Source organism: Neovison vison, chromosome 1, assembly GCF_020171115.1.
Source record: "Neovison vison isolate M4711 chromosome 1, ASM_NN_V1, whole genome shotgun sequence".
Lineage (NCBI taxonomy): Eukaryota > Metazoa > Chordata > Mammalia > Carnivora > Mustelidae > Neogale > Neogale vison.
In genome coordinates, this window is record NC_058091.1 from 35,393,233 (window position 1) to 35,537,411 (window position 144,179).

A 144,179-nucleotide genomic window follows, 5' to 3' on the forward strand; every position below is an offset into this window, starting at 1 on the left:
GAAAAAGAAAGCCAAAGTTGGTGGCATCACAATTCCGACTTCAAGCTCTATTACAAAGCTGTCATCATCAAGACAGCATGGTACTGGCACAAAAACAGACACATAGATCAATGGAACAGAATAGAGAGCCCAGAAATAGACCCTCAACTCTATGGTCAACTAATCTTTGACAGAGCAGGAAAGAATGTCCAATGGAAAAAAGACAACCACTTTAATAAATGGTGTTGGGAAAATTGGACAGCCACGCCCTTTAACATTTCTTGTAGGGCTGCATTAGTGGTCATGAACTCCTTTTGTTTTTGTTTGAAAAACTCTTTGTTTCTCTTTTTATTTTAAATGATAGTCTTGATGTATAGAGTATTCTTGGATACAGTTTTTTTCCTTTCAGCACTTCAATCATATCATACCATTCTCTTCTTGCCTGTAAAGTTCCTGCCAAAACTCTCTGATAGCTTTATGGGATTTTTCTTATATATAACTATCTTCTTTTCTCTTGTTGCTTTATAGGTTTTTTTTTTTTTCCTTTATCACTACTTTTTGCCATTTTAATTACTATGTGTTTTGGTGTGGATCTTCTTGGGTTGATTGTGTTGGTGGATTTCTCTGCCTCCTGAATCTTGATGTCTGTTTCCTTTTCCAGATTAGGGAATTTTTCAGCTATTTTTCTTTAAATAAATTATCTGTCCCCTTTTTTCTCTTTTCATCTTCATGGATCCCTATAATGCAAATGTCATTATGCTTGGTGGAGATGCTGAGTTCTGTAAGTCCATTCTCATTTTGCATAATTCTTTCTTCTCCTTATGCTCAGCTTGATTACTTCCCATTATTCTGTCTTCCAGGTCACAAATCCGTTCCTCTGCTTCTTCTTGCCTATTTATTCTATCAAGTATATTTCTAAATTAATTTATTTTGTCTCATCTCTGATTGGCTCTTTTTTTAAATCTCATTGTTAAGGGTCTCATTGATGTCTTCCACTCTTTTCTCAAGCCCAGTGAGTATCCTCATGATCATAACTTTAAATTCTCTATCTGGCATATTACTTATCTCTGTTTCCTATAGGTCTCTTCCTGTGGTTGTTTCTGTTCTTTCATTTGCAAGACATTCCTCTTTCTCCTCATTTTGTCTAACTCTATGTATCTGTTTATGCATGTTAGGAAACTCAATTACATCTCCTGCTCTTAAAAATAATAACCTTATGAAGAAGAGGTCCCCTAGTGCCCTGAAGCACAGTGTCACCTGTTCACCAGAGCCTGTGCTTCCAGAAGTGTCTTCTCCATATGTTACATGTGTCCTACTATTGAGTTCTGGCCACTTTTCCCTTCAGTCTGATTGTCCATTGTCTGCAGAGGCTGTCTCTGCCTGTTGTGGGCAGTGCTTGGTCCCTGGCTGGCGGGGGGGGGGGTGCATTTTAAGAAGGTGTGCACTGGCCAGCTTACAAAATGAGACCTGTCCTGCTGCTGCTACCGTTACTGGAACTGAGGTCCCCTGAACGGCACAGGTTGGGAGATGAGGTATTGGTGAGGGTGCACCAGTCTCCTAGGGAATGGGGCCCATATCACCAGAATTGAGGCAAGCATGGCTTGGAAGGATGGACCCCCTGAAGCAAGATTTGGGTGGGGGTTGGTATAAGCAAGTTAGGTAAAAAGTGTGGAATCTACACTGGTTCTCGCAGGTAGCTATGTATTCATGATGGGTGGTTGGGGTAGGAAAAGACATCTGCCAGCTCCTTTGTTCCTGCAAGGTCTTCCCATGATCCCTGCCTCTCTAGGCCAAGCTCTAGGATGGGTACTTCCCTCCCCTCTGGCCCTGGCATTTTTCCAAGTGCTGTTTCCAGGCTATATCCCTGCAGGCTATTTGCCATGCTGTCTCTTTAAAGTTGAGGACTCCACTTTTTAAAAAAATTAATTAATTAACTTTCATTTTTTAAATTTAAATTCAACTAGCCAAGGTATAGTGCATCATTAGTTTTTGATATAATGTTCAATGATTCCTTAGTTGAGTATAACACCTAATGCTTATCATTCTAATATCCTCGGGGCTTTCTCAGAGCCAGAACCCCTGATTTTTAAAATTCTAGACTTTAAGACCCACTAGTTGTAAGAACTCAAAAGATTAGGTCCCCTCGCTTTCAAAGCCAAATATTATAGGGATTTGTTTTCCCTATGTGGACTCCTGAGTATGATAGTCTGCTTTCCCGCCCTTCTCCAAATCCTTTGGGGTAGCTCCCTACCCTTCACAGACAGCCATGGTTCTTTTTACTCCCAAACAGTGTCTGCAACTTTCCTACTTTCTCTGATATGGCTTCTTCTCTTCCTTTAGTTGTATAGTTTGTTCTGCCCATTGTTGGATAATTTTCTGATTATTTACACTGATGTGAGAGTTATCTAGTTGTATCCATGGGACAAGGTGAACTTAGGGTCCTCCTACTCTGCCATCTTCCCAACCTCCCAAAGCAAGTATAATTTGAAATAGTTTTCTTATGAAACTCTTCTCTAATAAAGCATGTCTACTCTTTGTCTGAGCTATTCTATTTTCTTATGAATTCCCCACTGATTCAATATTTACCTTAATCTCACTGCATATAAGCTGTTGTGCATTCAGAAAATATCCCAAGACACCTCTTATGTTTATATTTAAGTTATTTAAGAACTAATACTCTCAGAACTTGGGATGAAAAGGGTTGTGGTGGTAAGAAGAGATTGGAGAGTGACATTGGAATCTGGTAAGTGCTGATAACATCATGAACTGAGGTACATAAAGTATCTGATTGAATGTAGACAGTTAGGTACCTTTCAGTTAAGTCCAAACACAAAGCTTTGGGAGTCAGGGGGTATAGACATTTTATTAAAAGTTGCCTAAATATTTTCTGAGTTAATAATGAATTTTATCCTGCTAATCCCTCATAGACACTAAGAAATTATATTAGGTGAAGAGACTAGTCTTATAAAATCATGTGTGGCCTTCTAATATGTCACACTAGAATCCATGTGAGATTCAGACAAAGAAAAAATAATAGCACTCAATGGTCACAAAAGCAATTTTCATTTCTGCAAAGGACAAAGGACATGGCATTAAAATGACTGATAATATCCAGTTCAGGCAAGGACATAGAATATGGACAATCTTAAATATTATTGGTGAAAATATTAGTTGAGAGAAGCTTTCCAAAAGACAATTTGGGTACACCTGGTAAAGATTATTCTTTGTGTGAGCTATTTGTAGCAGTCTCTCCTACAAATTACACCTATATTGGGCAAGCTATACATGTAAGTAAATGACACGAAAGATATCCATGTATATTTTTTAAGAAAAATGATGTTGCCAAGCTATGTAGATGGCTATAGAAATAGCATTTATGTTTGTATAGTTTTCTATCACTATCCTATCAAATTACCACAAATTAGTGGTTTAAACAACACAGCTTTATTATTTCACAGTTCTTTAGGTGACAAGTCAGACTTGGGTCTCCTTAGGGTAAAGTGAAGCTGTCAGCAAGGCTGCCTTCCTTACTGAAGGTTCTAGGGGTGATTTCATTTCCTTTCTTATTCAATCGTTGGCAGAATACAGTGTCTCACCATTAAATGAGCTGAGGTCTGCAGTTTTCTGCTGGCTGTAAACTGAAGACAGATTTCGGTTTCTCATTCCATTGCATTTTTTGGCTCCACCCCTTTCCTTGATTTTCAATGCCAGCAAAGACATGGCAAGTCCTTCTCATGTCACATTCATCTGACTCACTCTTCTGCTTTCCTCCTCCACTTTTAAGGACTCGTGAGATTGTAGTGGGCCCAAGTTAAGAATGAGGATAATTTCCCCACCTCAAGATCCCTAACCTTAATCACATATACACTTTTATCACATAAGGTAACAGAGTCATAATATGCATATATATATATGTGTGTGCACACACACACACACACACACACACAACCACAGAGGTGAGGAAAGGGAGAGACAGAGAGACAGAAGGAGAACAACATTGACAAAAACAAAAAATAAATATGTATTCATATAGAACAAGTTTCTAGAAATAAATATATACCAAACACTTTTAACTGGTTATTTCTGGGAATTGGGTTTTCAGTTTCTATATACACATTTTTAAAATTTTCTTAAAAATCTCTTTTCAGTGTTCCAGAATTCTTTGTTTATGCACCACGCCCAGTGTTCCATGCCCTCCATAATGTGCCCTCCCTAATACCCACCACCAGGCTCAAGAGTAGTTTGCTTATATACAAAAAGCATACATTAACTTTTGCGCTGAAAAAGGTAAAAAAGTAATAAATTGACCAATTGGCCTCAAGACCCTTGATATAAATCACTTGCTACATCTCCTAATATAAACACCTAGGGAAAGAAACAGTCTCTAAGTAAAATCAATGCTCCTTGAATTATTCATCAAAGTGAATTGGCAGACACTTCACCACAGGTGTTATGAGCTCTGAATTGAAGAAATTAACCTTTAAACTAGTAATTGGCTGATTTCTGGCATATCGAAATATGCTTAGTATAAAATTTCTATATTAGTATTACTACTAATAACACTAAATACTCCTGCAATGGTAATAACAAGGAAAATATTAAATTGTTTTATATTATAGTGACTTATAAAGCTATAGTTTCAAATACTTTTAAAATTCAGAAACTATTTTATAATGTGAAGTAGGGAGAACAGATAATATTATCATCATTTTTTGGCAGGGAAAATATTCAAAAGGCCTAGGTAAAACTTCATGAAGTTCTAATAACTGAAAATTATGCAGAACAAAAATAAGTTCTTGGGTGTTCTATTTTGGGAACTATGTATAATGTAAAAATAAATACAATTTCTTCCTTAATGAAATTAACAGTGTAGAAAGGTGTTAAGACATGCATGTGGGTGGTCACACTTAATGCAGAAAGTTATTAACATTATAAAAAGAGTATCAATGAAGTATTAGAAGAGTTCGAGATAAGTAGATTGCTTGAGTATGAGATCATTAGGGAAATGTAATCAAACAAGCAATATTTGGATTGGGCCTGAAGTAATACATATTGTATGATTTTCCATAAACAGGAACTAAAGCAGGGTGTGAGAATATAAGCCAAGGACTGAACGGGAATGGTCCTATTAAAAGCAATGACAAGGAGAAGCAAGAAAGAAGCAAGAGTCATTATGTTTAGAATTAACAACAGAAGACACATGAGAGAAAAGAATCCAAGATGACTCCAATTTTCTATTCTGGATACATAGAATAGTGAAACTGTTAGCAATACTCACCGGAAACATTTCCTCACCTTCTATTACTTCCTGAACCTTCTGTGAGATGGTTACTGCTCCAAATACTCCTTAGGAATTGCTTTTTCAAGGTCTCCAGTGAATCTCCTTGCACCTCCAGTGATCTCCTTGCACTAAATATAATAAAAAAAAATAGTCACTATCATAATGATTTCTTGGCTGCATTCAGCTCTATAGTCACCTCCATCTGTCTTGAACATTTTCTTCTTCCTTCTTAACTCCACAGTCTGCAGCTTTACAAAAGACAATTCATGCAAAGGGCACCGCCCTTAACGCTCATGCACGCATGTGCTCAAAATATGTTAACTTAGTCCTGTGATTATTCCTATTACTTAAAAAAAAAATACTTTATTTATTTGACAGAGAGAAATCGCAACCAGCAGAAAGGCAGGAGGAAGTAGGCTTCCCGCAGGGCAGAGAGCCTGACGCGGGGCTCGATCCCAGGACCCTGGGATCACGACCTGAGCTGAAGGCAGAGGCCCCAACCCAGTAAGCCACCCAGGCGCCCCTCCTATTACTTTTATTATGACCCCACAATCTCCTTTGTATGCTTCTTTTTCTTGGTTTTGCCCTTAAGTAGATTCTCTTCTGCCTGGGTCTTCTCTCTTCTCATGTGGACTCACTGTTGGCAACCTCCATTTAGTTTCCTGGCTCTCATAATCATCAGTATCCTAAGAATCTCAAAGTCAACTTTCTAGTTCAGATTTTTCTTCTAAACTCCAGACTCATTAACTTCTTTTTGACTATTTATGCTTATAAATACTTTGGGAAGCTCAAATGTAAGATGTTCAAGATTGAACAAGTTTTCCTGCTTAACCTGCTCCTCTCTTTCTGCTTCATTTCTCCATAGAAGTTTGCAGTATAATAAAAAAAAGAAATATTTAGTATTTGTTCCCAGTCCCCAGAATACATCTCCCAGAACCTTAGAAATTGTCTCAGTGATAAGAGTTATAAGAGCATCATTTGTTCTATGAGATAACTTGGATGAGACCCCCATAAAAACCTCTAATCCCCTGTTTGGGAGCTACTGGGTTGATGAACACACCAAGGTGCTGGGAGGAATGTCCACTCAAAGAGGGCATGGCAGCTCTATGTCCCCTCCTCTTTCCCTTGTTTTATGCATCTCTTCCATTTGTTGTTCTGAGTTGTATCCATTATAATAAAAGAGTAATAGGAAGAAAGGTATTTTTCTGAGCCTTGTGAGTTATTCTAATTATCAGAAGTGAACAATGGTGGGGGTGGGGATTGTAGAAACACTTATCAGCTTAGCAGGACTTTTTAGCTTAGTGGAACTGAACTGAAGATAACCTTGTGACTCCAAACTTGCAACTGGCATCTGAAATGACAGAAGTCTTGTCGACTGAGAGCCTTTAAAACTGTGGAGGCTGATGCTACCTGCAGGGTAGTTAGTGTCAGCATTTAACTGAATTGTAGGACACCCTATTAGTGTCAGAATTGATTAGTGTCATGACCAAAAAAAAAAAAAAAAAATTACCCGTAAAGATATCTTTATCCAACCTATTACTCAAACCAGAAATCTTTGTCTTTTTTTTTTTCCTCTAGGTCCCACATAAATAAATCACCACGTCTTTCAAAATATATTTTAAACTTCTCAGATTTCTTCAACTCTAATGTCACTACTTTAATCAAAAATTTCATCACCTTTCATTTGATTCTAATTGATCTTTCCCCTGGTTTTGGCCTTTCAATGCACCTCCACACTGCAGTCAAAATGTTCTTTCTAAAACTCAAATTTGATCATGTAGCTCCCTTCCTTATAAACTTCAATATTTTCCTTGTTTCTCAAGAAATAACAGCTTAAAGGGCCCTAAAGAATTTGGCTGTTGATTGCCTTTCCTGTCTCAAAACTTACTACTCTATACCACATGTACTCTAGCTATAATAAATTATTTTCTATTCCTAGGCTTGATGTGTGTCATGACCTTTCTTATTTTCATACTTACTGTTCTTTCTACCTGTAATACTCTCTTCTTCTCCCCTTTACAGGGCTAAATTGCTACTCAATCTCTGGCATTCAGCTTAGATGTTATTTCCTTTTAAAAAGCTATTTCTGATACCAAGTCAAGATTAGGTGACCTCTTTGTTTTTTTCATCTTATCACAAGCTCATCGTAACTTGGCACTTATCATGCCATTTCATACTTTTCTGCTAACTTGTGTGCATGCATGTCCCTTAATTCTGTGTAAACATCCTCAGAGAAGAGACCTTATCTACCATCTTCTTCAATATACACTCAGCAATAGAACCTGACACAAAGAAAATATTCAACAAGTACAATGATGAATGTACATAAATGAGCAGATGAAGGAACAGGTAGTAAAACAGATTTGGGAGGTAGAAAATGATGCACTCAGATTTGGACATGTTGCTTTGACTTGAAGTCATCATCATAATATCCAAGGCCTTTATCATCTGCATGGTTAAACCAGAGTTTATAGAAAATGCAAATGTAGGTAATAAGATCTGGGAGTGATCCACAAAGTAGAGATCACTAAAGCCACAAAGCTTGATGAAATTGTATATAGAAAATATAGAGAAAAAGAAGCAGTAGGGAATATCTATATTTATTTTTAGGTAAAATCTCCGTACACCTGAGATCAGGTGAGTAAAAGCTCCATTAATGATTCTAGACCAACACAATTTGATGAGGATTTAAGTTTGTGAATGAGAAGCTATTGGTGATGACTTCTAGACAAGTAATTGTCTTGTGAATAGGTATATCTAGCATATTTGCCAACCCAACATTCTCAGTTACCTAGTAATTAATGACAAAATGCCCAAAGAAACATAAAAAATGGTGAAAATCCTGTATAGTCTTAGGAACCATGACTAATCAATATACCTCAAACTGAGTTAATTTATCTGGAAACACATCAATAACTCATTGCTTCTTCTTCCTGAGATTGTAGTATAACATTACAGAAAATAAATTTAGGAGATTCTGGCACTCATAATTTCGAGAAAAAAAGGATAAAGGCAATGGCACAACATATAATATGCAGGGAACACCTTTCTAACATCCATTCACTTGCTCTCATCAGCAGTGTTCTGAATTACTTGCAGTGGGAGACACATGAGAGCGTAAGTTACTCAAGGAGGAAGCCAGTAGGTGGTGGTTTCTCCCTGATCTACTATGATTCTTCCCAATGATTGGGCAGTAACACAGGAGAGGCAACAAGATACACCATATCTGTAAATTTAAAACTGAGGCAAATGGAAAGTGAGACACAGAAAGCTGGTCCCTGGAATAGCAGGCTCATAAATTGTAGAGAGGAAATTAGGCACAGATTAAATTATTTCACTCAGCTTGCCCATGTCTTAGCATCCTTCCAATTCTTTTTAGAATGCAGGATTACTAAATTTTTTCTGTCTTTCTAGTTTAAAATGTTAAAAAATACATTCTGAAAAATACGTTAAGTGTACAATAAAGATATCAAAATGTATCCTCCCATGTGCTACTACACAAATTCCAGGCCATAAAAGTCCTCTCTACATTAAAGAATAAGAAAACAGAATGAAGAAAATGGAAAATAATAGTTTGTTTTCATAAAAAGAGTAAAACCCAACACTAAAAATTACTCTTGGGAAAAAAAAAAAAAGCCATCCCTAAGAAACAAAACATTAATTTTGTGTAGAGAAGTAATAAAACCTTATACTTTGCCAATCCCTTAAATTTAAGTTCTGTGTAGCTCTGCACCAGACCTGACCCAGCAGGTTCAGGACCTGGAGTGTCAATGGGAGTGTGAGTGTGAGCAGGAGTGAGTGGGGCAGGAGTGCAGCTTCTCCTCCACACCCAGACCGCAATGCTTCCAATAAAGCCCAGCTGGTACCCACGGAAAAAAAAAAGAAAAAAATGAAGTTCTGTGTAAATGATCAAATGAGGCCCAGTAAGTGGAAGAAGCGTAAGAAGAATTCAAAAAATTCTTGCCGCACATTAAGTTACTTATCTGCAAATTATAAATGCTATTCTCTCTAGGCTGACAAAATATTAAAAGATATCCTTTCCTTGTGATTTCAACTGAAAAATCCAGAATAGAATTCAAGGAACCTAAATCATTAAGTATACAGTGGACTGTGTCCTCTGACATACCACAGTGTAGGGGAAAAAATAGGTCATAAGAAGCAAACAGCATGGTGACCACTAGCAAAATTAATATACAAAAATAACAGCTTTTTATTTTCCTTTGAAAGGATAAAATATAAAAGCAGAATAAATAAGAATGTGCAAGACCTATATGAGGAAAGCTATATTTTACTGAGATACATGAACAAAAGACTTAGATAAATGGAGGTTCATACCTTATTTTTAGGTGTGAAAGTTAATGTTTAGAGACATCAGTTTTTCCATCTGGATCAAGATATTCATTGTTTTGGCAATCAAAATCTCAAGAATTTTCTCAACTTGATGAATAATTCAAAAACATAGGTTAGAAAATTAACCAGTATGAAAATCACCAGGAAAATTCTGAAGGAAGAAGAATGAATAAAATCATAGAACTACAGTAATTAAAATAGAGTAGATATGGGGAAAGATCACTCAGATCAATGAACTAAAGAATCTAGAAGAATCAAAGAATAAAGAATCTAGAAACTGGTCCTACATTCTTACTAACACATGAAAAATATGGCATTTCTAATCACTGAGGGAAATATAGATTACAAGAAAAATGATATTAGGTCAACTGAATAACCAGTTTGGCTTAAAAAAATGCACTTAAGATCTGATCTCAAGTAAAAAACATTATAAGATTAAATACTTAAACATAACTCATAAAACATAAGAAAAATTAGATAATGTTTTAGTAATTCCAGTACAAGGTATATAAAAAGTTTATACAAATCAATAAAAAGATACAGTAGAATTTTTAAAACTGAGTGAAAACCACTCATAAACAAGAGTCACAAATTAAATAAATAGGGTTAATGTACATTTGAAAAGCTAAACCTCGGGTTAGTTTCCTGAGTGTGAAATTTTTAGAGTCAGTAGAGCCCCAAGCTTCTAAAGGCCCAATGCTCAGTGTAATACTGTGTTGTCATACTCTTGAAATTTTAATAGTTTGGAAAAAGAGCCTGGACTTTCATTTTGTATGGGATTCTGAAATTTATGTAACCAGTCCTGATTTATCTTTACATAAAATCCATGAGATACAAATTAACCCTCAATTTAAAAAATTGTTTTCGGTTTTAAAAAGATAAAATGTTGATGATATCATATAATAATAACTTAGATAAGGGGGTGTGGGTGCCTGGATGGCTCTGTCCATTGAGCTTCCAGCTCTTGATTTCAGCTCTGGTCATAATCTCAGGGTCCAGGGATTGAGCCCTGTGTCCAGCTCCATTTTCAACAGAGAGTCTCCTTAAGGATTCTCTTCTTTTTCTCCCTCTCTCTCTGCCCATCTTTCTGCTAATTCTCTCTCTCAAGTGAATAGTTTTTAAAAAGAAAAGGGTATAGATAATGCAGAACTCTTACACACTTTTAGTACAGCCAATTGCAAACACTCTAGAATCATATGACGAAACTTAAAGTGATCCAGCTTTTTTTTCCTCCAGAAAAAGATCTTCAGAAACTAACTGAACCGATATGTAAAAGTAAGGATATTCATCACAGTATTGTTTATAATAGCAATCTAAATGTCCACAAAATCATTGATTATAAATTGAAAGATACATTTATATAGCTGTACATTATACTTTAACTTAAAATGTTGCACAATTTTTATATTCACATAAACACATTCATATGACATATAAAGACATACAGTGATATGGAAAGATATCCATGATCTACTGCCAAGTGAAAAGCAGGCTGTGTAACAAGGAGAGTGAAATGCTATAGGAACTTATATTTTTTTATTTTATTTTATTTTATTTTTTTAAGATTTTATTTATTTATTTGACAGACAGAGATCACAAGCAGGCAGAGAGGCAGGCAGAGACAGAGAGAGAGGGAAGCAGGCTCCCTGCTGAGCAGAGAGCCCGATGCGGGACTTGATCCCAGGACCCTGAGATCATGACCTGAGCTGAAGGCAGCAGCTTAACCCACTGAGCCACCCAGGCGCCCCGCTATAGGAACTTATAGAAAACTTTTGGTGTATATGTATAAAAAATGTCTGAAAAGAAGAACACAAAGATATTTTTGTCTGGATTACAGAAAATTTTCATCTTGTTGTTACAGTTTTTGATAATCTTCTTTTAAACAATGACCTTTTTATTACTATTAAAATCAAGAAAAAACATTTCATTTTAAATGAATAAGAATCAGCCTATTTAATTGTGTCTGTGATTATTAAAATACTGAAATACAGGTCTTCCTTGACTTAAGATGGGGTTGCATTCCAATAAACACATCCTAAGATGAAAGTGTCATGAATTGAAAATGCATAATATACCTAACCTACCAAACATCATTGCTTAGCCGAGCCTAATTTAACTGTTCTCAGAACATTTACATTAGTTTATAGTTGGGTAAAATCATCAAACACAGCCTGTTTTATAAAATGTTGAATATCTCACGTAACTTACTGAATACAGTACTGAAAGGGAGAAACAGAATGGTTGTGTGGGTACAAAATGGCTGTAAGTGTATTGGCTGTTTACCCTCATAATCATGTGGCTGACTGGGTTCTGTGACTTGGGGCTACCATCCAGCATCAGGAGAGAGTCATACAGCGCTAGCCTGGAAAAAGATCAAGATTCAAAATTCAAAATATAGTTTCTACTGAATGCATATCATTTTTGCACCACCGTAAATTTGAAAAATTGTAGGTTGAATCATTGTAACTTGGGGGTCACCTGTATGTAGTTGCAAAAATAACATTAATTTGATATCAAATAGGGCATATGACATAAAAAAGTTCTGAAAGAAAAAAATCAACAATATTTAAAAGTTATGGTAAATCGTTTCAAACATGCAGATTATACGACAAAAATTGCAGATTATATGAAGGTGGAAGGACAAGTATACCGATTTCTTCACCTTAAAAGGAAGCAAATAAATATGCACTAGTTCAGTTCTGACATAGACAATTAAAGAAGTATAGGTTTAATTTTGTTTTTGCAAGGCATAATTGTAGTAGAATTTATAAGGATTTTTAGAAGCATGAAAAATTATACCAGACAGCACAGGATCATGAGGTATAACATAAGTCAGTATATCTTGAGTTAGAATGAAGAATAGTACTTAATGTGAAAAATAATAATGGATTTGGATTCAAATTTAATTAAAAAGAGAGGAAACCGTACCGCACTTAATGAACCAAAGAAAATTTCAGTCTTTCATCTAAAAAAGAAAGCACACAGAGTATAGTTGAATCCAGATGATGTATTACAGCGACTGAGTTAATTCTCTCTGTTGATTAAAATAAATACATGATTTCCAATAAATTGCTTCCTGATATTCCTTTAAGTTGTTTTATTTGAAAGAGACTTCAAATGGAGGAAAATAGCAGACATCTAAAATAAATTCAGGACCACCTGCAGTTTGACTCTTAGAAGTCTGATGAGTAGAGATATTTTAGTCAAGTGTCTGATGTAAAACATCACATTTCTATCATCATTTTTGATTGGAAAGGGGATACTTGGAAGTAATCCAGCACAGTGTGGTAGTCAAACTGAAGGTAACATAATGCTAATTTTATCTGTATAGCTGGGCTGTTAAGACTTAATTTTCAAGAACTCAATTAATGGATGTTTAATTTTCTTGCCAAATTCACTTAAAGTTATTAAGTCGTTTCTCTTTTCACTTTTTAAAAAAACACTGAAACCTATGCTATCAAAATGGTAGAATAAGAAAAATTACATAGATTTAAAAATTTGAATCCATATTGCCTATATTCATTATATTGAGAGCTGGATAAAATGGAAAAATTGAAGAGTTTAAGCCTTTTGAAACATTAACTAAAAAAATGCATATGTCATGAGTTGCCAAAAGTAATAGTAAATTAATGAATGCCAATTTACAAACTTCTTCTTCTTCTTTTTTTTTTTTTTTTTTTTTTACTTAGGCAGAAGAAATTTATTTTCTCAGAGGTATAGGATCTGGAAATATGAGATTAGAGTGCCAGCACAGAAAACACTTTTTAAATAAGTCTGACCCTACACAAAGCCTAATGCGTTAGTGGCAAAATTTGGCCACCTTAAACAACAGAATGTCTGTTCCCACTTCAGAAAATAGGTAACCAGATAAAAATCTATGAAATAGCCACTTGCTGTTTTTCAACTTATTTTCTGTGGACTATCAGCATAAGGATCATCTGCTATGCTTTTAAAGAATTCAGATACTTGGCCCTGGTTTCAAATGACTAAATCCAAATTTCTGAGATAAAACTCAGGAATATTCCTTTTTTGCCAAAATCATACTAACATAAAAACATGCTAACATACATTCATTTCTCTTAAGTCCCTGCTTATAGGGCAAAAGTCAAGAATCTGGAAAGGAGGGGCGCCTGGGTGGCTCAGTGGGTTAAGCCGCTGCCTTCGGCTCGGGTCATGATCTCAGAGTCCTGGGATCGAGCCCCGCATCAGGCTCTCTGCTCAGCGGGGAGCCTGTTTCCTCCTCTCTCTCTGTCTGCCTCTCTGCCTGCTTGTGATCTCTCTCTGTCAAATAAATAAATAAAATCTTAAAAAAAAAAAAAGAATCTGGAAAAGAGAAGCATGGGGAGCTGCACAAGGGCCACTGGTCGGTTCTCTGAGACCAGCTGACTTCATAGTTCTGTGCTGCTAGCAAAATTCTACAGGTTCTTTGGAGTCTGTGTTAGGACGACAGATGTCAGGAGAGTTACGTGCAGAGAACAGAATGATTGTGGAGGATACAGGAACCTGCTGTATCAGCAGTTCTGCAGATAAAACTTAGGAATGAAAGTTAAGAAATGTGTACTTATCTTCCAACCTGCTGTATGAATTTTGGGGAAAAACATATATTTTTACAACTATTTTGCCATCAGGTATAAAAAAATAAAAATAATGTATGACCCCTTCCAGCCTCAGATAAATATTTATGTGAACAATTAAATGTTTCCGAGAGCTTTGCCCTGTCCATAGAACTGGTGCTCTCTCAACCAGGCTCACTACTTGTCACTAAATCATTTTATTCTTCCCTCTCACTCAACTGTGTTCCACTCCCTCTCATCCCCTCTTTTTTTCTGTATATGAAGAAAATATTGATAGACTTCCGTGTAGACTAACACTTTAATAAAATAACTAGCATTGTCACCAGGCATATAATTTGTTAGTATGGAATAGTTAGTATTGTTGGTAAATTGCTAATGTTTAATTTTCGTTTCACATTCACTTTTTTTTTTAATTCACTGATCAAATATTTTTGAGTCTGTACTTGCACAAGTCACTGCTAGGTCCTATTCAGAAAGTGATATGTCCACTAGACACCATTATAAAGTCCGCAGGGTAACAGAGAAAACAATATCAGACAAGTATTCAAACGAAAAAAAAGTTAGAAATACTACTGACAAAAAGTATAGGGTACTCTAAGAGGAAATAATACAGTAATGAACACAGTAATTTAATTCATTAAGGCAGCAGTCTAATAGGGATGTCAGTAAGTGCCTCTTGGAGGGTGTCCTATTTGAGGAGGTGCTGGGGCCTGAAAGAAAAAATTGTTAGCATTTGTTCACAAGAGTGAGGGTGAAAGGGTTCCAGACAGCAGAGAGGATAAATAGTATCTTCAAAATTCACAAACCAGTGTAGTGTGGCTAGAGCACAGTGAAAGGGGAAGGAGCTGGAGAAGAAGCTAAAGGTGGAGGCATGAGTCAAAGCAAAAACTTAAAAGCTTGTGTTAAAGCAATTGAAGCATTTGGAGAAAGGGAGTGACTGGATCCTCTTGGCTGCCTCCATGGAAAAGAGATGTAAATATTAAACACGGGAAGAACAGTAGAGGCTAGTTTATTCCGGGTTAAAATGTGACAATGACTTGTTTAAAGTCACTGAGTGAAGTTGGTGAGAATTGTCTATATTTATCCCTCACTTTGTTACAGGAGTAAGCAAACCCAGAGCATCTCAAATACTGGCTAGGTAACCAAAAGAGGGATTTGGACTCACAGAGGAAAAGGCAGAGCTCAGTCTTCAAAACTCATATGTAAGAATGAAACCAAGGCAAAATTTTCAAAACTATAGCAAGACCAGTAGCACAGGCGACAGTGCTTTGTGTCAGAAGGTTGGTCAAGGTTGGGCTAGGGGACATTAGGCCAGGTTTGGCCTAGAACCTACAGTGTTGTGGATGAAGTTTAGGAAATTCCAGCCATGGTAGATCAGGAGACAGAGGCTGGTAGATGCCACCAGGTAAAAAATACTTTGTGTTTTAAATCACTGGATGATATTCTACAAGGCGCATTATGGAATAAATGTGACTACAGAAACCTAAAATGTACTAAGGATGTGCGTTGCACATTTAAAGTGATGAGAACAGGGGTGCCTGGGTGGCTCAGTGGGTTAAGCCACAGCCTTCGGCTCAGGTCATGATCTCAGAGTCCTGGGATCGAGTCCCGCATCGGGCTCTCTGCTCGGCAGGGAGCCTGCTTCCTCCTCTCTCTCTCTCTGCCTGCCTCTCTGCCTACTTGTGATCTCTCTCTGTCAAATAAATAAAATCTTAAAAAAAAAAATAAAGTGATGAGAATAGGCATCAGAATCACCTCAGTTAGCAGTGCTTGATCAAGTCTTTCCCAACTTCCAGCTATAATACTATAAAAAGATACTAAAACATAAACATTCATAACTCTTCAAATCAATACAACCAATATTATGTACACAAATTACAAGTTTCTTTGCACAGAATGAAAAACTATAATTAATGTCTGATGCTGACACATACTTTGATTTTTTGAGGGATATATTCTCCAGGGAAACAGAACCAATAGCTTAGATAGAGCAAATGGGTAAGTTATAGCTGATGTATAAATATGGATTTATTGTGAGGAATTGGCCTATGTGGTGATGGAGGCTGAGAAATCTCACAATCTGCTATCTGCAAGGTGGAGACACAGAAATGTTGGTGGCATAATTCAGTCTAAGTCTGACGGCCTGAGAGCCAGGGGGCTAATGCTATTAAATCCCAGCCCAGGAGTAGAAGAAGATGAGATGACATGTCCCATCTCCAGCAGTGAAGCAGAAAAAGGTGCATATTTCTCTTTCCTCTTTTTGTTCCACTCAGGCCTCCAATAGATTGGATAATGCACTCTTGGGAAAGGCCATCCACTTTCCTGAGTTCGCAGATTCAAATGCTAATCACATCTGGAAACAACTTGACAAACTTGACAAATATCCAGAAGTAATGTTGGTAACCAGAAATCTGTATATCTCCTGGTCAATATCAACCCATTGACACATAAAATTTACTATCCTAAGAAATAACAAATGTGTAAACCTAAAGATCATCTTCACCATTTGCCACAGGTACTCTACTCTTGGCCTCAGAGCTCAATGTCTGGATCAATCACAGCATGAAACTTGTTTTCCTCTAATGTGTAGGAAAGACCTGCTTTCTAAAACATACAAGACCGTGCAATCTTCCAGTTTCTCCATTTGTAGTTCTCTCTGTTCATTCTGGAAATAAAATGACTATTCTATTTTAGCCAGAGGCAGGCATGGAAAGTGTTGGTGCTCTTCAGGGATGTGGAAATACCAGTAGGGAGGGACTGTGATGGGAATCGATAGAGCAGTGTGTACTGTGCCTTGTTATCGTCACTGTCCAGCAAGAGAAGATCGAAATAATATTTTCAATCATTAAGGCACAAATGATGCTTTTCAAAAGACATCCAGATAGCTACAAAAGATAAATGTTTTCTGAACATAAGAAATTTTGATGGAGGTTCTACACATAAGCTCTGTGACTCAAAATCCATCTGAGGGAGGTTAGAATAGAGTAAGATGGCCCATGAATTCACCCACAATGCTTATGAACAATACCGTGTTTGGATATACATTCTTCTTTACCAGAAAGAGCAGATATAAAAGATAGGTAGGTATTTTAGCAAATTGACATAAAAGAAGTATAATGGTATATAAACTGTGAGGGCATATTTTTGGGAAATATTCACTATTAGAAATATAAAACACTTTTTCTTAAAGCATCTGCTTTGGGTCCTTAATACAATTTAAGAAAACATGGACTCAGATTTAAAAGATACAAATATGAAGTGAAATGCAATAGATTGACAAGAAAAGGACACTAATTGAGGGGAAGGTAGAAATTAAAAACAAAATTGCCATAACACAGACTCTCCATGGAAAAATAAATAAATATTGTGCATAAAGGGGCACCTGGGTGGCTCAGTTTGTTAAGTGTCCGCCTTCAGCTCAGGTCATGATCCCAGGGTCCTGGGACTGAGTGCCGTGTCAGGCTCACTGCCCAGAACAAAATAAAACAATGCTAGTATCCGAACTGCATCAGTTCGAAAAGCACTATTTTATTTGTTATACTGATTATTATAATTCATTTTTAACAAGTATGTATCTGTTAAATTTTTAAAAAAGATATATGCTTTACAAAGCCTAGCAAAAATTATAGTAAAATCACAGCCCATGGAGAATTAGACAAGAAAAATAAAGATATATTTTTAAAAGCTCAAAATTGAGAGGGCAAATAAACGAGATTTTCAGGGGCATAACAAACATGCTTATAGGAGGAGTCAAACTCTTCTACTAAAGACAAAGTCCAGTCATATGTTATTCCCAAGAGACATAGCTATGGGGTGAATATGACATAGAAAAGTGAAAGAAAAAAGAACTGCCAGAGATGTTGGGTAAAGCAAACAAAAGTAAGAGTATAATATTAAAACCAGTTATATTAGATTTTGTGGCAAATAAGTCATCAATCAGAAAAAAATGGCTCTCATTTTATAATAAAAATTAAAGATTTTAGATCTATAATTATAGGAGATATTCATAAAATACATTTGTATGACAAATAACATAGCTACAAAATATTTAAGGTAAATCTACCCTATGAAATTTTACAAGGAAAACTTGAAAAAGAAGAAAAATGGTAGCTTTGAAGACACATCTCCCAAGTTTTAAAGAACCATGTAGAAAAAAGTAAAAATATAAAAGTTATGTAATACTTTAATTTATAATTTATTTAAAAGAGAGTCCAAATACATTTTAAATATGCAGGCCATACACTTTCTTCTAAAAGCCAGTGGATCATTTATAAAAACTGAACATCTAATAGGCCACAAAGAAAAGTATCTTAAATTAATTACAGAAAAGCTGAAATTGTGTATGTTATGATATTAGATCAGAAAGTAATAATAGCCATTAATAACAAAAGTTGAAAATTAATTATTTGGAAATAAACAACACATGGCTCATTAACATGGATCAAGGGAGATGGATTACTGATTGTTTATAAAGCAATACAAATGAGAATGCTTTAATAAATATTTGATAGAAACATTTTGTCTGCAAACTCTTTGGCTTAAAATCAGAAGATGGGATGAATTAGCAACTAGGTAGATAGTGATTAACGCTAGGGCAATTCACCTATGTCTATGATCAACTACCATATATAAATATTCTTTTATCATGGAAAATAAGCCTACTTTTTTTTTTTAAAGATTTTACTCATTTACTTGAGAAAGAGAGAGAGCACACACAAGTGGAAGGGGGGTAGCAGAGAGAGAGGGAGAAGTAGACTCTCCACTGAAAATGGAAGCCCCTACAAGGGGCTTGATCCCAGGACCCTATGGCTCTATTTAAGGACTCTGGGATTGGGACCTGAGCTGAAGGCAGAGGCTTAACAAGCTGAGACACCAAGGCGCTCCAAAAATAAGCAGATTTTTTAAAAAGGAAAAATATGCATGGGTGTAGTTAAAAATGTAGCATCATCCTGCAGCCAAAACAAAGTTATTTTTAAATTATTTTAAAATTCAAAAATAAACATAGCCAAATTACTTTTAAAGGCTTTCAATACAAAAAACCAACCAAACAAACAAAACCCCCAAAACAAAAACAAAAACCAAAAAAACAAAACCAAAAACAAAAAATAAAAAGAAAAGAAATAAGAAATAAAACTGAACATAAAATCATTCAAATCAACGGCTTGTTTTAAAAGGTTGGTGGCTTTTAACCCACTGGGTGGCTCAGTGGGTTAAGCCGCTGCCTTCCGCTCAGGTCATGATCTCAGGGTCCTGGGATCGAGTCCCGCATCGGGCTCTCTGCTCAGCAGGGAGCCTGCTTCCTCCTCTCTATCTCTGCCTGCCTCTCTGCCTACTTGTAATCTCTCTCTGTCAAATAAATATATAAATAAAATCTTTAAAAAAAAATAAAAGGTTGGTTTGATTATTCAGTATCATGAGCCAAACAGAAAGAGATGAGCGCCATGGAAAAGATAGGTTGTTACAGTTCCCAGGATGGGAGCACACCATCACACAGGAAAGTACCAGGGTTGGTCAGAAAATCACACAGGAAAGTACCAGGGTTGGTCAGGAAAACAAAGGTTACAAGGGAAAAACATAGGTAAGGTAAGAGCTTTTGCGTGATTTCCCCGGAAGGAACAGACACGGCAGGATAAGCAGGTTTAGAATTGACTGGTCTGAATAATTTCAGTAGGCTATCGGGTGCCCGGGCTGTCCCAAACTGTCTAGCGCCTAACTCTGGGGTGGTTAGAGCAGGGAGATAATGGCCCTGAGAGTGAAAGAAGGGGATGGGGTGGGAGGATTTGGGATTGCTTGGTTTACATGGGAAAGGTGTTCCCCTGGCCTAATTATTTACTAGCTCTAGGGATTGGCTAGGATTTGCAGGGTCAGTAAACCTTCAAGATGTCAAAACACTGAAATTAAATAAAATAAAAAGGTGTGAGTGATACACTGTGGATCCCAGCAGGTGGTCAAAAGCAGGCTTCCTTATCTCCCTTCCGCAGCCAGGGCAGATGCTGTGATGCACTGCCTCATTGCATTCTTAGGTAGAGAGATGAATGACTAATCCCAGCTGCTGGAAGTGGTCAGCAAAAACCTCTCTGCCCCATCACTCTATCTTCCTAGGTGGGCCCACATCCAATGACTGATTGGTGCAGAATAGAGTTTCTTAACTTTGGTATTATTGGTACTTTAGACAGAATAATTCTTTGTTTGGGGGATCTGTTCTGTTTACTGTGGAATGTTTAGTGGCATCTCTGGCCTCTACCCACTTAGATACCAGTAGTACTCGCACTCAGAATGTCTCCAGACATGGCCAAACATCCCCGAGGGAGCAAAATCACTTCCAACCAAGAACCACTGATGTAAGGGTATAAAAGCCCACCCACTTCTAATTCTGGACAGCTGTAATGTGTCATTCTTTCCTCCTCACATCCCACGGAGTTCCATATGAAGCTCATGACTCTGGTCACACTACCCACTCCTTCAGGGCTAATTCATCCATTTCAGTGCATCCATTGTCATGTATATACTAACAGCTTTTAGATCCATATTTCCAGCCCAGACCTCTTGCCTAACCATCAAATCTGTTATAATTGTTCATGGTTGTGTCTTTTTATCAAAAGACATTATATTTTTGTGCTTAAGAACGTGAGCTCTAAACAAGTAAGAAGAAAGGAGAAAGAAAAAAAAAAACAGAAAAAAAGAACACAAGCTTTAGAAGCAGTTGCTCATGTAAGTACCTTGACACACCTACTGGTTTTATAACTTTAAGATACTACTGAGCCTCTCTTTGCTGCTTCTTCATCTATAAAATGGACACAAGAATATGATGTACCTTACAGGCTTGTGGGGGAATCAAATGAGTTAACATAGAGAATTTAAAACAATTTCTGGTAAATTGTAAGTTTTTAGTAAATATTAGCTCTTACTATTAATCACTAAATTGTCTTGCCAGTATCAAAGGGAGTATGTACAAGTCCAAACTATATCCTCCATTTCCCAGCTTGGTCTTCTGTATTTATTCCCATACATGACATCACCAACTATCCATTCAAGCCAGATGCTTGCTCAGTGATGTTATTATTGATTGTTTCATCTCCTACAGTGACTACTTCAAGTTAATCACCAAATCATAGTGAACCTACATTCTTAGAATTGGTTGAATCTGAGCATTTTCTTCATCTCAATTGCCACTATCTTAGTGTAATCCCATATCTCTTATTGCAAGAGCATAGTGAAGAAGTCATAGCTGGGTTAAAGCCCAGTTCTAGCAGTTAAACGATATTGGGTAAATTATATTTCCTCTCTCTATCCATCTTTTTCTTTGTCTGAAAAACAAAGACAATCATGCTTACCTGGAGGATTGTAAAAATATTACAAGGGAAGCATTGTTTGTATTACCCTCAACTTAAAATAACATAAATAACCATTAATAAAAGACTGGATTAAATAAATTATAATATTTTCATAGAATACATAGCAATAAAAATAAGGAAAGTACCATTGCACAGGACAACATGGTTGAATCTTAGAAATGTAATATTGATTTCCCTTACCCCCCAAAAAAAGGCAAGACACAAAATAATACATACAGAATTTGTATAAATTTTAAAACAGGAAAATCATAACTGCATTGTTTAGTGATATATACCTAGTGGTAAGACTTGGTAAAACTGTAGCAGAACACATGGTTGTAATTACTATAAAAGTCAAACACATGAATGGGGCAAGGAAATACTGAGGAAGGTTGATTAGGGAAGTTACAGTCTAGACTGGTGGCTTTTGAGGTGGTTAGATAATGATCATTTTCTCAACCCAGGAGGTGGTTGCTTGAATATTTATATATATATATTATTTATTATATTGTGGCTTAAGATGTTATTTTTTTTTTTAAGATTTTATTTATTTGACAGAGAGAGGTCACAAGTAGGCAGAGAGGCAGGCAGAGAGAGAAGAGGAAGCAGGCTCCCTGCTGAGCAGAGAGCCCGATGCGGGACTCGATCCCAGGACCCTGAGATCATGACCTGAGCCGAAGGCAGCGGCTCAACCCACTGAGCCACCCAGGCGCCCCAAGATGTTATGTTCTTTTTTGTATGATAGTTATATTTCACAAATTAGAAGAGGTTAAATAAAAGGAATATAATAAATGAAAATTAAGTATAAGCACAAAAATATAAAAATGTAAAACCTTGACACACACATACATACATATATATGTATATGTATATATATGTGTGTATGCATATATACATATGTATATGTATATATAATTTTGAAAATAAAGGGTTACTATCAGGTCTGAATTTCAGACCTGTTTCAGAAAGATCTCCAGTTCTTATAACACTCTTTCCTAGGAAACAGTAAAGATAAATGAAGAATATTTTATTTGCCTCATTGGTGTGTGGAACACTCATCTGCCTTGGGTTAGGGAGCTGTGAGCTGGCATTGGGCCTACGTGGCAAGTATGGTATAAAAGCTTGATGTGAAATAAAGGCTGAGGGTTCCATATGTCTACATGACCCACATGTACCCAGGCTCTCATCTGTGGCAGTCATAGGTGTCTATGTGGGTGAGGTTGCAAATGAAGCCTCTCCTTTTGTGTATTTAAGTAGCTGCTGAGAAGAGATGAGGAAATGAAGATGCCTAACCTACATCATGTACGGTTTTCTTTTCTTCTATAATGCCAAGTAAACAGAGCTTTATGTTAAATCCTGCCTATGTCTCTTGAATGTGATTGCCAATTCATACCCATTACCTCAGTCATGGGTGCCAGACATTGGTGTCAGAAATAGGCTTGGTTTTCAGACCTTTGAGTCAAAACACTATGATGCAGGAAGCAGAACTAAGTAGGGGTAGGGAGGAGACTCTGATGAGGATTTGATGCCAGGGTGGCTACATTCTATAGATTTATCTCCTGGGTTACTGATAAAACAGATGGTAAGGAAAGGCAAAGTGAGGTGGGGGTCAACTGAAGAAATAAGGAGATGGTGAATCAGTTAGACTCATTATCAGATTGCAGTTAAGACAAGAGATGAAAAAAGAAGAAATTTAATGGATTATTTCAAAAGATTTTACTAGAACGTTATCAGTAGTTGGAAAATCTGTTCCATATCAGGCAGAGTCTTCCCTTAATGAATCCCGTGAGACAGGCTCCCTTTAACCCAGCCTGGATGAATTTAAATCCAAAGATGCTGTTAAGGAACAATAATAACAAGTGCTAACTAGGGCTACTAAATGTACTTGGTATGTTGAGACAGTAGAAGCCAAAGAGGATTAACCTAAAGTTTGGAATATTTTGCCCTACCCCTTGTGGAAGCTATAAGGTCATGTGCTTTGGTTAAAGTAGAATATCCTATGGTTGGTGAAACTTTTGGGTTAAGTGAATACTGGTACATAATGCCCTATAAATGTTCAGGAAGCAAGATAATATTAAGAAGCCAAAAAGGAAGTTAAAGGGAATGGAGATATGTGATAGGATGTGTCATGGTCCCAATAAAACTCTAGCTAGAAACATGATAAAGGAGGAGCTATCCAGTAGTGGTATTCCCTTTGCTTGAAAAGATAACTGGAAAGGATGTGATACATGAATGGAAGGTCTTGCCCTTCCTAGTCTGTAGCTGAATGTTGGGGACATCTGTGCTTTGTCAAGGCTCAACTGGATCAGCTAAGTGGGAGGCCTAACAATTGACCTAAGCTTCTTCTATAGGAAAGACTAAACTGATTACCTTCCAGGAATGCAACAGGCAATCTTAGTCCTGATTAAACAAGTTAAACAAGTTGTCCTTCTCAAATATCCATTCTTTCCACCTTTGCTCTGTCTGGTCTGGAAGAAAGTCCAAAGCTTCTACTGCTTCAGACATGGTAAAAACTATCAGAAAGTTCAGATGACAATGTTGATGGTATGCTGTCATAGACTCAGAATCTTGAAAATGTCAAGCACAGGAGAGACTCCATTAAAAATACTTCTACTGTTGTCCTTCAAGGTTACTCATGTTCTCCAGGACTCAGTTTACTGCCCTGTGTTTTGATTCATGAAGTTGATAATATAATGATACGTCCCCTCTTGGATAGGAAGCTGGGACTGGAGGGAGGAGAAAATTAAAAAGATGTAGTTGCAGTAGGACTAGCCAAGGATGCCTAGATAATCTGACTAAGGAGTCAGGACCCAGTTCAGTCGGACCTTTTTCCAGGAATAATCTAGGCTAGGGCCGATAGAGGATTTTATGAACAACAAAGAGAAAACTGTCTCTCTTCGGGTCTTTATTAATAATAGGAAGGAACAAAGCCTCAAAAGGCTGTTTGGATTCTAGAGGACACCACATTCAGGAATCCTGTTAGCTCTAATATACAAAAAGACTAGAAAAAGAAATGGGTTTGAATGCAGTCCAGAGCAGAGGATAACCCAAGCTGTCCCTCTGAGATTTTATAATTCTGACATAACCAGTGTATTTAGAGAAGTCTACTGCTAAAACACATAGACTCAGTCCCTGGCAAAAGCCTTCCAATGCTACTTATAGGCAACTGTTAGGTTTCTGGACTAAAATTTCCCTGATACTTTTTCTAAGAACAGCCCACATGAAAAACAAGTACTGGCACATACTCTGGCTCTATTAAAAATAACATTCATACTTAAGAGTATCAGATTATATTGAGGCTTAAGTTATCTATAACATCATGGGTGATATCTGAAAGAGACTCCAGTAAAGAAGAAACCATACAAGTTCCCTGATAAAATATAAATAGTATATTTTAGAGCATGGAGATCAGCTCTGAGGGAATGCACTGTGTCCTTAAGTAGATAGCATCTCTGCCTCTATAGTGGAACTCCTGAGCTACCCACTCTTATTGTCCAAAGATCTGAAATCTGTTGAGGCAAAACATCTCCCTGATTTGTTGATGGGAGTTCTTACAGTGAATGGTGGGACTCTATGGGAAGGCTGTTGCATCTGACAGTGGTCTGTAGAAAGCAATAGGTATACACAGTGAGCTAAATTGAGAACAATATATTTGGCAGTGTATGAAGAACTTGGTTCTTAGCATCAGGGAAATTACTGAATATATAGAGACTCCTTGGCTGTGCTGCATGGATAGGTAGACAAATGGTTCCTTAATGAATAGATACAGAAGAAAAGCCTGTTATGAAAGAGTAAAATTGCGGATGTTCCTACAGAAACTCCTAGGGAGAACTGCATTCATGGATATGCACTAAGAGAACATTTTTCTGGCTCAGAGGGACAGGGACTAGCCAAGGCCATTTCCCTGGTCTGCCCCTGGGTAAAAACAGTTGGGTATGTGAGATGAGCTGGCAAAGTGATGCACAAATAATGTCATAGTGGTTGAAAGATTGGCATATGCTAGTATCACTCTGAACAGTCAATAATATGGTGAAAAACTATACTGAATGTTATCAAGAGAAAAAAAATGTCCAAAAATGGCATTAAGGGAATTACATGAGGTCAAGAATCAGCATATCATAGACAAGTGGATTACATAGAAAACTGCTCATGGCTCCCGGAGTATTCCGATGAGTCTTTTCAGGAATAGACAAGTGTTTGGGGTCTCCTTTATATGGCTTGTCAGTTCACCAAACGGGACAAAAAGTACAACACAGAATAGACATATGTTCCTACCAGAGACAAGGGAGAGACTTCACTGAAATTTGGAATGGGCAATTAAAACATTCATTTTTGAGTGACAGGATGCTAAGGATGATAAGTATGAGAGAGTCTGGATAGTAAGTTCAGTGAGTGTATGTTTCATTTGAATATGATCAGTATTGAGAGAAGAATAGCCTTAGGGAAGTTTTCTGTGTACCAGGAATAAGAGGGTCATAAATGATGCTGTGGCACTAATCTTTGTCTTCTGCAATTCACAAGCTTTTCTTTGGGGTGTTCTGATATAATGGTTTAGATTAAGATAAAATTTGTCCTCTTTCCAGCTGAAGGGAACATTACTGCTTAAGATACTGTATTCCTTTGAAGTTGACATTTATTCCTAAGGCAATCCTAGTGCAGATGGTCACCTTGCTTAATCTGGCAAGACTAGGACTAACTCTAGCTGCCTTGATGAGAGAAAAATCTCCTCCTACCTTTTATCTTTGCAAACCTACCATCTGTTTTTAAGAATGGAGAAAGGAGGACTTGTTGATGTTCTATTGTTACCTGAAGGGAAAGAAAAAAAAAAAAGTCATTTGAGATGGTATGCCCTGCAACACCTCTGGAGAGGCTCTGTATCTTCACACAAGAAGGGTTCTCTATTGCAGATGATTGCTACTGTGTTTAAGAAACACAACATCCCTGGGTATTTTAGAAACCCAAGCCAGGGAGACAAACCTATTGAAATTCTAAGGACCATCTAAATTATAGCAGAATGTCACTGGAACATGTGGCTCTTATCATCATTTTCCTTATTGCATATGTGCCAGGAATTTAAAAGGAGGTGTCATTTTTTGCTATATAGTTAGTGGGTACTGAGAAGATAAAAGACCAACAATATATTCTCTTTCTAGGGTATATGGGTTATACTCTACATTAATTGTGGGAATCAGTATCAATAAAAAGCTATTTTTTCCTAGTTGGGTATGATTAGACAGGCCAGAAGGAATCCTGATTTATTGAACATTCTAGTGACCACCCCTGTCACTGAAAATACGTTATAAAGGTAAGAGATGATTCTGTTGGGAAGGATGGAGAAATTACACTGTAATAAAAACAAATATTTGGTATGCTAAATATTACTGTAATAGTTACTGTTATATGGTATAATATTAGCAAGTAATTTATATGCTAAGTATTATTTTAATGTCTCATTTACTGTTATTTGATATATTTTATAGGCTTATATATAAAAATTAAAGAAAAATAAATATATACTGATGGTGACCACCCAGGATGAAAAGATATTTTGGGAAATTGGTTTAAAATTCCCACTTGTTATTAACCCCATGGAAACTGATTGTCCAGACAAAATGGTAAATTTGGTCTTAGAGAAACTAAACACAAATATAAATGTCTCTAATAACTTTTAAATATACAAGTGATAGTGAGTGAGAGGGAGACCTGAACAACTGATAAGAAAGTAAGAAAAGATTTACAAGGCATGTTGGTCAAGATGAACATGTTTTAGGAAAAGGATACCAATACTTTGTTAAATAGTACAAACCTTGGTGGTTGCAGGTGCATTCGCTTGTTTTTTCCTCTATATAAAATTTTAGAGATATGCTTCTCAGAAAAAATGTCACAGAACATTTAAAGAAATTGTTTCATGAAAATATTGACTCAAGATCATGGGGGTGAAACTGTGAGAAAGAATTTAACATCAGTCTGGTCCAGTTCAGCCTCTCAGAGGATGACCTTAGTTTCCTCCAGCACTTTTTCCTTGGAAGGAGTGGAGCTAAGAAAAATGAGAAATAGTGTTTCTATTTGTTGGATGAAATCAGCACTAGGTTGGGAGAGCTACAAGTTGGCAAGTTTATTTGGGGCCTATGGGCTTAAGCGGTATAAAAGATTGGTAGAAAATAGAGCTCATAGTTTTTATGTGTCAAAGTGGCCCCTCACAACTTGCTCATGGAATCCTAACATCCAACTGGTGGGATAGACAAAAGAACCTATGTAATTGGGAGCTGCTGAGGGAGTGGAGGATGCTGCAGCTGTTGTGTTTACTGATTTGTATCCTGTCCTAAACCTAAATGAATGTAAAACCTATTGATATCTTCAGGAAAACGTCCAGACTCTTTAGTGCAGTTTCCATCCACTAGATGACCAAGCTTCAGCCTCTCTTGTTCTCATTCATAATGTCTGCATACCTATCTTGTCATCTATATGTAGATAATTTAAAATACTTGTATTTCCAAAAAATAATTTTCTCTTATCTCTGATTATTTGCAAATTTTCTCCTTTGTTTACAATTACCAATGCAGACTGTACACCTTACCCCATTCCTACTCACTTCAGTCTTAAAGGGTATACTTTGATACAAGACAACAGTAACTTTTATTCAGGCTTTATCATGGCATAAATGAATGACACCCCACGACCCACTACTTCTCTTAGGTCTGATTTCATGGTCATGGGGAAATCTCCTAATTATCTTTGATTAAATTTTCATTTTTTTTTTCTAAGCAGCTTGATGTAATATAGGAAGAACCCAGGAAGTGGGCACTATAACTGTGGTGACTAGGCTGGTACTTCAGTTTCCATGTATTAACATTCCAAGTTAACCATCAGTGTTTCAGGACTTTATTAATGTCGATCAGTGCCTGAGGAATTTCTAAATATAAAAGCACGCAGAAATGTAAGGTTCTTTCATCCACAAACCTAAGTACTATGCTACTGTCACTGAAGCTCTTACGCTAGAGAGACTGCCTATTTGCTGCTCTCTCTTTCTCACTGTAATAATGAATCTTATGTTTAGATTAATGTATCACTCCATAATCACAATAATAGTTTTTGCTTAAATAAAATTAATAATATTTTTATCCAGTTAACGTAGGTCAAATAGAGCTTTTCAAATAGGTATACATAGCTTGATGCTAAAAATAAATAATTACTCAAGAGAATGAGAAGATAAGTCACAGACGAGGAGAAAACACGTGCAAAAGACATATCTTACAAAGGACTGTAAATTTTTAAAACTCAAGAATTTTTAAAACTCAACAGTAAGAATACAAAAAAAAGCACCATTTAAAAATGGTTCCAAAGACCTTAACATACACCTCACCAAAGAAGATACACAGATGCGAAGTAAGCAAATGAAAAGATACTCCTCTTCACATGTTATTAGGGAAATGCAAAGTAAAACAAAAATGAGATACCATTACACATCTATTAGAGGTGTCAAACCGGAACACTGACAACTCCAAATGTTGATGAGGATGTGAAACAACAGAACTCTTATACATTGCTGGTGAATATGAAAAATGGTACAGCTTTGGAAGATGGTTTAATAGTTTTTTACAAAACTAAAGATACTCTAACTATACAATCCAGCAATCGTGCTCCTTGGTATTTATGCAAAGGGACTAAAAATTTATGTCCACACAAAAACCTACACACAGATATTTATGTTTGCTTTATTCATAATTGCTACAACTTGGAATTAACTAGGATGTCCTTCAGGAGGGAAGATAAATAAACCGTGGTGTACCCAGACAATGGAATATTATTCAGCATTAAAAAGAAATGAAAAGACATGGAAGAGCCTTAAATACATGTTATTAAGTGAAAAAAATGCCAATTTGAAAAAGCTACATACTGTATACTGTATAATTCCAATTATATGACATTCTGGAAAAGGCAAAACTATGGACACAATAAGTCAGTGGTTGTCAGAGCCTAGTGGTTGTCAGAACCTACAGGAATTATGATAATTTCCTAATTCCAAGAGTGTTGTCAAAGACTTCTAGCATTTCATAAAAAAAAGTAAGCAACTTAAGAGCCACTTGTCTAAGTAATAGCAGTATTCCTTCAGTTGCAGAGTCCATCATTCACGACATCTCTTGTCTAAATAGGGTAATAGCTAAATCATTTCTGTGCTTCCAAAATGGCAACTCTCTAACAATTTCTCCCCACTGCTGTCAGAATGAGCTTTCCCAAATACAAGTTTGCCCATTTTGTACTCTTCCTTCAACTTCTGGTTTACCCTGTTTCTCACACAATAAAGTTAAAACTTGTTTTGGCTGTCACCTTAAACTTCTTGGCTTTTGGAACCTTTCATGTCTAAGTTATTTTCTTCCAAAACACTCCTCAGGTAAAATAGTATCCAATAGTTTAATTTCTTAAATAGGTAAGTTCCAACAACTCAATAGCAGTAAACTGCATGGTATTCCACAGATGTTGCTGTACTTCCTCCTGAAATTTAAGGTGTCCCGAGGCACTCCAGTGAATTTTCTGTGCATCATGGGATGCTCTGCTGTATAGTTTGGTATGATTACATGATGATATATTTTTCCTCCATCTATTTATTTCTTTCTTCCCTTCCCTTCCTTTGAATGTCCAACCCATTCATAGACTCTGCTCTTCTACATCCATTTCTCAGATATGCTGGATAATTTTATATATCTGAAGTCTTGTTCATTCGAATTCTTCTCCCTGCACTGCATTGTCCTGTCCTTGTTTAACTAAAAACAAAAACAAAACAAAACAAACAAACAAACAAAAAACAAAAAACTACCTCATCATTGAAGTTCACCTCCAATATCACCTCCTTTATTAATATTCATCATTCTCTTTCTCTGCCAAGGAGAGTTTAACTTCTCATCCATTGTGCTTTACTGTACCTTTATTGACTTCTACCATGGCAGCTATAGTATTTTGTTTTAAATATTTTTTATGGATTTTATTCTCATCTAGACTGTCAGACCCTTGATCAAGAGGCAAAATCACCTCAAATCTACCTTTATATTTTATGGAGAACTTAATCACTTAATAAATACCTGATAAAAGAATGAAGGAACTTATGCCATTCAGTGCCAAATCATCATCTGTTAGCAGAGTTTAGAGATGGACAGCATATGGCTATAATTCCAATTTAAGGTTTTCCATTAACAAAGATTCTCTCCTTGAAACTTTAGACAGGCCCCATAAGCCCTCTTCTCATCTAGGCCTCAACCTTGGCCCTCAACCTTGAACAAACACTAACATAGTTTATAAAAGCTCAACATTGTATCCCTAGGATGACTCTCATGCCCCTTAAAGTGTCTGCCTGAGGAAACTCAAGGTTACCAAAAGAATTTAACTATTTTTTTTCCAGCCAACATCTGAAGATAGGGCCCCGCCTCCCAATTTCTGTGGAGAATAGGAGCCTAACTTTGATAAATGCCAGTTTGCAAACCCAGATAGGTTTCAAATGGGCCAATCCCCCTTCCTGTTTTTGGTAATTTTTCACTTACCTAATTCTATTGAGTTTCTGTTTAACCCTCTCTTTATTCCCTCTTTATTCCTTCTCCAGTAAGTAAAACTGGAGATTTTCTAATCAAAGTTGTTTTTCTAATTTTCTAAAGATGTTTCTAAGTTTCTAAAGTTGTTTTTCTAATATTCTAATTAAAGTTGTTCCATATCAGACAAAAAATTCATCCCTCTCAAGATAACAAAGGTAGCCCTGTAAATTTAGGAGACTTTTATTCAATATTAATTTGATAATTTGTATGTTTTAGGACATATTTTAAAGATTTATTTATTCATTTGAGAGAGAGTGTGTGTGTGTGCTTAAACAGGGGGGATGGCTGAGGGAAAGAGCGAATTCCAAGCAGACTCCCAGCTAAGTGCAGAGCCCCAGTGCAGGGCTTGATTCCATGACCAATGAGATCATAACCAGAGCTGAAACCAAGAATTGGACACTTAACTAACTGAGCCACCCAGGCACCCCCTATATTTTAAAACATTTATTGGTTGCCTAAGTTATCAATATATAAAATATGCATGTGATGAATTAATTAGTATGTGTTAATTTCTTACTGTGGGTAAAGCTCTTGACTTTCTAAACACTGATTTTTTTTTAATATATATACTTTGCTTATGTGCTGCTCTATTAAAGGACATATCTTGGCTATGTCCCTGTGAAACACTTGCCTTTTATAGATATAACCAAGAAATTAGACCATACCAAACTTCCCTTCCAGTGTTATAGATATTCCACTGAGGTGTAGCATAATAACTTCTTCTTTTTCCATAGGGGTACTGACTTTTCTCAATGATTCTTTTCAACTTAACAGGTAACTCAACTACCATTACACAGTTTCTTCTGGCCAGCACTCTCAGGAGAGTCTTTGCTTCCAAAAGCTACTGACTCTTACAACATCACAGACTATGTATTATAAACAATTTATCACATATTTAATGACAACAGTACTTTCATCTTGTGTACTTTAAAATTATTCTTTTTTCTTCAGTAATGTTAAAAGAACCCTTGTGTGAGAGAGATGTTTTTCCTTATTTTATCTATTTAACAAATGGAAAATCTCTGGCCCAGAGGTTCAATTAAGGTCACAGAAGTCATTGGTGCACTAAGGCATGGAATTCCCAAACTGATGACTTCAAGGCCCTTGCTCTAAGCATTCAGTCATAAAGGATATAATTATATGTGCTTTAGCGTAAAAAGAGGGGAGAATACTGTTGTTTTCCCTCTATCAGAAAACTGTTACATTTTCGGGGCACCTGGGTGGCTCAGTGGGTTAAGCACTGCCTTCGGCTCAGGTCATGATCTCAGGGTCCTGGAATGGAGTCCCGCATCGGGCTCTCTGCTCAGCAGGGAGCCTGCTTCCCTCTCTCTCTCTCTCTGCCTGCCTCTCTGTCTACTTGTGATCTCTCTCTGTCAAATAAATAAATAAAATCTTTAAAAAAAAAGAAAACTGTTACATTTTCTAATCTAAGTTTTATTTACAACAGTTTATGGGTATTAAAAGAAGGGGACCAGTATTTGATGGCAGTCTTCTATGTGCTCATGACTGTGTTGGGCATTTTACAATAGCAACTTGTCAGATCTAGCTAAAGACTGTGCAAGGTGACTATTTTTATCTCTATTTTATAAGAAAGAGCTAAGTTATTCACTTAAAGTCACACAGCTATTAAATGTCAGATTTAGGTTACAAACAGGCTGAGCTTTGAAGCTCATTCATCCCTTATTAGTAGATACTTCCTTCTGAATATAACTATATAAGAACTGAGAAGTATATAGAATTATGAGATACATCTAATTTTAAGTAAAGTATGTGCCAAAACCTAACATTATACAGCTATAATATATTAAGTATAAAATATTTTCAAATCATAACTTTAATTAAGGTGCTTAATCTGATTCATGTTACAGTCGACAAAGACAGCCTTAATGTTCCCCTCAGTTTCTCTATACTTTAGACAGGTTTCTCTCTGACTATAAACCCTACACTTCAATCTTCCTTAAAGAACCGACTTTATAAATCTTGCAATGTAAACTCTTTCTTTGCACTTTTGAAAGTATATTAATCTACTGGCTGCCTGTTGCCAGTGTTATTACTCAGGAATATCTTCCTCAAGGACCTAGGAACCATTCCTCTGAAATGTAATAATCAAGGAAGAGAGGTCCCTACCTCCTAGCCTCTGTGAGAGGGGAAGAAGCATAACTTCCATTAGTACCAATTACCAAACACAGATGGACTAATCCCAAAGAAAAACATTTGCAAACTCAAGAATAACTCACAGTACTCCCTAACATATCCTATTGATCTACCTCCACTCCTCCATCTGACTTCCTCTGTTCACTAGTACTTTTCTCCTGGCTCACCCCAGTGCTTAAAAACCCTCCAGCCCCTTGTTTTGGGGAGACAAAGCTAGTTATCCACAATTGACTGTGACCTCTCTCCTATTGATGTCAATGTATTGAAATAAAATCAATTTTGGTCTGCCCACTTTGTCCTTTGTGATTTTATTTTCTTTAAAAGATTAATTTCAATTACATGCAATTTTTGAGAAATTTGCCTACTGATGAAAGCTCATATTAAAAAAAAATCAATTTGTATTTTGCATTTCTTCATACCTATTAAACATGTTTGTAAACAAACTATTTCCATAGAAATGGTATTAAAAAGTTTAGATGAAATAACATTTTTAAAAAATTGTCCATATTTGGAGGAGGGGCAAGATGGCAGAGAAGTAGGAGACCCTGTTTCAACTGGTCCCCTATAGTGAGCTAATTATCTACCAGAACACTCTAAACACCCATGAAATCAGCCTGAGATGTAGGATTATACACTTCTGGATCTCTACGGGGACAAATACACCAGTGGAGAGGTAAAGCAGAATAGAATGATTGGACTGATATTGGAGGATAAACAGAAGGGGGAGGGAGCCACCAGAATTGACTCATTGGAAAGTAATACCCCAATACAAAATTGCCCTGTGATTGGGGACTAGCATTAACTTGGAGTCTGGTTAAAAACACTCAAAAAGAGCAAAAGATCTTAAGGGGCAATGGGTGGAATCAGGCAGTTATGGACACAGACCCAAGCCCAGGGACCCAGGACAGCCATCACCAGTGACCCGTGCCAGAGAGAATGCAGCAAAGATCCAAGCAGTGGTCCCTGATGCCCCGGATTTCCGCTGCTAGCACCACTGCTCAGCTAGATGTACTCCTGTCAGCGCACGTGAGGGAGTCTGCTATGTGAGCCAGCCGGTGCTCTCTAGAACCACAGCCATTTGCACTCTGCATACACTGCATGACAGGGGTCTGAACCATGCTCCCCACCAGTGCCTGAGAGAGCACCTGAGAGAGCTCCGTATGGGCACTAGCCAGTGGTCTCTAGGACCAGCTGAGAGTCTGAACAGCCCAGACTTGAAAAACTCTGCGTGCAATCTCTGGCTCAGATCTCTCAGACAGGCAGTGACATGTGAAACCTTGAGGTATGGACCCCAGACAGCAGTCCCAGCAAAGGCAACCACTGGAGGTAGGCTCCCTGGACAAATATCGCTCACGGATTAAGTGGCACGACAGTGCAGAGACAAACGGGCGCTTTGGGTGACCCCTGAGACGGTGGCTGGGGACATGCACTGCTTGTGGGAGGTTGCAGAGCTCAGCAGAGTGTGCAGAGTTGGAGTCTATGTGTTCTGGACCACCCAGAGGGGAGCAGACCAAGGCTTCTCTCTGAGACAGAGATCTGGGTGCAGTTTACTTTCCACTAAACCAGAAAAAGCCTCAAAAAGCCACCAAAGAACAAAAACCTCCGGAGAACAAGAGCCTGAAAAATTGGTTTCCACAGAGCCCAGCCCCCGATAGGGATCAGGAGGACTCAACTCAAACAAGACTGCCTAAAAAACAACAAGGCAGGGCTCTCCCTCAGAAAGCCCTACAAAAGAGTGAGAGGACAGCCACCACAGGGTCCCCATAAAACTGTAAAACCCCAATATCGGGGAAAACAAGATATTAAGCTCCCAGTATTACCCTAAAACCTACATATTTCACAGATACAACTTTTGTTTTTAACTCATTCTCGCTATTCTTGCTCTTTTTAATTTTTTAAACCTACTTACTATTACAACAAGAGGTTCAGTACTACATAATCCATTAGAACCTTTTAACTTGATCTTTTTTTCATACATATTCCTGTGGGTTTTTTTTACTTTTCTATTTTTTAAAATATATATATAGATATAAGCTTCAAGGTAATCCTCTTTCCCTAATCATTTCCCTAATATTATCCCTATATATAAACCAGTTTAAATCTCTTTTTATCTCTGGAAAGTTGAGTCCTTTAATAAAGATATTAAGATACACCCAGGGAGAACCAAAATAACCTTGCTCACCCACATCGAGAATTTATAAGCATCCTCCCATATTTTTCTTCTGTCAATGTTTCTGTGTATTTGTTTTCATTCTGGTATTATATAAATCTTATCCTTGGGGTTCATTTTGGCTGAGTTCTTTTGTTTTCTTGTCATTTATTTTTGTTGGTCATTTTTTTGTCCGTTTTTATTTGTGTACCTTATAAATCTTACTTTTGGGGCCCGTTATGGCTGTGTCTTCTCTCTCTCTCTCTCTCTTTTTTCTTTTTAGTGGTGTCTTGATTGCTCAGAACATTTCAGGGTGCACCTTTCCTGGATTACTGTTGATATATTCAGCTTTACATCCCCTCAACCACCTCTCACCAAAATGATTAGGAGGAGGAACACCCAACAGAGGAAAAATTCAGAGACTGTGCCCATTCCATCAGAACTATTGGATATGGGCATAAACAGAATGTTGGAAAGGGAATTCAGAGTAACAATTATCCAGGCAATGGCTGGGTTGGAGAAAACCATTAGTGACAAAATGGAATCTCTAAGGGCAGAAGTGAAAGCTTCTGAGGAAGAAGTTAAAAATGCTATCAGTGAGATCAAATCTAATCTAAATGTTCTAACAGCTAGGGTAACAGAGGCAGAAGATAGAATTAGTGATCTAGAGTACAAACTGATAGAGAAAAAGGATCAGGAGGAGGCATGGAAGAAACAGCTTAGAAGCCATGAAAACAGAACTAGGGAAATAAATGATGCCAGGAAATGTTCCAATGTCAGAATTATTGGTATCCCTGAAGGGGAGGAGAAGGAAAGAAGCCTAGAAGATAGCGTTGAAAAAATTCTTGATGAAAATTTTCCCAATCTGGGGAATAGAACCAGTGTTCATGTCCTAAAAGCAGAAAGATCAGCCCCCAAGATCAACAAATCTAGAAAGACCTCAAGACACTTAATTGTGAGACTGATGAATCATAGTTTTAGACAAGAGCTCCTGGGGTCAGTTAGGGGGAAGAGATTCCTTATGTACAGAGGGAAGTCCATCAGAATAACATTAGACCTGTCCACAAAAACCTGGCAAGCCAGAAAGAGCTGGCAACATATTTTCAGGGCACTAAATGAGAAGAACATGCAGCCAAGAACATTTTATCCAGCAAGGTTGACATTCAAAATGGAGGGTGCAATAAAGAGCTTTCAAGACTGGCAAGGTTTAAAAGAGTATGTGACCATAAAGCTGGCACTACAGGAAATATTAAGGGGGGTTCTATAAAGGAAAAAAGGACCCAAGAGTGACATAGAACAGATATTTAAGAGGCAATCTATAGAAACAAGGACTTCACAGGCAACATGATGTCAATAAAAACGCCTTTCAATAATTACTCTCAACGTGAAAGGCCTAAATGCTCCCATAAAATGACACAGGATTGCATATTGGATAAAATGACAGGACCCATCCATCTACAAGACCCATTTGGAACCTAAAGATACATCCAGACTGAAAGTGAAGGGATAAAGAACCATCTTTCATGACAATGGGCCTCAAAAGAAATGAGGGTGGTGATTATCATATCAGATAAATTAGATTTTGAACTAAAGACTATAGTCAGAGATAAAGAAGAATATTATATCATCTTAAAGGGTCTATCCACAAAGAAGATCTAAAGATTGTAAATATTTACACCCCCAATATGAGAGGAGCTAACTGTATAAGACAAATGTTAATCAAGATAAAGTCATATTGATATGAATACATCAATAGTCGGGGTTCCTAACAGGCCACAGATCATCCAAGCAGAAAATCAATTAAAAAAAAAAAAGAAAGGGACGCCTGGGTGGCGCAGTTGGTTGGACGACTGCCTTCGACTCGGGGCGTGATCCTGGAGTCCCAGGATCGAGTCCCACATCAGGCTCCCAGCTCCATGGGGAGTCTGCTTCACTCTCTGACCTTCTCCTCGCTCATGCTCTTTCTCACTGTCTCTCTCTCAAATAAAAAAAAAAAAAAAAAAAAAAAAAAAAAAGAAAAAGAGCACTGAATGACACATTGGACGAGTTGGACCTAATAGATATATACAGAACATTCCACCCTAAAACAACAGAATACTCATTCTTGCCAAGGATACATGGAACTTTCTCCAGAATAGACCTTTGTGACTCATACTGGGTCACAAATCAGGGTTCAACTGACACCTAAAGACTGAGATTATTCCATACATATTCTCAGACCACAATGCTTTGAAACTGAAACTCAACCACAAGAAAAAGTATGGAAGGAATTTAAATACTTGGAAGCTAAAGACCACCCTGCTTAAGAATGTTTGGATCAACCAGGAAATCAAAGAAGAACTTAAACATCTCATAGAAACCAATGAGAATGAAGACACATTTTCCAAAACCTTTGGGATATGGCAAAGGCAGTCCTAAAGATGAAATACATAGCCATCCAGCCTCACTCAAAAAAACTGAACAATCCAGAATACACCAGCTCTCTTTACACATTAAAGAACTGGAGTATCAACAACAAATTAAGTCAACTTCACACACAAGAAAGGAAATAATCAAGATTAGAGCAGAGATCAATGAGATAGAAACTAGAGATACAGTAGAATACATCATTGGAACTAGAAGCTGGTTGTTGTTTTTTTTGAAAGAATCAATAAGATCAATAAACTACTGGCCAAACTAATCTAAAAGAAATGACAGAGAACCCAAATTAATACAATTATGAATGAAAAGGTAGAGATCACCTCTAACACCAAGGAAATAGAAACTGTCATCAGAAACTATTATCAAAAGTTATGTGCCAATAAGTTAAGCAAACTAGATGAAATGGATGCATTCCTGCAAACCTCTGAACTTCCAGAACTGAATCAGGAAGAAACTGGCAACCTGAATAGACTAATATCTAGGAACGAGATTGAAGCAGTGATCAAAAACCTTCCAAAAAACAAGAGCCCAGGACCTGCCAGATTCCCTGGAGAATTCTACCAAACATTCAAAGAAGAAATAATACCTATTCTCCTGAAGCTGTTCCAAAAAGTAGAAACAGAAGGAAAGCTTCCAAACTCTTTTTATGAAGCCAGCATTACCCTGACCCCCAAACCAGGGGATCCTGGTTTGGGGATCAGACCCCACCAAAAAGGAGAATTTCAGACCAATATCCCTAATGAATATGGATGCCAAGATTCTCAACAAGATCCTAGCTAATAGTATTCAACAGTACATTAAAAAGATTATCCACCATGACCAGGTGGGGTGGTTCAACATTTGCAAATCAATCATTGTGATAGAATCAGTAAGAGAAGAGAGAAAAACCACAGGGTCCTCTCAATTGATGCAGAAAAAGCATTTGACAAGATACAGCATCCGTTACTGATTTAAGCCCTTAGAAGGATAGGGGTAAAGGAAACATACCTCAACTTCATAAGATCTATCTATGAAAAGCCCACAGCAAATACCATCCTCCTTGGGGTAAAGCTGACAGCCTTCCCTTTGAGATCAGGAACACGACAAGGATGCCCACTCTCCCCACTGTTGTTCAACATAGTACTAGAAGTCCCAGCAACAGCAATCAGACAACAAAAAGAAATAATAAGTATTCAAATTGGCAAAGAAGAAGTCAAACTCTCTCTCTTTGCAGACGACATGATGCTTTGCATGGAAAACCCAAAAGACTCCACCCCTAAACTACTAGAACTCATAGAGCAATTCAGTAATGTGGTAGGATACAAAATCAATGTACAGAAATCAGTTGCTTTCTTATACACTAACAATGAACATATAGAAAGGGAAATGAGAGAATCAATTCCATTTACTATAGCACCAAGAACCATAAGATACCTGGGAATAAACCTAACTAAAGAGGTAAAGGATCTGTACTCGAGGAACTATAGAACACTCATGAAAGAAACTGAAGAAGATGCGAAAGATGGAAGAGCATCCCATGCTCATGGATCAGAAGAATAAACATTGTTAATATGTCTATACTGCCTAGAGCAATTTATACTTTCAATGCCATCCCAATCAAAATTCCACTGGCATTTTTCAAAGAGCTGGAACAATCCTAAAATTAGTATGGAACCAGAAGAGATATCAAACTGCAGAGTGTTCTTAAAGCCCAAACTGCAGGACTCATACAACTGTCACTTCCACCTTATTCTATATGTAAAATCAATTTCCTAAGTCCAACTGCAGTTCAGTGGGTAGGAGAATAGACTCCACCTCTTGATGGGACAAATGACAAAATATTCTGAACATGCTGTAGTCTGCCACAAGGACCATCCTATTGTTGGCAATTTATAGATGCACAAAACCTTTTTCAAAAATAGTTTTCGGGAGACTAGAGAGGAAAATCATTAGTCAAATATTAGGAAAATTAAGAAAAATCTAGGGGTACATTTCTTTCTTCTATATGCAAATTTAATTTTAGGTTTCATGTCTTATTTCCCTTTTCGACCAGTATAAGAGCATCTGTCATATAGTGGGTGGAAGTAAATATTTGTTGAGTTAATAAATAAATGAATTTGAAATGTGTAACTTTGGTTATGAGTTTTTTAAAAGCAGTTTCCTATTATTTTCTGTGCCTCTTAGTCTAAAAGACAACTTTACTATTAAATGCTAGGACATACATTTGAATTGAGCAGTTTGGGACTGGAATATGATGATGTTTAATCAGACGAGCAAGGGAGCCTTATGTGCATTCAATGTGTTACCAGTGTTAAAGGCAGTGAACTACAAATTGGATAAAAATTGTCATAGTATACTTTCCATTTTTATAGTAGCACCACATTAGCATAGAAAATGTGAAGGCATTTATTGACCACTTGTATTTCTATGTAGAACTTCTCATAATGATCATACATTTATGGCCAAGCACATTTTAAACTTAAAGAATTTTTAAATGTGATGAAAGTACTACAAATATTTCTAATGAGAATGTTGCCACTTGGAATTCAAATTTCAAATTCAACTACTACAACCTAAGTAGCTCATTATGCATGGGAAGAATTGTAGGTGTGTATTTATGGGCTGAGTGGAATAATTACAGATTACAAGGGAAAAAATTAAGTGCACAAATTAATGACCATTTTATATGTTTTGAGGAAAATCTAAATAGTTTATTTTCAGCTAATATTTAAAATATCATTATCACATAAAATTGTAGCTTTTCAGTCATGATGAAGATATGACTTAGTTGAATATACCCTCAGTATTTTAAACAAGTTTATCATCTTATCAAGGAACTAAATGGGTCTATAAACTAACTAGAAATACATTTAATATAAAGTTATGAAAGTGTGCATTAATGATTTAAAGAACTTTAGAAATCAACAAAGCCTAGTTAATTGAAAACACTATAATGTGTTACTGTGTAACTTAACTAATTTGCAGAAAACTTTTTTTTTCTAGTACTCCTGTGAAGTGTAATCAAGCCTCCTCAAAGTTAAGGGATCACCCACAATATCATGAATTAGTTATAAAATTAATAAGTCCATGATCTTATCCAATCAGTATCAGTTAACATAGATACTTGTTACTTTATACACATTTTTTTTGTTTTTTATTTATTTATTTTATGGTTTTTTTTCCAATTTATTTATTTTCAGAAAAACAGTATTCATTATTTTTCACCACACCCAGTGCTCCATGCAAGCCGTGCCCTCTACAATACCCACCACCTGGTACCCCAACCTCCCATCCCCCCACCACTTCAAACCCCTCAGATTGTTTTTCAGAGTCCATAGTCTCTCATGGTTCATCTCCCCTTCCAATTTACCCAAAAGCACATACCCTCCCCAATGTCCATAACCCTACCCCCTTTCTCCCAACCCCCCTCCCCCCAGCAACCCACAGTTTGTTTCGTGAGATTAAGAGTCACTTATGGTTTGTCTCCCTCCCTATCCCATCTTGTTTCATGTATGCTTTATACACATTTTTATAGTAGTTTAGAGTTAATTATTTTTGTGCATTACCTCTGAACACATCCTCCTAGGATTCTGAAGCATTCAGTACATATTTCTTTGAAGTCTTCTTATCATCTCAAGGACCACAATTCCTGTAATGCACCAAATAAATTCTCTTACATTCCTCTCAACAGTAAAAATCATCATCCTTACCTTCATTTAATTGCAGGCCACTACTTTCTACATTTGAAGGACTTCCCTCAACTTCTCTTTTAACTTCAGTACTGGCCAGACACATGCTTTAATGCTGGTCTCAAAATTGATTTCCTCTGGAGTCATTTACTATTTAAACTCTATTACTCTGTGGATATTCCAAATATTTTTTTAAACATGCTGTGGTAGAAAGTTTATTAAAAATCACCTCATATATATTCTTAATTCTATTTGCACGTATGTAGGCCAGTATTTTCAGATTAGAGCACAAACATTATATCTTGCAATCTTTTGTAAATTTTTAATAAATGTAGACTGACTGAACAATGAAACACAGGAAATTAGGGTAAATATAAAAGTGATGTTTCCTTTAAATGACATTGACAATGAATTAAATGAATTTGTATTCTTATATAAAGTTATACAAAGGGATGGTAGATGATATATAATGTTTTTAATAGCGTACTGGTGCTATACATATAAAAGCACTGAATTGAAAAAATAAAACATGAAAGTAATGATAGTAATTTGATTCTCCACTTAATCTAATCCAGTATGTAAAGCAATATTCTATGACATAATTGTACTAAACTACACCAGGAAGTTCATACAGTTCTCTTCACCCCCCCAAATTCTTGTTTCATTCATACTTTTGCCTTTTATGTACTTTGGCATATGTATCCACACCATACATTTTAATAGCAAGTAATTGTAATGCAGAGGAAATGATAGATTCATCAAAAATAATAAAATACAGAAGGACTGTGAGAGGTTGCATGGAAAAGATGCAGAGAAGAAAACATAACATTGAAACAAACCAACAAATGAAAAACTTTTTAAAATTCATCTTCAGCCATAATGAGGCCCCTTTGAGTTCCTAAAACCTTTGTCTTCTTTTTCTTTTGCTCATGTTTCATTGTTCCTTCCTGGTCTGGAGACAAGGTTGTTTGTAAGTTTTCTTGTAGAAGCTAATTCTGTTTACATGATCATTGAATGAATTACTTTCTTTAGGTTGTCCCCATAGTTTCAGCTTCCTTCTGTGTGGTTCCTAGCTGAGTGGGTAAGATCAAGTTCCTTTGAGACCAAACACTGGTGTCCTGTGGGAGATGGGAGTATGCATTGATTCAGCTGTGCTTCAGGTGTTTTAAAGAGAGACACTGCTGACTGTCTATGTGACATCTATTTTATCCATCAGCCATATTTGAATTCCTTTTTCTGTTGCAGTTCAATCTCTATCCCATGTGATAATGAGAAGGTGATATCCATACCCATTCCTAACCTCAGGAAGATATTTTGATAAATTGAAGCTAATCATAGAAATCTCATTCCCTTAAACATTATACTCTCACAGTGGGGGTATTTTACCAAGTTCTGTATGACATGCAATGGAAAGTCCATGAGGGACTCTGGGAATAGCTCCCCCTATTTTTCTCCCTAGACACATACTTGGATATAACACTGCAGTGGCAGCAAATTTCCTCCTACCAGCCAGCCTGGGCATAGTTGATCTTTGGAGAAGAGCAACCCCATGAGGACAGCAGAAATTTGAACCATCATGCTTGCATACTACACTTCTTCTGCATTAATGTTATGCAAAAGACCATTCTTCTCACTGTTAGATCATTTTGAAAAAGTGATTCTGTCTGAGCAGAGGGCATTTTAACTAATATAAATTCATAACCCAATAATTCCAAATCTATACAGTAAATTTGCACATATTTTTCTTTTTCAAATTATAATGGCAAGAGTTCCCAGGAAACTGATTTTGGAAAATTAGAACACCTTAAAGTGTCTTTATTTTTTTGTGGTTGCTGCCAATTAGGTTTTTCACATAATAAATCAATATGCCAGTCTTTCAACTATAGTCGCCGCACAGGTTTTGTTTCTGCTTGTCCAGAAACTGCACTAAACTGCCCAGAGAAGAATCAACATTGATGCTGTCCATCAGGAAATCAACAATTGCAAAGGTTGCCATATTGGAACATTGCCAAGTTTTCGGTCCTCCAGCTGCATTGCAGCATTTTATACAGAAGCAAAATTCATTCTCTTCAATTTTGTACCATATTTGGTTTCCTCATTGGGCCGTTCTGATTCTGCCCAAAATTTTTCTGTGTGTTTCTGCCTTTATCTACTCCCTTAATTAGGATTCAAAAGCAAGCCATATAAGGGAATAAATGCAATACATCGATATTGTCATACTCTTAACCTTTCGCCTTTCCTTATTAAAAAAGGAAATACTTCAAGCAAACACCATATGGAGGATTAGGGTGTTGATGCTGGAGATATTGTAGTAGCCATGAATAGACCCCAGTCAAAAGTGCCTTGTTACAGTTAAGTTAGAAAAATAATCTTCATGGTTGGATGTTTTTCCCATTAAAATAGCTATTTACTTTTCCTTGTTTTTACAAACTACTTGCTTAAGTATCTTAAGGCAATTTCCAAATCTTTCTTGAATTTAATTAAATTTTTAGAACACTCAAAATATCAACACTTTTGAAAATCATTTTAATTTAATCATTTTAATTAATGACATATTCTTAATTAAAACCCATAGACTACATGTTTGTAGAGCTAAGATGGTCATAACAACTGAGATATAGTCATTTCACTCAGCCTACTAAATTCCTCTTTCTGAGTCAATTGTTGGTATCTCAACCCCATAACAGCTGGTCATCAGAATATTTATGGACCAAATCCAGATGAGAGCATATATTGTCTAATACAAGGACTATGAACTTACTAGTTTTGAATTTATGAATTTGTATTTAGAGATAATACAAATGAATGGGCCTTGGAGGGTAGCCTGAAACAAATGTCTACCTAGTGTAAGAAAGCATATGTTCTATCTAAAGAGGGTTGCCACTTCTTGGGTCCAGATCATGCCTGCCAGGTTGAACTGCATGTTATCACACCTACTGGTTTTTCAAAAGTAGCTGCAATTCTAAGTTTCTACATAAAATCTGTAGATTTTTCTGTATTGGCTACTTTTTAAAAATACTTCAAAACATTACATGGCAATGCAAATCAATACCACAATTAGATAGTACTTCACACTTACTAGGATAACTATTATAAAAAAAATAGTGTTAACAAGGATGTGGAGAAATTGGAACCATTTCACATTGCTAATAAAAACATAAAATGGTACAGATGCTGTGGAAGACAGTTTGGCAGTTCCCCCAAAAAATTAACATAAAATTACCACATGATCCAGCAATGCCACATCTAGGTATATACCCATAAGAATTGAAAACAGGGATTCAAATATTTGTACACCACTGTTCATACTGGCATTATTTACAATACACAAAAGGAAGAAAAACTGAAATCTTCATCAACAGATGAATGGATAAATAGAATGTGGTGTATACATACCATAATATATTATGCAGTCTTAAAAAGGAAAGAAATTCTATACATGCTATCACATGCATGAACCATGAAAACTTTATGTTAAATGAAATAATCCAAATATGAAGAGACACATGTTGGATAATTTCACTTATATGAGATACCTAAAACAATCATATTTGAGAGTCAGAAAGTACAATGGTGGTCTTTAGGAGCTGGGATGGAGATTTGGAGGAATTATTATTTAATGGGTAGATTCAGTTTTGGATGATAAAAAAAAATTTGGAGATGGATAGTGTTGCTAGTTTTACAACAATGTGAATTTACCTAATAGAACTGAATAGTACACTTTTTAAATGATTAAAATGGTAAACTTTATGTTGTTATGTGTATTTTACCATTAAAAACCAGCAAACACAAAGCTCTGTATGTGCCTAAAAAAACACTTGTGCAGGTTGGCTTTGGTCTAGGGTATGTCTTTTTAGAAACAAAATTGTAGGGGCACCTGGGTGGCTCAGTGGGTTAAGCTGCTGCCTTCGGCTGGGGTCATGATCTCGCGTCCCGGGTTCGAGTCCCGCATCGGGCTCTCTGCTCAGCGGGGAGCCTGCCCTCCTCTCTCTCTCTCTGCCTGCCTCTTTGCCTACTTGTGATCTCTCTCTGTCAAATAAATAAATAAAATATTTAAAAAAAAAAAGAAACAGAATTGTAGTAAAAGATTTAACATGCAACTGATTTTCTGTAGAAGATTAAACAATGGAAGAATGAATGAAGGCTGAAGGCATAAAGAACCAAACTGTCATATACCAAATATATGGAATGTTTATAGAAGATTTGCTTTTTAAGATAGTTTTTTAAGCTTTTTAAGATAGTCAATAAGCATTTATAAAAAATGACTATCTAATATTATCAGATCTCTAATGAAGCTCTTTAAACTAATTCAAATCACTTCCTAACTGATTTGGCTCCAACTAAAGGCTCCAACTTCTATTGATAGGTTCAGAGTGTGAAGGCATTGGGGAAAAAACAACAAACAAACAACAACAACAAAAAAAACACAAGAAGAAGATGGGACTCTGACCACAAAGTAGGGCTGCTGTAGTTAACACATCACTTCCTTCTGCTTTTTCTGATGACCTGAGACCTGATTTGTTGACTTTTGGGGCTGGAAGTTTTCATGGGAAACCCAAAAAGTTACAGTCAGAAAGGCATCACTAATATTCCATCTACTGTCAGCTACATCCTTCCCAACTAATCAGTTTATCTAATCTGCAAATCTGAAATTTGGAATGAGTCGCAAGTATAAAGTGGTCTAGGTAAAGTCTTATTAAAACTTCATTAAAAAAAAAAAAAAAACTTCATTAGCCATCAGGGAGATTCAAATCAAAACCATATTGAGATATCACTTTACACCAGTTAGAATGGCCAAAATCAACAAGACTGTAAACAACAAGTGTTGGAGAGGATGTGGAGAAAGGGAAACCCTCTTAACACTGTTGGTGGGAATGCAAGTTGGTGCAGCCACTTTGGAAAACAGAGTGGAGATTACATAAGAAATTAAAAATAGAGCTACCCTATGACCTGCAATTGCATTACTGCTTATTTACCCCAAAGATACAGATGGAGTGAAAAGAAGGACCATCTGTATCCCAATGTTCATAGCAGCAATGGCCACAATCGCCAAACTGTGGAAAGAGCTGAGATGCCCTTCAACAGGTGAATGGATAAAGAAGATATGGTCCATACATACAATGGAATATTATGCCTCCATCAGAAAGGATGAATACCCAACATTTTTATCAACATGGATGGGACTGGAGGAGATTATGCTGAGTGAAATAAATCAAGCAGAGAGAGTCAGTTATCATATGGTTTCACTTACTTGTGGAGCATAAGGAATAACATGGAGGATATGAGGAGAAGGAATGGAAAAGTGAATTGGGGGAAATCAGAGGGAGAGGCAAATCATGAAAGACTGTGGACTCTGAGAAACAAACCGAGGGTTTTGGAGGGAAGGAGTGTGAGGGGGTTGGGTGAGCCTGGTAGTGGGTAGTAAGGAGGGCATGTATTGGATAGAGCATGGAGTGTGATGTATAAAGAGTGAATTTTGGAACACACACACATACAAATTAAATTAAATTAAGAACAATAACAACAATGACACAACAAAAGGAACACTCTGCAGTTTCTGCATTAGCTCTTTTGGAACAACTTCCTAAGAATGGCATGTTAGAAATCTAATTTGACTAACAAGAGGTTAAGAAGGCATATAGAGGAAAACTGAAATACCCAAGCTTCTAGCACACACTGTGAGTTGCATAAGTGAGGTTATCTTGCCCCATTCAATCCAATGTGGAAACAACCAGGTAAGTATAGGCACATCTTAGATTTTAGATTTTAGGTAATCTTAGCTGAGATTACAACCACTAGCTTTCTGAGCCCAGATTAAGTTGTTATTCCATAGAATTTCTAGCCTAAATGGTTGTTTTAATCTACCAAAGTCTCAGGTAGCTTGATCTTTAGCACTGAATTGCTAAAACTGGCACACACACTTGCAAGTGGATTCATCAGTCTCTACTGCCTCCATAAATCAGGGTTTATTCATAGTCCCTCTGTTTTAGTCCTATCAGCCCTGCCTGTAAAAATCTTCAATAGCTCCTTTCTGCCACAGAATGTCTCTGTACCCACACATGGACATTACTGTTTTGTCTTGCTTATGAAAATAATCCTTGAAAATTCATTATATCTCCAACCCTGTGTATTTCTCACTAAACCTCATAAAGGAAGATACTGGAATCTTTAAAAAAGTAGATCTTAGAAAAATAAACACACAGTATGTGTGTCACAAATTCCTCTGTGTCACTCAGAGCTGATATCACTAATATACTGTAGTGTTCTTTCCCATGGAAAAATGACATAGATTAAGAATCTTCCACATAGCTCCCTGGGTAAGCATTACTAACTAATCTACACAGGCGCATGGAAAACCAGGTTTTTCCTATATTTAGCCATTCCTTGTAGCCCTCTGCCATACCCAGAGTGTTCTAAATTCCTAGGCAAATGCTCTAGTAGGAAGTGATGTAACCTGGGAAGGGCAACAAAACTTATCTTGTTTATATCACATTAACACAATTTTAACTTCTTAACTCTCATTTGAAGACAGCATTGTATTTAATACATATTCATCATACCAGTAACATTTCTAAATTTCACTTCTCTTGCAAAATGTTTAAGGAAAAATTATTCTCTCTTTTGCTTAATAACTTTGTTGAATCAAGAATTGACCAAGATTTCCAGTTAACACAAAAAATTGAGACTACTAAATATTAGATCAGTGTTTTACAAATATTCCTCTGAAATAATCAAATTTAGTCTTAAAATTTTGATTTATCTTTTTGCTTCATTCCTTTGAGAATATAGTAAAACTTGTAAAAATAATCATCTAAATAAAATGTAACAATTCCTGTAAATAAAGGTAAATACCATAGATAACTGATTAAAAAAAGCAAACTTTTAATAATCTGGAAACTCCATTTGGAGTATTAGTTACCTCCAGCTCATATTCTGAAATCTCATATTTATTTCAGGGGCAGATTTATTTATCAACCCCTAAATTTATCTGAATTATTGCCAGAAATTGATAACATCAACTGCAAGTTTCTTTTGTTGTTTTTTTTTTAAAGATTTTATTTATTTATCTGACAGACAGAGATCACAAGCAGGCAGAGAGGCAGACAGAAAGAGAGTAGAAAGCAGGACCCCCAAGCAGAGAGCCTGATGCGGGGCCTGGGACTATGACCCAAGGCAAAAGGCAGAGGCCTTAACCCCCTGAGCCATCCAAGCACCCCCAGCTGCAAGTTTCTTAATTAAAAAGGCCATAATTTGTATTTTATTTTGATTAGTTATTTTAATATTATTTTATGTTAAAGGTTAATCAATTAATTTTATTAGAGATTAATTGAGAATTTTCTAAATATGACTGTTTTATCATATTGCAGCATACCAGAAGTAGTACAAAGTAGTCAATACTACCACCAAGTATTTGAAACACTTTACATTGAACTTACTACATTAATTCTTTAAATAAAAATAATATAACATATATTATTGACACACACACACACACACACATAAATATAAATATATTTCAAGCACCATAACTCAAGGAAAAGAAAATACCCACATCTTAGAAAATTATTTTAATGGAATATTTTTATTTGCTAATATTATAGTAATTCTTCTTTCTACTAAATCGCACAGCAAAGTATTACTGGTTACACACAGAAATTGTATTTATTTTGGAAAAGTTTAATCAGTCAAAGAGGAACAGGATGCCTAAAAAATTTCAATGACATTGTCATTTAGGAAGAAAAGTCTCAAGAATTTTCTTTCTTTTCTTTTCTTCTTTCTTTTTTTTTTTTAAGCATTTCACTTTTTTTTTTTAAGATTTTATTTATTTATTTGAGAGAGAGACAGTGAGAGAGAGCATGAGCGAGGAGAAGGTCAGAGAGAGAAGCAGACTCCCCATGAAGCTGGGAGCCCGATGCGGGACTCGATCCCGGGACTCCGGGATCATGACCTGAGCCGAAGCCAGTCGTCCAACCAACTGAGCCACCCAGGCGTCCCTTCTTATTTCTTTTTTTACAAATTAAATGTTATATAGAAGAGATATTTTGACAGTGATTTTCTAATTTTACAAAAAGTTGCATTCAGGTTGTTTTTTATACTCTAAATAAGCATGAAATAAGACAGTGATAAAGAAAAGTTGAATTTATAAACATCTTATCCTAATGTGTGACTAAAAAAGTGTTTTAAGCATAGAAAATAACACTGTAATGCTTTCTATAGAAATAGAGTCTTTTTGTAATACTGTTTTAAGGAAAAGAAAGGCCTATATTTTAAGACAAGTCTGTATCCTAAGAGAAATAAACTTAAAGGGGATAGCTTCTGACATGCTAAATTTAAAAAGATAGTTTTTTGGTTAAATCTAAATTTTTCATGCAAGTTATTTCTCACTACCCTACTCATTGACTGCATGAGAAAAGGAAAATAGTAAAAGCAGCTCTTGGAGAAAAATGAGCAAAAATGAAGATTTAGAATTTAGATAGTAGAGGCGGGGGGAGTTGAAGGAGCAAAAATGACCCCAAATTATAACAAGGAGAAGGAGGTAAAAGTTTTTCCTGCTGAGAGACATTTAAGTAAGAACAGCAAGCTCTTCATGAACTTGATGAAGAAAGGTAGACATCTTGTAATTTGTGCCTCACAATGCTTTCAAATTTAAGGTGTACCTTTTACCTTTTTGACTCCCAGTTTAGAACTGGCATTTCATTTTTTGTCAGCAGTACCATCAAGGTCCAGTTATTTATATATTCCAGACAGAGATTGTATGTGACTTGGACAAGGATGGTAGCTGCAGAGAAAATAGTCAAAATTTAAAGATACACACGCACACACACACACACAATTTATTTTATGCTTAGTAAAACTCACTCTTTTTAGTACAAATTTCAGGAATTTTGATAAATGCACAGACATGTAACATCTGCACAATGATTTTTCACCTCACTGTTGAAATTCATGCATGTTACCCAGGTTTTCCATGTTTTCCTGAACTTTTAACATATTGAGTAACTAATTTAATTTCCCTGTCTGATGTTTTCAAAAGACCATCATATCTGAGTCGGGTTCTGTTGTTTTCTTTCTCTTGAAAGTTGCCCCCCACCACATCCTCTTCCTTTTTGGTATGTCTTGTAATTTGCTACGGGAGGTTTGTCATTGTGTGTAAGACAGTAGAAATTGAAACAGAAGTTGTATTTATTTTTAGAAATAATCATGTCACTTCTACGAAACAATTATTATAGGAATTAAGTCAATCTAATCAGAAATTAATTTTAGTTTGGTTTTTGTTGTGCCATGTCTTCAAATTCTTGTCAGTTTACTTTGTGCGTAGGGTGTGACGTGGATTCCTGGAGGATTTTTCTCATGATTTGTATTCCACTTTCAGCTTTCAGCTTTCCCTGTTGATCCCTCCTCTGGAGATAAACTGCTAGTACTTGCTAGTCTCTTCCTTCTGGCTTTGTGGTTAGGAATGTGGGCCATTCTCTTTGTCCTGGTTCACTCTTAATTTTAGGTAGACTCTCTGTTGAAAGGGGCTGTTTCTTTTTCCCTCTCTAGTGTTAGGAAATAGTTACTAGGCCCAGTGCCTTTCCCTGCTTTTTCCTGAGAGAGTTCTTAAGGTTTTTTTGTTCCCTTACTCCAAATACAAATGACTCTTTATCTGTGCCCTAAGGGTGACAGATTTTGCTGCCTTTCCTCCAGAGGATTAATTTTGTTTTATATAAAAGAGAAATACAGTCAAAACTCCCTGTCTTTCCTCAGCAGAAAAGGGGCTTTGTCCAGTTTTCTGCCTTCTTCCCTCCAAAACCACTTTTTGGGGGGCATACTATGAGATCCATGAGGTAGAACATGAAAATAGGTGCAGTCTTTCTTTATGTCTGAAGCACTCAGGGATTTTATATTCTCATGTTAGCCCACACTTGGCTGGAGAGTTTAGTTTGGCAGTTTTTGTTTGTTTGTTTGTTTGTTTGTTTTTTCTGTTCTCTATCTCAAATAAGCCAGTGTCTTGTCATTCCATGAAGACATTCAACTTCTCTTAGATTTCACTAGTTGATTACTCTGTGATCTCAGCAATCTGATAGACTCAACAAAAGTTATAGTGTTTTTATTACCTTATTTTCTTATTTTATGGTGAGAGTAATGCTCTTTTCAATTTTCTGCATCCTAAGCAGAGGTTAAAAGTCTGACTCCAGAAAGATCAAGCCAAAAGAATTTGTTGGAAGATCAGATAAAGCTTGAGAGAAACAGAGAAGTTAAGAATGTATATATATCTTCTAATAGATGTCAAGGAATTTATTATAGGATTAAATGTATTTGACATTTTAGTGTAGAGAAAGAATTGAGAAGGTAGTAATGTGAGAAGGATGATAAGAAATTTAAAATATAGATAATGGAGGATAGATGAAAAATAAAATACCTTATATTCTCCAAACTGGACTTCCTAAGTTATAAGGCAGATACAAATGGATATCATCCATTATTTCAATGTTTTTAGAAAGAGTTTGTAAAATAGAGAAATAGCTAATGTTTTTTAAATGAGAAGACAAGACAGAAATGTATATATGATCACAATTCCATAAAAATATATTTAGCAAGAGACACAAAGAAAATATGAACAAAAATGTTAAGTGATTATGTATGTGTGATTTGTCTTCCTCTTTTTATTGTTATATTGTTTCCAGACATTCCATGATAAAAATATTACTTTGTAATAACTAAAAGTAATTTTACAAAATTAGATTGCATTGAAGGAGAATGTGGTTGATAAAAGATTTTCTTATATAAGCATTTCAGGAGACAGAAAATGAATAGGGAATGATTGAAGATGTAATTCAATGCAAGGGTATAATTAAGGGGAGGAAAAATCAGGATGGCAAATGTCCCAGTTCAAGAAGTAAACAGCATGTTCAAAAAATGAATTTCATTCATCTTCTTGTTTCTCTGGTTATCCCAGATTTAACCCAGATTTGTCCTCAGGCCAACCTTGTGCTCTCCTTACACAGTCCTTCATTTCCTAATTGCCACATCTGGATTGGTGGTCATACTAATATGCTTGCCAACTGAATTTAACTTCTGTATTCAGCTTTTTACCCTTACTAAAGCTATGGCCATCCAGAATATCCTGCTAGATAAATTACTTTCTAAATGCCAGATACACACTTACGGTATACTAACTAGAAGATAAAAACTACTTAATTATTTTGAGAATGTTAAGAACTTTCTACTTCTCAGCAGAGGTATTGAGTGCCCTAACTTGACAGAAAAGTAAAAGAAAATGTGGAAGAGAGGAAACAAAATCAAAATCTTAAAACATGTTTTTGAATGAACTATTTATATAAATATACCCTAGAACAGCTTTAGATATTTTTTTTATTCTTCAGCTAAAAGTAAAGAATATTTAGTTTTTTAAATCAAGTTTAAAATCAAAGATTACATAGCTTTACTCTCCATTTGTCACATGCATTATTAGTAGAAATAATGATAAGAGAATAAAATTCCAGTGTTTTAAAATACTTTTATAATATCTTTGAGAAAAGAAGGACCTGCATTCTTCACATTTGCAAAGGGGCTGATAAAATTTAATAAAAATTATAAAGGAGGCTCTCCGCTCAGCGGGGAGCCTGCTTCCTGCTCTCTCTCTCTCTGCCTGCCTCTCTGCCTACTTGTGATTTCTGTCAAATAAATAAATAAAATCTTTTAAAAAATTATAAAGGAAAATTAAAAATAGAAATTTCTTCCACATGGTACATTCACAGAAATTATATAATAATTGCCATCTATGCATTATCAACATATTGTGATATTTTGCAAAGTATCAATGGCAACTTTATGATTGTTTTTCTAAATATCTTTATACATTTTTAAGAAAACATGCACATTCTTATCACTGAATTTAAAAGTACTGGTGATTTTCCTGAAAGAAAACAAAATCAGAGAATAAATGTAAAACAAACCTGGACAAGAATCCAGCTCACTTCTCTAACTACTGAATACATAAAAATGCTGCCATAAACATTTTTAACAAGAAAAGATACTAAAGATTATAAGGAAAAAGCCCACTAGGAGGTCTGGTCTGATTTTAAATTTCTTGGGTAATTTAGCTAGAAGCTGACCCTTTTATCCATTTTGATAAACAAAGTGGGACTTACAGGTGAGTTTTTTTTTTTTTTTTTTTAATTTTGCAATTTCATCTAACCTTTAGAGATGAAAGAAAGTATTAGGGGGCACGTGGGTGGCTCAGTGGGTTAAAGCCTCTGCCTTCCGCTCAGGTCATGATCTCAGGGTCCTGGGATCTAGCCCAGCTGGGCAATCTGCTCAGCAGGGATCCTGCTTCCCTTCCTCTCTCTCTGCCTGCCTCTCTGCCTTCTTGTGATCTCTGCCTGTCAAATAAAATCTTAAAATATATATATATATATATATATATTGAATTTATTTATTTTAAAGATAGGGAGAGAGAGTGGGTGCTCCCAAGCAGGGAGAGGGAAAGGGAAAAAAGTACTCCCTGCCCAGTGCTGAGCTGGATGCTAGGCTTGATCTTAGGACCTTGAGATTATCACCTGAGTTTAACACTTAACTGACTAAGCCATCCGGGTGCCCTAGTTGTCACTTCTAAGTAAGGAAAAGTGGTTGGTGACACCAGAAGAATGAACTTAATGTGGATTTGTAATATTGTATTCTGATTTTGAGTGATCTAAATTTAAGAGACGAAAAGTTAAGAATTAACAAAATTAAAATGAAGCAACATAGGCTTTTGTTTTCTTATTCTCTCTGCATGAATTTAGACCCAATATATGTAATATATATTTTTTAAAACAAACAAGGGACCACTGAATCCTCTTATATTCTCCTTGTGTTCTAACAACCCTCTTGTGTACCCTTGTTATCACCACCATGGTCCTCGTTTTTGTCTGTTGTCTTCCAAGTTAGACTAAAAACCCTCTGGGTTCAGAAGCAATGATAAATAAGTTTTGTGCCCTGAAGAAGGCAAAACAATTTCTGGAGAAATGTAAAATAAAAATACTGCTTTCTTAGCAGTTATAATTTGTGGTGTTGAACTACCAACTGTAGCTCCTTGCACAAGAAATGAAAATAACTAATAAAAAGCTATCATAATCATAAAAGGACTAAGACACATGAAAGTATTATGGAGCCAAGTACATTTTGCATGCAATTGTCACACAAAGTTTGTAAACATAGTCCTCCCTGTTTGTTTTTGTAAAATCCAGTCTCTCTAGAGGACTTTTCTGTATATTTTAGTAAGGTGCAGACATAAAAACATCTATAAATATAACATCCACTTAGAAACAAAAAACGAGATTGTTCTAGTTTTCTAGATGGGGCCCTGGGAGGCCTTTGTAAGTGAGTCTCAAAATGAGAATAAGGACAAATGCAAGCTGAAGCCATTATGAGCACTGCCCTAACACTTCCTTAGCAATAGGAGAGAAATGTGAAGCAAATTGAATAAAAATGTGGTGTCAAAGACTATGAATCAGTTTCTCTTTGTCTCCATTCTTTCAAGTGCTTCCTTACTCAGCCAGGGAATGTAAAGGGTAAACTGTTTTCATATTAAAGAGAAAAATCCTACTTATTCAAACTAGTCAGTATTCCTCTGGGTATTACTTTTTACTTCTTTCTGCTGATGGATTTTTTGGTTTGCTTTTAAAAGAGCTTTAATGTTTTCTGAGAATACTTTTTGTTATTTTTTTAAATTATTGAGCAAAACTCTTTTTTCCCCTTCTTTCTCTTTAATCACTTTTCTCTCTCACTTTGAGTTATGTGTTTGATCACTTGATATTTCCTGCCTGGGACTTCCCAGAGCTTTAATCTAAATCAAAAGATGGTAGTTATTCAGAAACACAACTTTCAATGAGCTTTGAGTCTTAAGGGAATTATGTTTTTTTAATTCTGCTTTACAAACAATAAAAGGAAATGGTTTTGCAATTTTATGCCTTGAAATATGTCTAATTGAGATTTGCAAACTTTTAAAACTTATTTCACCAATGGGAAAACACTTTGATATATATTTTCATATCAATGCTTTCTTATCAATGCTTATGAGGTGTGTTTATTTTTGAATTTTGAAAATTCACAAAGAGTTCTCTAGAAACTATGTTTTTCTTTAAAGAACTGAAAATATTTATTTTAGGGAATCCTGTTTGTCAAATATTAATGTAAATTCTAATATATTAAATTTATTTTATGTAGTTAAATATTTTTGAAACTTATTGTATTTGAGAAATATCAGAAGTCTTAAAAATGTTCCTATTATCTCAGAAAAAAAAAATTATGACATCTACGAGAGTTCTGTAATTCAATACAGTATGTAATTTTTTTTAAGTTTTTATATAAATTCCAGTTAGCTAACATACAGTGTAATAGCTTCAGGTGTACAACTTAGTGATTCAACAGTTCCATACAACACACAGTGCTCATTACAACAAGGGCCCTCCTTAATACCCACGACCTATTTCACCCATCCCTCACACGTGCCTCCCCTCTGGTAACCATCAGTTTGTTCTCTATAGTTATGAGTGTGTTTCTTGGTTTGTTCCTTTTTCTACCTGCCCCCCACAACATTTGCTCTGTTTCTTAAATTCCATATACTAGTGAAATCTTTGGGTATTTGTCTTTCTGTGACTGACTTGGCACAACACTCTCTAGCTCCATCCATGTTACTGCAAATAACAAGATTTCACTCTTTTTTTAGAGCTGAGTGGTAATCAATTACATATATACCACTTCTTTATCCATTCATCAGTCGATGGACACGGGCTGTTTCCATAATTGGCTATTGTAGATAATGCTGCTATAAACATTAGGGTCCATGTATCCCTTTGGATTAGTACTTTTATATTCTTTGGGTAAATTCCTAGCAGTGCAATTGCTGGATTTTAGGGTAATTCTATTTTTTAACTTCTTGAGAAACTTCCATACTGTTTTCCAGAGTGGCTGAACCAGTTTGCATTCCCACCAACAGTGCAAGAGGGTTTCCCTTTCTCCATATCCTCACCAGCATTATTCTGATACCAAAACCAGATAAAGATACGACTAAAAAAGTTAAGTCCTGGCCAATATACCTAATGAACACAGATGCAAAAATTCTCAATAAAATACTAGCAAACCAGTTCGAACAATACACTAAAAAATCATTCACTACAATCAAGTGGGATTTATTCCTGGGTTACAAAAGTGGTTCAATATTCACAAATGAATCAACATGATACATCACATTAATAAAAGAAAGGATAAGTACCATATGATCAGTGCCGTAGATACAGAAAAAGCTTTTGACATAATACAACATCTATTCATGATAAAGGAAAAAAAAAACCCCTCAACTAAGGTTTAGAGGAACATACTTCAACATAATAAAGGCCAATATGAAAAACTCACAGCTAATATCATCCTCAATGGGGAAAACAGAGCTTTTCTTCTATAATCAGAAAACAAGACAGGGATGTCCACTTTCACCACTGTTATTTAATATAGTACTAGAAGGCCTAGCCTCAGCAATTAGACAACAAAAAGAAATAAAAGACATCAAGAAGTCAAACTTTGACTACTCATAGATAACATGATACTCTATGTAGAAACCTGAAAGACTCCACCTAAATACTGTTGGAACTGATACACAAATTCAGTGAAGTCACAGGATACAAAACCAATGTATACAAATTTGTTGCATTTCTATATACCAAGGACGAGGCAACCAAAAGAGAAATGAAAGAATCAATCCCACTTACAATTGCACCAAAAACAAAGATACATAGGAATGAACATAACCAAAGAGGTAAAAGAGCTGTACTCTGAAAACTATAGAACACTTTTGAAATAAACTGAAGATGAAACAAAGAAATGGAAAGACAGTCCATGCTCATGGATTGGAATAACAAATATTGTTAAAATGTCTATTTTTTTTTGCTATGTACCCAAAGCAATCTACACATTTAATGCAATTTCTATGAAAACACCTCCAGCATTTTTCATATAACTAGAACAAACAATCCTAAAATTTGTAGAGAACCATAAAGACATCAAAGTCTTCAAACAGTCATCAAAGCAACCTTGAAAAGGAAAGCTGATGACATCACAATTCTGAACTTCAAGTTATATAATAATTTTTAAATAGGAAATAGGATAATTTCATATTTGAGAATTCATTGTGCCAAAATGTAAATTAGCCTTATCCAAACAACAGCCTTTCTGAAATAATGTGAATTAATTGTATTAGGATGACACTCTGATGCAAGCTAGCTTAAACACTATTTTCTTGATAAATTATAAATCCAAACATAGGGTAAGCTCCAAGGGTAATATCTACATCAACCAGCATTAATGTTACCTTGGTCAGTTTTCCCACAATTGTAAGAAATTATTTTTTCATGTTGTCATGAAGAAGGTAAAGACATGTGTTTCCAACACATGTAAAACAGCACTTTTCTTCACTCTGATTGCAGGGTAGAGAGTGGGGTATCTACCTGAACCTGGGCCAGATCCAATCACCAGAGACAGAAGTGGATCTCATGTTAAGATAATGAAGCATTAGACTCATTAATTGTATGAATTTTTCCTTAACCCCAGAGAGAGGCTCTAGCTATGTGTTTATCTGTTCATATTTTCTTTTTTTGGCAAAATTTACAAAATAAAGTATTTTAGCCTTTGTTACTTAAGACTCCTGTGTTTTTGAACTTTGACGTATTCTCTCTTACACTACCCTTTATTTCAGATGATGTTGAAGTTTTAAATACTTGGGGGATTATGTTAAGGAGTTTTTGAGCTGGTAGTTTACAGTTTGGGGTTAGTAGTATATATTTATGTGGTCTGCAGTCGTCCTCACTTTTACTTGGTGTAGTTACTGTTTGCTTACTACCAATTATGCTCAGGTTGAATCATAATATGGACATATCTTAAAGTGTCTGGAGCTGGCAGGGTGTGGATAGTGGTAGAACATAAAAAGGTTTGAAATATAGAAAGTAAGAAACAGCCTACGGATTATCCTTCTAATATCTGAACAGTAAAATTGTTAGCTGAGGATTCAGTTCTCCTCTACAGCTTTTTAAAACAGAAGAATATCCTTATTTGGAACACAATTCATATGATAAAGTATACAAATATCAATAAATCATACCTTTTTCATCCTTTTGAGGGAATTACATGAAACAGAACTCATCAGAATTTCTCTATTTGTAGGGTACATGCTAGTAGCAAAACTAAAAACAGCATGTGATTATCAATAATAAAAGCAAAGTGTGATTTTAACTTTGCTGGATCAAAGACTGAAGTAAATTTTTAGTCACTCTATAGGACATTATACTATAAAATTATTTTTAAGAAGTGGTGATCAAGGACTATGTATTTTGAAAAGGAAGGAGAGTGTAGAGTGAAACAGTTTATTAAAATTATATTATTTTTTAGATTTTGTTATGCTTATAGTATTTTAGTCAGCTTGCAAATTTTTATATTTGTTAATTTTTATTGTAACAAATATTTAATCATTCATATTTTATATTCATAAATTGTATTATTTTTCTTAAAGACAGACCCCAGTTTTAAGGTTTTCAGAGCCCTCAAAATCTTGATACGCCTGACCAAGGGAATCCTATGCATGGCTTGACTACATAGAATCAGAATTCTACTTTGGAGTGACAAATAGGGTAGATTACTAAATATAAGTTGGGTTCTTCTAGGACAAGGAAGATAGAGATTGGGTGGGCCACCAAGAGGTGCCAAGTCAGGATAAGTTATGTAAATAGGTTAATATCAATCTTAATTTGAAGTTTTAAAAATATTAATAAAATATTAAGAAGAGAAGAATAATCTGTGTGTATACAACAGTAGAACAGATCCTGTGGATTTACTTGCCATATATATGGTTCTTTTTTCATCCAGATAAAAATACTGTGTCTGAATCTATAATTTTATAAAATAATAAAGAGAAACATTAGTCATGTATGTATTTTGCTTTAAAGAATATATATCAAAGATGTTTGACAGAGATATCCACTTTCTGTATTAATTTCAAGTTAACAGAAAATATATGGAACACTGAAAATAGAATAATTTATATGTGTTTACTGACATCAAAATGGTGGGTACAGGAAGATCACAGGCTACTGCAAGAACCTGGCTTCAGCAGCTACTGAGCTGGTACCCTCTTTAGGTCTATGGAGATCAAGAGAAGTCATTAGAACCCAGAGGGAGAGAGTACAATGCCATCTCCTGCTGTTAGAGTCTGTTGGGTGACTTTTGTTCAAGGATTAGCCAGTTTGGAGTCACTTTAAAAGGGAAGGAGAAGCTGGAAAATAAACAGCCTGACTTCACTCTCTTCTTTCCACTTAAACTCTTGCTAGATTTCTCTACTGCCTAAATTCAACGGAAGTAAGACAAAAAAGAAAAAATGGAAAGAATCTTTCTCAAAGAAACAAAATAATATTGCTATTTTGTTTATTAATTATCACTGGATTACTTTTGCATACAAATTTTTCTTCACCTTATTTCAGATAGGTTAAATTGTTTTAAGGATATTTTTGTCTTCAGATTTAAAAAAAGAAAAAAAGTCTAGCAAATAGAATAAGCCATTATGAGATGTTTCCTAGCTTTGCCATGAAAAAAGCTATAAAAGCTAAATTCAAGATGGTGTAAGGAAAAGTGCTTGAAGTGCCCTCATGGACTAACCTAACACCCCTCACTTTGTGCCACAGCTGAGTCTAGGGTCACACGGCACTTTTTTTTTTTTAAGTTTTATTTTGTGTTAAATATTTTATTTATTTATTTGAAAGAAGGAGAGAGATCACAAGTAGGCCGAGAGACAAGCAGAGAGAGGAGGAGGAGTCAGTCTCCCTGATGAGCAGAGAGCCTGATGTGGGCTTGATCCCAGGACCCTGAGATCATGACCTAAGCCAAAGGCAGATGATCTGAGCCACCCAGGTACCCCAGCATGCCACCTTGTTTTTGTGATTCTGGCAGCTTTGTCATTGTTGAAATGAAGGAGGTACTGCTTATCAATCTTTCTGCCTTCATTTCTGTTTTCCCCTCCTCCTTTCTGTCTCTACTTTTCTTTCACAAATATTTGAGCACAGACCCAGGGATGGTTCTGGTGACATGACTGTAAGCAAGACATGAATTATATTTAGCTTCAGAGAGTTTCTATGCAGTAATGATATGAACAAGCAAAGAGGCAGTGTTATAAAATGTGACAAATAGTGTGATATAGGAAGTTCAGGGACAATTCAGCACAAATGGTGGTAGGCTCCTAACCTAGCTCTGTCTTCCTGGAATAAGTAATATGCAAGCTGAAGTTTGAGTAATACACAAGTAATAATCATCCAGAAAGAAAACTCAAAAGATCAGGAAAGCAGTGCCAGGCAAGAATCAGTATGAGCAAAAAGCAGAGAAGTAGGGGAGAAAAGAGGTCATAAACTAATGGAATGATATTTTTAATTTCCTTGTTTTGTTTTACAGTATCCAAGATTGCTTATTTGATGCTTCTGTTCCTGGAAACAGGTTGTGCTGCATCCTCTGAAATCTGTTCCAGAATCTTTTGAACATTTTATGTTCAATAGAAAGAGAATGCTCTTGTAAATCTTCAGTCTATAATAAGTCAATTCTTTATCTTTGAGGTGACTGATTATGATTTTCCATTTTATAATGCTCAACCCTATTCAAAAAGTCAGAGTAAAAGCATTTACTATTAACTTACTTTTCATCTGGATGTGGATGCTACTGTTGTTCTGTGTCTTTCCTTTAATCAGGGATGGGGCAATATCTTCAAGAGCTAGCATCTTCCAAGGCTCACGTCTCTAGGAAGTGGTTTTCCTCCTAAATAGAACTTTAGGAGCACTAGCCCACATGGACTGCTATAAAGGAGCTGGATTTAATGGATAAGTTTTCCTCAAGGAAAAGACATGTACAAGTAATATGTACTAACCTTCAGCTTAGAGGTTAAGTGACAATCTGAAGTTGAAGAACAGAGAACATGTATACACATAGAGAAACTCATATTTACGGTAACATCTATGGTGCTTCCTATGAGATATTCTATGCTCATGCTAACAATAATTACCTAAAAATCAGTTCTCCAAATTTATTATTTATTTATTGTTATCAATATTTTTATTATAACATCAATAGCTTATACTTATATAGCACATTCTGCATGTCAGGCATTGTGTCTTCTCATCTTAAAAAAATAAAGCAAAAACAAAAATAACAGAGACTTCCAGTGAAGATGGTAGAGTAAGAGGATCCTAGGTTCACTTCATTCCATGGTTACACCTAGATGACACCCTGTCAGAGTAAATAATCCAGAAAATGACCTGAAGACTGGAAGAGAAGACTCTCCACAGAAAAATGTAGAGAAGAGTCCACATTAGAAAGGGTAGGAAGGGCAGACATGTGCTCAGGAGCCAAATTCACCTGCAGGACTGTCCACAGGAGGGAGGGATGCAGGGAGCATGGAAAGGGGAGAAGAGGATTCCCTACCCCAGGCACCCCAGACATGAGGAACCTGCACTGGGAGGACAAATTCCCATAACATTTGGTTTTGAAAATGGGAGGAGTTTGAATTAGCAAATTTTTTAAATCAATGGACTTAACACTGGGAACTTTAAAATCAGTGGCCCCAGTCTGGGATTGCCTGAGAGTGATAGGAAACTGAGTCCTCACCCTTAAAGAGACAGTATAAAAAATAGCTCCATTGAGATATAACATAAAAGCAGCAGTTAAAAAACACCAGGGGAATATGAGGTGGAGAGGTTTGTTTACAAGTTTCAGAACATGTGCTGGATTGTTTATAGCAGCAATGTCTGCAATAGCCAAACTAAGGAAAGAACCTAGATGTCCATCAACAGATGAATGGATCAAGAAGATGTGGTATATATACACAATGGAATACTATGCAGCCATCAAAAGAAATGAAATCTTGTCATTTGCAACAACATGGGTGGAACTAGAGCGTATCATGCTTAGCGAAATAAGTCAAGCAGAGAAAGACAACTATCATATGATCTCCCTGATATGAGGAAGTGGTGATGCAACATGGGGGCTTAAGTGGGTAGGAGAAGAATAAATGAAACAAGATCGGATTGGGAGGGAGACAAACCATAAGTGACTCTTAATCTCACAAAACAAACTGAGGGTTGATGGGGGGAGGGGGGTTGGGAGAAGGGGGGTGGGGTTATGGACATTGGGGAGGGTATGTGCTTTGGTGAGTGCTGTGAAGTGTGTAAACCTGGTGATTCACAAACCTGTACCCCTGGGGATAAAAATATATGTTTATAAAAAATTAAAAAAAAATAAAAAAATAAAAAAAAAATCTAGGAAACAAAACAAAAAAAAAAGAAATGCAAAAAAATAAAGAAAAAGGAGTCCAAGTATAACACTGAAGAAAGCCAGCAAATAATGAGAGAAGAAAACAAGAAAGGAACAGAGAAGAACTACAAATACAACTGTAAAATAACAAAATGATAATACATATGTACCTATCAATAATTACTTTGAATGTAAATGGACTAAATGCTCTCATTAAAAGACATAGTGTGATGGAATGGATAAACAAAGCAAGACCTATCTATATACTGTCTGTAAGAGATTCATTTCAGACCTAAAGACACATGCAGATTGAAAGTTAAGGGACAGAAAAGCACTTATCATGCAAATGTAAATGAAAGGAAACCAGGTTAACAATACTTATATCAGAAAAAAAAAAAAACTTTAAGACAAAGACTGTAACAAGAGACAAAGAAGGATACTATATAAGCATAAAGGGAATTATCCACTAAGGATTTATCAATTGAAACATTTGTGGACCCGATGTGCTTCCAATGTGGAAGAACCCTAATGCATAACAAAGCAAATAACAAACATAAATGAAGTAGTCAGTAGTAACACAATAAATTAGGGAACTTTAACATTCCACTTACACCTTTGGATGATCATTCAAACAGAAAATCAACAAGGAAACAATGCCTTTGAATGACATATTGGGCCGAATAGATCTAGTCAGAATATTCCATTCAAAAACAGTGAAACCCACATTCTTTTCAAGTGTACATGGAATATTCTCCAAAATAGATCACATAGTAGGACCCTAAACAAGTCTCAACAAATTAACAAAGATTGAAGTCATACCTTGCATCTCTTCTGACCACAATGCCGTGAAACTAGTAGTCAACCACAAGATAAACTCTGGAAAGAACATAAAAACATAGGGGTTAAATAACATGCTAGAAACATTAAAAGTGTCAACCAAGAAAACAAAGAAGAAATTTTAAAAAATACATGGAGACAAATGAAAATGAAAACAAAATGGTCCAAAATCTTTAGTATTTTAGGAAAGCTGTTCTATGAGGAGAAGTTTATAGAAATATAGGCCTACCTCAAGAAGTAAGAAAAAAATCTAAAAACAAACAAAAACAAAAAACAAAAAACAAATAACCAACATAGCCTTATGTCTAAGGGAGCTAGAAAAAGAACAAACAGAATTCCAAAACAATAGAAAGAAGTAAATAATAAAAATTAGAGAAGAAATAAACAAAACAGAAAACTAAACAAACAACCCCCCCAAAACAAACAATCAAACAAAAAAACAAAAAATAATCAATGATACCAGGAACTGGTTCTTCAAAAAGATTTATCAGTTTTTAGGTACACTCATCCAAAAAAAAAAAAAAAAGAAGAAGAAAGAGAAATAGAGGGCTCAAATAAACAAAATCAGAAATGAAAGGAAAAATATCAACTGATGCCAGAGAAATACAAAAGATTATAAGAGAATATTACAAAAAGTTATATGCCAACAAATAGAACAACCTTGAAGAAATAGATGAATTCCTAGAAACATGAACCTTCCAAAAACTGAGACAGGTAGAAATAGAAAATTTGAATAGACCTATTGCTAGTAATCAACAATTTCTCAGCAAAAATTGAGAACTAGAGGGTTTCACAGGTGAATTCTACCAAACATTTGAAGAAAGGTTAATACCTACTCTTCTCAAAGTAGGCAAAAAAATAGAAGAGAAAGCACAGCTTCCAAATACCTAGAGACCAGGCTTACACACATACCAAAACCAGATAAAGACACCACTGAAAAAGAGAACTATATGTCAATATCTATGATAAATATGGATGCAAAAATCTTTAACAAAATATTAGAAAATTTAATCCAACAATACACTAAAAAAATAATTTAGCTGAATCAACTAGGATTTATTCCTGGGATGTAAGAATGGTCCAATATTCACAAATTATTGTGATATATCACATCAACAGAAGAAAGGATAAAGATCATATGATTTCAATAGACACAGAAAAGACATTTGATGAAGTACAACAACCACTCATGATTAAAACCCTCAACAATGTAGGTCTAGGGTCCACATACCTCTCAACATAATATGTCTTGTATGAAAAACCCACAGCTAACATTGTATTCAAAAGGAAAATGAGAGCTTTACCCTTATAAGATCAGGAATAAGAGAAAAATGTGCACTCTCACCACTTTTATTCAGAAATCCTAGCCATAGCAATCAGAAAAGAAAAAAGGAACAAAAGGCATCCAAATTGGTAAGGAAGAAGCAAAATATTCACTATTTGCAGATGACATGATACTATGTATAGAAAACCCTAAAGACTCCACCAAAAAATCTACTAGAAATGATTAATGAATTCAGCAATGACACATCATATAAGATCAATATATAGAAATCTGTTGTATTTTTATAAACTGAAAATGAAGTAGCAGAAAAATAATTTAAGAAAACAATCCTATTTGCAATTGCACCAAAAGTAAGATACCTGGGAACAAACTTAACCAAAGAGGTGAAAGACCTATGCTCTGAAAACCATAAAACGCTGATAAAAGAAATTAAAGATGACACAAACAGAAAGATATCCCTCCTTATGGATTGGGAGAACAAATATTACTTGAGTGTCCACACTACCGAGAGCAATCTACATGTTTAATGAATATTTAATGAAATCCCTATCAAAATACCAACAGCACTTTTCACAGAAGTAGAACAAATAATTCTAAAATTTGTAAGGAACCACAAAAGACCCAGAATAGCTAAAGTGATCTTTAAAAAGAAGCACAAAATGAGATGTATCATAATCCCAGATTTCAAGATACACTACAAAATGTAGTAATCAAAACAGTATGGTATTGGCATAAAAATAGACATAAAGTTCAATGGAACAAAATAGAATCCAGAAATAAATCTATACTTTTATGGTCAATTAAAGTTTTGACAAAGGAGACAAGAATATCCAGTGGGAAAAAGTCTCTTCAACAAATGATGTTGGGAAAACTGGACAGCTACCTGCAAAAGAATGAAATTGGACAACTTTGATACACCATACACAGAAATAAACTCAAAATGGATTAAAGGCTTACATGTGAAGCCTGATACCATAAAACTCCTAGAAGAGAACACAGGCAATAATTTTTCTAATATCAGCTACAGCAACATTTTGCTAAGTATGTCTGCTGAGGCAGGGGAAACAAAAGCAAAGAAAAAAAAAGATAAAAATAAAAACTTCTGTGCAGGAAAGATAACTATCAATAAAACTAAAAGACAGTCTACCAAGTAGGAGGAGATATTTGCAAATGGTCTATGTGGTAAGGGGTTAGTATCCAAAATTTATATAGAATTTATACAACTCAACACTCAAAGAAATAATCCAATTAAAAAATAGGTAGTTGACATGAACAGACACTTCTCCAAAGACGATATATAGATGGCCAACAGACACATGAAAAGATGTTCAACTACACTCATCATCAGGGACATGCAAACAAAACTACAGTGAGATATCATCTTAAACCAGTTGGAATTGCTAAAATCAAACACACAATGAACAGTAATTGTTGGTGAGGACGTGGAGAAATAGAAAGTCTTGTGTACCATTGATGGATATGCAAACTGGTGCAGCCACTGTGGGAAAGAGTAGGGAGGTTCCTCAAAAAATTAAGAATAGAATTGCCATATGATTCAGTAATTGCACTACTGGGTATTAATCCAAAGAATAATTTAAAAAAAACCCACTAATTTGAAAAGATACATGCACTGCTATGCTTATTACAGCATTATTTACAGTAGCCAACTTATGGAAGCAGCCCAAGTGTCCACTGGTAGATGAACCAATAAAAAAATGTGTGATATATATTTACAATGGAATATTAGTTATCCATTAAAAAGAATGAAATCTTGCCATTTGAAACAACATGGAAGTATGGAGAAAGTATAATACTAAGAGAAATGTCAGTCTGAGGAACACAAATACCATATGATTTTACTCATATATGGTATTTAAGAAACAAAACAAATGAACAAAGAAAATAAAAGACAAACCAAGAAACTCTCTTAACTCTAGAGAACAAACTGATAATTACCATAGTGGAGGTGGGTGGGGGGATGGGTGAACTAGGCAAAGGAGATTGAGTACAATTACCATTATGAACACTGAGAAATGTACAGAATTGTTGAATCACTGCATTGTACACCCCAAACTAATATAACACTCTATGTTAATTATACTGGAATTAAAAAATTTAAAAAATCACCTATTTTCATTTTACAGGTGTTAAAACTGAGACCCAAGGAGTTAAGTACCATGTGTAAAGTCACAAATCCGGACTATCAATGAGGCAATATGACTCCAGAATCTATACTCTAACCGTTGGTGGTATTGTCTCTCAAAGAGGAAAGAAACAGCATGAAGTAAGTGAATCTGATGACAAACAAATTGCAATCATGGTGTAGATGAAGAATTTTTAGACTATAATGACTGAGAGTGGCTTACATGAAATTAAGCATGATGAATAATTAAAACATTAATTTGCCTTCTGTGTATTGGTATCATTGTAAGGCGTCTTTGAATATGTCTCTGAATATGTGAGGTTTTTGTCTTTCTTATCAACAGAGTTTTGGGCATTGGTGACTCCACCTTTAAACTATTCAGGAAGCTTGAGTGGCATCTTAAATATAATCATGTGGTAAATGATTTTCCTGGAATCCACTCATAGAATCAATTTAGAACTGTGCACACTATAATTTTAAAGTGTTTTCGTTCCTGGAAAATGATAATTTTATTTTCGATATTTATGTATGAAATACTTTATGATTGTATGATTCCATTAGTAAATGTACTGCTTCCATCTTTGGCAACATTTATCACAAAGATGCCTATCTTTTTGGCATTTTTTATTACACTGTATTTGTTATGAATATTGTTATTGATTTTATTAATGCAATAGATTCTATTTTTAAATAATTTTTGAAACACCCAGAAATTTCAAATTAAAAATATAAGTGAATAAAATGTACAACCCTTTTAAGTGCTTTATTTACTAGAGCAATATACATTTACTTTTTATGGGGGAGATAGTAATGCATTTGATGCTTTGTACATAATTAGAATACAGAAAATTAGTTCAGGCAAATGTAGAGGTGTAACTTTTATTATTCTTACATCTTGTTTTCCAAGGCTTTCAGAAGTTGCCCTGTCTAAAGCAAATTATTGGTCTCTTGTTGATTTTTGGAATCTAGCTCTGCATCTGAAAGGCTGACTCTCTTTGTGATTAAGAGGATTCCTTCTCTTCTGCTCCATGTTAAAGCTTAGCTCTTTTCTCCCAACCCCAACCAATTAGTTTTCATATAAGAAAATTCCACATATTTCACATAATACAAGAAGCTAGTGTTTTAATGAATTATCTGCTCCTTTGCCTTGTATGGTATCTCTCTATTTTAACACATTCTCTTGGAAATAAGAATACTTTTAACTATAAGTACAAATATATAAATGAGCTATAATAACTACCATCTGAGTGGCATAGAAGTTTTGGCTATAGGTGTTTCTATAGTATCCCTTTTTTGTATCAGTATTCCTAATTCTATGATTATCACTATCCTTTAATGAAAATATCATATAATCAAGAGCTTTGAGGACCTTATCAAGCAGGGTTGGAACAAGATTAAAGCAGTGAGGTACTTCCTTGGGCACAAAATTTAAAGGGACACCAAAATACTCAGTAATGAAGATACAAAAATATTCAATGCAATATTTTTAAAAGTCAATATTAAAACAAGAACATCCATGATGAACAGAACATCAAACTTTTAAATAAAGACTGGATGAATATTACTGAATTTTTCTTTTGCTTCAGGCTCCACGTGGCACTGGTGTCAAATACTCACTATATGAACTTAATATTCCTAAAATGTAAATATTTAATATTAAGTATTCATTATCAATTAAAAACCCAAACGGAACACTAAAAATGACTTAACCTTTCTTCTTGAGCTACTGTATAATTAAAAAAAAAAACCAAAATATCAAAACAGTTGATTGAGCATAGGCATTTACCTTGTAGGGCTGTTAGGGACATTGAAATGGACAAGATGAATTATAATGGAAGAGTCTAAGGGGGTTTCAGAGGATAGTGCCTTTCTGAAAGGAGAAGGATGATGAAAATGTCTCACAGTGTTGAAATAGGGTGGAGGAAGCAGGTATGCAGGAGCTCTGGGGAATCCCCAAAACTAGAAATTCGTTTTAGAGTAGCCTGGAGTGAGAACGGGCCCAAACCAGATATCTCTGGGACAACTTTGGCTCCTTTCCAACTCCACCATTCTGATCCCAAACAAGTGCATAGCAAAAGACCATCAGACATTTATTTTAAGACCTAAAAACTCAGGGCACTCCCCCAAGAAAGTGATTCTAGTTTATATGATTATGCTTCTAAATTCTGGCCAGCTGAGGGGAGTTCAAAACCTGATGGACTCTTGCTCAGTAAAGGGAAGCTATTCTTCAACCGACTATGCATAGACAGACATTCCAGTATTTAGGGGTCTCCAGTCTGAAACAGGGTACTTAGGTTTCAGTGGGGCTTATGAAAGTAGAATGTTTCTTACTGATAAGTGCTCAATTAAATTAGTTATTGATATTGTTATTGTTATGAATTCCCACTGAGGAAAGATGTCTAAAGGGAAATAGCCCTATCTGTACAACTATATAGAAAGGACACTACCTTTCTACAACAGGATTCAACAAACTTTTTTGTATAAGATCAGATAGTAATAAGTGTTACTAGCTTTGTGTGCCATTACTCAACTCTGTCTATGACATAAAAGTAGCCATAGGTAAAAATAAATGGAGATGGTTCTGTTTGAGTATATTTTTATTACAAAATACAACAGGCCAGATTTGGCCATTGGATCATATTTTGATGAATCCCCTTGCCGAAAGAAATGAATGGCTTTTATATATAAAACAAAGGACCACTAGACACATAGGATGTAGAAGACATTGTGAAGAATTTCCCAAGCATTCCTCTTTCAGTGAAGAACTTATGGTCTCAGATTCTGGGAGCATCGTGGGCAGATGGACTTTAGCTGCCAATCTCTTCAGCTGTGGAGGGCCTCAGTCTAAATTACAACCCTTCCTGGGGAGACTACATCCAAGAATGGATTGATGTGATGGTATATATCTGGCCATCTAGGTTCATCTGAGTATATTCTAAGGAATCATTTTAGATTGAGAATTCTCTGTGAGGTCAGTGGAGGCTGACTTTGAGCCTGCACTGCAAATCAGCTTCTTTGACTGCTTAGTTCTGCTTTCTTCCCCTTTCTTTTTCTGGTTTTGATCTCAAAGGGCACTCCTTAATAAACACTTTGTGTGCTAAACTCTGTCTCATAATCTGCTTTCCCCAAAACCCAACCAATAATTGGAGGAAAACAAGAATTCTGAAAGAGAAAGACCCACATGAATCCACAGAAAATTTGAACATGCAAGAAAAAAAGAATTGAGAGAAGAGATGGGTAAGAAAAATAAATTAAATAATAAAGCAATGTGCTCAGATTTTAGATGATATTACAGCCATGAAATTACAAGAGATCTGTTAAAAAGAAAACCACAGGCCCCAAATGGGTTAGATTAAGCCTCCAGTCAGTAAACTAAGACTCAATACCTAACCTAATTGCAGTTTCAACTGCTCAGGAATGTAACCTTTATCAGCATGGAATTTCCTGGTCAATTCTAGGAAATTTATGGATTCAGGTTTTCTGTTCCCCTTAGGAGGAAGACCTTATCTAAACAATGCATTCCTTGCTAATAAATTTGTTTCTTCCTAATTGTTTTTTTTTTTTTTTTTTTAAATGCTCCCTCTTTGTCTTTAAAAACCTTTTTTGGTTTAGCTCAGTGGTGCTCCTCTCTAATTTGTGGGATGCTGCCTGACTCTTGAATCATTTAAAAAAGCCAATTAGATTTTCAAATATGTTCAGTTCCAGTTTGTTTTTTAACAGATCTAAAAGTAAATGAACTTCATAGGATAAAGAACATAAAAAACAGAATATAATAAAATATCTGAGGATACAGGAAAAGTCAGAGAGGACCTATGTAACAAGACAACATTTTTTTTAAGAGGAGTTTTGAAAAACAAAAGAGAAAATGGAGGACACTAAGATATTAAAGAAATATTATCATGTATGTAAACCAAACCAGCAAACTAAACAGTAGATAATATTTAATTTTCAGTAACAACTTAAATTTCCTTTTAAGCTTCACTTTGTGGAAAACCTTAATTTGCTATAAAATGGAAAATCTTGTGGTTTCAATTAGTATTTTCTGATTTCTAATGAGATTGAGCCCTTTATCATTGGCCACTTAGAAATCTCTTCTAAATCTCTTCTAAACTGTCTTCTATTTATTGATATTTATATCTTGGATATAAATTCTTTGTTGGTTATATTGCAAATAACTTATGTTCCTCTGTGGTTTACCATTTCATTTTTAGTAATTTATTTTGATAAAGGATCCAATTTAAAAACCTTTTTCTTCATAGTTAGTGCTTTTTTTTCATGTTATACTTAAGAAATTTACCTCCTCCAAGTCTTGAAAATATTCTTACATTCTTTTCTAGAAGATTTTTGTTTTGCTTTTTATATTCATATCATCTAGAATTGATACTGTGTATGGTATAAATTAGAGATTATATGTGTATGTAAATATGTGTATGTAAAGCCATTTATTTATTTATAAGTCTGTTTATTCTCCCTTTGTGCTCTAGTACCAGTTTTGTCATAAATCAAGTTCAAACACATGTGAGTCTCTTTCTGGACTTTGTATTATATGTAATTGAAATATTTATATGTCATTGTGTCTATACCATACTACTATGCTCTCTGAACTTCTTTCTTTTTTTTTTCAAGATTATCCTGGTTATTTTTAATCTTTGGAATAGGTTTGAAATATGCACACATACACACACATATACAAAACTATAGGAATTTTGATTGATATTCCTTTAAATAATAGGTCAATTTGGAAGGATTTGGTATCATTTATTTAATTTCCCTCAGTAATAATTTACATCTTTTTTTTTTTTTCTGCAAGGGTACTGCATATCTTTTGTATATTTAATTCTAGGAATTTTATGTTACTTGATACTATTACAAGTGATACCTTTTTAAAAAAATTCATTTTCCAATTTTAATTGTTAATATACTGAACTACATCTTATTTTTCATATTAAACATATACAAAATGACCTTGTTAAATCCACCATTGTATTAAGATTCTGTACATTCTTCTGTATGTCTGTGTACAAAATTATTACTTCCATGACTAATTTTAGTTTTTGTTTTCTTCCTTTATAGTCCTTGCAACTTTCTCTACCTTGTCTTTCTCTGCACAAAGTGCTCTTCAGAACAATGTTGAATAGAAGTGGTGGTAAAGATTACCTTTATATCAGTCTCATTTCAGGGGAAATTTGTTCAGTATTTTACTATTTCACCATCTATTGTGATTTTAACTGATTTCTGGTTTTTGTTTGTTTGTTTGGTTGGTTGGTTGGATGGTTGGTTTGGATTTGTTTGTTTTGTCTTTAAGTACATCAGATTAAGGATGATTCCTTATTTCCTAATCTATTATCAAATTGCTTCCCTGCATCTGCTGAGATCATATTTTTCTCTATTATTCTTTTACTATGTTGAATTACATTGAGTTTTAAATAATAGATGTCCTTGAATATTTAAATGAAATGTTATCTGTTTACCATATATTATCTTTTGTATATACTGGTGATTTCATTTCCTTTTCCTTTTTTTTTTTTTTTTTAAAGATTTTTATTTATTTGACAGATCAGAAGTAGTCAGAGAGGCAGGCAGAAAGAGAGAGAGGAGGAAGCAGGCTCCCCGCTGAGCAGAGAGCCTGATGCGGGGCTCGATCCCAGGACCCTGAGTCCATGACCTGAGCCGAAGGCAGAGGCTTTAACCCACTGAGCCACACAGGCACCCCTTCTTTTCCTTTTTAATTTAGGATTTTCATACTATACACAGGACAGGAGTATGGTATTTTAACTCACCTCATTTCCTGTTAGGATTCTATAATGTTTAGGTTATTCTTTGATTTCTATCCTGAATAGAATCCAAATAGAATCCAAGAGAATCCAAATGTTCTATCAATATTTGTTTTCCTAATATTTGGTCCATTTTTATCCCTTTGCATGCCTAGTGACTTTTGTTTGATGCCAGACATTGTAAAAATTTTTAGAAAAAAATTTGAAGTACCAGATTATATAATATTTTTCCAGGAAAGAAATGCATTTTACTTTATAGCAGCAGTTACAGTAATGCCAGAATGTTTTAATCCCATCATGTGCTGAGCTTTAATTGAAGTTTAGTTTTCTGAGAACTGGTCTCATTGTCTTATTCTTATTTTGGTCATATAGCCCTTTTAAGCCTAGTTTGTTTACCAGAAACTCTCCTTATCATTGGGCTTTGACCTTTGAGTTCCATCCTATTGCTCCAATAAGATTGCTGAAAGCCTGACAGTGGTTTGCTGTTTCCTTTCAGCCACAATTTCAGGATCCTTGCAGAGAAAAGGTAGTGCCCAATATATGCTTACTTCTGTGAATTTCACATCTCTCTGGGGTCTTGGCACATCAAGTCTACACAGACTTGGTAGCTTCCTTACACCTTTAAATTAATATTTTAAATCTCTTCCAGTTTCTTTAGTTGTTGTTGTTGTTGTTGTTTTCTATGTGTGGCTTGTTTTGAAACAAGTAGTCCTACATTTTTCAAAATAAAAATTCAGTTGTTATATTCATTGTAATAAAATTAATAAGTGGTTTCCTTAGTACTTTGGTACTAATTTCTGTTTATTTAAAGGTAAGAATAATAGTTTCATTTATTTTTGGTAAATCTTAAACATTTACTTTCCATATTGAAGTGTCAACCTATTTATAATTAATTTTTGTGATCACTGTTAAATAGAGATCCAAGTGTGTTTTTCTCCTAAATAAAAACTGATAGTCCCAGTACCACACTATGCTAGTCCATCCCTTCAACACTAATCTAAAATATTATCTCTGTTCTGTATCAAATTAGCATACAAATAACTGTTATCACAAATTGCTTTATATTCTCTTGCTGTATTTTTCTATCTTTGAGTCTGTACAACATCCTCTTAATTATATAATTTAAGATGAGATATTTGCAGATGCTTGTATCATTATGGGAATCATTCTAAGAAATGAAAATTTAATGATTCAGGAGAGCTGTAGAGTACTTCAAGAGCAATGCTTTTGAATAGAGGCAGCCCCCTTTTGATAAAATGATAGGCTGAATATGTGGGAACAGGTACAGGTTGCTTGGCAGATTTGGTGGTAAATATATGCTAGGTTGTATTTTCTTAGTAAAATTAAAAGAAAGATCACCAGATGTTAATAAGATCAAAGAGGTATGAATATTTGAGAAGACAGAGCAAGATATAAGTGTGGGTAGTGGGAGATGGTGGGCTTAGGGCAATGCAATAGGCCTTTTGATTTCTCAAAACTCATTTAAAATGAGCCGTCATGACTTCAGAGGGTGACCAGTCAGCATAGTTGTGAGTTTTCTCTAGCCACAGTCAGATTCTTAGTTGTAGCATAGTGTAGATGGAGGGTTGGATTTAACCAAGGATGTGGTGGTAGAGATGATATAAAGGAGAGAAAGCCAGGAGTTGGAAACAGAAAGAAAGAGTGACCTGAGAAGGCAGTTTTTGGTTTATAGATGTTACAAAATAGTCTGATTATAAAGGCAGATAAATATAAGAATATGATAAACACGTGCTAAACTTCTACCCATAGACTCACAGCATATGCACAAAATAATAATAAATTCCAAGAAAAATCAAATCCAACATAAAGCCAAAAGCAAACGTTCTAGTTAAGAAGACCATGTTCTACATATGGAGTAAATTCAGGTTTGTTTCATCATTGTAAACAATAAATGGAATGCTACAAATAGGAATTGCAATGATCTTTATGCTAAGAGTATATCCCTTATAATATTCCCGTGTTATGATAGAATACTAAAACAACACTTGGCTTTGCAATAAATAATACCTATATGGTTTTACTCATATACATTGTTCATGAGTTTTCAACTTTAGGAACCAAGAGGAAACATAGAAGACTTCATTGTGATTTCTTATTTAAATACACACACATTACCTTTTTACAAAAGTGATCACTGAATAAGATTCAAGGCAGAATGGAAGATGAAAGGGCTGACTCAAGATATAGAATGCAGAACCTTCATCAATAATTAAAAATATATTATTTAGTGTTAAAAAAGTAATCCATAGTGTAAGTGGATATTGTCTAGCAATATTCTGGATCTGTCCTGTTCCTGAATTGCTAGAGCTAACTATTAAATTTTCAGGAATTTTTCAACTCAGTTCTCCAGTAGCTTGAAATTAGCCACAGAAGTTAGCAAATGCTACAAATTGGGGTCTGTCTTCACTTCTGTAATCCGTTGTTAAAATGTTACATCAGTGATATAACCATGGAACAATTGTATTTGTTTTTTTGTTTTTTTTTAAGATTTTATTTATTTTTCAGAGAGAGAGGGAGAGAGAGTGAGCGCAGGCAGACAGAGAGGCAGGCAGAGGCAGAGGGAGAAGCAGGCTCCCACTGAGCAAGGAGCCCGATGTGGGACTCGATCCCAGGATGCTGGGATCATGACCTGAGCCGAAGGCAGCTGCTTAACCAACTGAGCCACCCAGGCGTCAACCATGGAGCAATTGTAAAGCGGAGGGAAGTCACTTAGATTTAAGTAAATTAAATCTCCCACTTTTAATTCTCATGAAAAAGTAATTTGACATTTTGAAATTGATAAATCAAGAAGTACAACCTAAACTGTTAGAAAACAGGAAAAGAAATAAAAACAGAATTGTTTAAAAGTCAGTGATTAAGGATTTACAACTAGGATTAGGAAGATTGGAGTGAGAGATTAATATTTTTTAGGACATTTTCTTTTCTAGAGCCTGTTCCTGGAAGTGCTGCTATTTGTAGCAGGTGTTAAGGCTTCAAAGTTACTTTAAGGAGTTGGACTACTGGCTGAGCAGACCCTCAGGGCTAGTGGTCCCAATGAGGTGCGCTCCGTGGCATCTGGAGGTGGTGTTCCTACTGATGATAAGCAGGTAATTGGGTTGGAGAGGGAGGTCATGATGGTTGCTTGGAAGGGACTGGACCCATACAATATGCTAGCCCCAAAGCAGTTTCAGCCACCAAGGAGGACCCTAAATTAGCAAAGAGTAGACTGCATCTGTGAAAAGGATAATAGTGCTGACATCTGGTTCTGACTGCACAAAAATGAGACCCAGCCATGTTCTAGTTGTGAAATCCATTACAAACTCATGCCCCACAGTTGACCCACTAAGTCTTTGCACTAACTTTCTCAAAATATGTTGTAAGGTTTCTTCTTTTCAAGACTAGCCATTGCATTGGCTCCTTCTCAAAAAAAAAAAAAAAAAAAAAAAAAAAAACACAAAAAAAACCAAAAAACCCAAAACAAAAGGCATTTTCTGTTCACTTATTAACACCAATTTCTTTAACATTTTAAATATATTTATTGTGTGATAAAATTATAGATTTATCAATTAAATATAAAGCCATTTCCTAGATCTATAAAGCATTCTATGCATCTGATGTTGCTTTCTCATTATTACTGCCAGTTATGATTTAGACATCAAAATTGAGAAATGCACATAAATATGATATACAATAGCAAATGATGTCTACCTTTACAGTTACCTAAATCATTTCAATGGGTTAAGTGCCTTTAGTCCACTCTATAGCCACTTACCAGGCACAAGCATGATCCTGACATTCTCTGGGGAATTCTGATCTTCTCTTCTCCCTTTGAAAGTTCCCATTTGTCTTCCTATATGCAGAAGGTAAGCTGTTGTTTAAGTACTGTTGTCTTGAGGCTAGCAGAACAAAACAAAAGCAATGAAGAAATCACAACCTTTTTACAGATATGTTTCTGTAGGGGGGAAAACAGATCTTGAAGTTCTAGCTAAAATTTAGTTTAGAATTGTATGAAAACTTCACTGATCTCCCTGGTGTTCAATCTGGATAATTATTTCACTGCTTCCTTCACAAATTACCTGTCCTCTTCCCTTTGTTTTTATTTTTATTAATATGAGATTGTAGAACCTGTTTCTTACAAGCATATTTCCAGGAAGAAATGCATTTACATGTTTTTCTCATTTTCAGGTTAATTCCTATGCAAGTTTCAGTGTGAACTAGAGGACACAGCAGAGTTTTAGAGAGAGACTCTTGCTGGGGAAACAAAAAATTTGGTTCAGATATGAGTTTTGATATGTCAAAATCATATGAAAAGGAAAAACATTTTTTGTGCCTTTTACAGTTATAAAAATTGTAATGTGCAATTTTGCTTATATGTGACTTGGAAGAAATGTTAGTACTTGAAAAAGGAATTATTATAGGGAATTTTTAAAAGATTTATTGTTTATTTTAGAGAAAGAGAGAGCTCAGAGAGAGAGGGAGAGAGAATCCTCAAGCAGATTCCCTTCTGACCAGGGAGCCCAACATGGAGCCTGATCCCAAGATCCCGAGATTATGGCCTGAGTGAAATCAAGAGTTGGTTGCTTAACCTACTGAGCTTCCCAGGCCTCTATAGGGAATATTTTTTAAGTAGACTTAAAAGCTTATCTCTTGGGGGAAGAAAACACTTATATTTAAAACAACTTAAAAATTTGAAAACTACCTATTTCAATAAATTTCCCTAAAAAGAAATATAAGTGTCATAACTGACTTTTCAAATCTGTGTCCTAAAAAATAATTTTGAATCTGTGTTCACAGTAAACAGAAACCTGTCACATTTAGTAGAAAAAATTGGGTTTTATATCTGGTTGTCAAAACAGATAAGTGGCAACTGTGAGGCAAGATTGAATTTTATCTTTCTTTGGTGTACAATAACACAGCCAAAATATATAGGCTGGGACTAGGATGGAGGTATTATCTATCAGTTCTTAGAGTTTAAAATATGATTGTATAACTGAAACAGAATATTAAAGATAGAGGTTTCTTAATCATAATTTAATCACTTTCCTCCAATTTAGATGTAATAAAATTGACATAAACACAAAATTGCAATGTGTAATTTATTCTGTATTGTTGTACTACAGAAACAGAGGCAAAAAGCATTTAACTTAGCGTGAGGTGATTTGAGGAAAAAAATCTCAAATGTGTTGGTTGTGGTGGTCACCCAGGTGAATAATAAAGGAAATACATTCCAGGTAGAAGAAAAATACACGAATAGTTATTGAGGGTGTACAGTCTATATCATTTATGTAACTAGTAACAGAAATTCAAAAGACAACTGGTTTTGACAATAAAGTCATATTTTATGTCACTGAACAAAATGTTACAAAATTTGGTGGTCTCCACTGTGATAGGAATTAGTCTCTGGCTCTATAACTATTTCTAAGCTTTGTGTGTTGGTTTCTTTCCTCAACTGACAACATCTGGCTGCTCACAGCAGCTGGAAAATATGCTTCTGTGTTGAAATCCAGTTTAAACAAAACAAAACTTCTCATACAATATTGGAATGTAAATCCATCAGATTAATTGGGCCATGTGTTCAAACCTGGATTTGCCAGGGGAGTGTTATGAGTTCATTGTATTTTACCTTTGGCAAAGGGTTTGGGATTACATGATTGACCTATACAAATAAGTATCGCCTTGAATCAAGGGATGGGATTATCTTCCCGTGAATCAGAGAAATTTAGTGGAAAAGGATGGATGCCTTGGTACTGCAGATACCACAGGAAGTTTCTACAGCTACTCAGTACACTTCTCACCCCCTCTTCGGTTTTATTTTGTTCTTATATCACTATTTATAAGAACTTATATATTATTTTTCTATTTGTTTTTTGTCTTTCCACAATGAAATGTGGACTCTGTAAAAGCACAGATGTTTTTATCAGTTTTCTAATTGATAAATCTCTAGTTGATAGTCCATAAATATGGTGAATAAATGAAAGAGTAAATACGAGAACAGGAATCTAGGGCTGTTTTCATAAAATGCATGACTGGATTTTGTGACCTCTAAAGAGTCAGGAGCTGGGCTGAAGATCATATAATCAAGGTTGGACATGTCAAGGGTTACCAACTGTCCCAGGAAACTAAGCTAAGAAGTTTCCCAGGATGCAGACATTTTGGTGATAAAATTGGTACAGTATCTGGAAAACTGGGATGATTGGTCTCTCTACTATTGAGCTGCATGAGAGAAACATGTTCAGAGAGTCAACAGGCTACTGGGTTATACAGTTCAAAAGATCTAGCCTGTAAATATGTATTCTTGAGGTATGAACTTTTAAGTATTATGTTATTTTAAGAAGGCAGATGAGTTTTCCTAAGATTGTGCAGATGTGGAAGAGAAAATTATGTTTCTGCCTAGTGCCCAGAGTATAGGCTTAAAGGTTTACTGTGCATTTTGCTTTGCAGATGAAATCAAAGCTCTAGAAGAATGGCCTAAAGATTACATAGGTCTGTCTTAGCTCTTGTTTCAAGTGTAAGAATTCAATACGGTGTTAGAAGCTTCTACTTTCTCAAGATCAGCTGGCTAAGAAGGATTCCAGGCAGAAGTCTTTGTATGAAAGGGAATAAAATATGATGGAAAAGATATCTTAGGACACAAGAGAAGTAGTTAAAAAGCAGATTTGGTTTCTTGGAAAGGTTAGCAGACTTTTTAACATGAAGAAACTCTAAGTTGCCCTCAGTTCAAAACTCAGAATAAGCCACATGAAAAGCAAATTTTCTTTGCTCTGCTGGCAGCAGAGCTAGTTGTGGTTGATTCCCAGTTCTGCAAGTTGCATTGTAGGTTTGCAAATAATGTAAGCATTTAATACTAGAGTTTGAGATATTGGAGTCTATGAAATACTGTCAATGACATTAAAAGGCCAATGGATATATGAATCTCAATTATATCATAAAACACAGTCTGGAAACCTGCTGGAAGGCATTAGTGAGAATTGTTTTATTTTTGAAAATTTGTCCTTGTCTACCTTACAGTATTTCTGAAAATTATCTGATAAGTCTTGTATGTATTTTGTATAATCCTGTTTGATTTTGGACTCTATTTAAATATATCAGATTTGGCCATTTTCAGATACATATTTTTTCTTCCAGTTTTAGCACTAGAAAGATTCTTTTTTCCTAAAATATATGAGATTTGGGAGAGCAACTTGAAATCCCCAGTGGAATTTCTTTCTGAACTACAGAAGAAATAGGGATTGAAGCCGAAGATGCTATGATTATTTGAAGTAGTTCACATCTATATCTTCCTTCAGAGAAAATTTTTTTTTGTAACTTGTGTTGTTCAAGTTGGTGGTTACTAGCTACAGGTGGCTATTGAACATAGCATCTGGGCTAATTCAACTTGAAATGGACTCTAAGTATAAAATACACACGTTTTAAAGATTTAGTATAAAACAAAGAATGTAAAATACCTCATTAGTTGTATTTCATAGTCATTTAAATTTTAAAAATTAGTGTAATACATTAATTTAAATTTAATTGATATTTCAATACTAAATCATTTAATATTGCAAAATTTATTAAATTTGCTTAAAAGTGGAAATGATATTTTCCATTTATTGTGTTATAACAGAATATTAAAATATATTTCACAAGATCTTCTTGCTTATTTAATGTATCTACTAGAAAATGTAAAAATGTATGATTTGTATTTGTGGCTCACATTTAATTTCTATTTGTCCATGTTCTACACTTTATTTCTTATTGTCTCTCAATTCAACTACAAACACAAAATGAGAGAATATGTATGTTAGTAGTATGATTAGAGTTATTAATAAGTTAGTAATCATGTTGTTTTCCCTCATCCATCTAAAGCTTTTATCTGATCCTAAATTTAAAATACTAAATACCACCAATATATCATGAAAGCACTTTTTGCATCTTTATATATATAAAATGAATATTAAATAGAGAACATTATGAAGTGGAATTGCTGTTTCATCTCTAAATAGAGAAAATGTTTGTGGAAAGTATAGAATAAATCTTAGGGCATTATATCCCTAATCTTTATACAGCATGCTTTTGAGATAAGAAAGCAATTTGAAGTAAACATTACACATATTAGAAGTATTATTATTTTTATAGCTTTAATGTTTTAGCTGACTTATTTTATTTTATTTATTTTATTTTACCATGATATGTACTCTTTAATCCCCATCACCTATTTCACCCATTCCCCCCACAAACCCCTCCTCTAGTAACCCTCAGCTTGTTCTCTATATTTAAGAATCTGTTCCTTGGTTTGCCTCTCTCTCTCTTTTTTTCTTTGCTCATTTGTTTTGCTTCTTAAATTCCACATGTGAGCAAGATCATATGGAATTTGTCTTTCCTGACTGCCTGACTGACTTATTTCACTCAGGAATACACTCTCTAGCTCTATCCTTGTTGCAAATGGCAAGATTTCATTCTGTTTTATGACTGAATAATATTCTATTGTACATATATACACCACTTCCTCTTTATTGATCCATCTATTAATGGATGCTTAAGTTGCTTCCATAGTTTGGCTATTAGAAATAATGCTGCTATAAACATAAGGGTGCATGTATCCTTTTGAATTAGTCTTTTTTATTCTTTTGGGGGGGGGTAAATGCCCAATAGTGCAACTCCTGGATCCTAGGGAAGTTCTATTTTTAATTTCTGAGGCTCTCCCATATTTCCATACTTCCATCATTCATCTACAATGACTGCACCAATTTGCTTTCCAATCAATAGTGCAAGAGGGTTCTTTTTACTCCACATCCTTACCAACACTTCCTACTTCTTATATTTTTTATTTTAGCCATTCTGATGGGTGTAAGGTGGTATCTCATTGTGGTTTTGACTTGCATTTCCCCTTTGATGAGTGATGATGGGCATCTTTTAATGTGTCTATTTGACTTGTATCTGTATATCTTCTTTGGTGAAATGTCTGTTCAGGGTTTCTGTTCATTTTTAATTGGATTGTTTGTATTTTGGGTGCTGACATATATAAGTTTTTTAATATATTTTAAGTACTAACCCTTTATGAAAATGCCATTTGCAAATATCTTCTTCCATTCAGTAGGTTGCCTTCCAGTTTTGCTGATTATTTCCTTCAGTGTGCAGAAACTATTTTGATGAAGTTCTGATACTTTACTTTTGCTTTTATTTCCCTTGCCTGAGGAGACTTATCTAGGAAAATGTTGCTATGGCCAATTATAGAGAGATTATCTCCTGGGCTCTCTTCAAGGATTTTTATGGCTTCAGGTTTCACATTTAGGTCTTTAGTCCATTTTCAGTTTATTTTTGTGTATGGTGAAAGAAAATTGTCCAGCTTCATTATTTTGCACATCATTTTTCAGTTTTCTTAACATGCTTAGTTGAAGAGACTGTCTTTTCCCCATTGTATATTCATTCTTCTTTTGTCAAAGACTGACCATATAATTGTGGGTTTCTATCTATTTTCTGTTACATTCCATTGACCTATGTCTATTTTTATGCCAGTACCATACTGTTTTATTACCACTTTGTAATAGAACTTGAAATCTGGAATTGTGATACCTTCAGTTTTGTTTTTCTCTTTCAAGACTGCTTTGGCTATTCAAGGTCTTTTGTGTTTCCATTCTAAGAAGGAAGTTTATAGCAACACAGGCCTACCTCCAGAAGCAAGAAAAATCTCAAATTAACAACCTAACCTACACTTAGAGGAGCTAGAAAAAAAGAATAAACAAAACCCAAACCTAGAAAAAAAAAAGAAAATAATAGGGATTAAAGCAGAAATAAGATAGAAACTAAAACAATAGAACAGATTAATGAAACCAGGAGCCGATTCTTTGAAAAGATCAAAAAAATTAAAAAGCCTCTAACCAGACTCATTTTTAAAAGAGAGAACCCAAATTACTACTGAAAGAGGAGAAATAATCACCAACATCACAGAAATACAAATAATTTAACAAAATATTATAAATGCCACTATACGTCACCAAACTGGACAAATTAGAAGAAATGGAAAAATTCCTAGAAACATATAACCTACCAAAATTGAAGCTGGAAGAAATAGAAAATTTGAACAGACCAATCACGGGCAATGAAATGGAATCGGTAATCAAAAAAATTTCCAAGAACCAAAAGTCCAGAACCAGACAGCTTCACAGGCAAACTCTACTAAATACTTAAGGAAGAATTGGTACCCATTCTTCTTCTTTTTTTTTTTTTTCCAAATTTATTTATTTTCAGAAAAACAGTATTCATTATTTTTTCACCACACCCAGTGCTCCATGCATTCTTCTTAAGCTATTTCAAAAAATACAAGAGAAAAGGAATCTTCCAAAATTTCATTTTATAAGACCACCATCACTCTGATAAAGACATTATAAAAAAGAGAACTACAAGCCAATATCTCTCATGAATACAGATGCAAAAATCCTCAACAAAATATTCGCAGACTGAGGGGCACCTGGGTGACTCAGTGGGTTAAGCCTCTGCCTTCAGCTCAGGTGATGGTTTCAGGGTCCTGGGATCGAGCCCTGCATCGGGCTCTCTGCTCAGCAGGGAGCCTACTTCCCCCTCTCTCTCTGCCTGCTGCTCTGCTTAGTGCTCTGCTCTGCTCTCTCTCTGTCAAATAAATAAATAAAATTGTTAAAAAATAATATTAGCAAACTGATTCCAAAAATACATTAAAAAATTGCAGGGCACCTTGGTGGCTCAGGTTAAGCATCTACATTCAGCTCCGTCATGATCCCAGGTTCCTGGGATCAAGCCCCAAGTTGGGCTCCCTGCTCAGCAGGATGTCTGCTTCTCCCTCTCCCTCTACCCCGACCCCCTGCTCATGCACTTTCTCTCTCTCTTTTTCATTCTCTCTCTCTCAAATAAATAAAATCATTCACTGGAATCAAATAGGATTTATTCCCAGCATGTAAGGGTAGTTTAATATTCACAAAACAATCAATGTGGTATGTCACATCAGTTAGAGAAAGGATAAGAGCCACAGATCATTTCAATAAGATGCAAAACAAACATTTGACAAGGTACAACGTCCATTCATGATGAAAACTCTCTGCAAGGTAGGTCTAGAGGGAATGTATCTCAACAAAATAAAGGCCATATATGAAAATCCTACAACTAACATCATATTCAATGGGAAAAACTGACAGCTTTTCCACTGAGGTCAGAAACAAGACAAGGATGTCCCTTCTTACTGCGTTTATTCAGTGTAGTGCTGGAAGTCCTGGCCATAGCAATTAGACAACATAAAGAAACAAAACCATACAAATTGGAAAGGAAAAAGCAAAACTCTCACTATGAGATGACATGATGCTATATATAGAAAAATTTAAACACTCCACCAAAAAACTACTAGAACTGATAAATGAATTCAGTAAAGTTGCAGAATACAAAATCAATGTACAGAAATCCATTCCATTTCTATATACTAATAATGAAATAGCAGAAAGTGAAATTAAGATAATGCTGAAATTCTGTTAAGTGATATCATTAGTGTTTAAGTTTAAATGTGGTATTTGCTGAGTATTATTCTTTTATTCTAAATTAGAAAATGTACCTTGTCAAATGTTTGTTTTGCATCTTATCTTCAATTTTATAATGATGATAAGTATTTACATTATTCTTTCCATGAAAGGAATTATTTGAAATAATTATTAAATGCTTATGTGCTAAGTACTTTTCTGAGTTAAAAACAAACCCATGAATTATTTACTATATATACTCTTTTTTACAGATCAGGCAACTGATACAGATAGAGGCTAACTATGTTGTATGAGATTTCCCAGCTAGTCAGAGAGTAGATTGGGAAAATGTTTATTCAAGTCTTTAGCCACTTTAAAATGAGGTTGTTTGTTTTTCAATGTTAAGTTGTATAAGTTCTTTATATATTTTGAATATTAACCCCTTATTTGATGTATAATTTGTAAATCTTCTGCCATTCAGTAGGTTGTCTTTTCGTTTTGTCAATGGTTTCTTTCATTGTGCAAAGAACTCTTTAGTTTCATGTAATCCCGTTTGTTTATTTTAGCTTTTGTTGCCCTTGCCTAAGGAGACTCATCCAAAAGAAGTATTACAAAAATTGATGTCAAAGAGTTTACTGCCCATGTTTTTTCTTAAGGGTTTTAAGGCTTCACATCTTACATTCAGGTCTTTAATCCACTTTTAATTGATTTTTGTTGTAAGATAGTGGTCTAGCTTCATTCTTTTACATGTAGCTGCCCAGTTTTCTTAATACCACTTACTGAAAGGACAATTTTTCCCATTGTACATTCTTTTTTTTAAATATTTTATTTATTTATTTGATAGACAAAGATCACAAGTAGGGAGAGAGGCAGGCAGAGAAAAAGGGGGTGGTCAGACTCCCTGTTGGGCAGAGAGCCTGATGCCGGGCTGGATCCCAGGACCCTGGGATCATGACCTGAGTGGAAGGCAGAGGCTTAACCCACTGAGCCACCCAGGCGCCCTATCTATTGTACATTCTTATCTCCTGTCATTTGGCTATTTAGAAAAAGACAAAAAACAAAATAAAGCAAAACAAAACAAAACTGTTTCAAGTATGTGGAGAAAAACAATACTTGTGTGCTATTGGTTGGAATATAGATTAGTGAAGCCACTATGGAAAACAGGATAGAGGTTCCTCAAAAATTAAAAATAGAACTACCATGGGGTCCAGCAATTCTAGGTTTGGGTATTTATCTGAATAAAGATAAAAACACTCCAATTCAATTCAAAGAGATTTGTACACTCTTATTGGTACAATATTATTTATAATAGGAAAGATATGGAAGCAACCCAAGTGCTCATTGATGAATAAAGATGTTATTTATACACATACATGCATGCGTGTGCACGCGTGCGCGCGCACACACACACACACACACACACACACAAAATGGAGTATTATTCATCAATAAAAAAGGAAATTTTGATATTTGTAATAACATGAATGGACCTAGAGGGTATAATGTTAAGTGAAATAAGTCAGATAGAGGAAGATAAGTATGTCTAATTTTACTTTTATGTGGAATCTAAATAAATAAATAAATAAATAAATAAATAGAACAAAACAGAAACAGACTCAGAAACATAGAAACTAAAATGGGGAGTGTAAGGTCCATTATTAAATGAAATGGGACTGAGACAAAGTAAAAGTTATTTAAAGCTTTATTTTATGCCAAGTATTAGAAATCAGACTGATTGATTGGCCACGGGAAATGAGACTGAAACAAAGTTAAAGTTATGCAAAGCTCTATTCTATGCTAAGCATTGGAAGTTAGACTGACTGGCCAGGGCCTTCTCCGAAGAGAGCGACCCCTCCCAGTCTTACAGGCTACCTTTTATTGGGTGAAAGTGCAACCCATATCTTGGTATCTCAACCCACTGAGTTTGTGTGTCTCTTGTTGATTGGCTAGTTTCATCCGGTCTGGTGACGTGTTATTCAAGATTACTACATACTAGGACATTTACAAACAGTACTTTCTGGGAAGGCTTAGTCAGTTAACATATTCAGTGTGAATAATAAGATCGTCGTCCTTCCCAAAATTGAGTCATTTAGGTTTGGGCAAGACCTTCTCACTGTTACAAACAGTACTTCGTACTGATTAGATGTCTCTATCTGGCCTGACTCGTCTTTGTATTCTGGGCTCTGTTATCAGGAGCTAGCTGACTACATTTTACTGGTTTCCCGGACTTGTTTCTAAGTAAGTTTCTCTTGGGAGGGGGAGAGTCAATTTAAGTTTACTGCACAAACAACAAAGTGGCTATTTATCCAAGATGGAGTCGCTCTGACTAAATAGGTCCTTACAGGGAGGATTTGGAGAACAGGCAAAATAGAAGAAAGGGAATAAGAGGTACAAACTTCCAGTTACAAAATAAATAAGCCATGGGGATATAAGGTAGGGCATACAAAACATAGTCAATATTGTAATAATTTTGCGTGGTGACTGGTGGTAACTAGACTTAGAATGGAGATCATTTTGCAATATATAAAAATACTGAATCATTATGATGTATACCTGAAACTAATAGGATACTGTATTTCAATTACACTTCAATATATTAAAAAAAAAAAAGAATAGACTGGGGATTCAACCCTGGAATCAAAGCCCCTACTTAATCATCATGATATACTGTCTCGCTTAACAATGATATTTTAATATATCATATCTAAACTATCTTGGCATTGATATAATATAGCCCACTATAATTAGGTTAAACTTTATACACACACACACACACACAATCTAAAATGGGCCAAAATTTGAGTACTGACCATGTGCCAGAGACAGTAATAAGAACTTCACTTTTATCATCTTGTTAAACCTTTCGACAATCATTATGCGAATTGTGATTCCTGTTGAAGGATGATGAAGTTGACCACGCCATAGGCTGAGAGCACAGGTGGGTCTCAAGACCTGATCATGCCTGAGGCCAAAGTCTTGCTCTTTACCGCTATAAAAGAAGACATGCTGCAAGATAAAATCTTGGATCCTTGGAGACAAGCAAAGATAGGTTATGAGAAGTTCAAGTAGAGGACTGGCTGCAAAATTTAATATGAAGTAAAGAAAGGACAAACCACTGGGTGTAGAAAGAGAATAAGATGGGGAAAAATGAGTGAAAAGGAGCAAATAGGAGATAAGCTACTTATTATTATTATTTTTTAATTTAACCATACCAGCTTGGAGGGGGGTTGTTATACTTTTTTTAATCTTTCTGTGGGTTTCACTTGTAGGTTGGAACAACCTTATTCTAAAAGAAGATCCAGTGCATCTGTTGATGGACATCTAGGTTCTTTCCATAGTTTGGCTATTGTGGATATTGCTGCTATATACACAATGGAATACTATGCAGCCATCAAAAGAAACGAAATCTTGCCATTTGCGACAACATGGATGGAACTAGAGCATATCATGCTTAGCGAAATAAGTCAAGCGGAGAAAGACAAATATCATATGATCTCCCTGATATGAGGAAGTGGTGATGCAACATGGGGGCTTAAGTGGGTAGGAGAAGAATCCATGAAACAAGATGGGATAGGGAGGGAGACAAACCATAAGTGACTCTTAATCTCACGAAACAAACTGTGGGTTGCTGGGGGGAGGGGGTTTGGGAAAAGGGGGGTAGGGTTATGGACATTGGGGAGGGTATGTGCTTTTGGGTAAATTGGAAGGGGAGGTGAACCATGAGAGACTATGGACTCTGAAAAACAATCTGAGGGGTTTGAAGTGGCGGGGGGGGGGTGGGAGGTTGGGGTACCAGGTGATGGGTATTATAGAGGGCACAGCTTGCATGGAGCACTGGGTGTGGTGAAAAAATAATGAATACTGTTTTTCTGAAAATAAATAAATTGGAAAAAAAAATAAAAAATAAAAGAAGATCCAGTGCATTTGGCAATTAGTGAGATAGGGACTTTGGAAGTTAGGAAAGCAGGTGTTAAAGATACTCCTAGATTGTACAGTATAGGTGGTTATAAAACCACAGATCAGATCTCTTCACTTCATCATTTTTGCGGGTGGTCTTTAGGACATTGTGAAGTGGACTAACCACTCTGTAACATAGAGGGTAAAGTCAGATTATAAGTGACCTAGAGCAGGTGTGTGTTGCTATGTGTTTATACTTATCAAAGGTTCATAATGTCAGAGAAATAAAACAAATGTTATCTAAGAGGACCTTGTTGGGTTTAGATGCTGACCATGTTACAACATGGTCATACCTATGGTGAATCTATGAAGTAGGTATTAGTCACTTTTTACATTTGGGAAACTAAGACACAACAGATTATGTAATTTGTCAAATATCACATAGCAAATAATTGATGAAGTTCATCTCAAACACAAGTGTTTTCCATTTCAAAACTCAATTGTTTCCAAGCAATGTTTCCCCAGGGGAGTAAACTTTAGCAGGAGACTTGCTGATTCTCATGCATATATTCTTGAGTCTTTAGAAAATTCATGGTTTCAAGATTATGGCTGACTCCATTCTTGATATATAATGGATTAAAAGCTGCTGGCATGGGGCCTCATTAAGAACATTATCATCATAACCAAAAGGTATTTATTTGGATCTTGTTTCAGAATGATTAACCAACAAAAATTGCCAGACACATCAAAGATAAATAGCATAGTGGCAGACGCAGGCCACAGAACCAAATGTTTTATACTGAGTACTGTTTTGCATATTTTTGCGTATTGAGCATATTTTCTGATAATGCTGTTTTGTCTTTATATTTTGAGTAACTGTTAGGAGGAAAGCTTCTCCAACTCTGATATGTTTTTCCAGTGGAAATTCATATCAGCTTGACACTCCTTCCAATGACTCTGTCCCTGGGGCCTGGGGAGGGGGGAAGTGACCAAACAGGCAGTGAGTTTAGGAAGAGTATTCTATGCATGCTTGATTTGGCACTGTCCTTTCCTCTTAGGGAGCCAGTCAGCCTGCAGAAAGCACACTTTCTCTTATTCTTCCCCAGGGCCCAGCCTCCTGAATGAGGCCACCCTTGCTGTGACTGGAGGATTATGATTGCCCATTTCTGAGCTCAGCTGCCAGGTGCATTTCATCTCCTGTGAACTTCTGCCTCTCAAACTAAACTCAATCAACAAGAAAGGTCTCTACAGTATTGGACTTTTTTTTTTCTCCCTTGGTTCAGAAATTTGAAAGGATAATGTAACTGGTATTTATCTTATCATTCAAAGCCCCCCATATTTGGTGTACTTTCTGAGAAAACCAAGGGATGAAAGAGGCAGTGAAATTTACAGACTTTGCACGTGGAGAGGTTTTGTTGTGTGTGGCTTTGGGCTTCCCTTTATGAAGAGGAAACTGATTTTTAGCAGCCTTCAACACTGATCACATGCTTGGTGTGATTTTGTAGTTGTGAGGGTTAATATGATCACTGGATATTTAATTTTGGTGGGTGATTGTGCTTATGTTGAGTCTGTCCATAGATCCAAAGCTTTTTTCGTGGGGACCTCCATTGTTATAAAACAAATATAAAATCTCGTCCCCTGAGAGCAAACGTTAAATAATATAGGATCTGTCTAATCTAAAGATGGAGTAGGGGTGAGAGCCCTGAACAAGATTTCCAGCTGGCTGGCTGTGCCTCTGGTTGTAACCTGAGCTGAAACACAACTTTTCTAAGAATCACTGATTTAGGCTGAGGCTCTACTGAAGGGGAAAATCTTTAAGATAAACATGAGGGGGTTTTTAATGAGTTCCTTAGAGAGGTCTAGGAGTATAGGAATTAAATGGCCAGGGGCTGTTTTCTTGGTTACTACAAAGCAGTGAGGCTCTCCCTTTTATTTTGTTAGCCCCAGAGCCTAGCCTGATTGTGTGTATAAGATTAGGAGCCCCAAATTCTGTTCTGCACTGGGGTCCAGGAAGAAAAGTTTGGAGAGGCCAATCTTAAATTCAAGGGCATAATTAGTGTGGTGGTACAGGTACTCTCTGCTCCATGAGGGAACATGCCTGAGAAATTTTTTAAAAAATGAACAAATAGTTGAAGACCATGACCTCTGGAGCACAGAGCAGGCTTATTGGCTCTCACAGCATCTGTAAAGAGTTTCAGAAGTATCAGTAGCAGCTTCCATTCAGAAATCTGCTGAAGGCGATTTTGCAGCTGAAGCAAATGCAAGACAGAGGGAAAGCCTTCCCCAGGAGCCATATATTTTAGACTTAAATGATTCCCTAACAAGAGACAATCACAGACATTTTTGTGGGGCACACATTAAAAATTTTTTTTCACAAGGTATTTTAAGGGCCATATTATTAGACGGAGCTAAACTTCAATGCAGACTAAAAATCATGAAACCATAGCTCACAGGAGATTTAAATACACTGAATCAAAAGTGTTTTTGTGTCCTATTGCTATTGTAACAAATTACCACATATCTAGTGGCTTAACACAACACCAGTTTATTATCTTACAGTTCTAAAGGTCAGAGACTGAAATAAGTCTTATTTGTTAATATAGATAGTTAACACAGTGGCTTTCCTTATGGAGTCTCTAAAGCCGAGTCTTATCCAGATTCTAGAGGCTGCCTGTTTTTCTTGACTCATAGACCCTTCCTTCATCTTCAGGGTACATCATTCCAACCTTTATACTTTCATTATCATAGCTCTTTTCTATTTTGAACCTCCTGCCTCCCTCTTATATGGACCCTTCTGATTATACCTGGTCTATCTCGATAGTCCAGGATCATCTCCCCATCTTGTGACCCTTAATCAATTCTCCAAAGTCTCTTTTGCCATATAATTAATACATTCATTAGTCCAGAAGTTAGGATGTGGTCACCTTTATGGGGAGGGGGATAGTGTCATTATTTAGCCTACCACAGGAATAAAAGGTGTCTCAAATAAAATCTTGTGATGGTCCTATCTACAAAGCTACTCTTCAAGAAGAGATGGATGTATTTATACATTTTGAGATTAGACATTTTCAACTGTCATTCAATCTAGTTGATGGAATTCTGATATATTAGTAAATACAGTTGGATAAAATTTGGGATAAAAAATAGAATAAGAAAATATTTTTCATTCTGGATTGAATGATGGCTTTGGATTTAATGTGTTGTTATGAGTCAGTTCTGAAGTTTGAAAGCCAATATGCAAACAGTCAAATGTGGAAACCAGAGGGGCTCCAAAGAATCAGTGACCTCATAGTTAATGTAACATGGATTCCCTCTCCCAAAGGCCCTCATTATACACCAGATGATCTAGGAGCAAGGATTTTTCTAATAGGTTCAGAGAACTAAAAGCTGAGGAATATTAAGAAAGCCTTCTTCCTGAGTTCTGATATTTACTTCTTTGCATAAGATAGCCCAATTTGTATAACATATGGTCTCTCTCTACCTATTTACTCAATCCACCTCCTCTGGATAGCTGGAGTAATTTTTCTGGATGAATTATTGTGGAAAAAAAGTGGGTGGGCTGGTTCAACTTCAGCCTTCCAAATACTTTGGAAGCTCACCTGCTTAAACAAAGTTGTGGTCTTCATTTTTCTTCCAGGGTCAGTTCTCTGAATGTGGTGAGAAGCCTGCCTTGGTCTGGCACTTATAATTTGGCATGTATATCTACTAAATTCTAGGATTCAGTTACTGTACCCATTTGTCTTATTTCCCAATTTCTTAAAGCATCCAGTGAGGATGGGGGATTTTATTTATTTGATCAGTGTAGAGATTATGAAAATGGTAAACACCAGGAAGAGAAATGATCATTGAATTAGCCCAGTATTTTCTAAACTATGGTCTATGAAGCACTCTGTTGTAGCAAACAACAGAGGTGTTTCTCAGAAAAATTGTTCTACACTCAGATATATTGGGAAACACTGCATTAAACCAATATGAATAAGCATTTTATTTGATTTTATTTCATTTAGCCTACAATAGGAATTTTCATTGCTTTTGATATGCTAATTTGCATTGTGAATCTCTGAAGCATATGGAGTTTTTGAAATGTATTTTTCCATAGATCATTTTTTGTTTTTCAATAAATAATATTTGTTCTCTTAGGGTTTTTTAAAAAAATACTGATCTACAATATTTGGAATCTTGACTATTTGGGTTAAACATGCTTTCCAAATATATTAAATTTTATTTACATTGAAATGAAGCTTCTTCAGTGACCTTGCAAAAATCATATCAACTTTCAATCCCATACTCCAAATGATTTTTTAAAAAAAATATGGGTATACAGAATATAATAATTAATGAAACTGCCACTATGGGAAAAATACAGACTTGTAAGTTTTTGCATTAGTGAAAACACTAAAAAACAGATTTTTAAAAACTGCATATTAAGTTTATAAAATATGATGAAAACTTGGCTAATAAATTACCCAGTACATTTAATCTCACACGTCACAAAACTCCAAATGAGAAAATGCACACTACATTTAACCTCATGAGCTAAAAAACTCCAAATGAGTTTCTGTGCATTGGCAATGACACGAGGAAAAAATGCTTTGTTGTGCATTTGCTAACTGTGGGATATTACTTTTTGTTTCATAATGAAGTCAGCTGATATAGTCTTTTCTCCTTTGCATTTTGGATTTCTTAAAAAAGTGTCAACTTAAAAAGCTACAAAAAAAATCTTGGATGAAGCTAAAAAAGGAAGCATCCAGACAGAATAAAGATAATAATAGAATTCAATATAACAGAAAAAAATTATCAAAAAAGACCATCAAACAGATAAAAATTATCAAAACCCAAAGCTGGTTCTTCAAAAGACCACTAAAGTCAACAAATTTCATTCAATATTAGTCAAAAGAAAGGGAAGTCACAAACAGAATTTTTTTTTAAAAAAAAGGGAAGCAGAGGTACCTGCGTGTCTCAATTAGTCAAGCTTCCAACTCTTGATTCTGGCTCAGGTCGTAATCTCCAGTCATTGAGATAGAGCTCCATGTGGGGCTTCCAGTTGAACATGGAGCCTGCTTAGGATTCTCTCTCTCACTCATAACTATAGGAAAAAACAAAAAAAAAAACAAAAACAAAAAAACAACTGAGGGTTGCTGGAGATAAGGTAGGTGGGAAGATGGGGTAATTGAGTGATTAAGGAAGGCATGTGATGTAATGAGCACTGAGTGTTATACGTAACTGATAAATCACTGAACTCTACCTCTGAAACTAAGACACTACTGTTGATTAGTTGAATTTAAATAAAATCAAACTAAAAATAAAGATTCTCTCTCTCTCTCTGCCCCTGCCCCCTGCTCTCTCTCTCTCTCAAAAATAAATAAGTAAATAAAAAGATAAAGAGGAAGTAAAACTACACAGAAAATAAAATTAAAAATGCAAGTGAATGCAATGAACAACTTTGTGCCACTAAACCTGAAAGATTAGTTGAAGAGATTAATTTCCTTGAAAATATTACCTCAAAGTCCCATTTTAAGAAAAATTTAAAAATGAGCAAAGGGATTCCTGAGTTCAAATTTCCCCTAGCCAAAATTCAAAACACAGTTGTTTTTATTTGCACTCTCATATCAAGGAAGATATGCCCTAACTTTTATAAGCTCTCTAGAGAATCGATAAGATGGAAGATTCACAAATTCATTTACTGGGTATGATATAACATTGAAACAAGAAAGAGATTAAACTGGGAAAGGAAAATTATAGGCTTATATCACTCTAGATATAAATGTAAAATCCTTTAACATATTGACAAAAGGAATTTAGTAATAGCTCAAAAAAAGACACAAGGCTAGATTTATTTGTAAGCAACAGAAAACCTATTAATATAAATCTCAACATTAAAGGAAAAAAAATCTCATATTCAATTGGATTACAATGATTAGACAGTTGCTAAAAACAGTTGGTAATCTTCAAATCTCATTGGTGATTAACAAAATGAAAAACAAAACTTTTTGTAAACCCAAATGTAAGGTTTAACATCCTTAATCTATCACAAAGTAAGTCTCTCTTCCCCCTTCAACTATTCTCTGTCTTTCTACTTTTTAAATTATTTTAATTCAATTCATTAACATATAATGTATTATCGGTTTCAGAGATACAGGTCTGTGATTCATCAGTCTTATGTAACACCCAGTGCTCATTACATCATGTGCCCTCCTTAATATCCATCACCCAGTTATCCCTTCCCTCACCCCCACCCCTCCAGTAACCCTCAGTTTATTTCCTATGATTAAGAGTCTCTTATGGTTTGTCTTACCCTCTGGTGTCAGCATATTTTATTCTTTCCTCTCTTCCCCAAAGATCCTCTGTTTTGTGGCTTATATTTCATGTACCAGTGAGATCATATGATAATTGCTTTCTCAACATCATACTTAATGGAAGAAATTGATGTTAGAGGTGATTGTTTTAATTTAGTAACATGGCAAAAATTCTTGCCAATACCACTTTTTCCAGCATAGTACTGGATGTAATGAGTGAAATAAATCAAGAGAAATAAATAAAATATTATCGACTAAATAATAAATTGATAAATTTAGTCATTGATAAAAATGACTAAAAAAGAAAAAAATCCTTTATTTGAAGAATCCTCTTCAAATACTGCCACACTACTACATAATAAAGAAACTCAAAAGGTCTGATGGATGAAAGATCAATACTTAAAAATAAATTATATTTCTTAAATTGGGGATAAGTTGTTAAATATAAACTTCTTAAAAGACAAAACTCATAATAGCAAAAATTTTTTGTAAAACTGGATACACTGGACAGCAAAAACCTAAGTTTTAAGTTTGTTTCTATATAATTAACCATTTTATGTACAATTTATTCAAAAATAAATGATACCATTTAGAGATTATTTATAATCAATACAAAAATTCATTTTGAAATTATATACATCAACTTCGGAACAGCAGTTATTTCTAGAGTAGTAACACACAGGATAGAGCTTTAGGTGACAGTATAAATTTATTTTTGCCATGTTTAAAATTTAAATTCAATTAGCCAATCTATAATACACCATTAGTTTTTGATGTAATGTTCAACAATTCATTAGTTGTGTATAACACCCAGTGCTCATTATAACATGTGCCCTCCTTAATGTACATCACCCAGTTCCCCCATCTCCCCACCACCTTCCTTTCTGCAACCCTCAGTTTGTTTCCTGTGGTCAGGAGTCTCTCATGGTTTGTCTCCCTCTTTGATTTCTTCCCATTCATTTTTCCCTTTCTATCCCTAAGATCCTCTGCACTGTTCCTTATATTCCATATATGAGTGAAACTGTATGATAATTGTCTTTCTCTGTTTGGCTTATCACCCTCTAGCTCCATCCATGTTGATGACAAAATAAGTTTTAAAAAACTTTTAAAAGAGATCAATTTATTTTTAAAAGGATTTATTAGAGATATCTTGAAGAGATCTGCACTTCCTTATGGCACCAGGAGCAATTGGATCTGTTTTAAATCAGTTTCAGATATCTTTCTGTACAGCATGACTTCACCACATGAAGAAAAACAGTGTTTTTCTTTATATTATTATTGGCAAGGCACAACTGTGAACTAATTTTTAAATTTTCTCCATAAATTTAACTAATCACACTGCATAGTCCCCTCAATATCTTCCTAGCCAGAATTAGGCAAGGTGACATTTGTAATTGTGAAACAAAAAATAGCTAACTAATCTATTGGGGTTAATTCATTGATCTTTGTCCTCCAGTGACTGTATTCAGATCAATATGGACAGTAAACTTTAGTTCTGTGATAGCCCCTTCTACAACTTAGGCTCCAGAAAATATTTTAAGTATTTTAAATATATTATCAGCCAAGTAATAAACCCTGAGTGCAGATGTCAATGCCCATTTGTGGATACTTTAGTCAGTGCTATCTAAATGTGCATCACAATGAAAGACGTGTACATTTGATATAAGGCATGATTTCAGTTATTCTCACATGAACTGCATGAAGCTTATTTCCATTTCACAACTAAATAACAATCAGTTTAATAAAGGTTAAGTTACTTTCTAAAATGTGCACAGGCAGATCTTAAAAAAGAGTTCATAAATTGTAGCAGGAGTTAAGCCAGCTTTGTCTGATTCTAAATTCTGGGGTGGTTCCACTGTATATTATTAAATGCTAAAACACACCAATGTTAGGTTATGGTGTCTTAGGTTGGAGGGTCATTATGCAGAACAACTGATGAGTGACAAAGTATATTTCAACTTAAGCTGGGAAGTTGCCATAGTTTCCTGCTGCTTTATTTCCTGCTCATTGCCTTTGATCCATCAAATTCTGCTGGAGAAATGATTCTGGCCATAAAACCTGAAATGCACTACTTGGGCTGATATACTCTGACCCATAACAGGTGGAGGTACTGCTCTATCCACCTAATGCTGAATTGCTTCTTCATGTCGTCTTCTTTAATTTGAATGCAGTCCCAGCTTTGCTTCACTTTCTTAGTTTCTACAGCTCTAGCTTTCACTTTTCTTTCTTTTTCATCCATTTTCTATGATACATGGTCTCTCTCATGATAAATTTTGATGGAATATACACTTTTCTAATTGATTTTCCAGAAAATTCAATCTATCTGCAGTGATGCTTTTAAACATCTCAAAAATTGATAAGATTAAGGAGGTCACTATAGGTTTCAATATTATTTTTAAAAAGTCAATGTTAGCATTTTTTTTTAAATCATGGCTTATTTTGATTTCTATTTGTGGTTTCAGAATTATCTTAGATTTGATTCATGTAATTACCATTTTAGATTTGGCATTAAAAAATGAAGGACTTATTTTCATAAGACTTTATATATTTATGAAGCCTTATATATAAATTTATCTCCAAATTTTATATATTAGGCTCAATATTAAGAGGTTCTAACATCATGTGAAAATGATTATGACCAAGAATACATTACTATAAATTCTCCTGTCTTCTCTTAATTCTAAAAGATAGTTTGTCATGTTGATAAAATATACTTTGAAGATGTGCTGGGTCTAGTACTAAGGGAAACTATGACATCTCCTTCTCTTCCCCTTTGTTACCAATCCCTCTTACTGCTTTTTTTTTTTTTAAAGGAGAAAGGGTAACATTAAAAATAATCTCTAGATGAGTCATTTATCTTTTTTTTTATTAAAGCATGCCCTAAGAAGTTAAAAGAAAGTGAGATGGAATTAATGAAGTATATATAATTTTTTTCCTAAAGTAGACTAGGAGAATTCAGGCAAGTCATCATATTCAATATAAGTGATGGGAATCCTTTATTGTGGACTTCCTATGTGATTAGCACTCTCATTTAAGCACATAGTCTTCCCATCAAACCACATCTTCATAGTTCACTATGATTGCCATCACCATTTTTCAGGAAACTATAGAAGTTGTTGCTTGCCCAACGCCAGGTGGCTAGCAAATGTACAGTGAGGATACAGACCCAGTCATCTGGGACTGTGAGCCTACACTTGTAATTATGCCATAATATCATAGTGAGATTTAGAAAGCCAGTTGCTAAACAAGATTAGCATTTTATATATATGATAAGCACAGTTTTTCAGTTTGTAAGACATGTGAGACAACAGCAAACATGCCACTCAGATAGAAACCATGGAGTCTTGGTATACTCTTGAAAAGCAAGTTAGAAGGTAATTAGGGAGATACATGATCATTTGTTATCTTGACTTAAATATAAAAATAAAGAAATACTTGAATTTGAGTAATATCTACATAATACAAATGAAATTATGATTAAATCAGTATACTTATGGTTTGTAGGTTAACTGGTACAGAAAGTTATATAAACAATGTAGGTTTTTTTTTTTTTTTTTTAAGATTTTATTTGTTTATTTGAGAAAGAGAGCAATAGAGGGCCTGGTGGAGCAGAGGGAGGAGAAGCAGACTCCATGCTTAGCAGGGAGCCTAACATGGGGTTCTCTGGGATCATGACTTGAGTTAAAGGCAGATGCTTAACCAATTGAGCCACCCAGATGTCCCTGCATTCTTTTGAGAAGCATATTTTTCATATTTAAATTAATGTGATATCTTTTATTAGTGTCCCAAAAACATTATTTTAAAAGCTGATACTGGGGCACCTGGGTGGCTCAGTGGATTAAAGCCTCTGCCTTCGGTTCAGGTCATGATCCCAGGGTCCTGGGATCGAGCCCTACATCGGGCTCTCTGCTCTGCAGGGAGCCTGCTTCCTCCTCTCTCTCTCTCTGCCTGCCTCTCTGCCTACTTGTGATCTCTGTCTGTCAAATAAATAAATGAAATCTTTAAAAGCTGATACTTTCACCAAACTTATCCCAATTTTTCAAAAAACAACTTATTTTTAATATGGAAGAAAGATATACATGACCTGGCATGATTTCTCCTGGTTGACAGCTGTTAGTTTACCTTCATCTCAAATCCAGAAATACAATGGATATGACTCAACAGTATGGATGTAGTCACCCAACCATTTAAAGGGTTAGGCTTTCTTATTGTGTTGTCAGCACTTCTTTTTCATTAAGACAGCAACTGTAGAAGAAAAAGTAATTTACATCCCAAACTGAAGGAAAATAGAGGTCACAGACCTGTTGGAATGAAAGAAAAACCTGGAAAAAGAAGATAACAAATTTACCTCTAAGTTTCTGAATTATTCCTTAAGGTGGAGAACTTGAGATGTTTGGTCCTAGTTAGGGAGCTGACCAAAGCAGGCTGCTGTTAATATTCAGATCCTGGGGCTTCCAGGATTGGAATGAGCCCAACAGAATATATGTGAGCCAGAAATATTCATGGATTGAGTAACTGGACAGAAGTGAATGGAAGAAGGCCTGGCTCTGTAGTGCATTTGGCCCACAGTGCTGGGGTTGGGTATTTTCACTTAAAAAAAGAGAGTCAAAGTACATAGGAAAGTATGTTGGTAAATATAAAGAAGTTACTTATTTCTAAGCAATAAATTTTAAAAAAATGTAAGGAGGCAACAAGAGTATTAAAATGAGATTCTAGAATTTAAAATTAGACAGATTTTTATAAAATGTATTCAATGAATTCTTGTATTTATCCATGCATGCAACCATCCAATCAACAAAAGCCCTTTGTGAAATAGTAAGATGCCAGGGGTTCTGATGAATAAAATAAGATAAGGTTCCTGTCTTCATTATTAATCTTAGAGTCTGCAGAAGAATAAATTAAACAAATAATCTTATGCAACTAAATGGTTATAATTGAGATACATGCTATAAATGTCAAAGACAAAATGCCATGACAAAGAATTAGCAATGCAGTTTAATATACTGAGGTGTGGGTCATGAGTGAAAAATAGCCCAGAGCACATGTCACTTAAACTGAAAAAGAAAGAGATAGCCAGGAGATGAAACACAGAAAGCGAACTTCCCTGTAAACATCCTGATTATATAAATAAGAGAGACAAGATCATTTTGCTGGACTAACACCAGAGGGAGTAGAGTGACATGAAATGATTTTGAAAAGGTAAGCAGTAGTCAGGCCACTCAGGGAATTTTAAAACATTTTAGACTTATTGAAGTTTGTTGGCAAAAAATTTCCAAAAGGAGGACAGACCCCAATCTGTATATAAAAAATAACAAAGTGTTTCAGGAAAATAAGATTCATAATGCTCAACTTCGGTAAATATTCTAACTAAATTCATAATTATCAAGCTAGGAAACAAATCTGTAAACTTCCAGGTAGAAAGAAAACAGTCAATTACAAGTGGAGACAACCAACCCAGCTTTAGACTTCCAACCAAAACATTCAATGCTAGAAGGCAAAATAGCAATATGCACATAGGAGATATTAACCAGTAATATTAACCTAGTCTTCAAGTGATTCAAGGTAAACGACAAAAAATGATATATTCAAACAATCTGTGAGCTCTTAAAAAAAAAACCATTGGGTGAGAAAATGTACCCAACTATTACACTGAAAGACATTTGGGTTGTTTCCAATCTCTTTCTATCTCTTATAATGCTACAAACCTAATTTTGCAAGTCCACAATTAAATATGTAGGATGAATCTTTTTGGGTAGAATTAGTTCCAACATATTTTGATTTTTAAATTTAATGTCTACATTTTAAGCTTCATATAAATTTTAACATCATAGTGACATTCATTAGTCCAATATATTTTTAAGCCAGATTTCAAACTTGTTCCATATGATGGAATCTGCTTTCTTATTCCTTATGTTTGCATTTTTGTCTTGCAGAGGAACCTAGAGTACTATAGTCAAGACTGAAATTTTTGATTTTACACCATATGATTAACAAAGTCAGTGGTGATAAGAGATATTGTTAGTACGTAAGTCCTACGTTTAATACATATCCCTTCCTAGTTTCTTGAGTGTTTTGGTTATAAATGTTTGTTTTTCCTTTTAAATTTAAAAAGAAAAAACTCTGCAGTGCATATGTGTTTGACTTTTAGATTAAGAAATAAATATACCTCTGCAAGAGAAAAACAGGTTAGAATACTGCTACTACTTCTATATTAAGCATTAACTTTAAACTTTATGATAATGTTAGTATATGATCATTTTTAAATAAACAAAATGGCTATTGAATATTGTTCAGTCTGATACATGAACAGAAAGGTCTTTTTGTAACAAGTTTAACTGTTTCTTAACACAGGATTTACTTAATATTCTAAAAATTGTTTCTCAGCTCTAATGTTATCTCTTTTCTGAGGGGTTTCTCATCTGATGCAAAAAGATTTGTCATTTGTACAAATGGACTTTTATGACATTTTAATATGGTTGTGCTAATATCTTTTTGTTTGTTTAGAAAATATTTTTCTAACTGCAGATAAATTTTTATCATTTTACCTTTTATTTATTTATTTTTAAAGATTTTATTTATTTATTTGACAGAGATCACAGGTAGGCAGAGAGAGAGGAGGAAGCAGGCTCCCTGCTGAGCAGAGAGCCAGATGCAGGGCTCAATCCCAGGACCCTGAGATCATGACCTGAGCCGAAGGCAGAGGCTTTAACCCACTGAGCCACTCAGGCACCCTCATTTTACCTTTTAATTATCAAAATTTAGATTTGTGTTTCTCATATAGCATATATATAAATGAATGCATTGGCACATGCATGGAAGGACATAAGTAAAACTAGCTTTATGTGTTTTTCTACATAACTAATGTTATTAAAAGCTTACTTGCTCCTAAATAATTTCTGCATCTGATTTATTAACAAATTAAATAGTTAGAGTGTCTATTCTTTGGCTTAAATGAACAAATCTTTTTTTTAACAAATGCAACTATAAATAAATCTTTTTTCCACTAACTAGTAAGAATTGATTTTGTTGAGCCTTTGCTAAGAACAGGTTTTAATTTGTATAAAAATGTATTAGTTTGTTGGTAAATTTAATATTAGAAATAGGAGACTAAGGGAAAATGAAAAATAATTCATTTGTTAGTTTTTGGTAAATTTGGTAGATTTGCTAGTTTGATGGTAAATCTAATAATTTTAGAAATAGGAGACTAAGGGATGATGAAAAAATAATTCATTAGATTTGCTTCTGATAGGCCATGAAGATAGACAGATAAGCAAACCAGAGGGTTTTACTAGTGATGTTATACAATAATAAATATAGGTAATCCTTGTCTACTATAAGTATGTCCTCCGTTTATGTACTCCTTCATTTACTTCTAATACTGTCTCATAAGATAACTCATGCAATTGCTTGCTCTTATGAATAGGGTAAATGAGATAGGGAAATTAGGACATTCTCCCAAGGTCACGGAGACAATTAGTAGATTCACACCAAGACTCCACTCCATAACTTCTTGATTTACTATTAGTCAGAGCTGCTCTTCTGAGCTAAATATCTGCTGTTTGACCTCTAGAGCTATCTTTATCCTTCTCTATTCTGACTAAATAAGCAGTAATCAATAAGCTCAATTTGTGTCTAGGGCTTGGTCAATAACGGACACCAATAGGATACGGGAGAGAAGAGAGTGAGGTCAGTGCTCAAATTAAGGCATAAAATTTTATTTTAAATGTGAACATTAACTTTTAAAGAATAATAATGTTGAAACATACAGTGACCTCCTAATCTTGACAAATTTGATATGTTTAAAGTTTTATTGTACATAACTGAAATTTGAAAGGTATATTTCTTTGAAAATTCAATTATAAAATCGATCATGATGGTTCTCTCTTTGCACATTACTGTGAGTTGGCTTTGCAAAGATCAGGGTTCCTTTAGGTGACCTCTCCATGCTGTTACCTGCTCATATTCCAATAATAATTCCCTCCCCTCTTCCTTCAGGTTTAGGGATGGTGAGATCTTCAATTAACATTACTAACCTCAGGGGTTCTACATTGCCCATTTTTGGTTTGTTTGAGCATTGTACACACTTTGTAAATAGTTTTTTATTAGACTCTTACCAATTTATCCAGTTTGGCTATTCTTCCTTCTTATCAGAATAATCATTACTGAGAAATCCTTTAATAAAATTTTCAATTATATTTTAAGAAAGGTTATGCCATCATGTCAAATGATTATGCCTTTTTTTTGCCAACTATATAGCAAACATATTAATGCTTAGCATATGATGAAGTGCTTAATTAGTTAAGTGCTTATTGACAGTCTGTGGAACTTTGAGGCTTTTAATTTAATTAAGATGTTAAAATAATATGTAATTATTTTTAGAGTTTATCATACTATTTCTTTGATGCTGGAAGAAAAATATGAACCTTTCAAAAGGCATGCTGGAAGAACCATTCTTCGAAGCATAATCACTCACTTCATTCGTAAAGTTTGATTTCCTTGAGTGTTGAAAGTCAAAATAGTCTGTGTAAGGCAGGTATTTGCATTTTCCCAATAATAAAAGACAATATTATTAGTAATTGCTTTTAAGAATAGCTTACCTTTACCTCACATTCTGGAAAGCCCTATTATAAATCTATGATGAAGAACTCATCATTGTGGAAAAAATAAACTTTCATCTAACAAGGGATTGAAGGAATTAGATATTATTTACTTAGAGATAATTTAATCTCAAACTTAGGCTTTGAAGTCCTGAGAAGTAGAATAAGCACACAGTTTTTCAGACTCTAAAATTATTCTTTCCCATGTGTCCCACCACTCTAATGGACAAAATGCCAATGGGTATGCACGCTTCTACAGAACTGCTATAAATGGTATTTTTAAAAGTTGTATACACTGGGGCGCCTGGGTGGCTCAGTGGGTTAAAGCCTCTGCCTTTGGCACAGGTCATGATCCCGGGGTCCTGGGATCAAGCCCCACGTCGAGAGCCTGCTTCCTCCTCTCTCTCCCTGCCTGCCTCTCTGACTACTTGTGATCTCTGTCTGTCAAATAAATAAATAAAATCTTAAGAAAAAAAAAGTTGTATATGTATACATTTACATTGTAGACAGTTGCTAAGCTACAATGAGAGATGTTTGCTTTAAGAGAAAGTCCCTCACACTGATAAGGGGCCATGTAAGTGTATGGTCTCCTGACCAACGGATGTCATGAATGCCACTTCTAGGCAAGGCTGTAAAACCTCCCGGGGATCTCTATATTTTCCTTCTTCTTGCTTGGTGTCTGTCAGGCAAATACAATAGTCCCCCCCTTCCCTTTTTCTCAGTTTTGTTTTTTGTGGTTTCAGTTACCCATAGCCAACTGCAGTCTGGAAGCAAATGATTCTCCTTCTATGTATTGTCAGAAAATCAATAATAACCTAATGTTATGTCATAATACCTATGTCACTCACCTCACTTCATCTCATCATGTAGGCGTTTTATCATTTCACATCTTCACAAGAAGAAGGGTGAGTATAGTACAGTAAGGAATTTTGAAAGACCACACTCACATAACTTTAATTACAGCATATTATTATAATCATTTTATTACTACTACTGTTGTTAATCTCTTATTTTACCTAATTTATAAAATAAACTTTATTATACATATCAAAAAAACATAGTATCTATAGGGTTTGATACTATCTGTGGTTTCAAGTACCCATTAGCATCTGGGAACATAACCCCTGCAGAGAAGAGGGGATTACTATATAGAGAATGCAACAAAGAACTCCCAAGACCTAAGGAATGGAAGAACCACTAGATAAAAGGATCCTAGATCATTGAATGGACACATGAAGAAGAGCCTCTTGCACCAACCTGCTCTGAACTGTGATATAACCAAAAATTTATTACGTTTAGACACTGGGATTTGAGTATTGTTGTATTATATTTTGACTTTTCAGATACAGAAATTTAAGGTAAATTTTTTAAAAAGATTTTATTTATTTAACAGAGAGACATGCAGCGAGAGAAGGAACACAAGCAGAGGGAGTGGGAGAGGGAGAAGCAGGCTTCCTGCCAAGCAGGAAGCCCAATGTGGGGCTTGATCCCAGGACCCTGGGATAATGACCTGAGCCAAAGACAGACACTTAATGACTAAGCCACCCAGGTGCCCTAAGGTAACTTTCTTAACTTGATATAAATGCTCTATAAAATAATACTAAAAATGAAAACAATAAACAAGAGTTTGTTGTTATTATGAAATATTATGGAATTATGAAATATTTTATGAATTATGAATTTATGAAACTGTTATGAAATATTAAAAGTATCCTTATTAAAACCTAATTCAAAATTTTACTAATAGACCTCAATAATGCATTTAGTTAAGAAAAATAATAGATTTAAACAAGCAAGAGCAAAATAAAAATTGTCATTAAGAAATGTGAAAAATGAACAGAAATAAAGAAAAATTGCTAGGTAATAAGCTCAATACAGATGTATTTCTATACCATAGCAACAAAGATAATGTTTGTTTTTTTACCCCAAATAGTGACATATGGAAGATTTAAATCTACCAAAAAGAACAAAAGGAGGACTAAATTTAATAAGAGGCATATAAGACTTTTAAGTTGAAAAAATATACAGTAAAAGAATTTAAAAGTGCCCAATAGAGTTATGCAATTCTTGTGGGAAAAAAATAAATTCTTATTATCCTAAATGTGTCATTTAGTCCCATATTGATTTCTGGATTCACTGAATTTTCAATAAAATATCAATACGGCTTTAGAGGATCTAATCAAGCTGATTCCCAAATTTATGCTGAAGAACAAAAGCCAGATATTGTCAATAATCCTAAAAAAGAAATTATCTATTTAGAGGAGAGAACTATGTCCAACTAGTTACTGATTATAAATTGATACTCATTAAAAAAATTTGGTAAAGATATTAGCATAAGGATATGGAATTAGGCTAGTAAAACAGAATAGAGACTCCAGAAACATAAGCTATGACATAGCCAACTTTGCTGATTTGTTGGGAAAATTCACTCTTCTATAAGTTTTACTAGAACATTTGGTAAACTATATGGAAAAAATGTATAAAATAATTTTGGAAAAACATTTTAAAACATAGAAGAATATTTTTATACTCCTAGAGTAGGGTTTCTTAATATTCAAAGAATAAAACCCATGAAAAAGGTCATAAAAATATTGAAATATTTAATAGTTTTAAAAGCTAAAACTTCTATTGATGAAAATACATTGTAAAAAGGTGAAAAAAAAAAAAAGTGAAAAGGTAAGACCTAATCTGGGAACTGGCATTTGTAATACAAATTACTCAAAATGGAATAGCACACATGATATATAGAAAACTCCTAATCTTTTAAGCCTAATAATTTAATAAAAAATGAGCAAAAGTCATGAACTGATATTTAACCAGAAAGGAAACATGAATGATCAATAAAAATATGAAAAGATACTCAAATATATTAACACTTAGAGAAATGTAAATTAAAATTGTAATGAAACATTTCACACCCAAAAGATTTGCAAATAATGTAGTAAGTCTTATGATACTAAATGTTAGCAATTATGTGGAACAATAGGAATTATGATACCCTGTTGTTGCGGAGTGTAAATTGATCCAGTCACTATGAAAAACACCCTGGTATTACCTAGTAAATGTTAACACACACACACACACACACATACACACAATAGCCCTGAAATTTCATTTTTATGTGCAAAGTCCAGAGAATAGGCACTCTTCTACATGAACTTCTGAGACATATACAATAATATACATAATGATAGCAGTAGTAGTAGCAAAAATATCCTGAAAGCAACTTAAAACTTCACCATAGTAGAATGAATAAAAACGTTTTTTTTAAGGCTAGTCAAGGGAAGCGGTGGGAGGGCAGAAGGAACAAAGAAGTCTATAACTGACTGTCATCAATTAATTGTGAATAGCACTACACTTGGATCAGCCTAAAGCAATATTTTGAAGATATCAAACAATAGAGCAAATATGCAAATAATAGAGAAACATAGCTATGATATGATTCCATTTATAAATGAGTCCAGCATAAACAGGAAAAAATGCTTTTAGGGGGAATAGGTATCTTTGTATAAACTACATAGTTGTAAAATTATAAAGAAATGGCAAAGAGATGATTACCTCAAATTTTTTAAAAAAGTAGCTTCCTATAAGGTTAGGTAGAGAAGCATATGTATTCTGTAATTGTTATTTCATAAATGTCTAATTTATGCTTTAATAAAGCAATGCTATGTACTATAAAGTGACGCTTATATACTATGAAGAACTTCTATATAATTAAGTCTGTTTGGAGGTTTTCACAACTGTTTCATTATCTATTTGTACATTTTTGTACCAGGATCACAACTACAGGGGCACCTGGGTGGCTCAGTGAGTTAAAGCCTCTGCCTTCCGCTCTGGTCATGGTCCCAGGGTCCTGGGATCGAGCCCTGCATCGAGCTCTCTGCTCTGCAGGGAGCCTGCTTCCTCCTCTTTCTCTGCCTGCCTCTCTGCCTACTTGTGATCTCTGTCAAATAAATAAATAAAATATTTTAAAAAAGAAAAGATCAGTTACATTTTTGTTTATCTATGATAAATTTTTATATTTTGATAAAACAAGCCCCTCATCATCATTTGTATTTTACACTGTATATTAGTTTCTTGTCAGTTATGGTTTAATAAGTCATCTAGAACTAATTTTTTTTAAAAATTCACAGATTTAAATTGGGGTAGTCAGTATATAAATGCACTAACTATTTTCATTTTACTTGTTGACATCTCAATTTATACTTATCAGTTAAGTTTAATGTTAAAGTTTCTTGTTAGGTTAATTCATTCAAAGTTGACATTTATTGCTGCCATTAAAAAGTCTTAAGGTCACATAAATTGTATCTAATTTGTGTTCAATCATTAGAAGACTTGACTAAATTTTTTTTTTAAATTTTAGTTATTTATTCGACAGAGAGAGATCACAAGTAGGCAGAGAGGCAGGCAGAGAAAGAGGGGAAAGCAAGCTCCTCACTGAGCAGAGGGCCTGATGTGGGGCTTGATCCTGGGACTCTGGGATCAAGACCTGAGCCAAAAGCAGAGGCTTAACCCACTGAGCCACCCAGGTGCCCCCTGACTAAATTTTTAACACTTCTCTTTATTGGTCAGTTCTTCTGGGTTTGTTAGTAAATGTCATATCATCTGTTAGTATTAATGGTGTTTTTTCCCAAGAATCTTCTTGGCTAATACGTGAAAAATAATGTTAACTAATGATAAATAAGATTATTTATTGTCTTGTCCCTGACTTAAATGGACATGTGTTACATGATTCAGCTATGCATCATATTGGTTTTGATTTACTGCAGAATTTTAACATGTTTTTATCATGTCAATAGATTTATTAATATTAAACAGCCTTCCATTTCTGGAGGAAATTATACTTTTTCTCAATGTACTTCATATACTGTTGCATTCTACTTACTAGTATTTTAAAGAATAACTTTTTAACCTTCGTTCTTGAGATTGCTCAGTATGTTTTTAAACTCATACTTTCTTTTTTGTCTTTAGTATCAGGGATATTTTGATGTCACAAAAACAGTTCAACATAAACTTTGGGATTATCTATTCATTATGAAATGTCATATATATTAAAAATGTGTGAGAAATGTGATGGACTGTGTTGAGACTGGCCAGAAAAATAAGTCTATAGGAACTGGGACAGGTCAACTGTAGAGGAAGGGCTGGATAATAGAGGAACAGGAAATGGTTCACATTCAGTTCTGGGACTGAGATGAACCAGAAATGGCAGTTTACATGATCATCACATATAGAGGTTTAGGTCTAGCTGGATAAGAGGCAGTACAACAACGAAAGACCAGAAAGCAGCGGAGTACTGTTAGGAAAATATGTAACATTAAAAGTAGATTTGAAGAGCACCAGTTACTCAGAAAATTCCAAAATGAGTAAGATATATAGAGTAACATATGTAAACAGTTGAGACTTAAAAAAATACTTAACTGAGGTATATTTGACATTAAAAATTGTAATATGTTTAATGTACACAACTTAAATGGGTTTGGGGATAAGTATACACCTATTAAACCATCATTATTACACTCTATCCCATAAACTAACTCATTACCTCCGTAAGTTTTCTCCCTCCCTCCCTCATTTCTTTCCTTCCTTCCTTCCTTCCTTCTTCCTTTCTTCCTATCATATATTATATTGTATATATCCTTATATATTTTTATTATTTGTGATAAATACCCTTGGCAAAATTTTCAGTGTATAATACAGTAGTGTCGACTACAGGCATTATACTGTACTTACCCATCTCATTCACCTATAGATCATCTGTAACTGGAACTTTGAGTAATCCCTTCTTCTCTATCCTCTCAGCCCTTAGAAACCACTCTTTCTCTCCCTCTCTCTCCGTCCAAATTTGTTTATTAATCAAAAGTGACAAGTATTCTTTAAGTCATGTGCAAAATATTTAAAAGATTTATGTTTTAAAAATCATTAATTTGGGAAAAAAGGACAAAACACATTTACACTTGTGAATATATCTTAGGTCTTGCTATAATTTTTAAAATCCAATTATGAGACTGATTTACCTCATTAAACATAAGTCAGTTCTACTTAGGTGTCTGTTATATCTCACAAAACATGATTGCCATCTTCTAAAGCAGTGTGTGGTCACTTGCACTGTATGCAGTTTTATAGAAGATGCGATTTTCATTTTCCTGGAGAGTGCTGCCTCACTGTGGACAGACTAGGAATCGTTAAGAGTTTGAGTATGATTAGTTTGGGCAAATAGGTCTTCATCAAATTTTACATATTAATTTTTCTCACATATAATATGAAGACTCATCCACCTATCTTACAACATCTTACAATGTTGTAAAAGATGGTTATCATTTCCTGGGAGAACTACTTAAAATAACAAAAAATATCTCTCTTCTGAATTACAGTATCTTATGGATTTTTCTTCATAAGGTGTTTCTAAGATGTCAAGATGGAGTAATAGAGAGATAAATTGTCATACCCATAATCTCTTCTCAAACAAATTAGCACATTTTATCTCTACTATTGAACACTCAGAATGTTGCCTACCATTATCACAAACTCATATCTTCACATTCAATTTTGTTTTTTCACATTATCTTGATTGATTTTAAAGCTGCCAGTATTTAATGTGAATTGTGAAGATGATGAATTAAATTACATGATCACGGCTGATTTCATCAGGGTGGTTCTACAAAAAGTTGACACTAGTAAGAGAAATGGTGATAATAATTCAAAAAATGACAATGAGGCCATTACCTATTTCCCTTTTTATTTTAGTTCATTTATATCTTCATTCATAGCATTCAAATAATTCTGATTGTAAAAGCAAGTCACAGTGGATGGTCTAAGCCACTTTTTCTTTGAAAATTAGAAACATGTTATGGAACCATGACTTTAGGTAGTGCACTTAGCAATCCATTCTCCACCATAACTTTGCAATCTTTATTTATAGATGGAAAAATTATCTTCATTCTTGTCCCCATTCTTATTATCTTTTAGAGTTATAGATCACAGAGTTTTTGTATAGTGTTGCATTCTGGAGGTAAAGCTGGGCAGGAAATTAGAAAACTAGGACCTCATCCCATGAGCCATTCATGAGTTGCACATTCTCTTGGGTTTCATTTTGATGTGCACTGGATTCACCTTTCATCAGAGGACATTAAATTAGGCAATTTTCCAAACTCTTTTGAAAATTATCTGAAATAGAAATAGTTTTTCCAGCAGTTTAGAGTCTGTTTAATTTGATTCAAATCAATTCAATTCACATCCATTCAATTCAATTGTGTCCAAACCCTAGAGCATTTATCACTGCTCTCCATAGACCCGTCCTTTGATAAGCACTGGGCTGCCAGAGACCAGCTGTGAGAAGGAACAAGAAAAGATTTATAATGACCAGTTCATGACTTCAGAATCCCCACTTCTCTTCCATTTAAGTTTTATCCCCATAAACGTGCAAATTCAGGAAAGGCAAACTTTGCGCGTGTTCCTCCTCTTCACCAGGTCCCTGATAGCTAATTGTGCCCTCATTCTGCACCTGAGTCTCCGAGGACCCATTTATTCTAGGCAAATTTCCTTCTTCACGCTCTAATTTTCTTCACTTTCTCTTATATATCAGCCACATCTTCCATTTTCTCTGTGCCTTTTTCTCAACTAACTTTGCTGTTGGGTTTGGAGCTAATAAAACTCTAAGTGAATGCTAATTAAGACAACCTCTTACCGTCTGTTATTTACATTTTGGATGCTACATTCAGTTTGACAGGTTTAGAATCCCACCTCCTGCACTATAAGGATAGCTTTACTCCCCCAGTAAAATGTGAATAATTGTGCCAACCTACCAGTTTTATTGTGATGACTAAATTAGCAAATGAAGAAATTTGTAAATTGCTCAGAACTTGGCACTAACAATCACTTACTAAGTATGCTAATTGTTATGTTTATAATTACTACTATTATTTCAAGTTAAGCCATTTGAGAGGTAAGAAAGTTGGAGTTTTAGGGACTTCCAAAATTCCTCTCAAGGCATGATCCTCAGGTGTATTCCTTTGTTACACTGCTTTTTTTCTACATAAAAATATATTTCAGCTCTGTGTATTACCATGTTTCAACTCTAGCCCCATGAGAGACTAGTCTGAGATCAGAAAAAAAAAAAAAAAGAAATGATAAAACCATGATAGAGTAAGTCTGGGAAAACACTGTGTTCAGTAGCCTTATCCTGAAGGTTTGGGTTTCTATTAGCATGTTAAAAACACTGAGAAATCCTTTAGTAAAGAAACTATATAAATGTTATTACATAACAAATCTTAATAATGTGTTACATCAAATAATGTTTGAGAAAGGGTAGCATACAAATTCTATAAAGGCCACTATGAAGTCATAATCTGTTATTGAGACCCTTAAATGAATAAACATATTATTTATTATTATAGAGAGCATAGTCTTATATAACAGAAGTCTGTATTTCTTTTATAAATTTAGGCAATGTTTATTTTGAAATATTTACTTATTATCAGGATACTCCTTGTTTAAGATTATAGTGATTTGGGATATAACTAAATAGCTCCTATGATTTTATGGAAAATATTTTAAATAAGTCTATAAGTAATCAAAGAGTAAAAATATTACTTAGTAGAGATTACTTGAGTGTGTAATATTTTGTAAGCAAGAAATAGCAATTCAATTTGATCTAGTTTGACCCATTGCTGGAATATTTGTGTAACTTGGGAGTCAAGGAAGAGTTAAACACTTAAGATTTAAGAACAGCAGGGAGAATGATGGACTTACGGATACCTAGAGTGACTGGCTTTCATGACAAGGTGTCGTTCTTTTCCTGCTTATTTTAAGACTAGTTTTATTTCACTGCGGTATGTAGAGTCTTGCTCTATGGGCCAGAATAAGCCTCCTCACTGAGAGCTCATGGGCTCTACAGTTTAAATTTTAGTGAAGAAAAGCAGCTCTCACAAATTCAGTTCTTGAAAACTTGGGAAAGGCCTTCAGGGTTAAGGTTTGTTAAGGTGTTCACCACTAGGCTGGAAATCAGAGAACAAGTTTACTCTGTGTTAATGTGTTTATGCCCACAAAACTCATCATAAATAGTGCCCAAAAGAGAAGGGTTAAGAGGGAGAGACTTCATAGATGTTTACCATACCAGTATTAGATATCATTATTCACTGAGAAAGGAGAGTAAGCTTTTTAATTTTTTTAAAGATTTATTTATTTATTTGGGAGAAAGAGAGAGAGAGTGCAGGGGGATGGGAAGAGGGAAAGGGAGAGAGAATCTCAGGCAGACTTCCTGCTAAACACAGAACTTGATGAGGGGCTCTATCTCACTACCCATAAGATCATGACCTGAGCCAAAATCACAAGTTGGATGCTCAACCAACTGAGTCATCTACAGGCCCCTGAACTTAAAAATTAAAAAAAAATAATAATAATAAAGCCAATATCAACCTATGTAGTCTCTCCATGCAAATTTAGATTGTTTTACTGCATCTGCTGTTTTTTTTTTAATTGGTCAAAATTCAGACACTTTCCATAATTTCTCTATATTCCTGGTAGTTTATATACTTCTGCTTCTCTCTACCTCTGCCATTCTTTCAGCAAGACCAAACTCTTCACTTCTTAGGCAGAGGATGGGTCCACTGGCATAAAGCTGTGTGTGTGTTGACAGGAGGTAGGGACTGAGTTTTTCCAAAACTTTTTTTTTTTAATTTTATTTATTTATTTGACAGACAGAGATCACAAGTAGGCAGAGAGGCAGGCAGAGAGAGAGGAAAGCAGGCTCCCTGCTGAGCAGAGAGCCCAATGTGGGGCTTGATCCCAGGACCCCAGGATCATGACCTGAGCTGAAGGCAGAGGCTTTAACCCACTGAGCCACCCAGGTGCCCCTGAATTTTTCCAAAACTTCTAGTGTGACTGGAAGGAACTAAACTGCTGAGTGTAAGTACACTGTTTTTACATCCATCCTCCTCTCCCTTCAGTCATTTATGAGGAAATCCTCTTTTGTGCACCTGCAGAACATCCTATGTGTGTTCACTAACCCTCCCCCAGCCCTACCTGTAGGGTCTCATTTTCTACAATAAGTATTTATTCCTTTATTTTCCCAAAGTCAGTTTACTTTTTTTCAGAAAGGAATGCTGATTACTCAAGTGTTCTCATTATCTATACCCTTGTAGCCTTCTATTTTAGTAGCTTCTGAAATATTGCTTTACTAATCTGATTCTAAGCTGAGCTTTCCAATCCATTTGATGTATTAGTTATATACATAGTTATTAAGTATCTACTGTGAATAAGGTCCATGATAGTTGTTTTGAAGGTAGTGGAGGTGGGTAAGGTGGAGGTTTAGGAGATTGCATTTTTATACTCAAGAGTTACTACAATAATAATACCATAATATTAATAGCTGGCACTTACATAGCCTTACTGTTAGTTCAACTCTAAGTTTCTTTTACATATGTTAATTATCCTAGTTTCTACCATCACCCTGTGAAGTATCTACTATTATTGTCTCTATTTCACAGATATAGGAAATGAAAAGCAGAGAGTTTAAATAATTTGTTCTGGCCACACAGCACGTAAGTGGGATTTTATTTTTAAGAGTTTATTTATTTATTTCAGAGAGAGAGAGTGAGCATGAGTTGGAGGAGGGGGGAGGGAGAAGCAGACTCCCTGCTGAGCAGGGAGCCCAATGCTGGGCTCCATCCCAGGATGCTAAGATCATGACCTGAGCCAAAGGCAGACACTTAGCCTACTGAGCCACCCAGGCACCTCACATAGGTGGGATTTAAATTAAGTAATCTAATTCCAAGTCTCTGTTCTTTAAACAATATAAATTAGCATAAATATAAGATGATGCAGAACAATGTTAATCCCTGTAGTCCTTAGATGATAAAGGCAGGTGACCTATTAGGTCTGCTCACTGCAAATGAGATGCTATCCCAGGAAGCAGGGCTGCACTTCTTAGGGTAGTGGCTGTGGTTGAGATCATATGTCAGGACTGGGGTTTGGGGAAGGGTCACAGAGCATGGTGGGTAGATGAAAATGATAAAGGACCCTGAATAGTGCAAGATATGTTCTTTCCCACAGTTCTTCAGTACTTCACTACAGGTATAAAAGACATATCTTTAAAAGAATGATTAGTAATTTCTTGTGGAAAGTAGCCACAGTTAACAAAATGGCCAGTATAAGACCAAAAGATAGAATTCACTTGTATTCAGTGAGGGTACAGAGGAAACCTTGATGAAATAAATTTAGGAACTCAGATATTTTAGGTATTTGAATTTATATAAATCAAAATTTTGGAAACAAGTATATACATCAAAAGAAGGACAAAATGTTCCTATGTACATGTTAAAAACTGAGAATTTTGTTCAAGAATTCATGCCAGATAATCTTATGAAAAAGTTTGTACATCAAATTTAAAAGGAGTAAGTAAATGCACAACTGATTTACTGTGGAACTTCACTAGAAAACCTTAGACTTTATGAAGGGTCAGAGAATCCCCTGGGATTCATGCTGTTAGTTAAAACAAATTTGGAATGAAGGGGGGAATTAGACAACATGTGGAGGAATCTGTTTGCATTTGGAAAGCTGTATTTTCCATGGATACCCCTGAGTGTTCAGAAATGAAATCCGAGTAAGTAGGGATAATGGGTGTGGCCCCAACCAGATCCTTCCTTTTTAGTCAGAGGTCTCCCTAAGAGAAGCCATGGCTCTGAGAAGAGACCCTGATTTGCTTCTGCGTGGTCAGGCTCAGACATAAATCAAACACATGGGATGACCTGTAAGGTTCAAGTAATAGCTGGCTACACAGCTGTAGCATGATTTATGAAGTACAGTGGAATTCATAGGAAGGAGTGACATCACTTCAGTGTCAAGAAAGACTTCATAGAAGAAGTTGTATTTCACTTGAGTTAAAAAAAATGGGTATGATTTCTACAGACAGGTATGTAGAATTTCTCCATTCAAGGGTACAACCACAAATTAAGTGAGAAGGAAAGGAAATTGGTAGTGACATAGAGAACAGTGAAGTGGGAACTTAGCTAAAACATGGGCTACAAGTTAGGAGGAAGCAGGTGAGTAATAAAAAGGAAGAGATATATCTAGATGATAGTATGGAGAATTTAAATGTTAGGGTGTTAAATAATGTTGGTATCTTTCTAATTATGTAATGAAGTAGTAACAAACATTTTGAACAGGAGAATAGATAGCATGACTGCACTATAATAAATTATATCAAAGTCAGCTTGTTCCTAGAATGGTTCATTAAATGCTGAAAATAATAGTTATAAAATATTTTAAGAACTCACACCATGGCTTAGGAATTAGCTGACTACAGGTATTTTTCAAATCCTCTTATTAGGTTGAATAAAAGACAGATTTATTTTTTTAGAACAGTGAAGTATCAGGAGGCTATACACACACCCGCACACATATATATACGATATTTTTGGGGCACCTGGGTGGCTCAGTGGGTTAAGCCGCTGCCTTCAGCTCAGGTCATGATCTCAGGGTCCTGGGATCAAGTCCCGCATCGGGCTCTCTGCTCTGCAGGGAGCCTGCTTCCTTCTCTCTCTGCCTGCCTCTCCACCTACTTGTGATTTCTCTCTGTCAAATAAATAAATAAAATCCTTTATATATGATACTTTCATGATAATCTCATTTACCATTTTTTAATTAATCTTTTCACTTGCTTAATTATCAGAAAACTTTAATTGGGATCATTAAGTCTGTGTTTTGAAAACTGTATATGTTTTCCTCCATTATGAGTTTATGATTCATAATAAAAATTGCCAGCCATCTTGTATTTTCCCTCATAAGAACAAAGGAACTTTGTTACATATACACACTTATGCACAAATATATCAGCCTATAAAATTTGCTTGATTATATTTAGTATAATTTTTATTATCTCATAAGATACATATAGCATAAAATACCTATGGTAAGATACCTAGTTTATTATACATAAACTACCAGTAGAATGTATACTTACAAGACATGAAGAATATATCTTGGAGAATTTTTTTGGGAAGAGAATAGAGCTCTGTAACCACCACCCAGATCAAGATATAGATACTACCAGAACCCCAATGATTTCCTAGTTTTTCTCCTAGTCATTACCCTGCCTTTCAAAGGTAACCATTATTCTCATTTTATCATCACAGATTTTTTCTTTCTGTTTTTGAGCTGCATATACAAATGGAATCACGTAGTATGTATTTTCTCTTTGGTATATTTGATGCAACATAAGTCTATAAATCTCAACCAAGTTGTTGCATGTAGCAATGGTTCATTGTGTTCCTTTTTGTTTTTTTTTTTTCAGTATGTTATGGCAGCATAGGAATATATCAATGTCTACTTAACTATGATACCTTTAATTGTCCTTGATTTTATTTCCAGATTTTTATTATTATGCATCAAACTGTTAAGAACAGTCTTACATGTGTCACTTCACGCATTGATGCATTCATTTGTCTTTGGTATTGCAGAGAACGGAATTACTAGAATATAGAGTATGCATATGTTCAGCCTTACTCTAACCTGATTCTTTTTCATCTCTCCTGTCCAGGGGTAATTAAAGGGTGCATTTGTTATAATTCTGGTAGGGGAAAAAAAAAAAAAAAGACTGCAGTGGTTGCTGAGCCAACATCACTGGAACTGCTGTATTTACTACTTTTTAGGACCCTACAGAAATTTCATACACACATAGGGAAATAAAGCCAGAAAATTATAATGATTTCATCGAAAGCATGTATAAAGGAAGAGATTTGGAACTATATTGTGGAATATACAAACCCTCGAGTCATTATAAAATTCAACTTAAAAAATGGAGTTAAAAGGCCAAATATTCTTGTGGAATGAGTGTGGTTTAAAGTGTCAAAGGAACTAGCCAAATTCCCAGATTGGTCACTTAATGTTAAGAACTTTGGACAGTTGAGATTTTACCTTCTTTTCAAGATAACAATTTAGCTTTCCCAAGCTGAATGGATAGACGTTCTCTGGTAGAAATCAGAGACAAAGATAGTTTATGATTCACAGAATCACTATTAGCCAAAGTATAAGCATATAGGCTAGTTACTCAAGCCTTGATCCCCACAGAATGACATAAATAGCAAGAAGATAGCTGCACACACAGTTGCATTTGTCTGAGCTTAGGGAACCCACTCTTTCATAGTGGGCAATAAGCATGCCCTCTCTTTGCTCCAGATAGATACAATAACTGTATCTCCCACGGCTGTGAAAAAACCTTCCTTTCACTCCAAATAGATATACTACTTCTATCTTTAAAAACTGTTACCTTACAAATGTCTAGAAAAAATAATTTTGGGGAAAGGTCAGGCAGTGATTTGCTAACAAGATAGGCAAAAATGCAATAGACATAAGAGAGAAATGCCTCCCAATACCTTCCACTCTTTGTTTTTAAGTAACTTTATTTTTTAAAGATTTTATTTATTTATTTGACAGAGAGAGAGAGATCACAAGTAGGCAGGCTGAGAGAGAGAGAAGCAGGTTTCTTGCTGAGCAGACAGCCCGATGGAGGGCTCAATCCCAGGAACCTGAGATCATGATCTGAGCTGAAGGCAGACGCTTAATCCACTGAGCTACCCAGGTGCCCTCTCCACTCTGTTTTTAACACCATCTTGGCTTTTGACAAATGTTCCCACACATATAGTACTCTGTTGGTCACTCTGATTCATCTGACTGGCAGAAGTTATGACAAATTCCTCTTCCGTTTATCTTCTGTAGCATTTACAATCAATATGATACCAAGGAGCAGAATGAGGCCAACTTACAGAACTGACCTTACTTGTGCCTCCCAGGATCCTGGACCCAACCAGGTCTAAAACAGTATGCCAACCAGGCTTCCCTAGGGTTGCCATTAGAAGAAAGAAATAAGCATTATTTCCAGAAATAAGGTAGGATCCTAGAGATTCAAAATAGGTCTATATAACTTCCCATCCCTTTTCTCTTAATAATTAATCAGCCAGCAGCCAAGACAAGATAGTCTCTTTCTGGGAACATTCATGTTCAATGATCAGCTACCTTACTAAGGAGTGTGGACCAAGAAGTGGTAAGTATAGCAGAGAATAAGAAGGTTTTCTGTCTGCTGTGGAGGCTGTTCCAGTGCTCAACAGTATTAGATCCTATGTTATTAGGGAGTATGGAAGGTCCACTAAATACCCTGAAGAGCATCTCGCTGCTGCCTAGAGTCTGCAATAAACAGAATATCATTGTGAGTCCGTAAAAGCTTATAAAAGCTAAAAACATGACACAGATTAGTTTTAAAAACTACAACGGGGGCGCCTGGGTGGCTCAGTGGGTTAAGCCACTACCTTCGGCTCAGGTCATGATCTCAGGGTCCTGGGATCGAGTCCCGCATCAGGCTCTCTGCTCAGCAGGGGGCCTGCTTCCCTTCCTCTCTCTCTGCCTGCCTCTCTGCCTGCTTGTGATCTCTCTCTGTCAAATAAATAAATAAAATCTTAAAAAAAAATAATAAAAAATAAAAACTACAACGGTATGGCCAGAGTCAGTTGTTCTCATTGGAGTAGGAACATTTTAATTTGAAAAAAGTATCAGCAGTGCTTTAGATACATGTGTATCTGGGAGGAGGTCAAAGGTCCAACATAGGGAATCTTGTTGGAGTGGGTGGGAGTGACAGACACATCATACAGTGCAATCTTTCTCTGACCCAGAAAAATGGGTCAACTTTTGGCAGGTCTTATAGACTCTGCTCAGAGGTGGAGTCATTTACTTTGTGTCCAGGCTGTGATGGTGGATGTGTTGCCCATCAAGGTGGCAGTCTATAGTCTTCACTGGCTAGCGAAGACACATTCAGCAGCTTCATTTCAATTGGTTCCATCAGAGGCTGGGCTACATGAATGATCTATATGGTTCATTTGGAATCAGCAATTTGTTTTATAGTTTCTAGCCTGATAGAAATTGTGTTTAATCTTTCAATTGTTTTTCAAGTGGGGAAAAAAAATTACTTGGCTATTGGCAATAGCCCAAGAGCCAGGAAGAAATTAACAAATTTCATGACTGAGAGTCCAGGCCAGAGCTATGAGAACATCCCGAGTTTTGTCCACTGAACAGAATGACCATGTCCATTTTCATGAGGTGGGCCCAACCCCAACAGTCTACTTTCATATTTCAGCATTATTAGTTCATAAGTGAATAAGACCCAGATATTTAGGGGAGCTTTTCTGAGTTGATGCCCCTATTAAAATAGTGGTTGTGCTTAAGACGATGGAGTGAAGAATAAAGTTTCCTTCTAAGACATAACTAAAAGCTGATACTTTTCATATGAAGCTGGGGGCCACTGGGATCAGGACTAGCTACATTAAATATACCATTCAATTTGACAAACAGAGCCTGTTGGGTCTTTCCTATATTGTGATTGAATTTGAGTTGACCTACCCCAAAATGGGAACATCAAGCTGGTGAGTCATAGGGATCTCATGAGTCAAACACTCAGTTTTGACAAGAAGCCAGTAGCAAGCTAATAGCTGTTTATCTAAAGTGTTGTGTGTAGTCACTGTCTGGATGATGTCAAGTGCCAGAGGGGCACTTCTCTATGGAAGTTCTCTCTTTGCCAGAACCTCCAATCAGCACTAACAGCAATCACAGACTATAGCTCAAAGGGGTCATTGGAGTGTGGGCTCAATGGCAGAAAGAATACCCAGCTTGCTGGACAACTTTCAACTTAGACTAATTCTAAGATGCTGGTTTTCAAGGTTGTTGATAGAAAGGCCCAAGTAAAATTCCTAAGTGAGGTACATCTGTCTCCAATATCTAGATCCAATCAGGTGATTGACCTCCTTTTTCTTGGTTGGGGGTGGAACAGATAGCAGGTTTTCACTGACTATAGAAGCACAGGAGATTGGTAGAGAACTGTCTTCCCATACCCAGAGATTATAAAATTTAAGAAAGCTTTCATACATTTCTGGTTTTCAACATCCTTCTACAAAAAATAGGGATGTAAAATTTAGAGCAGATTTGTATTCAAATCCTATCATAGTATTTGTACAATAAGTTTAGCAGAAAAATTGTGCAGAAAATTTGCATGGATACATACAACAATACAATATCTACATGGATTAAATATTATAACTTTCAGTTAGAGTTCATTATTGCTATTTAAGTAACTGATCAATTATTTCTACCAATGTGAATTTATTACTAAGTCATCATTCATGACTTAGTGCTGATTGTGAAAACATCTCTCCTTTAAGTCCCAAATTCTAAGACTTTCTCTTAAATAATAATGCGTATTGGCCTGCTTGTATGTATTCTTTTATTTTATTTTTTTAAATTTATTTTTTTTTTAATTTTCGGCATAACAGTATTCATTATTTTTTCACCACACCCAGTGCTCCATGCAATCTGTGCCCTCTATAATACCCACCACCTGGTACCCCAACCTCCTACTCACCCGCCAATTCAAACCCCTCAGATTGTTTTTTAGAGTCCATAGTCTCTCATGGTTCACCTCCCCTTCCAATTTCCCCCAACTCCCTTCTCCTCTCTAACCCCCCCATGTACTCCATGCTATTTTTTATGCTCCACAAATAAGTGAAACCATATGATAATTGACTCTCTCTGCTTGACTTATTTCACTCAGCATAATCTCTTCCAGTCCCGTCCATGTTGCTACAAAAGTTGGGTATTCATCCTTTCTGATGGAGGCATAATACTCCCTAGTGTATATGGACCACATCTTCCTTATCCATTCGTCCGTTGAAGGGCATCTTGGTTCTTTCCACAGTTTGGTGACCGTGGCCATTGCTGCTATAAACATTGGGGTACAGATGGCCCTTCTTTTCACTACATTTGTATCTTTGGGGTAAATACCCAGGAGTGCAATTGCAGGGTCATAGGGAAGTTCAATTTTTAATTTCTTGTGGAATCTCCACACTGTTCTCCAAAGATGCTGCATTCCCATCAACAGTGTAAGAGGGTTCCCCTTTCTCCACATCCCCTCCAACACATGTTGTTTCCTGTCTTGCTAATTTTAGCCATTCTAACTGGTGTAAGGTGATATCTCAATGTGGTTTTAATTTGAATCTCCCTGATGACTAGTGATGATGAACATTTTTTCATGTGTCTGATAGCCATTTGTATGTCTTCATTGGAGAAGTCTCTGTTCATATCTTCTTCCCATTTTTTGATATGCTTGTCTGTTTTGTGTGTGTTGAGTTTGAGGAGTTCATTTGCTTGTATGTATTCTTTAGTTAAAATGTGCATACATCAAATAAAACCAGATAGTATTCAAGATGAATAAAAATAGAAAATCAGGTCTATGTTTTCTAAGTTCACTTGGTATGCTGGGAAATATATGTGCCTCTCTGCTTCTTATTTTATTAAAATTAGCATGCTGCTTAGAAACAATTTTGTAGATTCTTGTTTTAATTGTTAAGCTGTTTTCACTTCTTTGTATTAGTTTATGTAATTCATTAGCTCATGCATTCATCAAGCATATCAATGTGTCACTTTTTAACCATTTCTGGATACCATCTACTCTATCAGGAATTTGAACAGATCATAGAGAAATATAAGAAATATTCACTGATCAGATATTAGCAACATAATTATGGAGACCAATCCAAGGTGGTGCAGGTAAAAATGTTAAGTGTAAAATGATGTTAAAAAGAGGAAGAATGAGTTAATGTGAGCTACAGAGGTTAGAGAATGCTACAAAGAAAAGTTAAGCTTAAAGAAAAGCAAAATGTATAAAAGACAGCAAAGTGGAATTTTCAGAGCATTCCAAGGAAAACATACTATAGCTCAAAGGGTATTATCATTTGAAAAGTTCTGTGATCTCTGAAGAGAACAGCATGGCTTTAGGAAAGTCACTGCCATAATACTGGCGTGGCTAATACACCCTTGGATCATAGGTAAAACCTCATGGTTGATCCAGATATGAATTTAGGAAGACTGCGGAATACGTATTTAATAAATATTTCCACATAAAATTGACTACCAGTTACCGCAGTAATTACTGCCAAAATTTGTGTTCCTCTTCCTAGTTTGGCTCTAGGATGTGGCTTCTTATCTCTCACCACCACCACACCTTTATATCTAAGTGGGGACATGTGATTAGTTTCTGGAAGGAATGGAAGGTAAGCCAATGGAAGGTAAGCGCTAATGATGTTTGTTACTTTCAGACCATCTAGACATGGGTAAGATATATCATCATCATCATCATCCTTCTTCAAGGATGTCTGTACATGTTTCCCACAGTCTCTTTCCTCATCCATTAGCTGAACAGATGATAACAAACCCCTAGAAAAGGCAGAGGCACCAGGCTGAACCCTGGGTTCCTGAATGATCACATAAGAATAAATATATACTATTGAGTTAAACCACTGAGATTCTAGAGTTTATCTTTACAGCAGCTAGTTAATACATCAGTGCATTTGTCCCCGTTTACCAGATAACTAAATTTGAATCACAGTAATATCAAAGCACCATATTTTTATGCTACCTTAGAAAGAGAGCAACTATAGTTTGACTTAATAAAACTTAATAATGTAAAATTCTTTGAAAGTCAATATTCTAAAGCAATAGAACAGACTTTTTGTAAATAACTTTATGTATAGTGACCAAAAAAAAAAAAAAAAAAATCGTGTAGCTTAGGAAAGCTAAAAACTAGCCTTAGGATCTGAAGAATGGTGTGCTGAAATTTTAAGGTAGACAATGCAGGGGAACTTTGCCAAAAATGCTTATTTCAAACTCTACTGCAAGGTGATTTAGGATGCATTTCCTTTTTATAGCCTCATTTTAGGCAATGTCCAGTGTCTCTTAGCAGACAATTTAGCTGCTTCAGTAGATTTTATTGCTTCTTTCTAAATTTGTCAAGTTGTCCTTTGCCTATAGCATCAACTAGAATGGATGGCAAGAGAATTGCCTCCAGTTGTGATTGCTCTGTTTCCCTATGACCCCCGAGCCCTCGGCGTTAAAGCTTTTCCCAAGTGCTGTATCAACACTGAGATTCAAAGATTGCTATGTTTTGTCATTCTTTGGCTAGGGTATCATACCCTGCGCTCATCATTTCAGGCAGCTGATCATTTATCATAGTGTCCTTATGTCCTGAACACTCAGTGTATTAATTATATTACTAACAAACAGAGCTGATTTTAAAATGTGGCACTCTGCTTTACTCTCTCCTTTTGCCACTTAACTAGTGATAGGTACAACTTTTCAGTATCTGTGAAGGTATGAGTATTTTTAACTTAATGTGGCACATTCAATATAGACTTGTAAATTTAAAATCTGTGATATTTTCTTCAATTTGAAAATGTAATAATGCATGTATTTAAGACTGAATATATGTTTTCATTAAGTCCAAAATTAAATACATTACAAAATAGTATGTAGGTATAAAGAGCAAATTTTAAAAAGTATGATTTTTTATGGACATTTTATAAATAATGACCACTTATTGATTAATGAAAACAATCTAGGCTTGGCTAGACTAAATCCTGGGTGACCCATGTAAAACTGTGGTGAGACATCATGTTCTTGCTATAAACTCTTCTTAAATTCCAAACACATCTGTAGGATTTTACAAAAACTGTGTGTGTGTGTGTGTGTGTGTGTGTGTGTGTGTGTAGTATGCACCTTTTTAATAATAGATCTGAAGAAACTTTTTTTAAAAAGACCTATTTAACAAAACAACTAAATGGAAATACAAAGAGAAATTAAGATCAAGGAAAGGTAAGCAAGTATTCTATGGCTAATTCTAAGGTTATAAGGATAAGAGTTTACTTTGTGTCTAGGCTCCCACAAAGCCAAGCCAAACTTAGCCATGTTATGACCGAAGCACCAGTATGAAAATCAGTAGCTCATTTCCACATGACTTCTTCAAGCCTTGGTTTTCTCACGTGGAAAATTATGGGTTAAAACTAGCTCATTTCCACATGACTTCTTCAAGCCTTGGTTTTCTCACGTGGAAAATTATGGGTTAAAACTAGATCATTTCTCAGGTATCTTCTAGATAGAAAATTGGTTACTGAGTTTGCTAACAGAAGACCATAGCTTTCTTAGAAATGAACTCATGAGAATGCTAGTTCAGGAATTTTGCCCTTTGTCTCTCTAGCAGTTAGGTTAATGACCCCACCCTTCTCCTGCTACCATGTAATGGTTCATAAGTTCCAGAATATTGGAACTCATTATGTAAAGCAGTATTTTATTTGAACTGATGTCTCTTTTGTGAGTAGAGCATATTTGAATGAACTTAGGAAAAACAAACTTGGTTGAATGGGCAATAAAAGAAAATGAGGAATAACCGTACATGTGGTTTAGTAAAAACATGAAGATTGTTATGTATATGAAAGGAGATCTCATTTAACTAGTCCCCATCAATCAGAAATGGAAGAACCTTTGGAGGATATTTTTTCCCTTTGTCCTACTTTTGTAAAAAAAAATACTATCTGAAAAAATAATTTTTAAAAATGCAGTATTTATTTCTTAAAACAATGTACAGAAAAATGTTTTTGACATCTTAGAAACTGATTATTTTTACCTACAAATAAATGATACCAAATACAAATGTCACCAGACTTATAAATAAGCTTTTCCTAAAATGCTGCTTAAATAAAAACAAAGTAATTGTTTCCACACCCTTAGATATGTCAACAAAATTCTGTTTTACCTTGTTTTTTAATTTATTATTTTTTAAAGATTTATTTATTTAACAAGAGAGAGAGTGCATGCAGGAATGGAGGCAGAGGGAAAGAAAGCAAACTCCCTGCTGAGCACAGAGCTTGACATGGGGGCTCAAGGCGGGACTGAACACCAGGACCCTGAGATCATGACCTGAGCTGAAATCAAGTCAGGTGCCTAATTGACTGAGCCACCCAAGTACTCCAACTACTACTACTACTACTACTACTACTACTCCTACTTCTCCTCCTCTTCCTCCTCCTTCTTCTTATTCTTCTTCTCCTTCTTCCTTTTCCTTCTGCCTTCTTTCTTCTTTTCCTTCTATTTCTTCCTTCTCCTTCTTCCTTCTTCTTCTTCTTCTTTTTCTTACAGCCACTTTAATAGAGTGTGAGTTTGGCCTTCATGAATATTTAATCCAACTACCATTCCATCTCCAATGGTAGTAGCCTCCTTTTGTTTATATGCACTTTTTTCTGTCTATAGGTGACTCTACGCTCACTATTTATTTAGTGGCCTTTTTTTTCATTAGTACCTGTTTCTTCTTGTGTTCTCTGAAAAAGGTGAATGGACGATTTTTAATGCCATGACAACACCGTTTTACTGTGTTGTGGAGCTTTCTGGTCTCTTAACTCTAATTGATAAACATATTTAATCATGGTTTAGATGCCTTTGTTAGAGATTAAATATGCTGAATTATATTCTATTTTTGGTAGCATTGATAATTTCAACAATTACCATCAAAGTAATATTGCATGTATTAGGAATTAAATTGCAGGTAGACTTGCATTTCTAAGGATTTTATCTGTTTGGAATGTTTTGGTTATGTGTAATAGAAAATCCAATTAATAGCAGCTGGAAAAAGTGAGGAATTTATGCAATTCTTGCACCAAAATCTCTAAGTGGTGTTGTGAGGTTCCATAGAGACATCAAATCCCCACATACCTTCTAATTCTCTGCTCATCTTTCCTAAGTGGAGGGCTCGCATACTCATAGTAACAATCAGCATGATGGTTTATCTTCAGGTAAGAAGAAAGCTGAAAAGGGTAAAGAGCCAAGAAGCATATTGGCCAAAAAAATTCATATCTTATTGGGGAGAACTGGATTCTATACCAACTCTATTTAGAAAAGGTGAATGTTTCAATATTCTGTGCTCTGTAGATGAGAAAGACAAGGGAGAAAAATGTTTCTGAATACCGTTTTGGGTAGCCAAGTTGCTGCATTTTCTCAGAAGATATTTATTCTAGAGCACAGCCATTTTATAAAAACACTGGATGCCCACAGTATCTCTTCCCCTCTCCCCCTTATTTTAAACAGTTGAGGGACAGCTCAAGCTCCTTGACTCTCAGGTAGTGGGGAGGTCAATTTCTTTACTACAAGCTTGTGGCTGCAATTAGTAGGTTCCACTGGGGTAGTTATTGAGGGGATTGATGTTATCATTGACTGTGAAGGTGGAATAAAGGATTCGAAAACAAGCAAATCAATGTCTTGACAAAATTTGAAAGATAAAATTAAGGGCTTCTGGGAAGAGTAGCTAATCCAAATTAAATACTTGAAATCTTTGGAAATACAAAACTCAGAAATTGTCATTAAGAACAGCATAAGGAGGGGATAGTATTACCTGGCCTGTGGATATATCTTCCACTAAGCAGTGTTGCAAGGTGACACCAATAAACATTGATCTGTCCTCACACATGGGGAAGGAAGACCTTCCCTGAACATTCAGAGATGCTTGATAGGTTGGATTCCCTTTCCTTTTCAACAGTCAGGCCCAAAACCAAAAAACTCAATGTCAGTTTATTAATGCACTGTTTTTCTTAGGAGGCTCATCAGGTTTTGTGGAAATATAAGTCTGTGGGGTTTCACCAGCTTTGTAAGGATGCTCATGGTGAGTGTACTCCTCAGGTCTCTTGTGATGTACTTACCAAATAAAATTGTATAATTATCTTTCTTCTTGTACTATGGGTGGACTTTCTCATAATCAATTGAAATTATGCATTTGTCATAAATATTTTGAATGCTCTAATATCTTACAAGAATTCATATTTTTATTTAGAATACTCGATTTTATAAATATTAGTGAAGTAGTGTGAAACTCACACTGACTCGAATTTTAAAAATGGCTCAGTTGGTTAAGCAGCTGCCTTCGGCTCAGGTCATGATCCCAGCATCCTGGGATCGAGTCCCACATCGGGCTCCTTGCTCAGCAAGGAGCCTGCTTCTCCCTCTGCCTCTGCCTGCCATTCTGTCTGCCTGTGCTCGCTCTCTCTGATAAATAAAATCTTTAAAAAAAATAATAATAATATTGCTGATGTTGAGATGATACATTTAAATTTTTTTAGAAATTTTCAGCTGTAATAACTAACAAACTATCTGTATGTGATATAAATGATATATCCCAAATGGATAATGCTTAAGTTTGTGGTTGGCCTGGAAGCAAACTTCCATATTTTGGAAATTTAATACCCCTCAGTCATACATATTTAATGTTTGTTTCCTTTCTGTGTAAATACTCAATGAAGTATTTTTTGCTTTCAAATTCCATTGTTGTACAATATCTTGGGACATATTTGACTTACATTAAACATTTTGTGAGCATAACCATACCAATGTAGGCTTATATTATTACTGGTAGTGTCACGAATGAAACCCATTGCCTTGATAATATGGTCTCATGACCTTGAGGAAAGATCTGAAAGAGGAAACAATTGTTTATAAACATTATTAACTATTTTAAAAGGCAGCTTATCTTGATTCCCAAACATACCAACATAATTGCTAATTCCAATCCCTCTTTGTTAGATGAAGAGAAAAGGATATATCACTGAATAACTTTAAATGTGTGTTGTTTGGGGGCGCCTGGGTGGCTCAATGGGTTAAGCCTCTGCCTTCAGCTCAGGTCATGATCTCAGGGTCCTGGATGCATGGGGCTCTCTGCTCAGCAGAGAGCCTGCTTCCCCCTCTTTCTGCGCCTGCCTTTCTGCCTACTTGTGATCTCTCTCTCTCTCTCTGTCAAATAAATAAATAAAATCTTTAAAGAAAGTATGTGATTTTTAAAGTCAGAATATGAAGATCTTGAAGACCAGTATGTATGACCATAATTATCAAAACATTCAAGAGAAAATAAAACAGAATTCTCATTTTTTTCTTACATAATCCAGAAAATTATTTTTGAGAGTGTTTCAGTACATAAATATCTTGGCAATGGTCAGTTCTCTGATGCATTTCTAGTTATAGAGACCTGATGTTCAATGAAAATTGTCACAACTAGAAATGAAAGGTATGTTCCCTGTACTCCAGTGTTTATAGCAACATCACCAACAATTCTAAAATTATGGAAAGATTCCAAATATCCATCAACTGATGAATGGATAAATAAGATTTGGTATGTATAGATATATACAATGGAATATTATTCAACCATAAAAAGAGTGAAATCTTGTCATTTGCAACAACATGGGTGGAGCTAGAAGTGTTGTGTTAAATGAAATAAGTCAGTTAGAGATACAGGTATAAATGATTTCATTCATATGTGGAATTTAGAAACCAAACACATGAACATAGGGGGTAAAAAAAGAGAGGCAAACCATAAAACATAGAGAACAAACTGAGAGTTACTGTAAGGGAGGTGGGTGGGGGGGAATAGTTTAAATGGGTGATGGGTATTAAGAAGGGCATTTGTGACGAGCACTTACTGTATGTAAGTGAAGAATCACTAAATTCTATACCTGAAACTAATACTATATGCATCTCAGAATTTAAATAAATTTTAAATAAATTTTAAATTTATTTAAATTTAGAATTTAAATAAAAACATGAAAAAGAAGAAAAGGGACTAAAATTGGAAAAAAAAAAGTATGTTCACTACTATTACTAATCAATAGCCCATAAATGCCAATGAATGCTTAGATATTAAATTTATACAAAACACTTTCAATCATTTAATGCCATGGGATATTCACAACTCACTAAGAGATATCAGTTCTATTTTTTTTTAGCAGTTTAGAGAGTTAAAGGAATTTAGCTAATTTGATATGTATAGGAGATAACAACACATACCCTCTTTTATTCTCCACATTCATTTTGCTCCATTTTTCTGTATCTCCACATTACAGGGATTTCAGGCTTACATAGAAAGATTTAGGCTCTTAATGTGATTTAAGTCCTATAATAGACAGTATTTGTCATGAATTCTAATTGCATATGTTATTTAAAGGAAATAGAGCCGTAGTGATAAGAGTAACCAAAACTCTTTGTTCTTCTTGTTGTGTGCGTATATGTGTTTTCTTAAAATGTGGGTTTTTTTTTTAAGTATCTATCCTTCTTTTTTTTTTTTTTAAAGATTTTATTTATTTATTTGGCAGAGAGAGATCACAAGTAGACGGAGAGGCAGGCAGAGAGAAAGAGAGAGAGGGAAGCAGGCTCTCTGCCGAGCAGAGAACCTGATGCGGGACTCGATCCCAGGACCCTGAGATCATGACCTGAGCTGAAGGCAGCGGCTTAACCCACTGAGCCACCCAGGTGCCCTTAAAATGTGTTTCTGTAGAAATATTTTATTATGGTTGATTCTGATATTCCGGGGAGCAGGCACATCTTGAATAAAATAATTAAATCACAATGTAGAACTGTTTTCAGAGGAATCCTGAAAACTCTTAATTATTTTTCACCACCTCTCTTGTTTAGTTATGATTCAATCTCCACTGTCATAGAATAGCATTGACTTTCAGCAATAATTTAAACACCCTCCCTCAGAGAAATCTGTAGTTTCCCTGTAGAAGGAAACTCCTTGTAGATCCCTAAGTGTAATGTCACTCCTCACTTTGGATAGACTCAACTCTTCTGGGTAGCAGAACAATTTAGCAGTAAGCTAATACAATTTCTCCAGCCCTGACCCAGTTTATACAAAGATTAAGAGAATGATCTTCAGCCATCCTTAGAACTTACCTGCAGATAGTAGATAGATTGAATAAGACAACTTGGGTATGCAAATCTATATTTTAATACCTACCCTGACATGACCATTCAGCAGGAGAAATGGCATATTGCTGGTATCTAAAAGTTATTTTTAATTTGAATCCTTGAGTTAATTCTTTCAACCTACATTAAAATTTATGTTCTGTCCTTGATCTTTTGGAATGTTTGACCTCCATCTAAATTTCTCCCCAGATTACTCCAAGGTGAAGACAGCTCTACATAAGAAAGTTCAGTTTTCAACTATGTTCACTTCATTTCCATGTTTGTTATTTTACAGTATTATTATAATAGTGTTCTTAGTATAAGGAGGAAAATCATGTCTGTAAGTAGCTAGGAGGAAACTTATGAACAACTTCCACTAGTCATAATATTTCATTGTAATCTCTCACTGTCAGGTCAAATAAAGGTAAAACATTTCAGTCTGACATCTTTAAGATTTTTCTTCCTCTCTGTTCATTTTTCTTCTTATCAACTAACACCAATGACCTTCCTTTTCCATGTATAATGGATTTCTAATTCCACTTTTGATTATCCCTCTGATTAAGTCTCTGATAATTAGGTTGAACACATACATCCTTATAAAAAACAACTTGCTAGTGATATATAAAGCAAGTTATTAAGGCTTACTAAATTTTATACTCATTTATTCTCATTAGTGCTTACATCTTCTGAGGAGCATAAATCAATATTATATCATGCTATCTGACTTTAAGACAACACTATAAAACTTCTATAGTTTACATCCTCAGAAAGGAATCAGAACTTTTAGAGGAGAGTGCTTTGCCAATACTACATTAATTGTGTGCCTCAAACAGGATGATTTCTGACTGCTGCTCTTCTTTCTTTTAAAGTATGGGATGCTGTAATTTTAACTTCATCTTTATTAGTTTAGTTAGTTTGGCATTATTTAGTGACCTTTCCAACTTGTAGTGAATATATGAATTTTGATTTGCAATTTTCCAATTAATTTTAAGATGTGAATACTGAAATTCAAAGATAAATCATGCATATTTTTATTACTAAAACAGGTACACACATATTCACCAATATATTAGCAGCTTCATTGATTACATTCTTCCTATGCACTTATGCTACTTGCCATAGATTATTAAATAAATGTAATGCATTTGCAAAATTATTTTTATATCATAGCATACTGTTTCGTAATAAAATTCATCTCTTAAATCATTAATAAGCAATTTATATCTATTGCTAGCAATACATTTATTTCAATGGCCTCACTTTGTTAATCTTCAATTCTCTTGTTATCATCAAGGTGTTTTTCCTTGGAAGGAAAGAAATTATGGGTAGGAAAAGGGAAATTGGCTTTCAGTCTTCTGACTCATTCTATCTAAAAGTGGTAGATTCTTCAGTATCACTAATAAATTGAATATTATTGGGATTTAAATATTTCAGAGATAGTCTGAAATTTTCTTAGTCACTTAATAGGAATTGTACATGTGTGAAAATTAGAAATGCAACCTTTGTGTCATATGGTTATATTAAGAATGTGAGACATAATATATGCAAATCATTTTCCTCTATTCCCTTTAGTTCTTAACACTAATCTAAACTTCAACTTCCTAAAATTCTATCTATGGCTCTAGTTCATGCCTTTAATTTGAAACTGAGTAGGATTTAATCCAGTTTATGTCTAACAGGAATTCAACTGTTTAAAATAGTTTTTTATGTTTTCTTTCTTTCTAAGGACCTGGGAAGAAAAGGGTTGTTGCAATAGGGTCAAAAGTGGCTCTGAACATCACAGCAATGAAAAGAAAACTTGATGGGTGGTGTTTTTCAGACAAGAAGAGAAAAAGGTTTGTTAATTTTGATTCATTTTCCAGCAGAGGAAAATCTTAAGAGCAAGCTTGGTTTAAGCCTTTGACACCGTGATGATCCCATACTTTGCCCAGGAATTTCTTTCATTTAAGTCCTTTATACTCAGTAAAAGTTTTCCACTGGAATGTTTTGGGAAGCCTGGAAATACCTCTGGGTTAGCCTGGCTATATAATTTAGGCAGGCCACTTGTATCTTCAGATCTTTGCTCATCACTAGTAGAAAAATCACTGTGATCTCTTCTACCCAAAACTCGTCATGATTCTCAGGTGATACCCCTGTATAAAATATGTCAGCTAGCTTCAATACATGGATTAGAATAATGTTACTTAATGTAGTATTAGAAATAGATATAGATCAGAAATAGAAATAGATCAGAAATCCTATATTTTTATGAATGCAAACAAAAAAAACAAAAAACAAAAACAAAAACCCAGAAAATTGACTTTATTTATTAGAGTAAGAGTTGAAAATATGACATGATTGTATCTAAGGACTAGCATAATGATCAATACATGTGTAAACAAATTTTCATAGGAAACCCCATTTTCCTTTAACACACATATAAATACACAGGTAACATCTAAATAGGCATTTTTACATTGCCCTAATAATCTATTTTTATATGTGTATATAAATGTGTATATATATATGTGTGTGTATATACATAAAGATATACTATTTGTATATGTATGTATATGTATATGCATATGTATGTCTGTATGTACATATACATGTACATATACACATATATGCATATATGTATATGTATGTCTGTATATGTATACATTTCATATTGTTCATACAGCCATATCCCTGTCAGCTTTGTTCTGTTCGTAGGTTGCTGTAGAATATCAATACTAAACTAATAATGGCACTATTTCTTTTAGGCTTAGCCACAGCTGTAGAATGAGCTTAGTTAGTGTCCAGTTTGATCCTCTTTTCCTGATCTGTATCATTTTGTTTCCTTTTGGTATCTTTTAAACAATCTGAGCCAAATACTTTTAAGTACTGTCACAGGGGAAAATAGATTACTGAAGTTATACACAATGAGGTATTAATAAGAGAAAGTAAGAAATTTATTAAATCAAAACATAAAGGCTAAGTCTCTAATGAATGAATTTCAAACATCAAGAGTAAGGAGTGAATTCACCAGCCTCTTCAAAACCTACAACTCACTTAGGTGTCCAATATTTCATTCATTTATGAGGCTCACCCCAAAAAGAACAATAGAAATATAAAAATAAAAATAAATTGATGATTAAAAGTAGCCACACTAGGGGTGCCTGAGTGACTGTCAGTTAAAAGTCAGACTCTTGGGGCACCTGGGTGGCTCAGTCAGTTTAGTGTCTGCCTTTGGCTTAGGTAGTGATCCTGGGGTCTTGAGATCCAGTCCTGCATTGGGCTCCCTGATCCATGGGAAGCCTGCTTCTCCCTCTACCTCTGCCCCCTTTCTGTCTCTCATGAATAAATAAATAAAGTCTTTAAGAGAAAAAAAAAAGGTCAGACTTCTGATTTTAGCTCAGGTCATGATCTCAGGGTCATGAGGTCAAGCCTTTCATCAGGCTCACCACACAACATGGAGTCTGTCTGAGATCCTATCTATCTTCCTCGGCCCCTTCCCCTGCCCAAGCTCTATCTCTAAATAAATAAATAAAAATATCTTTCTTTAAAAATAAAAATAGCCACACTTTATAGATTTTAAATATTTGATGTAGAAAACATCTTAATGTTATGAAAGAAGAAATACACATCAATTTGAAAAATAACATAAGAAGCTACTAACAAAACAATCCATTTTTTCTTCCCTATTTTCTTTTACTTTTTGGGCAATTCCCTTGTTTTTTTTACATTTGAAATCTGAGCCTGGGCAGGAAGGGTGTGTGGTATGGAGAGCCCATATAAACTCTGTTGGGTTTATTTACTCTACCTTAAAAGGTAGTCCCAAACTCAAAATTTCTTAACTCACTGAAGTTCTTTGATAATATAAACTGCCTACATTTATCTCCTAAAGCCTGTTAGACCTTGACTATCATGAAACTCATCAATCTTTGACTCTCTTCTAATGATACTGCATCGCAAATGGCAGTGCTGTGCTATATATAACCTGCTTTGAATATCTAAGAAACTCTGAGTAATTCTGACAGGAAATTACCAAAATAGACAAGAATTAGAGTTTCATGTACTATACACTGAATTCACAGCAGGAAACTTTAAGCATTGGTTGAAATTTGGTATTGCGTTATGAGTTGGTAGTAACTTAATATGCGGGAAAGTTATTGTATCTGGATTGCAGTATTTAAAAACTATAATTGGGGTGCCTGGGTGTCTTGGTCAGTTAAGTGTCTGCCTTTGGCTCAGGTCACAATCCCAGTGTCCTGGGATCAAGTCCAATGTCAGGCTCCCTGCTCAGTGGGGAGTCTGCTTCTCCCTCTCCTACTACACCTCTCCCCCACTTGTGGTGCTCTCTCTCTTAAATAAATAAAAATCTTTTAAAAATTTTGAAAATTAAAAAAATAAAACACTGTAATTGGATGAAGTAAAAACTATAAATGCTATTTGTGTATATATGTATGTTTTTGTGTCTGTGTGAGTCATGTCATAAGATCTTAATTCCCTGAACATCTTAATAGCTTTATTTAAGAAAAGACAGTTCACTATGTATATATTTATCACATTATAATACTAAGTTTATATTTTGGGGGTCTACATATTTGTATTTATAACCAAGGAAAGCACTTAAAATATCCTTACTTGTCATGTTAACATTCTTAGTCACCTTCCCCATTTATATGTTAGTCAAATTTCAAAAGTATGTTCATTTATTTCCAGCAGTAATGGCTATTTGTTCCAATTTAACCAGGACCACCTAACCCTAATGTCCCAAAAGGTACTTGGATTCTTTCTGACCAAAGAGAAAAGAACATTTGAAATTTTGAAATAAACCAATACTAAATATATTTCTTATATATATCATTTAACTTTTGATAGTTAACTTGTCCTTGATTTCTGTAAAAAGAAAAAAAAGGGCTTTATGTCTAAAGCTACAAAATCAAAGGTGACTTGAGGCAAGGGAAACAAAAGCAAAAATAAACTATTGGGACTTCATCAAAATAAAAAGCATCGGCACCTGAGTCGCTCAGTGAGTTAAATAAAGCCTCTGCCTTTGGCTCAGGTCATGATCCCAGGGTCCTGGGATCAAGCCCGGCATCAGGCTCTGTGTTCTGTGGGGAGCCTGCTTCCTCCCCCGCCTCTCTCTCTCTGCTTGCCTCTCTGCCTACTTGTGATTTCTCTCTCTCTGTCAAATAAATAAAATTAAAAAAAAAAAAAACAGTCTGAGGGGTTTGAAGTGGCGGGGGGGTGGGAGGTTGGGGTATCAGGTGGTGGGTATTATAAAGGGCACAGCTTGCATGGAGCACTGGGTGTGGTGAAAAAATAATGAATACTGTTTTTCTGAAAATAAATAAATTGGAAAAAAAAAACAAAAAAAACAACCCCTCAAACAAACCCCCAAATTAAAATGCATCTTAATAAAAAAAAAAACAAAACAAACAAAAAAAAAAAACATCTGCACAGTGAAGGAAACCATCAGCAAAACTAAAAGGCAACCTACTAAGTGGGAGAAGATATTTGCAAATGACATATCTGATAAAGGGTTAGTATACTAAAAGTTAGAAAACTTTTCAACTTCAACACCCCCAAAACAAATAACCCTATTAATAAATGGGCAGAAGATATGAACAGACGTTGCACCAAAGAGGACATAGAGATTATCAACAGGCAAATAAAAAGATGCTCGACGTCATTCATCATGAGGGAAATTCAAATCAGAACTACGATGAGATATCACCTCATACCTCATACCTCAGAATGGCTAAAATCAGAAACGAGAAACAAGAAGTGTTATGAGATGTGGAGAAAAAGGAACCCTTGTGCACTGCTGGTAGGAATACAAGCTGGTGCAGCTACTGTGGAAAACAATATGGAGGTTTCTCAAAATGAACTGCCATAGGATCCGGCAATTGTACTACTGGGTATTACCCAAGGAATGCAAACAGACAAATTCAAAGGGATACATGCAACTCTATGTTTATAGAACCATCATTTGCAATAGCCAAGATATGAAAGAAGCACAAGAGTCCATCGACTGATGAGTGGATAAAGAAATGTGGTATGTATATACAATGGGATATTACTCAGACATAAAACAGAATGAAATCGTGTCATTTGCAACAACATGGATGGAGCTAGATGAAAGAAGTCAGAGGAAGACAAATACCATACGGTTTCAGTCATATGTGGAATTTAAGAAACAAAACAATGATTGTAAGGGAAAATAGAGAGAGAGACAAACCAAGAAACAAACTCTTAACTATAGAGAACAAACTGATGCTTACCAGAAAGGAGGTGGGTAAGGGGATGGGTTAAACAGGTGATAGGGATTAAGGAGGGCACTTGCTGTGATGAGCCCCCAGAGTTGTGGAATGACTAGATCCTACATCTGAAACTAATATTACCCTGTATGTTAACTAACTGGAATTTAAATAAACACGTAAAAAAAAAAATTCAAGTGTGATGCTATTTATTGACTGATCTTTCTCCTTTCATAATCTAACCAAAGAAAACTAAGACATGATAACAATTCCATGCTTTTGCTAGTAAGTTATAAAAGAGGAAAACAAGAAATGTGATGGATCTTTCTCTCTCTCCTTTAAATAGGATATCTTAAAACCAGAATGTGAGATGGAGAACTCTCTAGAGACCCCAGTCATTTTTAGATTTTTAACTTCTTCAAGCACTTCATATTTTTATTAATTTTCATGAGACAAAGTAAACACTAGAAATAGTCATACCTCTTACCCCCAGGAAATAGTTAACTACATTTTCTCATTGACCCTTTCATCATCAATTGTCATCCATTTTCTCAAATGGCAGGAGGAGTCCTCAGTTCAGTTCTGGAGGGAGGCCCTTCCTTGAACATTGCAGTGATAAACGTAGAAAGTAAATTTCTCCATGTAACACATGGTAGAAGAGAATTAGTCACAACAGGAAAACAAGAGTGATTCAATAAATTCAGGATCCTTTTGAAGCATGGACAGAGGTGATATCAGAAGCTTCGGAGCAAGTGTAACTGCTGCTATTTTCCAGAATACATGTGCACGATGTGAGACTTACTTTCTCTTTATAATATCACCGACTCAAGGCACAGACTTTATACACCACTGTTTCCTGTCATATGCATTTCAAATATATATCATTGCATTTTTTAATTCTCACTTTTATTTTTTTTAATTTTTATTTATTTATTTTTAATTTATTTTCAGTGTTCCAGAATTCATTGTTTATGCACCACACTCAGTGCTCCATGTCATATGTGCCTTCCATAATACCCATCACTAGGCTCACCCAACCTCCTACCATTATTCCCTCCCAAACTCTCAGTTTATTTCTCAGAGTCCACAGTCTCTCATGGTTCATCTCCCCCTCCAATTTTCCCCAACTCACTTCTCCTCTCCATTTCCCCATGTCCTCTATGTTATTCCTTATGCTCCACAAATAAGGGAAACCATATAATTGAATCTCTCTGCTTGACTTATTTCACTCAGCATAATCTCTTTCAGTCCTGTCCATGTTGATACAAAAGTTGGGTATTCATCCTTTCCGATGGAGGCATAATACTCCATAGTATATATGGACCACATCTTCTTTATCCACTCATCTGTTGAAGGGCATCTTGGTTCTTTCCACAGTTTGGTGACTGTAGTCATTGCTGCTATGAACTTTGGGGTACAGATTGCCCTTCTTTTCACTACATCAGTATCTTTGGGGTAAATACCCAGTAGTGCAATTAATTACAGAGTCATAGGGTAGCTCAATTTTTAATTTCTTAAGGAATCTCCACATTGTTCTCCAAAGTAGCTATACCAACTTGCATTCCCACCAACAGTGTAAGAGGGTTCACCTTTCTCCACATCCTCTCCAACACACGTTGTTTACTGTCTTGTTAATTTTGGCCATTCTAACTGGTGTAAGGTGGTATCTCAATGTGGTTTTGATTTGAATCTCCCTGATAGCTAGTGATGATGAACATTTTTTCATGTGTCTGTTAGCCATTTGTATGTCATCTTTGGAGAAGTGTCTGTTCATGTCTTCTGCCCATTTGACGTGATTATCTGTTTTTTTGTGTGTTGAGTTTGTAGGAGTTCTTTATAGATCTTAGGTATCAGCCCTTTGTCTGTAGAGTCATTTGCGAGTATCTTCTCCCATTCCGTGGGTTGCTTCTTTGTTTTGTTGACTGTTTCCTTTGCTGTGCAGAAGTTTGGGATCTTGATAAGTCTCAAAAGTTCATTTTCATTTTTGTTTCCTTTGCCTTTGGAGACATATCTTGAAAGAAGTTGCTGTGGCCGATGTCGAAGAAGAAGTTACTGCCTATGTTCTCCTCTAGGATTCTGATGGATTCCTGCCTGACCTTGAGGTCTTTTATCCATTTCGAGTTTATCTTTGTTTATAGTGTAAGAGAATGGTCGAGTTTCATTCTTCTACACATAGCTGTCCAGTTTTCCCAGGACCATTTATTGAAGAGATTGTCTTTTTTCCACTGTATATTTTTTCCTGCTTTGTCAAAGATTATTTGACCATAGAGCTGAGGGTCCATATCTGGGCTCTCTACTCTGTTCCACTGGTCTATGTGTCTGTTTTTATGCCAGTACCATGCTGTCTTGGTGATCATAGCTTTGTAGTAAAGATTGAAATCCGGCCACGTGATGTCCCCAGTTTTGTTTTTCTTTTTCAACATTTCCTTGGCAATTTGGGGTCTCTTCTGGTTCCATACAAATTTTCGGATTGTTTGTTCCAGCTCTTTGAAAAATACTGGTGGAATTTTGATTGGGACGGCACTGAAAGAATAAATTGCTCTAGGTAGTATAGACATTTTAACAATATTTATTCTTCCGATCCAAATGCTTTTCCATCTTTTTTGTTTCTTCTTCAATTTCTTTCATGAGTGTTCTGTAGTTCCTTGAGTACAGATCCTTTACCTCTTCAGTTAGGTTTATTCCCAGGTATCTTATAGCACCAAGGTTCTTGGTGCTATAGTAAATGGAATCATTTCTTTAATTTCTCTTTCTGTATTTTAATTGTTAGTTTTTAAGAGAGAAACTTATTTCTGTACATTGATTTTGTATCCTGGCACATTACTGAATTGCTGTAATTCAGTAAAATTTGAATTACAGATTTTACAGATTAAAATCTCACTTTTAAAACAGATTTTTAGCATTCCTAGATCAAGGCTACTAAATGTTTAGACCATGAATTCTTAATAATCTAATGAAAAATATTTCCTCTCTCTCTAAAAATATGAATATATACCTACACTTTTGTATGCAATTTTTAAGAGTTTACTGAATCCGGAGAGCTCATGGACTTCAGATTATAGACTGGGGTCTTAGATGAGAAGATTTGAACTTTGATTTAAGCTTTAAGCCATTACAATTAAGTAATAATATTGTGTGTAGTAAAAACAACACATTTCAATAAGTCAGCATTTTCAAAGTGTAGTTCTGCAAATAGTTTTGTTGAGTGTTAAAATATGTTACACTGAAAGTATTTCTTTGGCTCCATAGTCAAAAAAAGCTTTTAAGAAATGCTGAGTTAAACAAAAGTTAACAATTATAAAAAGCTTTCTCTTGCACAGGGATTTCTCAGAGTTTTAAATATTTTAATGCAAGTTTTAATTCTCTAAGAAGAGAAATAAGCCCTGAACATTTGTGGAATATATTTATACATTCAACATACTTACACACTTTTTTCTTTCATGGAACAACTCACAGAAATGTTGTTTCTCTGAATCTCAAGAATTTAAAAAATGTTGCAGTGATGTGACTAACCTTTTTCCAATCAGACAACAAAGAATTTTTTGGAGATACAACTACTTCTGGTAGCTCTTGTAAATTGTTTGAATACAACTGAATCACATCGACACAAGCATCTGACACAATTGAGTTGATATATCTTGAAGCCCTCACAAATTATTTAGTGGATATTTCAAATTTTAACCAGCACTGATATGCAAACTGATTAGTAGGGTATTTCTCTAATGACTATAGATTCATTGTATTTAAGAGAATACAGAACCTGAAATAAATGTGTGAGACAGTTTGAATACATTTATCAATAGGTATATTTAACAAGTGAAACTGTGAATCCATTTCTTAGGAAATAGAGCCAATATATTTAGTGTCTAGGTGGAGAGACCTGTACTCAGGGGTCTGAGAACCAAATTCTAACCACACTATGATTTTGACACTGGGTTTAAAAGCTAACCATTCTGTGTGTCAGATTATCATCTACAATTATGCATTTTAAATTCTACTTAATTTGAAATTATGTTACATGACATGGAAAGACAGGAAAAATTCATGAATCAAGAAAAACATCTCAAGATGGTAGAACAATAGTCTTACCCAGCATCCAGAATATTAAATACATATATATTTAATATATAGTATAATACATATATATAAATAATTTAGGTTATCTATAATTTAGATCAAAATCAATTTGTTACACTCTAAGCTGTTCCAATGGTATATGGACTGATTCAATTTTGCCTAAGTATACTAGCTTCTAATGGAATAACTTGATCATTTTTAAAACAACAAATTAATTCATGGCATTTAAATTCATTACTTTAGTGACCTAATAAATATAATGATGCTACCAAAGTACTTTAGTTATCTTCATTTAACAACTAACTAGGAGAATTGAGGCCAGCGTATGTGAAAGTTTTCAGAAATCTTTAAATATGAGTTGCTCTATCACCAGCTTGGTTTCTATTTCGGTGTCGGTTCTTACATCCTTCTCTGTCACATCTACCTCTACATCCATACCTACAGATGCATGTATATCAGTGTATACCATCCTTTCCCAGCTGGGATCTTGGAAGATATAGTTACTTTCCTCTCATCGATTTTTTTTTTAACAAATAACTCATTCATATTTACATATTTACAAACGTATTTTCAACTAGAAATTATTCCTCACTTCTAACGTGAAAATGTGATTTTAATATCTCAGTTCCCTTATTTCCCAGGAGATTACATTCAACCAAAGATTAGGTACAAGCATATTCTATCAGGACTCATAATTAGAAATGAAATTGCTCCAGAATGGTTTTATCTGTGGTGGAACCATCTTACCTTTAGTTATGTGCTTGAATGGATGCAGCCTAATTATCAACTCTCAACCGAAAATGAGCCCTGCAAACTCCAGCTGCTCTGGAGCCTGCATTTCATTTGTTTTATTTTTCTCATCAATGAGGCAAGTGTAGCATAAATCTGTGAGACACAAAATTGAGACCGGAGATTCAACACTTTCTACAGCTATATTAGGCAGAAAGTTGTAAAAGCAAACACACTGATGTCTGCAAAGTTAAGGGAATGGAGTTTATAAAAGTCCAATACTCTGATCAAAACAAAGTCAGTACATCACACAGGCATAAAATTAGAAATTTCCAAAGGATTAGAATGCAGTGAAAAACACAACTGTAAATGGATAACAAAAACATGATTCTTCTTTGGGTTTCAGAATCATTATTAATAACTGCCATTATTGTAAGAATAGATACCGAGGTAAATAAACAGACTTTTTTTTTTAAAGATTTTATTTATTTATTTGACAGAGATCACAAGTAGGCAGAGATGCAGGCAGAGAGAGAGAGAGAGAGAGAGAGAGAGAAGCAGGCTCCCTGCTGAGCAGAGAGCCCGATGTGGGACTCGATCCCAGGACCCTGAGATCATGACCCAAGCCGAAGGCAGCGGCTTAACCCACTGAGCCACCCAGGCGCCCCTAAACAGACATTTTAACATTTGTGATTAACATAGTACTAGAAAAATAAGGTTCGATGCATTTTATCTATTTTTCAATAAAATGTGCTTTAGAAACAGAATTTACTTTGGATTCAAGGACACTCATAGACATGTGAATAGGTGGAAAACAATATTCCATGCAATTGGTTTTATTTAAGGTTTTTCACAATATATGATTTCAGTTGGGAAATAGTATTTGAATATTTCCAGTTTCTGTTCTCTTCCTTTAATAGGCTGATATAGGAGGGATAAACAACAGTAATTTGTTTGGATTTCCATATGTAGATTTATGTCCCTGGCTCTGTCAAACTCTGAGGTCCTAAAATTCTAAGCAAGTGGAACCGAATGAGAACTGTGCCCTGAAAATTCAGAGAATGAGGATTATTGAGCTTAGAAATTCTGTAGTATTTCCCCATATTTTTTTTCTCCTGCTTCAGGGAGTCACCATGGAGTGTTTTGAGTAGGGAGAAGAAGAAAGTCTGTGTAATTTGACTTTGTGGATTGAAGTTTCCTGATGTATATGTAAGTTATACATACCAGATACCTGCTAATCACCCTATAGCGCTGGGTTGACTTGTTTTGGAAGTGAAGATGAGAATTTAGACAGTGGAGGAGTTTCACTAATACTAATTTAATGCTTTCACAGAGCAGAAATCAAACATTAATTTTAGCTGCCTTGTTTAATATTTGCCTCCTTTATTTCTGTATAAAATTATTGTAGATTCTCTCTAATAAATTTTCCTTCAGCAAGTTATTGATTCAATTTTTAACCTTTTGGAACCAGATTCCTATTTTAGCATAATGTATCTCAGCTGAACTATATATTAATGTCATCACTGATCTTCTGCAAAGTCCTCCATGGAGAATTTACATTTATGCTAGAGGTGTTGGTAGGGTAATTTATTGGAAAGAAAATCCATAGTATAATTATGAAACAACATGGGTGACCTATTTTTCTCAGTTTACATTTTTCTCTATTGATTCCAGTTAAATGTATCTTTGTTTTGCTGATTAAACTCCAAAGTGGCTCTGTATCTACTTCAACTGAAAGTATGATAAAGAATCACCAGCATGAGTATGAGAGAAAGACACTTCTGAATAAATTTTATCCTAGAGGTTGATTTCAGCTTGCAGGGGTTGGGGTAGATAGGGATACTCATTTTTGTCATGTAGTAGTAAGCGAGACCACTGAGGACAACTTTCTTAAAGCATTCATTCAGTTGTACAAACAGAGTAATATAAAGAGAGTAATATAATTAAATATAAATTAAATAATAATTTATATAATAAATATAACATAATAATCAAAATACATTAAATAATGTACATATTTAACATGCATATTAATAGATATGTATATATGTGTTCATATATACATACATAAACTATATATTTGACGAGTAGGAAAGTCTTTCTTAATCACTAAAGCTAATCATTATTCTTTGAATATTTTTTAGACCAGTAGCACATACGATTAGGCAAGAACCATCTTAAGATAAAAATTTTTTATCTACATCTGGCATGTAAATAAACCAGAAACCTTATCATGTTGCTTCAGTTCAAATTAACTATTTCCTGAGCACATGTAATTTGGAACAGCAAAGTGCTTGCTAGGCAATAGGGAAGGTTACTCTTGATTGACCCTCTTTCTCGTACTGGTGAAAAGTGTGTATATGGATTTTCAGGCCATTTTATTTCAGGTATCTAAAATAGACACTTAAAAAAAATTGAAGCATAGGGGCGCCTGGGTGGCTCAGTGGGTTAAGCCGCTGCCTTCGGCTCAGGTCATGATCTCAGGGTCCTGGGATCGAGTCCCGCATCGGGCTCTCTGCTCAGCAGGGAGCCTGCTTCCCTCTCTCTCTCTCTCTCTCTCTCTGCCTGCCTCTCCGTCTACTTGTAATTTCTCTGTCAAATAAATAAATAAATAAAATCTTTAAAAAAAAAAAATTGAAGCATGGATTAGAGTAGGCAAATGAGACATCTGAATGAGAGTCGTTTTGGAGGATGCCAGGGTACAGATCAAGTTAGTAAATGAACAAAGGACGGCTCTTTCTCACATGGGGTGCTAATTATTTCAGCCCTAAAAACTGTGAGCTATAATAATTTTAACAGGAAATGGAAACTGGATGATAGGTATATAGGCAATAAGGATCTCTGAATTAAAAAGACACTATCTAGAAAATCTACTAAGGAGAAAACAGAGCAGGCAGCCTTTTGATAGGCTACACAGCCTTTTAGTACAGGAGGACTGAAAACCTTAGGCAGAACAACGCAAATATCCACTGAAAGCTAATGGTATATGAAAACTAAAATGCAAAGGGCAGAGAGAAACAAAAAAAGTGAAGAGAAAAGTGTGACTCTAAGGAAAGATTGAGAAATTGCTATTGGCAAGGGCTGATGCTCATGCTAGATTGATTGATTGATTGATTGTACAAATTTTATTTGAGAGAGAGGGAGAGAAAGTGAGAGAGAGAGAGAGAGTATGAGACAGTGGCGGGGGGAGGTCAGAGGCAGAAGCAGGCTTTGGGGTCATGACCTGAGCTGAAGGCAGACAATTAAAAGACTGAGTCACACAGACACCCTCAGGCTAGCTTTAGAAATGGAAATATATTCTCCATCAAAGCAAAACAAAGCATCAGAACGTTTTCTTGCATCATGCAATGAGGCTTTTGGATATAATCTGATAAATAAGGTAGTACTCTAGATTGCAAAGTATACCAACAATAACTTTACAAGGCTTCCTGGTCCATTTTAAATTCCCTATTTCATTATGTGTGTTATTCTTCCTTTCTTCAGATGG

At 35.2% G+C, this 144,179-nt stretch overlaps 1 pseudogene; it reads left to right on the forward strand.

Annotated features, from left to right (window-relative positions):
* Window positions 1–1,439: 1,439 nt before the first annotated feature.
* On the forward strand, window positions 1,440–76,162 carry LOC122915024 (annotated as a pseudogene).
* The last annotated feature ends 68,017 nt before the right edge of the window (window positions 76,163–144,179 follow it).